The 142,737-nt window shown below is 46.7% G+C and overlaps 8 protein-coding genes across 11 annotated transcripts; 5 read left to right on the top strand and 3 right to left on the bottom strand.

Annotated features, from left to right (window-relative positions):
- Positions 1 to 5,688: 5,688 nt before the first annotated feature.
- Positions 5,689 to 10,048, top strand: LOC128298029 (uncharacterized). Its single transcript, XM_053033759.1, has one exon. The coding sequence runs from the start codon at positions 5,689 to 5,691 to the stop codon at positions 9,610 to 9,612; it is 3,924 nt and encodes a 1,307-aa protein (XP_052889719.1). The 3' UTR covers positions 9,613 to 10,048.
- Positions 10,049 to 47,658: 37,610 nt separating this feature from the next.
- On the top strand, positions 47,659 to 51,255 carry LOC128309695 (RNA-binding protein 25). Its single transcript, XM_053046141.1, has 3 exons — positions 47,659 to 47,862; positions 48,382 to 48,648; positions 48,845 to 51,255. The coding sequence occupies exons 2-3, from the start codon at positions 48,404 to 48,406 to the stop codon at positions 51,075 to 51,077; spliced, it is 2,478 nt and encodes an 825-aa protein (XP_052902101.1). The 5' UTR covers positions 47,659 to 47,862; positions 48,382 to 48,403; the 3' UTR covers positions 51,078 to 51,255.
- A 72-nt stretch (positions 51,256 to 51,327) lies between these two features.
- LOC128297118 (mitochondrial import inner membrane translocase subunit TIM50-C-like) lies at positions 51,328 to 52,688 on the bottom strand. Its single transcript, XM_053032687.1, has 2 exons — positions 52,460 to 52,688; positions 51,328 to 52,387 (listed from the first exon to the last, which is right to left on the bottom strand). Exons 1-2 carry the CDS (start codon positions 52,677 to 52,679, stop codon positions 51,369 to 51,371), a joined length of 1,239 nt encoding a protein of 412 aa, XP_052888647.1. The 5' UTR covers positions 52,680 to 52,688; the 3' UTR covers positions 51,328 to 51,368.
- Positions 52,689 to 53,089: 401 nt separating this feature from the next.
- LOC128310222 (tyrosine-protein phosphatase non-receptor type 9) lies at positions 53,090 to 71,403 on the top strand. Its single transcript, XM_053046809.1, has 7 exons — positions 53,090 to 54,024; positions 61,002 to 61,235; positions 61,824 to 62,054; positions 67,254 to 67,462; positions 68,723 to 69,328; positions 69,397 to 69,787; positions 69,859 to 71,403. The coding sequence occupies exons 1-7, from the start codon at positions 54,010 to 54,012 to the stop codon at positions 70,291 to 70,293; spliced, it is 2,121 nt and encodes a 706-aa protein (XP_052902769.1). The 5' UTR covers positions 53,090 to 54,009; the 3' UTR covers positions 70,294 to 71,403.
- LOC128310223 (tubulin-folding cofactor B-like) lies at positions 54,150 to 54,935 on the bottom strand. Its single transcript, XM_053046810.1, has 2 exons — positions 54,837 to 54,935; positions 54,150 to 54,770 (listed from the first exon to the last, which is right to left on the bottom strand). Exons 1-2 carry the CDS (start codon positions 54,933 to 54,935, stop codon positions 54,150 to 54,152), a joined length of 720 nt encoding a protein of 239 aa, XP_052902770.1.
- Positions 71,404 to 72,300: 897 nt separating the features above from the next.
- LOC128297215 (sorting nexin-27) lies at positions 72,301 to 77,581 on the top strand. The gene is made up of 5 exons (XM_053032817.1): positions 72,301 to 72,930; positions 75,830 to 75,932; positions 75,997 to 76,725; positions 76,854 to 77,222; positions 77,294 to 77,581. Exons 1-5 carry the CDS (start codon positions 72,617 to 72,619, stop codon positions 77,360 to 77,362), a joined length of 1,584 nt encoding a protein of 527 aa, XP_052888777.1. The 5' UTR covers positions 72,301 to 72,616; the 3' UTR covers positions 77,363 to 77,581.
- Positions 77,582 to 80,020: 2,439 nt separating this feature from the next.
- LOC128299856 (myogenesis-regulating glycosidase) lies at positions 80,021 to 91,106 on the top strand. 4 transcript variants are annotated; one of them, XM_053035976.1, is made up of 8 exons: positions 80,021 to 80,055; positions 81,067 to 81,484; positions 81,549 to 81,702; positions 82,432 to 82,571; positions 84,669 to 84,837; positions 88,771 to 88,866; positions 88,946 to 90,812; positions 90,884 to 91,106. In XM_053035976.1, the coding sequence occupies exons 2-8, from the start codon at positions 81,162 to 81,164 to the stop codon at positions 91,018 to 91,020; spliced, it is 2,886 nt and encodes a 961-aa protein (XP_052891936.1). In that variant the 5' UTR covers positions 80,021 to 80,055; positions 81,067 to 81,161; the 3' UTR covers positions 91,021 to 91,106. The 4 variants fall into 4 exon arrangements, with proteins under 4 accessions (XP_052891936.1, XP_052891937.1, XP_052891938.1 ...); XM_053035977.1 differs by lacking the exon at positions 80,021 to 80,055 and having other exon boundaries at positions 80,663 to 81,484; positions 81,549 to 81,711; XM_053035978.1 differs by lacking the exons at positions 80,021 to 80,055; positions 81,067 to 81,484; positions 81,549 to 81,702; positions 82,432 to 82,571 and adding an exon at positions 83,256 to 83,365.
- On the bottom strand, positions 85,640 to 87,548 carry LOC128299857 (cilia- and flagella-associated protein 45-like). The gene is made up of 4 exons (XM_053035980.1): positions 87,436 to 87,548; positions 86,214 to 87,372; positions 85,901 to 86,142; positions 85,640 to 85,828 (listed from the first exon to the last, which is right to left on the bottom strand). The coding sequence occupies exons 1-4, from the start codon at positions 87,546 to 87,548 to the stop codon at positions 85,723 to 85,725; spliced, it is 1,620 nt and encodes a 539-aa protein (XP_052891940.1). The 3' UTR covers positions 85,640 to 85,722.
- Positions 91,107 to 142,737: the final 51,631 nt, after the last annotated feature.

Genomic DNA, 142,737 nt, shown 5'->3' with positions numbered 1-142,737 from the left:
ATTGGTGCATATTTATGACACTTGGTGCCATATCCACCATTCCAACTGACGAACCATACGTTTGGAGCGGCAAACACCAGCACGACCCTTTTTGGCCTAACTACCAATCTTTAATGGATTCAAATGCTTGGTATCCTTGAAAATTTAGCCAGTGATCGACCGCGCACTGGCGATCGTGTGATCATGCCGTCGCGACATTACCGGGTCGCGTTCTACCCATTTTTTTTTCGTTTGGTTTGGTTTGGTTTGGTGTTCGTGTCTGGCACTCAAAAAACCAACGTCAGTACTTTGTCCCCCTTCCCCCCCCCCCCCTTCTCCCCCTCCCTCTCTTCCCTCCTCTCCTTTCCCCTTCGTTACCCAGAAACACTCCTCTCGCGAACAGATTTCACTAATGACAAATGATTGATTTGTCCCTCATTTTCGTCGTAAAGATCGGACGCTTTTTCGGAACATGGGTAAATTAATTGAAGCGTGCATACCATACGCACACCGAATACGTGCTGTCATCAGATCCGTCTGATCCCATCGTTTTATTTCGCTCCGTCTTGTCACTTGGAGTCGCGTTTTTTTCGGGGTGGGAACCGAAGGCAAAAAAAAAATCTATCTTCTACCCAACCTCGCATACGCTGGTATGTGTTTTGTACAAATTGACATTCTTCCACAAGTTAAAAGATATTTCACAATACACTAGCAGAATGAATGTTTGAAATGTTACGTTTACCTTTTACAATTTCGTCCAGCTGCCAAGGTTGGTAGGGATCACCGATGCTGTATGCATACAGAAACAAATAACCAAATAACGAAGAAAAACGACAGCCTCTTAAGGCGTCTATTACAACCGGAAGGAAGCATCATCATTCCCCCTTCTTCGATAAATCGATGTAATTGTGCTTAATTTTGTAGGGGTCGTTAATCGGGCCGAAGGTTTTTCAAGAGCAGCCCCGTACGCAAGAAGATAAATCGATATCTCGAATGTTTGGGAAGTGGTTGGTTGTCTGGCTTTTCGGTTTTTGTGTCTGATGCCGATTAACTTGCTCATAATTATACCGAAAAAGAAGCACAACACACATCAACAGCCACAAAAACCCCTTCGCTCCTGCTAGACATCGGCCTGCGCTCCAGAACTGGAGTTCGTTTGGCTGTACTGCTGGTGCTCTGATTTATGACACGAGATGACACTTAATTAGAGGGTACCGATAACGTCACCTAGGGTTCTGAAAAGCAGACGGCCAGAGTAAAAATCGTCGCAAGTATCACCCGCGCAGGACTATCGGTTTTTGGCCCAGCGAACACGTTCTTGAACGCTTCTTGACAAAAAACAGCTGCATTGTGCCCTGCCACACCTATCGCTTCGCCATCGCTTAGGAAGCCGTAGCTAAATAAAATAATCACCCAGCACCAAACAAAAAACGCTTTGTTGATGAAAGGTTTCTCCAAACAAACCTTCCGCAAACCGGTGCACGGAGCATCAAATGTTTATCGATAATATAAAAGTCGAACAACTTTAAACGCAAAACCATCGGGAACACTCGAAAACACTTTGTAACCGCTATGGATGTCTCACCCCAAAGCAACAACCAACGCCAAAAGTACCCGATACTTTGAAAGGGATTGAAACTGTCGTCCAATAACAATGGTAATTATTTTCCGGGGGGTTCGTACGCAGTACGGACAGCACGGGCGACCCATTTCGGCATGTTCGGCCCATTTTGAATTCATCATCAGCCAGCAAAAGAGCCAGAATTTGTCAAAAATTAAACAAACCACCCGCTCGCCGCCTGGTGTCGCCAAAATGGCAGCCTAATTTCCAATTATTTAAACAAGGTTTGATGCTCTAACTAACCTCTGGCCGTACAATAATTTCACATAAATAGCACAACCACGATTGGGTTTGGGGGGGGCGAAGCAAAAGATATCCCTCGGCTCGGCTGAAGAACTTTGCCGTGCTGTGGCTGTCGCGCTTGAACGTTGGCGTCGAGCAGCCGTCATCCGTCAGGCAACAAATGGCTAATGTCTTGATGGATGTCACTTGCTTCGGGTGAAAAAGGAAAACTTGAAGCACCGTTTTTCTGCGCGCGCGAGTGTGTTTGTGTGTGTATGTGCGCGCACACGCTGCAATCGAACTTTCAACGCGCAGACCCCTTAAAAATGTGTCATAATTGTTATGTTAATTTCCGACGCTTCGGCTGACCTTCAACCATCGGCTAAGGTGATGCTCGTTCGTTCAGAGTCAATTTCCTGATTTACGATCATCACAATCGTTTTTGATCCGTCCGCAGCATTCCGCACCGGCCGCGCCGCACTGATTCCGATTTTATTGCTCAAACCGTCATGAATACATTAAAAATAAATTTCTTTCGTTCGTTTCGCACTTCTAACGTTCCAATCCGAATCGGGCGATCGGCAAGGGTTTCAATTCCCCGAGTGGACAACGGCAGCATCGGCAAAGAGCGCAAGAAACAAAAAAAAAACCGACATAGGTGTGAGAATATGAGACTGACTGCAAAGTTTTCCGCATTTTATTAATTTACAAGCGTGCGAAAATGAACGTCACTGTTCTGCGTCGTCGATCGATCATAGCGTCGCGTAATGATCGTGCACCACTCTTCGGGGCGGCCTCACTTGATCATTGTGTGTTGGTAAGACCAAATCGGTGGCCAGCGAATGCTCCCACACGACCACATTCGAGCGAATCATTAAAACAGGTTTAAAAGCGGGACCGCTTGCTCGGTAATGCTCGAGAGACAATCACATTAAATCCGCGGCGTCGGACCTCGGCGGAAAATTACAAGGTGTAAGGGGGGGGGGGGGGGGGGGACAAAACGCGAAAAAGGGCTGCCCTCGAACCTGTGCGTGTGCGTGTGTATGTGTGCGTTTTCCTCCTTTGCTCGTTGTGAAAAGGGATGCCTAGCCCCGATCGCATTTCCAGTATGGCTCCACGGGTAATGCCACCCTTCCGGCGATCGTGCCATTTTGCGATGAGCTCACGCATTGCCAGCATTCCAACCGTGATGCTGCAGCGAGGTAATGCGTTCATCGCTCATTACAAACAACCAACCCAACTAGCCGCACACAAAGTTGTCAGGATGACCCAGGGGACTGCGATCGACAGTGGACGCGTTGCGCTCAAGACACATCATTTTTATTAATAACTGCAGCGCGAAGCTCGCGATCGCTCGGCTCGGTTCGGGTCCGGTGGACTGCAGCGGCAGTTGCATAGTGCACTGTGAAAAGCATTTATTATGGCTGTCGTGTACGCCGTCCTCGTCTTACCCGGTCGATGGCCCCACGGCTGGAAGAACAACAGATCGATTGGCGAAATAATATGATTTACTCTGTAAATGACATTCCACCGCGCCGCCCCGTTCTAGGTTGCACCTTCAGGCTTGTCAAATCACGGCACAAATATCCACCGAGCAGGGAAGCCAGAAGCGGACAGGACGGCCGGACGACAGTAGTGGTGAAGGTTAATCTTAAAATAATTGAAAGGCACACATACAGCCCGATGTTACGGATGATGCTGTCCACTTCTTTGCGGACGACCGACCGCCCGTCGACGCATGCAGATAGTCTCGCGCATGCGTTGATGTACGCGGGACCACAGCGCGCATTGCCGCATCGGCATCCCACCCGCCTCCTGTTTCCGCTATCGTCATTGTGGATTTCCATTAAACAGGAACTGTCACTGTCGTTGCCTTTTTCCTGGGGCCAGGCAGCATCAATACGTCAATACTAATGATGGTGGGGTACTCTCCGGTTTGCACATGTCGTCGTCGTAATCGACAAGCGACATTTCGCCTGTTACCACCACCGCCAGCCCTCCGTCGGCTAAAACCCTTCCCCCTTCCGCCGTCCATCGGTACGGTAACTTTACTACAATCAACTCTCCGTACCGGGCCGCGACGCGATTATCATCATTACCCTTTATCTGATTTTTTTTTCTCCCCATAACACTAAACCTGTTTGATTCAATCTCTCGCTTATTATCCGCTAGAAGTGACAGCTCCGATCCTCTTCAATGTAAAACAACGAACTTTTACTCATTTTCTTTGCACTACGAAACACTTTAAAGACCTTCACCTGCTGGAATCCTGCAAGTCACAAAATATATGTCCAGTTTTGTCATCAGCGCTTGAGACAACCAGTTATTTATAGGACTTTTTTGCCGTCCTTGCTGTGGTTGTCATTTCAAATTAATTAAAAAAAGTACATTAGAATTAAAAAAAATGTCATGAGTGCGATTGGAACCTGTTTAGCTTTACTGGCTTATACAACCCTATATGCCCTTGCCGACGGCATTTCGCTGCTGATTCCACCACGGTCGTCACGTAACCAACACAAACACACCTTGTCTTGAGTCTCCTACCAGTCCCTTTTTTTTCCAATATTAAAGCATTCCATTAAGTGATTCTCTATCGAACACGTCACATTTTATCAACAAATTTTGGCGTTTGGCCTCCTCCACTTGCGCCCCACCAATGTGTCTTTTCACCGTTCGTCTTTCCAACACGTTGACGACATTCAGCGGATGATAATCATAAAATCGGCTCGAAAGCACACGGTGGCGGGATACAGTGTGACAGCTAAATCACATTAGCAGCCACTATTTCGAACAGGAAGTACTCTAAATTCATCCATCTGCCAAGGTACCGGAGTGGTGTGGAGTGAAAGGAATTGTTCGGTCTCTTATCTGCATAATAAAAATGCATTGCACTTATGGCTTGCTCTGAATAAAGTTTTCAAAATACTCAATTCCATTGCTGCGCTCCTTGTGGAGCTTCTTTTTTGACATATGCTCTTTTGTGAGCCATTGCACATCATCCTCGTCCCGGTCAGCTCATTCTTCGCGTTTCGTTCGGTGTTTTGGAGGTTTGGGAGAGCGGCGACTCGCAACAACGACCAAAGAGGGGGTATAGTGTTTTTCATTTATGGTCCATTTTCCTGTCGCCTCATCAGTTTCTGTGTTTCACGCCACACACCCTCTTATTGACGATCGCCACACGACTATTGGAAAGGCGAAATTTCTAAACGGACGAAACAATAAACAAACCATCAAACCGCCTGCAACTGACATTTGACAAGCCTCGGGGTTCCAATGTTTAGAAGCGTCGTAATGGCTCCACCGCATCGCCGCCGTGCCCGATTTAGTGGCATGCCGATCAAAAGCAGGACGGAAAGAACGGAGAAAATCAAACATTTGATTAGTGAAAACAATTAATCTGACCCCGTGGCCAAAGAATGTGAAGGGTGCCTCCCGCATACGGGGCCCGACACTGAGAAAGCTGCAACTCATCCTACACCCTGCGTTCGATTGTTTAGCTACACAGAAAGGGAAAAAACGATAACCGTGGAGCGAAGGATATGGTTTTTGAGGAAGATGCTAGATAGTGTGTAGCCATACCTTGTCTAACAACGACTTTTTCTCTTTTTCCGCCTTTTTTTCTCATCGCAGATCAATAATACTTCACAAAAATAAAAACATACAACGCGAGCAGCAAGTCTCTCTGCAAAATGAAACGACATCAGCGGACGTCGCAATACATTTAGCGAGAGCAACTGCTTTGAATCGGGTTCGCAGCAGAAGAAACGCGCCAGCACACGCGCAAGTGGCAGATAACTTTAGTTAAGCGCAACACACTAGAGCGAGCTGCCAGCCACCCACAGGACCGACCAGAGTAAGCTACCCAAATGGTTATGTCGCCCAGCAGACGACTGTCTACGCCAGGTATTGCTGCACATCCGATGAATATGCATTTGAGCTCCCTGCAACTGAACTCCCAGCTGCAACTGAATGCTCAAATGCACCAGAAGCTGACGGCCGGCCTCACTCCCAACCACATGAGCGGATTTTTCAAGAGCCCATCAACTTCGCCCAGCAGTATTAATGCGAATATGAGCAACAGTGGCGCCAGCGCCTTGACCAGCTCCAGTCACACATCATCCAGCACGGCCACCAACGGTAACATCGATCGTAGCGCACGCGACAACACCACACCCACCGGCAGCAGTAGCAGCAACAACAGCATGCCTTCCATCACGGAACTGTCCACGCATCCGCTCAATCGGTTGCAATCGATGCAGCCGTTCGATTTCCGCAAACTGTCGGCCGCCGCGGCCAGCCTCAGCGGTTTCACGTCGGCCGGCTTACCTCCGCCCCGGCTCAGCCCCGAGGCAGCCGTGGCGCAGCATCATTTCAACCAGCAGCAGGCAGCCGCCGCCGCGGCCTACGCCGTCAACACGGCCAAGCGGCGCAACTCGCAGACATCGCTGGACGCGCAGTCGGTAGTGTCGCGCGAGCATGCTGCAGCGGCCGCGAACTTCATGAGCCTGTCCATGAGTGGACACGGACTGCCCTTTCCTCTTCCACCACCGCCGCCCTCGACTTCGGTGGCCATGTCGTTGGCAAACTCGCTGAACCATTCGGCCGCCGCTATGGCCGCCGCCGTTTCCGGTAACCCTCTGGCGGCGAGCTTTGTCGCTCAGTCGTTTCCGAACCTACTAGCCGCGTCAGCCGCTCGGGAGCCGAGTCGCAGCAAATCGCCTCACGCGCACCACAAATTGTCTCACAAGGGCGGACTGCAGGAACAGCACAAGAATTCGCTGGATAAAGGTTCTTCGGGTGATGGATCGGGAGGGCGAGATCAGCGCGGTGAAGATGACGAGCGGAATTCATCGGGAGCGCATCAGGAGCAGCGTGATCGTGATCGGGAAAACGTATTAAACCTGAGCCGTGATTTGGCCGCTGCAGCAGCGGCTGCAAATCGCCGACTACAGCAGCCCCCAATGCAGCCCGGCGCAGCAATGTCGCGCATGCAGCATCTGCCGCCTTCCTCCGGCGGTCACCTCAAGAAGCCGCCGTCTTCGCCCAGCAACAAGCGGCAATGGGGCGCTATCCCACCCAACCTTGGCACGCAGTACGTCAACCCAGCCACGGGAAAGAAACGCGTTCAGTGCAATGTATGTTTCAAGACCTTCTGTGATAAAGGTGCTCTTAAGATACATTTCTCCGCCGTCCATCTGCGAGAAATGCACAAATGCACGGTGGAGGGCTGCAGCATGATGTTCAGCTCGCGCCGGTCCCGCAACCGGCACAGTGCGAACCCTAACCCGAAACTACACTCACCGCACCTACGGCGCAAAATATCTCCTCACGACGGGCGCAGCGCCCAACCTCACCCGATTCTCCTGTCGACGGCCGGCATGCCGCTACCGAACGGTCTCAGCCCGCTGCATCCGTTCGGGCCCGCCTTCCCACTGATTCCCCCGGGCGACCATTTGCGGGGGCATCCTTCGCTATCGGCGCTCGAGTTTAAGGCAAACATGGAGGCCAGCATGCATCGGCGACTGGCGGCCGAGCATCATCACGCGCAGGCAGTCGCGGAAAAGCATCATCGTGAAAGCGCACGTGTGTCGCTGAGTCCGGAGAACTATCGTTACCGCAGCAGCCCGCACAGTGACACACCTGACCGGTACATGGGCTCTTCGTCCGGGGCATCCTCGGGAGCGCCGCATCTGAACAGCTCGGGCAGCCGGTTAGACGACGAAGATGGCGACGAAGACGATGACGACGATGACGATCGTAATGGAATCGTCATTGACGGCAACGACGTAGATGAAGATGTTGAAGGTCACCAGTTCGACATGTCGCTCAGCTCGGAATCGGAGGATGTGAAATCGTTCGGCAGACACGACGACGATGAAGATGGCTTCTCCGAACGGGGTGAAGAAGAACCGCAAGACTTCAGCCTGTCCAAGCGACACAATCGCCCATCAACGGATGGCGATGATATTGCAAGCAATAACGGCGACAGCAACGGTGAAGTCACTCGCGACGATGTCAATGCATTCCTCTCAAGCAATAAACGAAAACGCAAGAGTCTCAATCCCACCAAATGTGCCGTGGTTCCTTTGTCTCGGCTGTCAAACAACGAAGATGCTGACGAGAAAGATCTCGCGACACGGGCCGACGAAGAAAACCGTGAAACATCGATTCCATTGGTGAAAAAAATCAAGATCGAATCGATGGAAGACGCGCAACCGGTCGGGTTGCTGAGCCCGGACCGAAACTTATCACCACGCGCGGAGTCACCGCTCAAGGAGGTGCCAGCTAAAGTGGCTTCTCGCGCGAAAGAGAACGGAAATTGCGATCAAGAGAGCAAAGGCGAAAACGCGTCCGTGAATCGGAACGACTCGTCGACAGTCCCCGACCGGCGTCCCTCGATTGAGGATCGCAAAAGCGTTGATGCTCATGATACGGTGCATGTCAAAATGGAACCCATCGACGAAGGACTTCACGATCAATCGGCAACAGAAGCCACCGATCTGTCATTGGATCTGACCAAAAAGCAGGCCCGTTCCAGTCCGGATGTAAATGCGAACGAAAAATTCCAGAGCAAGTACTCGATCGACGTACGGCCTTCGTCCGAACTGCTTGAGAACCCACTCTCACTGGTGCGTCCCAAGCAGGAGACTTCCGACTCGGACCGTCATCGTCCAGGGTCGGCGGACAGCAAGAAAAGCTCCGGCGACAACTTTGATTCGGCCAACACGCTGCGGCGGCTCGAAAATCTTTCGCACGGACCGCTGAACGACATGATGATGCAGCGCGCAGCAGGATTTCTTGGTGGTCCACAGTTTCCACCGCTCAGCTACTTGATGAATGCGGCTCCCCCAAGCCCGGCCAGATCTCGTAGCCCTTCGCCGGCGGTGGGCCAAGAACATGACCCGGAAGAGTCGGACGACAACGTGGATTACTGTGAGGAAGGTAACTGCTTCAGTGATCCGGATGTTCCGCTGGACAAGGATAATCCGAAAAAGTGTTCCGCCTGCGGCAAACTATTCCAGAACCATTTCGCCGTCAAGACGCACTACCAAAATGTGCATCTGAAGCTGTTACACAAGTGCAACATCGAGGGCTGCAATGCGGCATTCCCTTCGAAGCGTAGTCGCGATCGTCACGCCTCAAACTTGAACCTCCACCGAAAGCTTCTTTCAACCACGGCCGATAGCAACGACACCGTGCTGCCAATGGAGAAGCACCAGCAGCAACAGCAGTTCCCCGGTGCTGGCGCCTTCCCAGGATCTGCCCTGCCAGCGGAATTCTTGGCCCGCCTCTATGCCGACTCGCAAAAGTTCCCGATGAACTTGGAGGCCGCATTCAAGAATCATGGGCTCGCTCCTGGCGGTTCCGCGTACTCGGACCATTTCCTGAACGGAGCAGCATCCCAGCGTGGCTTTCCCTCGACCGCGGGCAATCCGTTCCTGTTCCCACCGCTCGGCGGACTGGCAGGCTTTCCGGGCCTGTCGCAGTTCTCCCACCTGCTTCCACACCCCTTAAATGGCATCGCAACGCAGCTGTCCGGTGGTGGAGCGACCGTAGCTGCCGGCAGTGTTGGTAGTGGTGGCGGTGGCCGAATGTCCGCTTCCAGATCCGATTCGCCAATATCCGCATGTTCGCCACCGGCCACAACCAACATTCCATCGCCACTGTCGCAGCACGACAGGACCACGCCGACATCCGGCAATGGAGGATCGTTTCACAGCTCCACGTCGGAGCCACGATCGACTGTGGCAGCGCACGATAGCCGGCGCACACCGGACTCGCTGTCGTGATCGATGGACCGAGGAAAACACCGTTGCCTTCTTTAAATCCCGAGCTCTAGGTCTGTTGTCATGTCATTCACAATGATCTCGTTTTTTTTTCGTTTGTTTAACTACTTTTACGCTCTAAACTTCCCCCGTGCGTTACTAGCATGTGTGGCGAAGTTAGCCTTCAGAGCCGTTTGAACTGGGAGGGAGTCGGGGATCGGGCACATCGTTTTGCAGGGCTCAATGAATTGATATACTACTATCTTAAGTTCAATTGAACACGGCGGTGAAAAGGGAAAACTCATTAACTATAACGAAATAATTAAAACGCGCCCGCTAATTAAACGCGACCGCTACAAACAAAACCGACTGTGTAATCTTAATGTCAAGGAAATGAATTTATCAAAACGGTTTATCTCCAAACTTCCACAAACTGGAGGGGGTAGGGCGGATCAAAAACAGGCGCGAGAATCTACCAAAGTATCTCGTGGCTTGGTGTCGTAATTTATTATTGTAAACGTTTCGTTAATAATCGCTGGGATAGAAGTGAATTAAATCCAATTAAAGTTACTTACGATAAAGCAATCTTAACAGCAACCTAACTATTTGGTCAAACTGCAAGCGAAGGAACCGGGCAGCTTGCCCTCCTCCCTCACTGCGGGCTGGCATTGGGTGCGGGCATGCGGACGACGAGATGAGTCGAGATCGCCACTTAACATAAGGGCCCAGTGATACAAACATATTGATATATGTACACTTATAAACAAGCGCAACCAAAATTGTGCGGAATGCGATCAATAATTGCAACGTACTGATTGCGAACCTATTGCGAACCGATGCTGGTAACCAATGAATCGAATGGTGGCGGAACGGGAAGATTCCCCATTTCTGCACGATGATGAAACATTCGATTTCGAATTTTAGTTAATGCTTCGATAAAGCTCATATTGATCTTCAATGTAAAGCGAACAGGAATGATAGATTTAATTCGGATCAGGTAAACACTTTAAGGTATATAAATTTACGTTTTAATGTCTGTTAGGTTATTTTTGCCAAAAGTTACGATCCATTAATACTTTGAATTGATGCGGTTCCTACTTGTTAAACGAACAAACATGATAATAAAACACGTTAAGGAAAACATTTAACAAAAAAAAAAATGCAACATACAAACCCAAGCATGTAAATTTTACTGAACTGTAAGTCTCACACACAACGAGATAGCAATAAGCAATTACGTAACAAAAAAAAATGGAGAGTGATTGGGAAATGTGTACCTCTGATCTTGTCTCCTAAAACTATTGAAGTTTTTAGTATCGCAAACATACGAGAACAAACATAAAAAAACATAAAAATAAAGTAAATAAAATGGCACTAACAAAACGTTGTCTCTGTCTCGTCTCGAGTAAGCACATCGCTATCAGCAACACCAAAATCTTCCATGATTTAAGTTTTTAATCTAAGAAGAACCCGCCCCATTAAAATAGTGAATCAATTTAGCAGCCGTAAGCTGACATCGCACAAATATCAAAAAAACAACTAATCTCAAGAGCTTTTTTTACCTTTACTTAGGAACTCGCTATTCCAACCAACTTACGTTTAGATATACGCATACGCGGATTATTATTAGCTGCGCCGGCTCTCCAAAAACGGTAGTGATTGCAATCACGCACGTGTACGCAAATGTAGCATATGCAGTTGAAAGAAGTCCTATTCATAAATGTGCAATATTTTTCGTCTCTATCTAAGACTGCGATAAAATTTAGTCGACGAGCGAAGCGAAGTAGAAATGTGAACAAACAAACACACTCGAATAAAACACTTTTTTAATGATTAAGTTCAGTTATCGTTTAGAAACAAAAACCCGGGCCGCGCCCATTATGCCGGCCGCCGTTTTGTATGGGCTAAGAAGGAAGCGGCATGCAACAAACTGTTCGGACACATGAATACATAGCATCAATATAAACTCCCTAAACGGCGAACAAATATTGGTAAAATGCAACCAAAACTGAAAGCATTTCCGAGCAAATTAACAGCGGAAAGGTGAAAAGAAAATCAAGATCAAGCGATCGCTAAAATCTTGTTTCGGTAGTTAAAATTCGTAAAACCAGACCAGTTCGAACTGAGAAAAGTATCTTTCTGTACATAGTAAATGGGGAAGAAACATCTGACGTATCATAGATAATTCTTATTTTCTTCAAGCAAAAACAAATAAAACTAAAAGGAAACAAACTCAGTTCATTGTATTGTCAACAAATAGCAAAACAAAAAAAAAACTCATGCATTACAAAAACCCAAACCCAATCCCACCTGCCCACCTGGTGTGGTGGCGAGGTGTGCAAAAAACAAAAAATGAGAAAAAAATAAAGTACACTATATGAATCTTAATATACCTCATCCATTTATTCATGTTTCGCGCGTTGTAATCCATTCGATGATTTGAGAAATTAGGTACAAAAGGCCCGATAAAAAGGGGCACAATACCCCTGGTGCTGTCCATTTACCGAACTCCATTGAAACTCCAACACGTTTGGTGTATTGTGTGTTCGAGAAAAAAGAGTACTACAATAATATAAAATGGCCAGTAGCGTCGCGTTTGCTTCATCCCACCGATTCCCACCCATGCCTGCTATGGTAATCAATCCGATGCAATTTTCCATGTGATCACCTTTCATCCCGGTTATGCGTCCCGGTGGGTGGAGATTCCCCCCAACCCAGTACGCAGTTTGTGCACCGTATCCAATGCCTTTGCATGTTCCTCCTGGCAGCGAAATGTGGAGAGCAGCGAAACGTGTTGGTCTCGTCCTACACGCGACACCATAGGCTACAGAATAAATAAACAGATCCTCCAGCGCCTCGGCTGCATTTTCAATCTCTATCACACGCAGCACCAAATGATGGGTGAGGGCCACCACCGAAACGATGGCCACCGGTAGCTGTGTATGCAGTCACCGGCAGGTTGGGAGGCGAACAGCAACATGGAGAACATATTCATGGCATGTCATCACAATCGCTTCCGGTACACGGGGAACAAACTGGTTTGCCAACACAGGGAGACGATAGGTAAATACGGAATCTGGTGCTATTACTCCGCTACTATGCACCACCGTACATAGTTTGTGTCAATAACAGGCCTGTGTCGGATATGGTGCTCCCATACCACAGCCCAAAGGCAACAGATATCCTTTTCGGTGATGTATGCACAACCTGGCACACACACACACACACATTTGAACACGCTTCCGGACGTGCAGAAATTGCAAACAGCCTACTCTGTGTAGCTTGCAGTCGCTTCGAATCGCCTTCGAGGCTGTTTGATTACGTACCGTGATGTTTGCGATTGGTCATTTTACTAGCGCGCTTAACGGGTTTTGTGAGCTTAACTTCTCATTATAGGGAACAATTAATGAGAACTTCCATGCTAAATGGTAAATAAAATGTCCTTTCGTTGAGTCTTCACGCGTTTCAACCACATTGCCGAATGAAAAGTACTCGACAGCAGGGATTAATGCAGATGAGATGCTCGACCACAACCATCCCAAAGCAAAACATTAAAGTTAACTAACATTAAAAAATCAAAAACTTTTTCTTTAATCATATGCAAAATGAAATAAATCATAAACATATGTAGAAAAAAATTATGAGAAAATATGAAATATGAAAATATTTAAGGCTTTTGAGAGAATTTCCAAAAGATTAACTTACTTCCAATTTGTGAGAGTCAACATAGTATACAGCTAGATTCAAACGAGAATGAAAAAAAGGAAGGACACCTTCTTCACTTCCAATATTTTACTGCAAATAACTGATGCTTCGATAAATATTAGCTTCAAAGAATAAGTCGTTTACTTTTTCATTCACCTCAGCACGGCCATAGCTGTGGACGTTACGTTTTCCACGAAATTCGACGGATTTGCAACATCTTCCTGACAGGTGCAACATTGTTCCTTGGGCGGTAATATATATTGTTCTCTCTGTTCTCTGTACCTTTTTCCCAAAGATCTTAGCCTCTCCTGCCGCGATGAAGGGCCCACCTTCCCCTTTCCCTGTACCACGAAAAAAAAACCCCGAATTAACGACGGCCGGTTCCACCTTCAACCCAGTCTTTTGCAAATGAATGGAAGTGGTACAAGAATAATGGAAAAGGAAGCTATGTACAAACTGCCTGTTTTTTCTTGCTCTGGCCCCGGTCCGTCCGGTCAATCCTTTGGCGTATGGTCTTTTTGCAGATTGGCGCGAAGAGATCATCGCGCACAAGAGGGCCCAACGAGAACAAAGAAAAATTGACTCCAATTAAATCCTCAGCAAGCGAGTTACTATACCTGCTGTACGAGTCCGCTCCACGGAGAGTTGTTTTGTGCTGCAGTTGTTAGTTATATACATTTTTTGTCTGTTGCTTTGTTTATGTTTCATTTCGGTTTCTATGGGGCGAAGGATCACAAATCTCTAGTGCCGTTGACCAGCCGTAACCGTCATTTGCCTTCTCAACTTTGGGGCGAACTTTTCTGCGAAAGCTTTTAATAATATACGGCTCAAGTTCTGGTTTCGGAAATAACATATCGCACACAGATAACGTCTTCCTCCGTAAAGCTCTGCAACATCTTTGACAAGCAACTTATCTCGTGGCAGGAAGTTCAACTCGCAATCAGTTACCGAATTTAAAAACGAAGAACGTGAAATTGTTACGCGCAGGTTTGCTGGGTTTTTCAAGGGGTGGAGTCTCAGACATCAAATTCTTTGTGGTGCACGTAGCAAAATGTAAAAGAGACAAATTACCAGCCGGCTGAAAGTGACGGATAAATCTGCCCCAATGGATAAGGATATTCGTGGATAGAGAAAAGGAATTCAATACTACACCATACCATACCACGCGGTTGAATGCAAGAATGGGAACATTGTGTGATTTTAACCTTGTCGCACACATGCCCAGCGTATACGGTTGTCATTCCACGGGCTCCGCCTCGCAAAAAGTCCGCTGCCGATGCTGTGGTCAAGATCGCGGCATTTACTTTTATTCTCCCGTGGACTTCTCGTTGAATACGCGCCATATTCTGCGGTTTATCATCATCACGACCACGACATCAATGATTTGTCGCGAACGTTTGCTGAACCAGCGGAGGGACGAAGCAGAACAAACGCGAACAAAAAAAAAAACGCAAAGAACACAGGACGGCGAGGTGCATTTAATGACAACGTCACGAAGTCCGGCACCGTGGTGTTCATGCCGCGCTGGTGCTCTCATGTACGCGCGCAGAATGGCCGGTGATATGAAGTGAACACGGAGGGTAAGGTAGAAATCAATCTGGAGTTGATTGTTAGTTGTACGTAACGGTTGCCTTTTGCCTGAAGTCTAGCTAATGGCCTCATGGACGCCTGTCGGAGGCGTTTCTTACCGATCACACAAACGCACAATCTTCACGAGCTGAGTGTGTGTGTGTGTGTGTGGTTCAAGGCAAGGAAAAAACACACGGATAAATTTGGATCCTTTTAACTTCATAAGCAGTTTACTTCCGTGCAAAAACAACCATAAGAATAGATTAGACAAGCAATAACATATGTAACAGTGACTAGGTATGATTTCATCCCGAAAACTTGACGAGTTAAACAACGAAGAAGTTTATGAAAACGAACTTGGTCAAACAGTAATTTTACAATATCTCACTCAGACCGGGAAATCTATTAACCGTGTCATTAGCTGCACCCCGTGTTTTGCTACTTGAAAAGTGTTGTTTCAAAGTACTAAATTATTCCGCTCCGTCACATATTTAACAATGTGTTGATAGAACTATTATTTATTGTTCAACTTTTTCTCCAACTCTTTCCCGTCACATTGTTTCGTGTGATTCGCTCACTTTTGAGACATTTCGTGCCCAAATTTCACAATCAAAGTTCCAATTATGTGCTTAAGTGTTCTAAATTACAGCGAAACTTCAAGAAGGTTGATGTCTGTCTTTCGTCAAATTGTTGGACGAGTGTTAGGAAGGCAAGGCAAGTCAACAAAATGTGTTACCATGGATCAGTTTCACTTGCAAAAAGAAAACATTCAAATGAATGACAAAATAGTGGAAAGGAATCTTAATACTCCTTTTGAACAGGGTTGAGGTCTAGCGATCGGCCGACTACTTGGATGTCCTAGTGTCAGATCAAAATTGAACCTTCTCTCTCTCTCTTAAAAAGGACCAAGTCTCTAAAGTTATGGTAAATTACTCCAACTAAACAACATTCTTCGTTTGCGTATCGTTTGATTGATAATTTTAACTTGTGCCTTTGCTGTGTCGTACCGATTCAGATGATTCGCTGTATATGTTACGAACAACGCGATACATGTTAGATTACGGATTAGATTGACCAGGTGTTGATTGACAGTGTCCCTCCAGTGTTGTCCGTGACGTACTGGGGCGAGTGTGGACGAACTTGGCCACATCTACCACGCGATGAGTTGGATGACGATGACGAAGTGATTGCGTTACCGAGATTCTTCCCCATGGCTCGCATGTCTTGTGGGATGTTAGTTTTTGACTGATGATCCGAATGGCCAGGGCAGAACATTGAACTCTTTAGGGAAAACGCGCCCGATCGGATGTATTTGCGCTCCTCCACAATGACAATACTGACTTTGTGCTGGACGACACATTTGCGCAGACACAGCATCACCCGTTTGTCCGTGTGCAATTCATGTTGGCGAGTTTACCCTGCCTACGCCGCGGGAACTGGATCCCCCCTCTCCCCGAGAGTTTCCATCGATTACTACTTCTGGCAGTATTTGGTTGATTTTTTTTCTGCCAAATCATGCACATTCCGGCCACGCCGATACAGATTGTCATCGTTCGTCATTTGTTATTCCTTCAGCGCCATAACATGCGGCACGAAGCATGTCGGCAACCAACGTAAACCCTGAAGACGCTGGTCGTCGTAATGAAGATGACGGCTACAAAATCGAACGGAACGCAATTAGTCATTTGTGTGCTGTTTCGGTGATTGATTTCTTTCATTTTGCCAGAATGGACTACATTAAGGTTTGTTTGTTAACTATTCAACTGCTGTTTAGTATTGCTTACAGACACGCTTAAGTGCTTTATTTTACATTATTAATGGTGGTAAAAAGCGCGACGTTTGTTGTACGGTGAATCGTTTTCACCACGAACGACGACATGACGTTTAGTGACCGTGAATGGTCACGGTCGGAACCATCTTTGAGGGAAAATGAAATATTTTGTCTTGTTGAACCGATCGATGTTTAAAGTTAGGATTTGGGGTTGCCGCCGTCGTCCCCTTCAACTGTGCCAGGGGAAGTATGCACAGTTTTGTTTTTGACATCAATATCCTTCAATCAGACAACAGGCAGCATTGTGAAGGCACATTTTGTCACGTCATGTTAGCGTCCTGACAGGATCGAAATGAAAATTGCGGAGTACTTCCGAATAGCTGAAGGGCGTTACACATTGTTGCAGAGTTTAAATCTGACAAATGTTGCCGTAAGGGTTTGTGATTAGTGGGACTTTTACTGCGAATACACAAACGATTGAGCGTACAATTGCTAAATAATTCATAAAAATTTGAATGCCCCTCAGCCCCATGTAAAATGTGTATGAGTAAAATGCGAATAGAACTCCAATTCGCATTGATGGATATATATCTGTAATTAATACTTTTTCCCTACCAACTCTGATACTTTGAATACCTTAAGTAATTTAATTATACGTGTTAATCATACCTCACCGTGAACGAAAAACGATCGTATACGGACGAGCAGCTGCATCAAACACCTCCAAACAGCTATCGATGCGATCGGTATAAGAAATCGATATCATAAAAGAACGAGAAAGAAACCCTTTACTTTGCCATCTTTGTTTTCTCGATCCTTGTTGATGTAATCCACCGTGAGCAGGTGATCCCAATAAAATGCCTCGCCCGATCCCGGGCATGTGTCTAAGCACGCGTTCGCTCTCCGGCCTAATGTTCGTTGGACAGTCAACATTTCGTTCGGGAAACAAAGTAGAAGCCGCCAAATAATAATCGTCATCGCATAACCGTTCCGCAAAATTTCCGTTCCAGAACCAATTTATCACACTATAATGTTATCTTAGAGCAAAAGGTACCCTGCAGGCAGTTCTGCGGTACTTACAAACCATATTCGACCGAAGCGCTTCTAAACGATATGAGCGAACGCCGTTAAATCAGGTGTGGTCTTGGCAGCAGTCAAAATGTCTGTCATTAGAGGGTTTTGAAAATTTCTTCTGTGCCACAGCTTTTGCTACTACTTCACTACTGCATTAGTTCACGAAATTGCATCAGGTCCCGTTGATTACTAATGGGCAATTTCCTCTAATTGATGCACGATTTCATCGTACATTGTTTCATTGGATAGCAGCGGCGAGCGATTAAAGAACGTTTTGTAATCGAATTTGAGCAAAGTTTTACAATTTTAATGGCTCTGGCTAGAATACACACACACACACACACACACATGTGCACATGTAGCGGCGCTTCGGTGCAAAAGTTTCTTGTTTGGTCGAAGAGACACGAGTTGACTCCCGGGGCGGCCATGTTTGCATTACGCACCAAACGCTGCAACTCAGCGTAAACGGAAATGCGTTTCATAGCGGTTGCGGAAAACGGTTGTACCGGTTGCCACAGCACAGCTCAGTATCATTATCGGATACAATCTTTACGGTAGTTTTCGGAAAAGTTTTGCAGAAGTGTTGGCGTTGTACAAAAAGGGTCGGTGTACCGTGCACCGCGTGCGGTGTTTATAATTGGTAAACTTTGGACAGATTGAACAGTGCGCATCACTTAGTTACAGAACGAACCGCGCTTTTGAGACGCATCCCTTCAACACATTCGACCTTTTTAGCAGCACCACAGTCACAGAACCTAGGTTGGAGTTCGTAACATTTGGTTCGTCCTTTTATTTCTGTTCTGAGGTTGCAGGCAGAGAATAACGCAAAACTGTATGAATGCTTCAATTACTCGAACTTGCACAGTGGCATTGCGCTTTCAGATGGGTGGAGATTAAATTTTGCGTAAGTAGCCTCCGAGCCACCGAAAGTAATTGTTTAATTTAATTTAACTTTAATCAAGGAATTGGGCGGTACTGTTTGTGAGTGACATACAGGATAGAAGTGTTATCTAAAAGGTACCATAAAATGTAACAGTAAATGAAAACATCAAACAATCTAGGCTGTTTAGCAAAAGAATGGAGATTATAATAAAGAAGAACAACTCATAGCGTTGTTTGAGTATAAGTCCAGAGATCCTGGAAAACTGCCGAGACTGTCAGGTGCAATGGCAATCCAATCGGCTGAGTCAGTAAACTCACTCCGCATTGTCCGTGTAAATATATGCGTGAATGTTTCCAAATGCCAATTAATATCCGTTGCGTTTTATGCGTGCACGTATTGGATTTAACTTAACATAATCATTAACCTTCCATATAATTAGCGGTGGACACCGGTGGCAGAGGAAACATCACGAACTAAGCCGTACGTCTCGCGTCAGACCCATCGACAGCGCCAGCAGCACCAGCAGAACGGTAAGGTATTCTCTTCTGACCCAATACCATGGCAACGCAAAACGGACGCTTGGCGTTTTCCCACGCATTTGGCACGCTGGCGATCTTCTTTTGGAAACGAGAGCACGAGGATACGCCCAGCTCAAAACTTGTTCTCGCTAATTCCACTCCATCGTTAGAAGAAGAACACAGCAATCGATTCCTTTAAAGTCCTGTTCGTTAACTGCGGCAGCGTTCGCGATTCATTAACGACGCGCACCCTTCGAGTAATGTTTACGTCCAACAGCACACCGTCGATGAACCGGCCTCGGATTTTTATTTCACTTACAAATCCCTCAAAAACAAACAGTTTTTTGTCCAAAGATTTAATAACCAATACGGAATTGAATTGAATTGAAGTTTTTGGAGATGGAGTCAGACTGCCTTATCTGAAGATTATTAGAAGAGTACTAGATCTCTTATATAGCAACCTCGACTCACTGATATAACTGTCAAAATTGAGTTTGATTTAAACACTTTTAATGAAGTTGAGAGTAGCAAAAATTAACACAATTACAATATTTGTCTCAAAATTCTTATAAAAATGTAATTTTTCTTATTTATTTGGAAGATCTTTTAAACTGTGTGTTATAGGTACAAGTTGTTTAATTTACAATATTGCAAGTAACTCCCTGATGCAGCTGCAATAAGCGTCAAATGAAAAGGTTAAGGGACGGCTGGCTTATCGCGTCAGATCAAATCATAAAACAATAATCACAATCAACCCCTTCACGAACGCCAATTGTTAATCTGAAAGGCGCCATTACACAGTCCCTCGTTGTTCTAGGGAAAACAAACCACCCCCGTTTGGAATTTCCACATCCCTTGATCTGTCGATTGCCATATTTGATGTCCTTGTCTTGTGTGCGACCGCTAAGCCGAGAAAATCCCTCACCGGCGCCATTCCCATGCAGAGCCAAACCAGCAAACGCTCTTTTATATGCATTTATTCATGCGTGTTGTAAATGTACCAACAAAGCCAACATTGCAGCTCATTGATTGAAATTGAAAATCAACGACGGTCGGCCCCGGGTCCAGGTCCATCGCACTCATTGATGCGCTACCGAAGCAAAGGCTTCGATTATACACGGCCAGCTAGCCAGGCCAGGATAGCAACAAGAAATTGTTTTCCGAAGCATCCAGCGTCCACTCGAATGTGTGTACGATAGCAACTCATCATCGATGCTAAAAAGGGTCCTCTCACGTTCATCTGGCTGCCACACTGCCACTGGACTGGTTGAATTGTTCGTCATATCATCATCGATATCAATCGCTTGGGTCGATCGCATTGCGTACATTGCCTGTAACGTACGCATGAAACCCCCTCTGTGTGTGTGTGTGTGTGCTGGTGTATATTTGTATGCATCCGTTTTATTTGCATAACACGCGACCACCGGACCGGCGTTTTGCTCTCGTCATCCTCTCCCACCCGTGGCATCATGGAAAAAGGGAGAAGGACGACGCAAACCATCACCATCAAACCGAAACGGTTCCATTATCAATGATTAAATGTTGTAATCTGGGGATGATACCATTGTTTGCTCTTGCGGGGTTGATCAATCTTGCATGCCGGGAAATTCTGGCGAGAGGGTACTGGAAACCGGTCAAAGAATCAAACCATAAGGGGCGAGTACAATCAACCAATGAACCATTCAGCTTGATCGAATCTGCATCTGATTTGGTTAACGACAACCCACTGCATTAAAGGCGGGAAGGGTAAAGCACTGCTGAGATTCCATCTCTACCACACTACACTGTACATTACAAATTAAATTAAATCCCTAGAATCAACAACCTGTTTCCACTGTTGGAATTCCATTAACACCACCACAGAACCGCGCAACAGAAGCACACCGTGCGACAACACAGTGACAAATGGAATTAGTGGCTTCCCACATTTGCCACATGAAATATTCAACCACTCATCTCGGCCGGGAGATTATTCTGTTAAGCTTTGAATAATCCTCAAACAATGCAACGCACACGGCCGTCTCACAACCGGCCGGTCTCTGGCGCGCTGGCTTCATTCTCGACCAGGATGGACGATGCACGGAAGCGATGCAAAAGCTGATGGATTAAAAACCAGCTGTTTAAAAATATGTTCGTTCGCTTTTGGGGTGGGCTGAGTTGTGTAACATCCGGAAATGTCCCATAATTTCAACACCACTCCAGCGCCACCGAATGATAATGGTGGCCGAATGGTGGCCCCAAGAAAAAGGACCACCCCCTTCCAGGCAGATAAATAGGCACCGATAGCATTTCCACCTTCTTAGGTGCGCTGTTGGCCGGTTTCCTGGGGGGTGGCACCTGTGCAGTGCAGGTTCCTGTTGTCCCGTCCTCCGGGTGCCGCATTTCCAATGTGGAGCGGAAGGTTGGATAGCGTGAAAATAAGCAATTCATTGCCCGGGTTTTTCCCAACCGGCCGTAACTCCTACCCATTGTTTGCCATCATTGTGTTTCTGCTGCACATCCTGATGGCTGCAATTTAATACAATTTATTTATTCACAAACAGCTCTTCGGGGGCGACGCATTTTTCGCTTGTCCTGTGAAACCTGTGTGTCCTGAAACTTTTGTTTTGCTTTTGTTGCTTTTTTCCCCCACATCTCCCTCTCTCTTCCCGAGTGGCTTCAAAGGACTTTGTCTGGCCCGATACGATCGTTCAATATATAGCGTCCAAAAAGGACGCGGTACATTGTACACATGGCGGTGTGTAAGAGAATAATTCATACTCAAAGGACTTTGGAGGACGTCCTGTTTCGATTCGTTCAATTGCAGGCTGGTGTTACACGGTACACAGGCGAAGGCTCCCACTGTTCGTTCCGCCGAGGCCATTGGTTTACCCGTTTTGCTTTAAGCACCGGCGTACGGTGTGTAATGCAAATCCCCACGCTTCATGCTGCCAATCCTTGCTGCAGGACAGGAGGACAGTCGCGCCCTCCCCAGTGTGTGTACGGCAGCCGGAGCCATCATGTGGCTGAGTTCGAGCCGGAGTGGGGAACGGTTTGTTATTTATGCAACATTAATAGTAGGAACAGTTTTGTAAATTCGTCAGAGACACGCCTCTGCACTAGGGACATGTTGTACGATGTCGACGCGAAAGTGCTGCCGGATAGAACGGATGCACATTTGCACCTTTCTGCACAGTTGCATGAGCTCTCTCTCGTCCGCGGCGGCTGGACGAAAGGTATTTTTAGCAGTTGAAAATCTCGCAAAAGGACCCCCGGTTTGGGAAACATTCGGGGTAGCCGATCGATTTACAGCATCGATTCGGAGAACGGTTCCGAGGCCAAGAAATGAATTGTTAAAAATGATGAAAAGTAAACTGCAATTATTAGCAAAACACATACATACCGAGCGAACCGTTTTGGTAGCAATCTAAACACAAACTACCCACCATTTATCGACGCTCCAATCAGGGAAACAATAAAATGGTAAGATATGATATTTATTTGGAGATATTTTAATGAGAATTTAATGTTCGGCGTTTAATTATGACTGTCTTGCCAGAAGATGTGCCTCGTTTTTATGATACCGATGTCGGCCCCAAACGGCACCTCTCTTAGAAAACGGTTTCGCCGGCTATTCGTTACGTTTTTCGGGGGGCCCAGACGTTCATGGTCGATTCTTCTTCCACGTCCCATCGTTCCTGCAAAGCCTGACTCCTACAATTCGCTTCCTAATAATCATGCCGCTCCATGTTCCTTTTTTTGTTGTTTGGTGCATGTGCGTGTGTGTGTGTTTGTTCCCCCGATCGTGCTACCGTCGGGTGTAGCCGGTTTTTGGGATCTTTTTATATTTTTGAGGAGGCAGTAACCACGTTTAATCTTTGTGGCTCGTTTTTTTTTGGCTCTTGTTTTGTTCCTTGGCCACCCCACCCCGTTCCCTGTTCCCGTCGATTTCCTCCCACGGAAAAATCTTTTGCAGCTTCCACTGCGCCCAACAGTCGCAATGGCGACGGAAGCGATGAGGTCTCTCGGTACAGATTTGTTGCCTCGCCGATGCCACATGGCGCTCATGTCGGGGTGGCGCGCACGGACCGATTCGTGACGAAAACGAAAGAAAACTCACGGATAGCCACCACCATTCGGAGCCACCGCCATAATGCGCGAGATAATGATGTGTTCCTTTATGAGTCAATGTACCTCGGTACTTTTTTGGCAGACACCTGAATGAAGGAGAGCCAGAGAGAGATAAAGAGAGAAAGAGAGAGAGAGGGACAAAAAAAGCAGATCTGTAATAAATAAAGGTCGCATGGCGTCTAGGTAGATATGGATGGAGACGATTTGGTCCGGTCCGGGCTTACATTCGACGGGACCAAAACAGACACCCCGAAACGCTACAATTTCTTTCCTTTTGTGCCACAGTACCGAACGCGGGGAAGCACTTCGAAGGAAGAGCCTCTCGAGCCGAACCATCCGGAGCGCCAACGGTTTTGTGCGGTAATGAGGAGGTTATACTTTCTGAATCGGCTTTCCAGTTTTGTAGCCGCCTCGGTTGGTGGCTGAATCGAACTCGAGGATGTTGTTTTTTGTTCATCGCTTTTTCGGGGTGCGCGAATTCAAAGTGTCCGAAGGCTGGAACACGTCGCTGTTGCCATAGGACAAGCTGCATGTAAAATAAGATTTATCCAGTGTCGGCCATGAGAAAATGCTAACCACTTCGAGATCTTCATTTTCGCCGGACCATCCTCTAGCATTTGGAGCTTTCTCTGCTTCCCATGTGGCGACCATATAGACGCCCGGACTTGTCCGGCATCTCGGCGCGATTGGTCCCGCGCACACAAGTGCGTATAATGATGACCTACACTGCGCCGATGGATGAATTCCACCAAACCGAAAAAGTTGCCGTTTGGTTAATAGATATCACGCCTAATTTTCTTCCGTGATTCACTTCTGATCGTAGCGCGCGAGAAAGACGCGTCGACGACGAAGACGCGCGAAAGGGAGTGTTCCCGTGGGGGCGCCAAATATGAACACCTTACCCGGAGGTGTATTTTTATTTTATTAGCTAATGATTACAATTTAGGCTACCGAATTAAGGCTATTTGGCTGCTCGTAGCACGTTGTTGTAGCCAGACACCATAGCCACAGCGAACGAGTAAGGGAGAGAAAGACAGGGCAGGGGAGCGCTCTAGGGGAGCTACAGAGAACGATTAAATGGCCATAGTCACTAATGTTAATGATTTGCTTCTGATTCTGTATCTTTATGAGAAGGACCCTCCTCAATTTAAGCGGTACCAACCGATCGAATCAATTGTAAAGGTAGTATTCTTGACTGCTAGATCTCAAATAATTGTGGGTCATCGCTGTACGATCATCTACCTTTTGGCTGGCTTGGCTTAAAAACGGCGAATGATGTTAAAGTTTTCATACTCCCCGGCTTTCACCTGCATTGCCGGGTGATGTGGTATTAGATGACGTCATCTCGTCGTCTTGACGAATTCAGTATTCCCAACTATTAGGATTCGTGATTTCTTTGAGAGATCTCGTTATTGAATAAGCTTTATAACATCTCTCTTTAGTTAAGTAAGTTACGCATATTTTATCCTTTCGTTGCCCAATGACGCGTCGAGTCTTCCAAACTACCGATCCGCTCTCTGCGACATGCATTCGGAAGAAACATTTCAATATTTGCTTTCTTACTAGAGACCCTGCCGTGACAAGGCAAGGCGCCAATGTCTGGCACTACATGTGGTTGATGTAGACTATCCGTTTTTCCTCGATTCAGTGATCATTTAGGCAAGTTGGATTCTTGTTCCTGTCAGAACATTTCCTTTCCCGAACAGTTGCTGTACGATGCGGACCAATCTTCTTTTCTACTCGTTCCGGCAAAAACCGTCCTGTGCCGTGTGCTGATTTAAATCGTTATGTTCACGATATTTACAAGAAATTATTATCCCCCTTGCGCTCAGTCCCTACGTTCCGCCGTCACGTGATCATCGTATTTTTTTTGTTGTTGTTATGACCAGCTGCCCAAAGTAACCGCCAAAACAAGCGGGACTTGTATGCAGTAGGAACGACGAACGCACCACCGTCCGGCTAAATGAAGCGAGATGGCAACAAAAAGGTAAGCGTCCTTTTTTGCTGCTATCCACAATAACAAAATGTTAACAGAACAAAGCGATAATGTTTTGATATTATTTCTCCACTGTTCATCAGCTTCATTTCCCTTCGGCGCTATCTCACCTGTGTCATGTTTTGCAGCCCCGGGTTCAGTTATATGTTTTTTTTTTCGGTTCGGTGTGTGTTATTTTATTTATTTTCCGTTTTACGTGTCCCACAAAGAAACCGCGCACTTCCATTCGATGATTGGAGGTGGAACGCAAGCCCGTCTGCGCCCATTTTTGACAGCCAAGATCGTCGCACGGCAAGGAGTCCAGTTTTTGGCATAATGGCGATGTCCAACGTATTCCACGGTTTGTTTGTTTTCCCTTTTCCCCGGTTTTTGCCACTGCCTTCGCGAATTGTTCATTTCCGTCAGATTTTAATTACTATTCCTGTGGCGCCCGAGATTCGATGAATTGGTTTATGATCGGGTCGCGCATACCTTTCCACTGTTGCGTGAATTTTTATAATCCTCCGAGGCATAACGAGAAGATCACAGTTTTTAATGTGTCTTCTCCAGTGTTGATTTAAAAATTCAAATATTCTCCTTGGTTTATTCTGTAAATATTGAGCTATTGGCTTTAAGCTAACATCGTTTGATGCAACACCTCTAATGCAACAATAAAAGGGATTGTTCTCGAAAATCTCTTGGTGGATAAACTGTTATATCTGTTTCTTCTCAGTCTACTTTTTAGACTTTCTGCAGTATAGCTCCACTCAATTTATTTCATCTGTTTATCATAATTTACAAGGACATATAGTGGCGCTAACGCGATTAAAGAAGGACTTATCGTTTGCATGTCGCTCGGTCTGGTCGCGGGTGTCATTCCGAAAAGAAACAGTTTTGGTAAAGGAAAAAAGGAAGGAACACAAAACATTCGCTACATTCACGCAAATTTTGTCTCTCTCTCTCTGCGCTTCGCGGGATAATCGGGGAACCCATATCGCGGGCATAACATAACGCGGGAGAACGAAAAGTTTCGTTGTCAGGCCTGTTGAAATTATTTATTGCCTTAACAGACCCCCGAACGGCAGAATTTCGATGTCCAACCGATTTAGAGTTGGAAGCCACCCAAAAAATGTTACAATTTATGATGATTCCACCAACAACTTGTACGTCTGGGAAGCTTATCAACAGATTGCAAAAAACCCATTCTTGACGGTGATGGCGATCATACAGATCGGAACAGATCCGATCGTAGTTATTGCATTTCTTTGGTAATAAAATAATAATCTTCAGGAAGTTAGTTTTGGAAGGTAAATATTGATAACTCTTCATGTTGAATCGGAATAAGTTAAAGCAGAATCCTTGGTTAAAGGAATCCTTGCCGATTTCATAACCGAAACAGAGCTCTCTCAACTGGAACATCTGTCATGTTGGAAAGCTTTGCATGTGCATGAGCTAAAAAGCTTTTAATAGGTTTCTAAAATATTTTCACAATTAACATTTAGAATGCTCTCAATCTTATTTTTAACAATTGTTATGAAGTTGCAAGAATTTCTTGATCAACCCAATTGTAGATCAACTTGAACACAATCCAGCAACTCCATCAACGTAACTTGAAAGCCTTGTATCGAAGCTTTCTATGATGGTAGAACATTGCTCCAAATGCTAAGGCAGCATTATTTCGAACCAATTGCAAAAATCCCTCAAGTTCACTCACAACAAACAACAACAAAAATGTTATTTTGTCGAGCACCGAAATGCTAACTGACAGAAAAATTCAATTACCCAACTCCCAAAGTGTGATTTATGCTAAGCCCCGGCACATAAATTCAATTATTCAATTAACCGTTAATTTATTAATGGCAAACGAAATCCTGCCGCAGGTTAACTACAGCCGAGTGCTGCTTTTTTTGCTGCGTACAGCGTTCGTCTTTCTCCACCGGCTGTACATTCAAATTGTATTGCAAACGTCCGTCTACAAGGATCGCTTCAGATGAATCTCACCGAAGAAAACACAGCGCACACACACACACACACATGCAACAACACTAAAAAGGAAATGAGTTATCACTTTGATGCGCAATCCAGTTCACCGGCGAAAGGAAGAGTAACGCGAGCGGCGTAAAATAGCTGACTCGTTTCGACTTAAATACATCAATTTTGCACCTCAATAAATCTAATCATTATCACACTTGCGAGGTTTGCGATTTAGCCATTTCGAGGCAAAACAGAGCTGTATGCCGTTTTGTTTCGATTGCGAAGTCGCGGTCACTTGTCGGCAGTTCCTCTTTGCCCCGGTTCGAAGCCGTTTCTTTGTGTCTTTCCGCGACTTTCCAACCTCCTTTTACCGGCAGCAACCGGCAGCATGGAAGAAGGTAAGGGTTTGCAGTGCATGCACACCAAATCGAAGTACAAGACGATAGACGGATTCAAAGTCACCGTTTATCGGGGGGGAAGTTAAATCGCAAAAATCGAGCGTAAAATGAAACTGCCGCCGCCGGGCATTGGCGAAGTGCGCGAGAAAACAGAGCATGTATGATGCTGGTAGAGTCCACTACTAAATCCACCTAAAATGTGCGAGTGCCGTTTAGACGTTATTCTTTCTATGTTTCGATAACATGTTTATCCGCTGTCACTCCAGAGATCTAACTTTTTTACCAATTCTACCAACTTCAGGCGTGTGGGATTTTATATATTTTAATTCCAACAAAACTGCCCCGATGATCTTTACCAACCGAGAACAGTAACAGGGACAATCCTAAAACTGCAGGCAGTGGGTACTTTTTGTACAATCAGAACCCGCTTAACCATACAACAATCTTTCACCGGTGACTACACCTCGCACATCCGCGAGATCGCAACTCCTCGGAGCGGAAATATCGCACCAAGCGTATGTGCAATGCCAACGCGTCACATAAGCCAAATGGTGTGATTCAATGGTGCAAAAGGTTGCGCCTGGGTTATGCTGCATTGGCACCGGGGTCTTCATCACGTTTGGCGCACCCGACATCCTGTTGCAGGCCGCGGGGAAAGTGGTTCCGGTTGCGCGCTTGCTAACCAATTCCCGGAGGAAAACATTTCTCAGCATCGTGCCGTGTCGGTTCCTTGCCACCAGCTGGTGTAGAGGCTCACACACACACAGAGAGAGAACGAGTGATGGCAACGGGCATCGAGGACCTTCCGTCGTCAATGTTGTCCGGTTGGGAACGTCATTTGTCTTCGGTGCGCATACGCCGCCCAGCCGCATAGAGCGAAGGTGGGCTTTTCGATGTATGTTTACGTGTGTAGTTGTGTGTATATGCGTGTTAGCTTCCAGTGCACGTTGCGCGATTTGCGCGATCATCATCATAATCGTGGCTCGTGTGGTTAAAAAGGCAGGAACCGTGCTCCACAACACTCGGCACAAAGCCATGGCCGTGGTACAAAAAATCGTTCGTGCCGGGAAGTGCTCGCTCGTTCGACGCCGGTTGCCGCGCCCTGTTGGCGCGCGGCGGAGGGAGAATACTTGTTAACGGTTTTTATAAATGTTCAATATTTTATTTTTATTGCACATTTTATCATTGTGCGGACGAATTTTCGTAATTCAGTGTAACTATGGTACGAAAAGGGAAATGTGCGACCGCGCTGTCTTGTCCGCAATTGATCCATTGCTCTGGCGGAAAGGCGCAATCCTTTGAAACGGTGCGTCCCGGTGAGCTGTGTGCGTTCGCGTTTCGCTTTGATCTGTTCCATTCATGTGGCGAGAAGGTCCTTTTTCTAGAGCAAACACTATCCTCGGCGAAACTAAACGGCCGAAACCGAAGCGACCGTGTACGAACGTTGGAACGACTCGTAACCTGAAGGGATAACAGTTCAAAGCGGACAACTGGAAATTAATTTTTAATATTAGCTCTTACGTTTCTATCTTCTGATGACTTCTTAGAATATCTGCACAAATCTCGGAAACTTGGGCCATAAAAACCGTCCCAGTTTATTTGCGTTGTCAGAAACAAATTTACTCAACATGGATTGGTTTTTCGCGTTAAACCACTGTAAACACACGCAAAAAAACCGGTTTAGTACTCAAAATCAGCACGAAAAACGTGTTGTGTAAATAAAAATCTTGAAAGTCAAGAAATCGAACACCTTTTCCAATAAGTTAATAGATTTTTATGTACTCTACTCTGAGTGGTATAATTTAGTTTTAAATTCAATAAACTTGAATACGTAAATTAATGGAAAAGAATTGAATGAGTTTAAAGTACTATTTTACCTACAAGGCAAAGATAGGATGGTTTAAAGGACTTTGAAGTTTCATTTTGGAATGACAAAGTGTTACATTCACTATCAGAATATCCTACTCCTTGCTGCATTTTTTTGGTATTGATTTCATTTTATCGTTTTATTTAAGGGTCTGGCATACAACATTCTCTTCCTTGTGGCTACCTTTTTCGAAACGAACCGTCTTGTTGCCGTTGGAAAGGTTTCAGTTGATAGTATTTGCAAATATCTTATTCATAAGAGGTGGTGCTTTTTTGTCTCGCAGCAATTTGGGTGGTCCGTCCGCTAGAACGGCATACAAATTTTCAATTTAAAGCGAAGAAGTTCGCTTCCCTCACTGGATGGACAAACAAAACGCGCGTCAGAAGTGGCGAGACATTTTTACACCTTCTGAAGCACAACGAGAAAACATTTACAGGCACAGCATAACCGAACTGGCGGAAACTTCGCACTCGCATCCTTCCTAGACATAAACAAGCTTTAACCTTCAGTCATTACTCAGCGCTTATTATGATCTCTTTGGTTTATGATTTTCTTGGCTTTAGCATCTTGACAATTGGTCTGCACAAACATGATTATGCGGCGAGCTTGGGAAGAAGAATGACTTACAGGCAAAGCGAGATAGAGAGATGTGGAAAAAAGACAAACCGGCAGGAAAATATCTTTACCGCAATATCTTTACACCTATGATATACTACACCTGTTTCTGACATTATGCGATATTGTAGGCGAAGAAATTAGTAATCGTGTTCAATGTTTTTCAGGAGGTTTTTGTAACTCAACACTTACTACTGTGGCGGTACTAAGTTGATGGAGGTTGGCCAGTAATCTATCGTACTATTTATGAGTGTTATAAAGCTAACGTGGTGTTAAGGCTCCAAGAGAGTGTGTACGGTTCATTTGAAGAATTGGAATAATTTAATAGAACGAATGACCTCCTTAAGATCTCAGAAGTGTTCGATAATTCCATCTAATACTCCAGAAGTTGTGGGGTATTCGACTCGGTAGCTCTGGCAGTCGGCGTTCAAAGGCCAACCTGACACTCTGGTGGCAACGAGATAAGAATGAAGCATTGAGTTATTCCAATGACGTGATATTTTAAATGCCTTGAGAATGTTAATTTATTTTTAACAACTCCCGGCACTCTTCCGTAAGGTTGATGGTCCCCGATCCCTGACCCTTGTGTCCCCAAAGCAGCAAGCAAAAAAAAAACGGGCAAAATCCGCATAATCGTGCAACCCAACCAATATTTCGTCGCCATGCATCGAACCGGCCAAGCACCGCGCTGTTGAGAATCTTTTTGCATCAACTGCCGGGGTCCTGGAACCTGGACCACGGGAAAATGTAACTTCATTTGTCAAATTGACAACGGGCTCATTTTTCACAGCGGGGATGAAAATCATTGACAGTTCGTAGTATCGTTCAAAACTGACTCAATCCACCCGCGGTCGGTCGCCCTGCAATCCTCAATCGGCCTCCCACCCCACCCTCCTTCACCTCCCCACCTCGTTTCCTCCTTCACCATCCGTCACCCGCGGTATTCATCACCTCCCGTCATCGGTTCCTGGGGTTTCCGCAACGACGACACATAAGCACGGACCAATCCGCACGATTCCATCATTTGGCAATATCCATCCGTTTGTTCTCACCATATGTAAGCACACGCGCACCCCCCCGCATGCCGCAACCGCCCGGTCCCGATGCGCGCGGATAGGCGAATGTGGCCATGGTGGGGGTGCGGGATCACAATACAATAAATTGTGATGTTGATATTGCGCGAAGGTGAACTGGCGGAAACGATGGTCCGAATCCTTCCCTCAATTCTGCACACCACGACGCCAAGGTTCCGTTGCGTTCCGCCCTTCCCACAATGGCTGCCAAAGGCTGATTCGGTTGACAGCGGTCACTGAGCCCCGGACCCTCCCCTATGACTGAATTTCTACATAAAACACCGCACCAAACACACCATCCCTTGCGGAACCGCACGGTCGCTTGCCGCAGCCGCGATCAAGACTCAAAATCGGAAGGCAGCGTGAAATCGTCTTGGCAGAAAGATAAAACAGACAACGGCAAACCCTGGAATGATTGTCCCTTCCATTTCGCTATGCATCCTTTCGACTCACACTTGCCGCTTGCCGCACAAACACACGCGCACGCACGCGGTGCTATTCGTACATAATCGCTCCATAAACCAATATTTCATCGGAAGATATCGAAAGCAGTATAAAATAATCATATTTTATCCAGCGGCGTGTCTCCACATGGTGTGTGTGTGTGTGTGTGGTGGGTGCGTTTTTTTGCTTCATCTTCCACGCCTTCCAGCCAGCGTTATGTTGCGGTTTTATTTTTTATTATTTTGGGGCCGAAAATTGGACCACTCTGATTCTCACTCTTTGCGCTGACCCCTCCGGCAACGATTTAACCCAAACCTTGAAATTGATAACTTTTTTTGCCTCTGCCGTCTTCAGCACTGCAGCACCGGCCGACCCACTCCACGGAGTTCCTCCCCCAACTCGGACAAGACTTGCATGCTAACGAACTGTCCCTTACCCTGAGGTGATTCGATTATGTGTATGAAGCATAGTGGTGCGGATATAAACATCATTTCTCATACTTATGATCGCGTCACGTTCCGGGGCCCTTTTGTCCGAGCTGATCTGACATCAAAATATTCATTTAGTTTACAATTCCACTCTCCCGCCGCAGCACGGTATTTCATTTCAACCACTTTGCCACACCTCACCACCATCACCGCCTCCATGTCCAATCTTCCAACAAAACCATGATGCCATAAATGACAGCCTCACACACCACCCGTGTCCGCAAAACCCATCGCCCTCCCTGGCTCCCACCGCCAGCTTTTCAGAGCACATTCCCGGAGTCCCGGAGTCCCCGGGCGAGTACCTCGTGGTCGTGGTTGGATGAATTCCATTGTGTCGCATCCAAATCCGTACCCTTGCCGAGACCGTTCGGAGTCGTCCCTGCTTCTGCTTGTTTGACATTTCTATTTTTCTTGTGTGTGGTAGTTTTTGTTACTTCACTGTCACTGTTGTTGTTGCTGTCCTGGGTGGATGTTTTTCTTTGGCATTTTCTGGCATGTCACCGGAGCGGCTCGAAAAAACACTGCTGCGTGTTCAAGGTGCGCTCGAGAAGTCACGGCAAAACAAGTGGTCCATCACCCGGGTTCAAAATTTCGATGACAAGACAAGGCATTCGGGGCCTAGTCACGAAGCCGCGCAAGACTCGAATGACCGTAAACGACACACAGCACTTGAGAGCATTGCTGGAAAAGGATGTTTGGAAAAGTTTTGGAACCCTTTACATGAGGGTGCGTAGAAAAGGGAATCGAAACATTGATCGACTTTTTGAGCGTATCAAAGCTGTAAAGCAGAGTGGTCTATTCTATTCTCGAAAGAAGCAACGCTAGTTAGCTGCGTTGATTTGTAGCCGATATTCAGAGGAAAAACTCACGTTGGAATGGGTTGACACAACACAACTACTGCTTCAAAGTTTAGAAAAAATATTAATAATTCCCAGTGTGTACATGTGTACGTACAAGCGAGACATGTGTGCCGCAATACGAACGTTTCCGTCAGTGAGTAATCACGATTGACATTTGTTTTGTACATCTTGCAACATTTATCTTCGTTGATCGTCACCCATCGCTACATAAAATCGAAAATAAACGATCTGTGAGCAAGATCACACCTCATTCATCTTGCGTCTTCAGTATCCCTTCGAAGAAGAAGCAAAAAAAAACAGATCGTTATTTATTGCGCTTGACCAGCTTGACTCAGTTGCAGCGCTTTGTCTTCCAGCTCCAGAGCGCTTCGTCCATGCCTGGGATCAAAAAAGGCAACAATGTTGATGGCTTGTTGGTTCCAATAACTAAACTAGCGAGCAGCTTCTAAGAATGTTGCAAACGAGTACAACCATGGGACATAACGATCGGCACGATCGCGTATGCCTTACTTGCTAAATATTTGATTAGATTTAGAAAAAAAAATAATGATCGGCCAAGTGTTATACCGAGCACTTACCAAATCGTTAAAGGATCGCACCGAGACAAAACGACGGTCCCAAAAATCGTCCCATCGCTTTGCTGATGTCCCGTGTGCGGCGGCAGCAATCATTCTCGGTCGGCGCACAAACGCCAACGACAAACTAGCCGACTGATCCGGACAACGAATAGCGATCCGTGTGTGTCGTTATTAATGTGATCTATAAATACATACATTCTGTCGGCTTCACGACAAAAGAAACAAGAAAATTAATCATATTTTTTCTTCATCTTCGATCGCATGCACGCAGCCTGCGCCTGAAACCATTCTACCTGCGCACCGATGCCTGCCAGCCAGATCGTCACACCGTCTTTTGGGATCGTTGCCAACTGATCCAGACTGTCCAGGGGAGAATCTTTCCGATCCGAGGTGCCCACGAAATTGAATTTTCGGCTCTCGGTTTGACCGTCCTTCCCGCAAGGAGGGGGTTCGTCGCTTGTGCCGCTTTGTGATCCTTCTCTTCGTTTTGTTCACTTTAGTCACAGTTGTCACGGGTCCGGCAGCGCTATCGCGACCGCATGCCTTTGTGTTGATATTCATCTGACTTCGCCCAATTCGATTACATCAGTATTGCGTCCCGAAAATTGCGCTCGTTACACGATCGAGACGATCGAGCGACGAAAAGCCGAAACCGGGCTATCCTGAATTCCCTCGATTCCCTCGATTCAATCTGAGCCAAAACTATCGCTTGCTGTCATCTCGCAGCGCAACGCAACGGACGAAGAGTAATTTTGTGCGGGAATAAGTGACCGGATAAAGTTCAGGACACCAAATTGCTTCTACAATTCAGTAAATTGGATCAACCAAAGCCTCAAAGACACATTAAGGTATGGTATCTGTAATGACTTTTTGTTATTATTGCCCTGATCATGGTCCGGCCAACCGATTGGCATCATGATCGCGCCCTCATCGTACCCGAATTAGGGTTGCTTATTGTTGTATTTTCGATACTACACCTTTCCGTGACGATATTCACTTGTCTCACGAAATGAATGCTGCGGTGTTGAAAGATTTGAAACAAATTTTAAAAGACCACGATCAAACTCAACCATATGGGAACGTCAATGGGATAATATTTTTATAAACCTTCGCCGCGTGTACGGTGGGCCGGGGCATGGCTTTCCTTTTATGTTTTCAAACTTCAGCATGACAACCACCTTCCAGAAGTACCTTGAAAGGCCAGTCCACAGCGGCTAAAACGAAAGAAGGCTTGAAAGAAACGTTTGGATAACATGATTTGCAAGATTTCCGTGTGCCGTATGGTGTGCGATCGGACGATACAAGTCATTTAATGCACACTGTTTTTAGAGATCGAAGGATGAGTTATTGTTTGATTATAGATTGTCAACGCCGCTTGAGTTCTTGCTTTCCCGGTGCTTGGGATCTTCGCACCGGTTCGCCAGTTTCTTCTTTGCTTTTAAGCGTTTGTTTCTTGATAGTTGTATAAGTTGTACACAAATATGTTTGAGTAGTTATCAAAGAGACACACAAAGAAGTGTGTAATGGGACTCTAACTCGATATCTTGGAAAAAGTCAGACAAATGTCTTGAATCACTTTTTAATTGTAATTCTTGGTTTGACATATCTACCCTACGATTGCCATCGTTATCGTGTTGCTGCTGTGGTCACTCCATTCTACCACAAGGGTGCTGCGTGCTCCGGATGAACAACGAAATGCGTCGATGGCCATCATCCGGTTCGTCCTGTGTGTTCTGTTCTGTAATGTCGTTAAAAGACTGGAGCGATAATCGTTGAGTAAATGGCCTGAACGAAGGGTCTGCACCCCGTCACTGTAAGTGACAGACGGTGTACCAAAATTGTATCATGGAGCCTGTGTGCGTAGCTGCGTCACGATAGGACCGATCCTCGATTTAGCTTCCCTCCTGCTTGCTCTATTGCCCCTCCAGTACGCAATCGTTGGCGAAACCGAGAGTAATGAAGTGGCTTAAATTACAGAATCAGACATGGCTTCAGTTTATTGGCTATAACCATGAGTGCAAGCCCCAAGGCTTTTCAAGGTCACGACAAGGTTTGATTTTAAACTGCATATGTTGCCACCACCGGCATTGGCTCGGTGAAGCCTTTTTCTGCATTTACTTTACTTCCTTTTATCCATCCGCGGTAAACGGTTTCCACGGTGCGAAGTGGTTCCCTCTCGAAGTGAATTCACCGCCTCGGTATGTTGAAGATTGCGTACTGATAAGGATGTCCACTCTATAACCAACCGCAACACACACCCTATGGATTACTGTACACCGAAAGAGGAGGAGTTCTTATGCTGCCCTATCGTCTAAGATTAGGTTTCTGCATCAGAAGCACTATCATTGTGCACTGGTAAGGAACAACAACCCGAACCGACCTGCATTCGGAAAGGCGTTCTACAGTCCATTTATCATTTGCCGTGTGTTTGTGGTCTGAAATTTATATGGTGCAGTTGGTTGCACATGTCTACTATGGGACCGCTAAGCCGGCAAGAGTCGCTAGTGCCGTACCGGAAAATACTGCAGAAGCAGAAGCAATATCGCTCGAATATATCCACCATCTTCATGCAACTAAACAGCTAATCAGACAAATGGCATAGACGGTTCGTGTGAGAGGAGGCGTTTTTTTGACCCTCGTAAACATTCTTCCATGCAGGAAATAATGAAAAGTCCTTTGTAAAGTCACTTGCCATTAGAGTCGACTTCGATAAATTTGATTTTAAGTTGATAGTAACGTCGTATTCGGTGTTCCATGCGAAACTGGTTCCCGAATCGAATAATTCGATGTGCCTAGACAATATATAGCGGTTGACGTAACTATTACGGACATGAAGTTTCATCCTAATGTTATTTATTGGAAAAAAATCCTTAAATCATCCAGCCAACCACTGCAGCAAGCAGTAACTCTACGGACCAAACCATTTACCGGCTGTCGAAGAAATCATTGCGGGACAACCTTGAACCTGAGCGACCTGCGCGACAATCTGCGAAACCAAAACAAAGTCACCCGTCACCCGTACAATCATCTGCCCGAACAATTGTGACGCTCGACAGGCTCGACAACCAGCCGAACATTGTGTGCGACAGAACGACAAAACGGGCGAAGGGTATCGCTGTTTCGCCTCACAGAGATCAAGAAAACTCATTAATCATTCACTGTTGCAGTAATCACGTAAAGGAAAAAGTCATTCGACACAGGTTAACTTCGTCTCCTAGGTTTCGCGAAACAGGTGCACAGCGGGCAGGGTGCGAAGGCACACGGAAGGGCAGCTTTGTCATCTCGGAACAATCCGAGTGGAACACGTCTCTTATTAAATTATTACATTTTAATGACACGTATCAAACCGCTCGCGCATGATCATCGCCGGATCCGAACCGAAGGGCCAAAGAGCAAAGCGCTAAGCACGGATGCTGGGAACGGCGTAGTAAAAATCTGTTGAATTCTACATACATCCCCGCCCCGCCGTTTGCTGTTGATGTGATGGGATACACGAAAAAAAAGCTCGAATCATGAGAAGATGACACTATCTCTTTCAAATAGCAATCGGTTGCCTTTAGGAAGCTCGAACGAACAAAATGCATCAAGAATGTGCCGTGACGAACTGGACAAAGGGATGTTAAATTTTTTACGGCAAAGTATTAAAAAAATGTAGCATAAAACTTCACGAAAGGGAAGATGTACAGCCTTCAAATGACATTGGATGAGAACGAAAGTGATCACGAATGCTTGGACGTAGTTTATGGGAGTTTTATAGCTATATCGTGCGATACATTCATGGACTGATGTATAATTTGATTAACTTGCTCTGAAACTCTCTTATCTCTGTGATCCGTCCCTCGTGGCGAACATTGGTTATCTAAGTATCTGTGACTGTTTGCGCTACCCATAGAGCAAAGCTATAATTTTGATCGATTACCAAAGACCAGTCCGATTGAATCTGGCCGCATGGTCACAGAATATCGATCTCCAATCTCAACAACAATGCGAATGAAGGTCACCTCGTACCGCACACGGAACTAACAACGCTGGGACAGTGATTCGCTCACTCAAAACAAATCATCTTGCGCGTCTTTTAGCAGACTGAGACAACCGACCTATGTTGGACGAGCGCATGAGCTCATCGTTTCCATGCTATAACGGCAGTGATATTGATATAGACGCAACAGGAATCATGTCAATGCCAGGAATGCTCAGTATATGTACGATAATTTACAACTATCTGTCCATCGATCTTGCTGTGATAGAGTTCAAAGGGTCGTGTACTTGAGCGTCGGCAAAGCGGTTTGGATGTCAAGTGTAGAACCTCTAGCTGGAAACTCTAAAGGTACGTACGGGGTGAGCATGATCTTTCAAACACACAATTTGACTAATGCAATAATTTTGGTGATTTCTTCCAGTTGAGTAATGTTTTACAAATACAAATTTGATGCTCAACTACACACTGAAGAATCCAGCTCCAACACGTTCGCCAACGATGCGAGGAAAATCAATTATCACACAAGCCACACAGTGAAGCCATCTAATTATGGACAATTAACCATAAACACTCTCGTCATTTCCCTTTTGAACGAATTCAATTCTCGTCAATGTCCCCGCGGGCTGATTGGGTAGCGGGTAAAATTTACAAATTAACAAATATCTTGCAATTTCCAAACGCACACACATACGTACCTATCGGCGTCTATCTAGTTCAGCGGCGCAACAACAGACCAACAACAGACCAAGGCTCGTGCGAGGCCACGCTATTTTGGTCTGTATACATCCTTAAAAAATCATTTCTCATTCTGCGTTCTCTTGCATCTTTCTTCCCTTATCCGCTTCGTACGATTCGGCACATTTTCCTCCAGATTTTTTGCTGCTGCTGCGGTCCCCTTCAAGACCGTCCTTAAATTCTTGTTGCTCAAGTTTTGGTTATTGATTTTATTTTCTGCATATTGGGCGATATAATTTATGCAGAATATGTTAATATGGCTTGGTCGATTTTTGATGCCGCCTTTTACTCCTCTCCTTTGCTGTGGCTGTGCGTAAGTAGTTTAGTTTAGCTTTCGGTGGTACATTCTCCCAGTCACCTTGCTCATGATGTTGTGTCATATTCTTGTTTATTATCACTTGCGCGGTACTACTAACTAAAGGAGCAAAGCTTTTATAGCAATGCGCACGTCACACAATCAACCGAACGCAACCGGGGCACCGGGTACCGGGTCGCTTTACTTTCAATTATTATTTTCTCATCTTAATCTTTGCTTTTCCGAGGCACGGCACTGCCAACCACTTGCCGGCGCCTTTTCCGGATCATATTTGCTCATTCCTACCATGGGGGAAAATGCATGATCGGGTGCATCCCATACCCACTCGCTGTCGTGCATCGGGCCGGCGCAGTTAGTTGTTCGGCTGCCCGGTGTATAATGCGTACTTTAAAGGCTGTTTAGCTTCGGGGCGTTCCGCAAATTGACATGTGATGATTTTATAACTAATTGAAAGTTAATACAATATTACTTGAAGGTTCCTCGTTTTTGTTGCTGCTGCAGCACTGCCTGCCTTTCGCCGGCACTGGCAACGGCTGGACACGCATTTACGCATTTCATTATGGTCATTTGGGTAAAAATAAAACTCGGCAAACATTATTTAATCATTGTGCTGTTACAGTTCACACCCTTTCGAAATCAATTTGATGCATTGGTGCCGTGGTGCATAAATTGAATGCTAATGAATTCAAATTATGCGTTTATGCACTTTTCTGCGCGAACGTATCATTTCGTATCGGTGCCCGCTGATAGCATCGTAAGTACATTTGCGATAAAGCAATTCATTGCCCGTTTTTGCGATGCAATCGATCGATTGATTAGTGTCGGTAGGCGTTAGAAAACTATCATATTAAAAATAAATCTTCTGACTCGGGCACATCACGATCGCAGCCCGAAAAAAAGCGGGAAGAATCCTCGCCGGTGCCGCCTATAATGTAGTGCGTGACAGTTCGGGCACGCTGATATGAGTTGCCTGCAGCGCAAGCAGGGAACAACCTCAAGGAACGGCACAAACTTGACGACGGGAAGAACTGCAGCACTGATGCACTTCGGCGATGACGATGATGAGAGATGGGTGATAAAATGTGCGATGAGTAAGGAATAAATAAAGCATTTATCTCGCTAATTGCTGACATTGTAGAGGATATTCTCACACTTCGCAGGGGGGAAACGTTCATCCGGGACCTTCGCCGTTGTCACGCTCACGTGATGTGATGTGTGTGCTCGCCACTCTCCACATAACCGATCGCATCCGATTGAGATAGTCGGTCGGGCCGACACGGCCCAGGACACTTGGATCGATCGCGAAATTCGTACGGGGCAACCGGGGCTCGGAAACACGAGTTGTCTGATGTATCAGCAATTAAAGGGCTGTTCGACAGAATGGCCACATGATCGAACGAAACGCGCGCATAAATCAATAGTGTTTGCCCGGTGGAGGACTTAATTTATGCAATGCCTCGTAAGAACACTGTTGCAATTGCCGGCAATGATGGAATGGCCGGAATGGAATGGAACGCTGCACTAGTCAGGCTTTCAAGCTGATTTGAAATGAATTGAAGCTTAGCTGATGCATCTCAATAAAAAAAAACCTAATGTTCATCTGTCATTACCACTTTCCGATCGGATGCCATAAAAAGGCAGACCGTGTGAAAATGAGTTTATTTTTTTATTGTCCTTAAGTAAGTAAGTAAATGAGAAAAGGTCATTACTTATGTCCAAAAAACCAAGAGATCTTCTGACATTACTCTAAAAACATACTTCTTGTTCTTGGAAGTGGTGAATAAATTGGGTTCTTGGGGAGTTACAGAGACATCTGGTAAATCTGAGGAAATTCAAAGATCTTCTGAAATTACTCTAGAAACATATTTGTTCTTGGAAATGGTGAATAAATTGGGTCCTTGGGGAACTATAAAGTCATGTAATGGCGTATGCGAGACTTGGAAGTTCGAATTCCAAGCTTGGAAGTTGCAATTTTGTTGTAATTTCTGTCATCTTTTATATTTCCTAGTCAAATATCTGAGATGCATTTGACATTTGATTCTAGATTTAGGAATATTACTTGCATACTTGGCATACTTGTGGAAAGCAGTAACTTCAGAATTTTCATACCGTATTCTTGCATGTGTAGCATTACCACCTCAGTTCTACATTCATGGCAACACAAAAACAGAAACCGTGCGGTAGATTGAGACGGAAGCCCGAAACAACCGGCTAGAAATACATCCAACTTGCATCTCCCCTATCATTTCCACGAAATGGGCCACAAATCTTCGGTGTCATCTCAACAGTTGATTAGCCGCCGCTGAAGTGAATTTAGATTGCACTGCCGTTGCATCCCCGAACGAGTGTCTTCACAAGACCCTGGCCCTGGCACAGGACCTGTTATGGGTTGCAAGGCGATGGATGTAAAGTCAAGGGTAATAAATGGAAAATTTATTTGCATTTCACTACTGCCGGTACCGATGATTGGTGCTGCCAGTTTCCGTACCCGGGTGCCCACTTGCGGAGGGACGGTAAACGCAAGGTATACTCATCAAATGCACCACCGCCTGCGCCCTGAGTGCGGTATGACATTTTGACTTCCCCGTCTGCAAAACCGTTGCACCAGCAGAGCGCCCCGTCAAGGAACCCGTTCGCGGAAGGGAATTTGCTACGGCAGTCGTGATCGTAAAAGGTACCTCCTCGCGTACGGAAGAGACGAGTCACTCGTCGAGGCGCAGTGTTTTTGGCCTGGGAGTTCTGATTCTTGGCTCGGTGGAGGGCCCCCGGATGGTTCGCCGGATGGTTTTGTAAATGAAAACTCTCGATACACGGTGCTGTTCTTTCTTTGCGTAGCGTTCTCACGATTCGACACGCGGGAGAGGATCACCCTGGTGCATTCGTCTTGGGGGCCAGTACGTGGCTGCAAGCTGCTCCCTGAGCATGGGTTTTGACTCCTGAATAATGATTTTCATAACTCCTCTCCGCCGGTGAAGCCTGCGCAGGCAGGGCCCAAACACGCAAGACGTAAGATCTCAGGGCAGGATCATCCTACCAATCTTGCAGGTTATGAATTATGTTCGGCGAAGCTGCATGGTAGGAAACGATCGCATATCTGTACCCAAAACTGTACTAGGGTTAGTTCATCCCTTGCAATGCAGACATCAACATCAACCTCTGCGTCGTCGCGTGTTTCCCCCCATTCTTTTGCTCTTGTGACTTCTGTAGATGAGATTCTATATAATTTGAAGACAGTTAAACTCAGAAGAGTTTTTCTCTTGCTCACACATGCTGAAGGTAGACCCTACTATTCGTTGGTGTATTCTTATGGTCCTGTGTTTTTTTCTGGAACTCATACACAGTTTATCATGGATGGATTTTTTTGTTTTGTCAACGACACTTGCACAACATGGCTCTGGATGGACTTCTAATATATTCTGGCCTGCTAATTCAAATTTTATACAACCATGTAATGTAAGAAATAAGGCTTCTCAAACTAAAATTAGTGAATGGATGGGCTGTCTTCCACAAAACGTTAGCGTTAGACGAGTGTGATTAAGTTGATATACTGGTGGAACTGATGTACGGGCGTAAAGAAATGTGTTCTACCATTGCAACATTCGTAACCGGACCAACATGGTGTAATTTCAAACGACCACCAATACATAAATGTGCAGATGTACATAAAATGACGCACATGAACACAAACGGTGATGTACGGTTCGAATTACTGTGCGGTGTTGGTCCTTGACCACTATGGTTTCCCCCGTTTCGGAGACCATTCCGGCGCAACAGTTTGTGTCCTGGGATGCCAAAAAAGCAGGGCCCCGATGTGAAGGCCAGCCCCACGGTCACGATTCTGGCATCCTTTGCTGATAATTATAATGACAGTTTACGATTTGTGGCGTCTCGCTTTTCTGGACATTCCTTTTTTTCCCTCCATATTTTTTTCTCTCTACTCCATCTTTGTGCCTTTTCATCCCTTGGCCATCTGCTGTACGGTCTGGAACGGTCGAACAGTGGTGTTATCTGCAGCAATATCCACCGCAGCAACTCACGCGTCCGCCATACACATCGGTTAGAAAATCCGGTGCGATATAATTAGTTAGCAGCAATATTGGTGCAAAGCCAAAGCATTATCGATGTGCGTTTTTTCCGCTTTGCCCCTCCACGAGCCTAGTACGATCGATGAGTGATCGCGCTCATGATGACGTTTGACGCAGCGTGAGAACAAGTTTGTGGTGCTGGCGATTTTTGACAAACACTCCAGATATCCCTCTCGAATGAAGGCAAATGACAGACTAGATGGAAAGTGAGGCACCTATAAAATTGTTTGCGTGTCGTGACGCAGAGGTTGCTTGCGCTTAATTAAGGGCTGCAGACAGCATAAACGCGAGCAATATATTAGGAGTAACGAAAAGCATTCAGACCAGCACTTTTTTGTTGAAGGGTTTGTATGAAACCAACTTCTGCCTTTCGAGGAGATGCGGCTTTTAATGAAAAAAGAGTCTTTTTTTCTTACAAATCACATAATCACAATTTTATCATCAAGCTTTAACAACCAAATAGAAGAAAAACAACGAAATGTCACTTATTTTACACTTGGTCAACTTAATTGTAAACCACGACGTGACTTTAGACATGACTTTTGAGTAAGAAGTTCTGAATTTATCTTTCGTTTTGTTTTGTTCTCCGGTAGATAAGTTCCCATAATCCGTTTCTGGATCAAAATGTGATGTGTGCCGGTTTAGACAAGCTTTCCCAGGTTAGACATGCGGGCGAGCGGGGCGAGCAGCATGTTTCGTCAGCCCAACTAACTGGCCTTTTCTCCTTCAACACCCACAAACGGAGTGCTCGATAAAATACGACTTCCCTCTGTCAGTTGCAACGGAAATCAGCACTACCCAACGAGAAACGGTTGTTGTGTCCTTTTGCATACCGAGCCGAAAGGGTTTCCCATTCGGATCGGATAAGTCCCCCTGGAGGGTTGTCCATTTTCCAGATCGAAGACTGATTGGGTCTGGGGAAGAAGTTTTCCTTTTTGCGCCCGCTCTCTCCATGCGGACAATCGCAGCGTGCGCATTACCTGTACAATCCCGTTCGTTTCCCGTCCTTTGCGAAACAGAAATCATCGAGGTGAAAAGACCCGTGAAAAATCTTCCTTGTACAACATTTTCAAAGCATTTCACCCTGTCGAATACCGGCAGCTTAATCGGTCAATACTCGATGTGTATCCTCTTGGATATTATGGTTTTGGATGTGAGGATTTGGAGATGGAGATTATTTATCATGCTGGACATATGCTTGGGATAGAAAGGGGTTTTTAGGGAGTTTTTTTCACATCACGGGCTTACACCTTCCCCTTCTAAAGGGGTAGCGTGGTAGTTGTTGTGGCCAAATTTAGCATTGGCCCCTTTCCGTTCCCATATCTCTCCCTGTCACCTTGCTATCGGGTGGATTGCAATGCATTAGAGCTGATGAAGGGACGATTGTCGGTAGATTGCTACTTGAGTCACTTTTCCCTCATGTCACTATGTTGGTTTTTTATTTGTATCTAAGCCTTCCTGTCGTTTGTTCCTCATGTTCCGCTCGCTCCTTCTCGCTGCACAGGTTACTTGTGGCTTTTTCAATTCCTATGCTATTTCTGATGTGCGATGAGAGTAAATAACAGTTAATCGATTCAAATGTACACCATATTTTATTGAGAAGCAAAAAAGAAAACAACCAACACAATGCAGCAAATGCATAATCAGTTCTGAGTACCCTCCAGATCTAGACCAATAAAAGGGAAGATAGCAAATTGCGGGCAAAACACTGCCATTGGGTTGAAAAGTGTGGAGAATTCCGATGTACAACGGAACGTGGCAATCTCACAAAAGAAGAACTAAACGGTGGTGAGGAGAGTATACCACCTGCCAGGATGGTCTAGTCAGCGTACCGGGAAAAGCTAAACGTGACCAAGAAACAGTGACACTGTACTGTGTTCCCGTGGATCAGTCACTCTTACACGGTAGCGAACGAGCCAAGACCCTAGTCATCCTAGAAAGCGGACCGGCAGGACCGGCTGAACCCGCGACCGCGAACTGGCGACGGATTGATTACGTTCGTGTTTCCGCCACGGAATCCAATTATCCTACGTCCAACGTCGTTCGACCATGCTGACCATGCTTGCGGTTACCAAAGGTGTCGCCGTTCTTGATACGAAATTGCGCGCGCGCCATGCTAAACTTTAATCAACATACCTGCAGTGACCTTTCGACATCGGTACGCTTGAATTGGCAAATCAGTCCAGTGCGCTGCTCATCTTCTGCACCCCCCTCTAAGTCACTTACTCCGGTGCCATACAATGTCCATTTGCAGCTGATAAACCGGGTTCGGGTAAGCACGGAGCTGATAGAACAATTTCAGAACGCTAAAAAAAACCTCACTGGGTCTTTAAGCTGTTATTAGGACTTGTCTCTTGGGCTCCGTCTCTGGCCGCATACATAAATCGATAAGAACGTAGGCTTAAAAGACGACGCATCGTTTTGTTAATTCTATTAATTGGTTCCCGAGAAAATTGCATACCACCGAAAACGAAATCTCAACTTCGATGCCGGGCTATCGTGCGTGTGCTTCTCGGAAATTAACGTGCGCCGTACCTCCGCTAACACTGATCCACGCAGACTGAGTGCTCTAAAGCAGCACTTTTTCTCTGTCTCTGGACAAGTGTCTCTGAGTTCTGGGGCTTTTGCAGAGGAGACGAATTAGCCCAACGAAACGCAGCCCGCAGAGTCTAATGATGATCGCGTTGGTTGCCATCGTCTGCACGTCATATTATTATCATCTTTATACAGATTGCCTCTATAAATTATCTCTTAACTCTCCAGTCCTGATGATAATCTATGATTATCGAAGCTGTCTCGAGACAACACTAACGTTGTCCTTGTTTGACTGGATATATATAAAAAAAAACAGTTCTCAATCTCCTATTCCTCGACAGGATTTTGAAGCATAGTTACCAGAAGCATCATCGTACATGGAAGAAACTTTCGTGATACTAAAAACTCACTATCGGCTGTTTTGTTTTGCAAACGTCTTACGGCTTCCCAGTCTTACGTTTCGGAGGCAAAGAAAAAAAGAATTGCCCATCTTTTCCTGGCCAAGAGACAATAAATAACTCTAACACCAGCACTGACCCCAATTACTCAAATCGAGAATTTTAGGGTTGATTTCACTTGACGTGTTCTTCGTTTTCATTCGCTTCGTGCACACTAACCGGGCTCGCCTGTTGACCACTGGTACAAATTCACCTACGAGAGATGCGAGCGGTAAACATCACCCCTATCGGACGGTTCGGAATGCAGGAACGCTTACCTCCGTTAATCGTACATGGGGATTTCTTGTTTTGGGGAGGTATTCTTAAAAGGGGTGAAGGATTCCTTAAGAAAATTAGCTAAAGATTGAATATCAAGTAGCAATAAATCGTTCATGCGTCTTTTCTTCGCAAAAGGTCAACGCCGAAGTTGAGGGACCGGGATCAATCCCTTCGCCACTAGCCGCATTCTTTCTTTCACACCAGTCAATTAGACATTTGAAGTATTGTATAAAATATACCCTAGCCATGCTAACATTTTACTTGTACTGCACGCTGCAAGCTACAGAAAACCCAAGTTTGTTTTTGCGTCAATTTAGATATACCTTCATAGAACATGTGATTTCTCTGTACAGTTTTAACAGAACCAGACATAAAAATTATACTAAAAATTTCTTGTTACAGCAATCACACAAAATTGAATTTTGATGAACTAACTATTAACGATTTAACTTATCCAGAAGTTTTGTGTCTTTTTTGGTATAAAAGGTTCTTTCTTTCCAATTCTCTATTAAATCTATCTATCTCAATCTGATGAGACAAAATCATCTTTAAACATTATCAAGATATCTCCAGGAAAGAAAGTAAAAACGATTGCTGTCTGTAATTCACCGTTAACCAACTCGCCAAAGTATTTAGTGGTGGAGCCGGTTTCACACGACATGACCGATAGAAAATCCCATTCGTAGCAAGGGCTGTCCGGCTACATGATGAAAAGAAGTGTGGAAATCCATAAATGGTAGATATATGCTAGAAGGTTGTTACGCCTGGAAGTAGTATCCGGATTTTATCATTTCAAGAGATATCCTACTGTTGGTTATGGTTGAGGATCTTCTACTATTGGCTGTTAATACCACTTCTAATCAAACACAGCCGAGTGCAAGTATATGCAAAAGACAGGTTTTTCTTATTTATAAAAGTTTTTAATGAACTCTTCCTAATATTATAATGAAGATCATATGAAACCTTCAAAAAGGATGCGCCAGAAGGATTCTTGTTCGATCAATTATTTCAAATATGCAAGATTTTCTATAGTTATGTTACCCACTGTAATCGCTGGACCTAATGGAAAAAGAGGTACATGGGAAGATGAGTACATGAGAACAAGAAACGGAAGAATGAAATATCACAATGACGGATAGAACATACGAATTAAGCAAACTTCTTTCGTAAATGCTATGGAATAGAATTGGTCGTTTCTAGTAATGTTTTCTTGAATCAGGAAAGCACGAGAAGAATTTTTCAAATCGCATGCAGACAAAACTGCAAACCAATAGCCAAGACACCAACCCATTTGTTTTTCGGACAGCAAAAATAAAATTGTAAAATCGCTTCATAAACAATATGTTATTTGGACAAAATAGCTGTAAACTAATTTTCCGTTGATAAAACATCAGCATTTAACTGATAAAAATGAACAATCCTGATTTCAATCCATTCTACAGCTGCTCGAAACTAGATGAGCTCGAAAGGTTGCAAGAAATGTTTCTGCACGTGCGTTTCTGCCCATGGGACGTTGTGTTCACTTTTCGTTAAGTTTGTTTCGTTAAAATTGTACACGTTTCGATTAACATATTTGAACACCATTCATTTGTTTAAAATTTTGTACCTAGGGTTTTTTGATTCGAAAAAAACCCTAAATTACAATATTTAATATTTTTGAGGTGGTAAAAATGTCTAAATCACATTCCTGCTTCAACAATGTCCAACCTCTCCTATGTTCCTCCGCAAAGCTGTCAGATTACCCCGGAGGAATGTGCGGACGATACAACAACAAAAACAATGCGATACGTAAATAATTCTCTCTCAGCGACGCAATTTTCGTCCATGCGGTGTGTTCTGGTGGAAAATAACGTGTAGTACGAAGAGCAAGTTCTGCTGGCTGTTTCAGTTTCATTGCAGTAATACAAACGGCAATATCTTGCTGCGCTAGATTAGCGGATCTGCGGCATTACCTTTTCAGTACCCAAAAGTTCCTTTGTGTGTTTGCAGTTCGGTGATCTGGACAGGTATGTAAAATTTTCTCGCAAGGTAAATATTTGCATTAAGATTTCTGGTTTTGTAAATTAGTGGCTATAAAAGGCCTCCTGCGCCTTCTCCTGTTGAGTAAACGCCTCAAACGTAACGTTAGTCAGGTAGAGAACAGATTCTTCAAAGCTAGGGAGCAATTTAGAACCGCAATGTTTTGCAGTTTTGACTGTAATTGAACGGGCTTGCAAACCAAATTGTTTTCCTTGTCGGTGCTTCTTCATAATTGATTTTCAAACTAACAGTGACAACGGGTAGCATGCAAATAGGGTAAAGGCACGTGCCTTTCGCTCTGTTCATATGTAGAATACTACACACCACAATTCTTTACACCGGTGTTTCCTCTGCTTGGATGTTTTGTAATAAAAAGAAGCCACATAGTTATAAATATCACTCTCAGAACGAATGAGTCGGGTCCTGCGCATAGCATTCGCGTACGCATCAACAGTTGAGAAGGAGCTACGAGGGTTAACAAGCGTTTGCTTTCGATTTGCGGACAGTTTATTCTGAAGATCAGCCACGATGGAAGAACCAGATCGTGATCATCCTGCAAATGCCGATGCGGTTGGTGGTAAAGTAAACGACCCGTTGACGGCATCGCTCAGCTCGGAAGATCCCGACAGCTGGACATTACTGGGGAAAGACAACGATCAGCTGCACAGTGAACCAAGTGGAGTGCAGGATATCGATCAAGAAAATGTGACTGCGGGGAAAGGAGCTGATCTGCCGACCTCAAAGCAGCGACGTGATAGTCACCGAAGCACTGAGTGAGTTTATACGGCTTTTTTGCTTTATTTGTGAGTGACGAATGCAACTTTGTTAGGAGAGTTCGTAGGCGAACTTTGTTCCTTTGTGAGTTAAATATAAACTTTGCTAGGAACTATTTGCAAACTTATGTTCGCTCTTTGTTCTAGACTGTAAATATGTTGCGAACTGTTAATTAATTGTGAAATACCTGTTCAGTTCGCAGCTAGATGAATCTTCTGATGGAATCAGCGTCATCAGTGAATGTGACACGGCCAGCTCTGATAAGATACTTACAGAAGAGGAATTACCTAACGACCATGGACGCACGGTTCATTTCAGCCGGAATATTAATCTAAAGCTTCCGGATTACGTACCACTTACACCGCCCTATACCCCAGACGAACCGAAATCAACTAGGCAAGAAACGAGAGACGAGAACAATTCAGAGTTACAGATCAAACGTCCCGAGGAGCAATCGATAGAATCAGTGAATTCGATTGTGGAACATTCTCATCCCCCTGTGAGCAATGCCAGCTGGGTCATATTCAGTCTGTTGGCTACAGGGATGGTCGCGATTCTGCTTGGCAACTCAATGCGGCTTCAGAGCCGGGTAGAAGAGGTGAATTTTGAGCACGAGAAACGCATTTCCGAACTGGAGCTGGAGAACAATATCTTGAAGAACGAGATGAACAAACTGCGCCACCTTTACACGCGCTCCGAACTAGACGAGCAAGTTCAGCGGGCTGAATTTGAGTGGAGAGATGTTCTAAAAGGAGTATTTGATGATACCGTGGAACAGGAGCAGGACGCTGAACTTGTGACGGAAGAACCGGTCCAACCACCGATGAGGAAAGTTCCTCCCCAAGATGGTGGTGTGAAGCGAAAGGTAGTTTGGTCTGGAGACGAAGAGGAACCGATGTTAATTGTGGACAAGGACTACGTACTGCCAGCGTTCTGTTACAAACAAGATCAAGCAGTGCACGATGACCTGTTCGCTGAGTATAGTGCAAAGTATTGTGACATTAAGAAACGCAAGATTGAAGCGAAGCAGAAAAAGAGTGAATTTCATCAGAAGAAACAAACCAAGCCAGAAAACTATAACAAATTTATCCATCCCAAGGCTTCGGAGCCATCGCAGGAAAAATGGATCGACCCTAGCAAGCCAGCATCACCATTTAACATTGACTATCAGAAAGCATTTGATGCCATCAAGGCAGAAGGTAGCGTTATAGTAGAAGCTCTGGGTAGCATTTTGGATCTTTCTCCCGAGCCGGAAGAAACTTTGAAAGCGAATGCAAGGGATGCTATATCCCCCGAGCACAATGAAAAGATTTCGTCAGAGTATGAAGCACCCACACCATCAGATACTCCCGTGTCACATGAGACTGAGGAGGAGTTTTCAAAATGCTTCGAAGAAAGTGGTTGTAAAAAAGAATCCGGAAAGCAAAAATACCAAGATCACAAACAGGGAAAGAATGGCGAAAATGAATACTACATAAAAGAGGATAAATCAAAGAGACAGGAAGGAAAAGATTTTGTCCAACGGGAGGACTTTAATATCCGTGCATCGCATAAAGATGGACATAAACAAAGAAGTGATAGTCGCGAAGAAGGAAGGCAATATGATAGCAAAGAAAAGAAAAAGGAGTATCATGCAAAGGACAAATATAAGCAAAAAGAGCCAGAGAAAGGATACAACAATAAGCAGAAACAGAAGGACAATAATATTCGTTCAACACATGCAGATGACCGTAAACAAAGAGGTGATAGCCGTGAGGAAATAAGTCAATATGATAACAAACAGCGAACACAAGAATATCATGAAAAGGACAAATATGAGCAGAAAACATACACTGAAAATCATAAAAATGAATATAACTCCAGAAATAGAGAAGATCATAGTGAAGGGAGACGAAAACATCACAAACATCACGATAGGGATCACGATGATAACGATGATCATTACAAGAAAAAGTTTGAGCAGCGTGAAGAGTACAAGGAGCGTGATCATAAAGGACAGTCTTATCACTCTGGCCATCGTGACGAACAAAGACGTGGTAGTGGCGAGCGGCCAACAAAGCAGGCTTACGAATCCGGTGAAGGATCTTATTTAGAAGAGTTTAAGCGTACAGAATGGACCAACGGCGATCGGCGCCACGAAAATTATGACAAGCACCACAAAAAGCATGATCGTCATCAGCGTCGCGAGAGTGATGAGTGGGATGGAAAGAGATATAAAGGCAGAGATGAATACCGCCAGAATGGTGGTAAACATGGCGAGCGGGGATCAGGTGATCAGCATTGGCAGGAGCGTATGAAACACGGACGACAAGCGGCCAGGGATGAGCAAAGGCAGCAGTTGGAACGGGATAATAACTGGTACTTGGAGCGAGGAAATCAGCGTGAAGAAGATCGAATGTTTTCTGTACCAGAGAGTCCAACGCGGTGAACTCGTGATCGTACTGTTGATTAGCAGCTTCGTTACCAAATAATAGCGACCAATCCTACCGGATTCATTTAATTTTGCTTTTAATTTTAATATCAGTTTATGCAATTAATATCATTGAGTTTCTACTTTGTGAGCTACAGCTTAACACATCTTTTGATAGCTGCACTTTAATATAGTATGTGATATCTGAAAACTAATTGAAAGGACATACTTTTGCTCTAACAATTTTGAGAATGGTTAACAACGGTAATTATGACATGCTATGGCATTTATTGGCAATATGCACCGCGTTTAGCGCCCACCGCCTAGAAAGCTGGGTCTCCATCGCTGCACTGCCGGCAGATTGCGCTGTTTATCCTCATGCTCTCGTTCGGCCATCTGCTCTGCGAGTAGACGCTGATTTTCACGGAACTTTACAAGTGGATTTTCGAAAGATTTATAGTACGTCATCACATCCCGCACATCTTCCACCTCACTAGTGGCGATCGTAACCAGCAGTGCCATTAGATCGAACAATCCCGAATCATCATCATTGCCAGTCCAGCGCGGTATGTTGAGCGTATTTTCCGGATGTAATTTTGTCGAGTTTGGATCCCAATCGATTACGACGACTTTGCTAAGATCGCGATTAAGGTTGTCCAAATTTTTTACATGATGTCCATCGACAAAGTGTGTTGCATCGCGCACCAAACGATACATGATGTAGCCCCGCGGGTCAAGTGCATCCAGTATGGGGAATACGGTCATTCCCTGATCGGCAGTGAATACTACAATCTCGTAGTTAGCGGCCAAAGTTTCGAGAAACTTATCAACGCCGGGACGCTTCTTGAAACGCCACCCGGTTTGGTACGTCCAGTCCGGGTGTACCAGCACATCTTTCATCTCTAGCACCAACGTGTAAGGTGGCTGTACGTAGGGATACTTGAGTGGGTCGGGCAACAGTTTTTCGCGTGATGGTTCTTGAATCATTTTTTGGTAGTATGTCATCGATTTCCACATTCGTCGGAAGTACTGCTGAAATGTGGGCAGTTCCATGAATTCGTCCATTATAATGTTACCTTCCGCATCCCGATCCGGTGCGCCAAACACCCAAACCATGTAAACGCAGAAAGCGGATACGGAAAATCCAAAGAAGACGAATCCTAACTTCATCCGCTTCCAGGACGATTCCTTCTCTTCGTCCTCCTCCTTGCGTTGCTTTTCTTGCTGTATCTCATTTTCGGTTCCTTCCACTGCAGTTTGTGGAAATAGTTTCGACAGCAATTGTGGCGTCGCAACACTTTGCTGTTGTTCGCCAGGACCTTTGCCGGCTATGGAAAGAAACAACAAAGCTATTACACAACTGTTCATAGCAAGGTTTAGTACGCGTGATCGATACATACAGACTGTGGAAAGGAACCTAATTTGCCGGCCCTGTAAGAATTTGGTGGTGGTGCAGTACGATCGGGCCCATTTTCGGGGGTCGTCCCAAACTTTAATGAAACGTGGGCTGGTATAATAGTACTGGCCACGGTTTGTACGGTAGAGGGCGGACGCTGAAATGGTTTGATATTGGCAAATTTGTCTCAGGCGGAAAAACTCGCACAGGTTTCTTGAAACCATTTTTTATGTTTTGATTCTGTACTTCAGCATGTTCTTTGACATTCGATTTTTCATAATCGCCCAGAGGTTGACAGCGAGATAGACATGGTCTGGTAAAATATCATGTTTGACGTAAGTTTCACGGACGAAAGAAGCATTTCCGTACGTCTAGACACGATAAATTTTACGAAGAATATTAATCAAAAGATTAATCTTTCTGCCAAAAGATTAATCCGATCTAATCCGATCTTATTGACAGAAAGATTAATACTATTCGCAAAATTTATCGTGTCTAGACGTACGGACAAATGTGTTACTTGGCAGTTGTGCGTCGTGTCGCACACGATTTGAACTCAAATGTCAAAAGGTGAGTTGTCAAATCTTGGTCACAGTTTACCAACCATTGCAGTTTCGTATTACCACTGGAGTTCGTCGTGGTTAGGTGGCATACAATTAATAGAATAGAACAAACACAATATTCCGTGTGCTCCTTTCCGATAAATGGAATAAGTCCCTACGAAATACTCTCTCTGCGTACATCGGAGCGTAGTTTCATTCCGCGTAGTGCAATAGTGGTGTAACGGCACGCAGTACAGCTACGCACAGCGTTCAATGTATTGTGTTTGGGTGGCGGAATTTCCAGCACAAAGCACAAACGCACTCTAAATAGGGGTTTTGCATCGCGGCATCATATTTCGTTGCTCAGCACGCAGGTGTTTATCCAATCGCGTCAAAGAAATGTGTTAGATCACGCTGAACTAGTCTAAATTTCTTCGCAAATATCAAAGAGCTACACACCGAGTGAGATTGTGGAATTGGTGTCACGAAAGGTCATTGCGTGCTTCATTTTGTTTACAGCAAAAGTTAAATCGACAAGAGGTGTTTGCTGCATACGAAATTGTGCACGGGGTAAATGAGAAGGTGAATTTGTCGCGTAAATGCGGGCCCGGATCAGGCCCTCGAGCATATTCGTCACTTCTCGCGATGATTGTAGATTTTGCCTGAAGATAAGCTATCAGTGTTGCTGCGTGCCGAGGATGAGAAGAGGTGTGTGACGAAGCGTTGAGCAACGTTGATTCTATGTGTGTTTGTTGTTAACAAGTGTCTGTGGCTGAGTTCATTCCGATGTGTACTTGCTAGCAAAACCATCACGATTGGACGCAATTTGACCCATTAGGTGTGCTGCGTTACTTGCTGTGGAACAGCTCTGGAGTAAGACGGATTGCAGCTAAACATTTCCAGCCCAAGGACACAAACTCTACGGACGCCATCACAGCCGCAAAACGAACAATCACAACAGTGAGCTACGTAAACTCTGGCACTTCCCGACCAGTACTACAATCTGCAAAAAATGGCACAAGAATCGGTAAGTAGCAAAACAAACGATTCTACTTGATTGCTTGGACGAGAAGTTCCCAATAGAATGTTGAACGCCTTTTATTTTTATTATACGGGGGCACATGGGACAACCTTACCGGATATTTGAGTTGCTTACAATTCATCTTCGAAGATATTCTTTTCTGGCGGTATGTCTACTACCTCGACCGCATCCAGTGTCACGAAGCTACCGTATTTGGGTGCACAGTCAAAATATCGCATACCCTCAAAGGTGCCATCATTCACACCCACTGGTTCATCGAACTTGACTCCAATATAAATGCCGGGCTTGCCTGCCAGCTTGCCCTGGTAAGCAATCTCTCCAAACCGTGTTGGTGCACATTTGGTCAACACCGTGCAGCGTTTCCCTACGGTTACATCCCTTAGCTTCTTCTCCTGTTGCTCCCTAGCATGGGCTCGTGCAGCCATCTTCTGAGCAGCCCTCTCATCACTGTATCGTCCGAGCTTGTTTTGCCGCAAATAATTACGCAAACTGTCTTTTCGGCTATCGTACTCTTCTGAGGAAAGTTCGAATTTTTCGGTACCACCATCATCCAGCCAGGTGCAGCGTCCAATAACGTGAAGCCGCATCCCATCCAGGACAGGAAAATCTCTGAGCGTTTTATGTTCATTTCGGTTGCCACGATCAATAATTTTCTTTATGAACTGCTCGCCGTTGTAAAGTTCCACCTCCATCCCGTAAGCGTTAATGCCGGTTGCAAACTCAATAATGGTCTAAAGACATTTAAATAGAACAGGTATTAATTGCAGCTTTCTTCTGGGTCAGATCAATAGACTTACTGCTAATTCAGCGATTGTAATGTTGGGATCTATCTTGCGATCGTACGATACAGCATCACTCGCCGAGTTGCTTATATGTAAATGAATAAAATCTGCCATTAAGATTCCGCTCGAAAACCTGGAAGAATTGTAAACCTGTCTCTTCAATAAACATTTGAGAACTGTCGATACTTCCTTTGCAAGATCCGTTGTTTTATGAACGTCATAGCAACCGAACCATACATAACCAAAACAAACAAAAAGATAGCTTTGATCGCTTTTAACGTTTTCCATTTTGATTGTGTCAAAAACTCGCATATATTTGACCTGACTTATCCGGCTACAGGGAAAAATGAGAAGAAAAAGCTGCTTAGATCAACGCTGTCAGAATACCAAACGTAACTGAACTTGTGGCGTTGATCAGTAGTTTCAAAATGAGAATTAAAAGCAATAACATTTAACTAGGATGAAGCTGTAAAGTAACTGACGTCAAAGGCAAAAGTTTCTGCAACAGAAAATAAACCAATCTGCAACATGCTAATGGTGTTGGTGGTGGTGCATGAGAATTGTTTCAATCCAAAACGGATTATTTCACTCCATTCAAGACTATTAAAGACGTGCTGAAAATGGAGCTGAACCGCAAACATGGCTTATCATAAGGCACAGATTGCGAGGCAAACGATGATGAATGTAAGGCAAAGCAGTTCTTTTTGGACGATATATATATATTATATATAAGTTATCAATGGACTCCGACATTTACATGCCAACTATTTGATACCTTTTATTGATTTGCAATACGTACAATAAAACGAAAACATTTATGGGAGTTCTAGTTCGCAGGAGGGCACGTTACTCCAGGGATACATCCGGGTACACACTCGATCATCGGGTCACAGCATGCGCGATGCGGATAATCGCAAACCCATTCGCGGACGTTAAAATGCAATCCTGCTGGACAGCTCATTTCGCACGCACGACCAGTTTCACACACGTAGTAACGGGTGCAATCGCTGTGGGCCAGAAACACTGGTTGCGCTGGATTGCGGGCCGGACATTCGGCGTTTTCGACACAGTTCAGTGGACAGGCGTTGCAGTTATCGTTCAGCTGCTCAATTGCGGCCGCCGGAATCGGTTCAGCTTGCTGCTCTCCCATCGCGGCACACACCGCAATTGCGACGAAAAGGATAATTTGTTTCATCGTGCAGTCCTTGGTATACGCTTGATGTCAAAATGGTTCACCTATTGAAGGATGGTTCAAAGTACGTGGTTAATGCGCTAAACGCAGCAGGTTTTATATGATTCTCGAAACGGAACCGGGAGAGTGAGGGACTTTGCAGCAGTTTTCAAATAGCAAAGATTTCGCGAAACCGATGATGATAAACTGACAAGTTTTATCTTGTTACGCTTACGTCAATCAATCATCATTGGCTAAATGTTCCTGTTTGCGTAATGTTACTAAATCGAAAACAAGAGCGCGTTTGGGAATTAGCAAATGAACTTTCCAAGTAATAGAGCGCTCTTGGGTATTTACTTTTCTTTTAGTTTAATTTTAAATAATACAAAAAATAATTTGCTAAAAGATGGAAAACGAAGAAGTAGTTTAAAGTATTTTAAGCTAAACTTTCGAATAGTTCATAATATTTACTATATTTAAATTTATTATTTCGTTTAACGTTGACGGGCAAACAACTTATGAGTATATATTCGTATATTATTACCGAAGTCCCTACTACAATTCCTCGAAGTTGAAGTAACGTATTTTATCAAAAGAATTGATACTCTATCTTGACCTAACCGGAATCAGCAATCTTTTAGAGTTATGATCTTCGATGATGAATTACTGAAAATTAATTAAATTAAAATTAATTTGATTTAAAGTAGCTCTAAGGGCGTTAAAAAAATCAATCAATGTTCGTTTCGATTCAATCAATCAATCTGTTTTTATTCAACAACGGAATTAGATTTTTGTCTAGTGTAATTCTCTTATCTGTTATCCATGTTAATGATGTACATGCCATCTTTTGTTTATAACGAACAGATATGTGTTAATGTAACTCAATCTGTAAGATAACCGTAATGATTTTGTCACATGGGTGAGTCAATATTTCTGGTCTTTTTAAAACACAAGCAATGCAATATTGGAGCAAGTTGGTTCTACAAACAATTATCTTGTGTAAAGTACCGTTTTATTTTAGCAAGTTTTTTAGGTTTATACTCTTTAAAGTTTGTCAGAAAAGACAAAATTGTTATTAATTCGAAAAAAATTTTTGTCGATTGCAAATATATGACCCACTACCACACTACTACCACGGTTTGGTATAGTTTGTAGTAAATTAACCTACATCCTCTTCCTACTTTCCTGGCCAAACAGGTCGAAAGATTCGAAGAAAGATATGTAATGAAACCCTCTCCAACGCGGGATTTCGATTTATGTTGGAAAGAGCACGTATGTTGCCGTACATGAGCAAAGACCGATGATTGAGGTGCAGCTCTCACCAGCTCATCCTCTCCCTGTATCACTGGGGTTTCTCTCTTCGAAGATACTGCACAAGTCTCCGCGATCGCGAGCACCGTTCGTTTGGATCGTCTGTATACGATCGTGTTGGTCGACGGGTGTGAGGCTGGAATTTTCCAGCGATCCGGTGATCGGTGCTCCAAACCAGCTACGTACGCTTTCAAGAGCGGACCATTGATTGATGTAGTGGTATTGCAAAATGCAATTCAACGAGAGCCCGCGGGTTTCGGTCGGTAGAAGCCCACCGTCCCGGTGAAAAGAAAGCAAGCCCATTTCTTCACAGTGTATGTTTGGTGGCGGTCGCGTCGCGAGCTTGAAAAGTTGCGAACATCTTCGACTCGTCAGACGGCGACGGCGAGTTAGACATCCGCATCCGACCGCAATACACGGGGCACAGTTTCCGGTTGCAATTCGTGTTGGTGAAACAAACAGTCACGTTCAACAGTGGATTACACTTTACATATTCACGATGTGTGCAACACGAACTGGGTGAAATTTATTACAAAAATTAAATAGTGTTGGCTGAGTAACAGACAACACACGACGATCGCGATCAAGCAGCAGCACCTTTTTTTTCACAACGGTGCAACGTATCATACAAAAAAAAAACACAGATGCTGTGCGCGTGCGAGAGTGTGTTTGTGGTCGCGGTCTATGCTTCGCGAATTTCTTCGAGGTGGTGGTAGTGTTCCGTTATAGTGTCGTTATTAAATCGGCAGGGGCCAGGCGCTAGGCAGACGCTGACCTCCGCCAGTGCAATTTGCTCCGATGTCGGAAAGTAAAAGATGCCCTGCAGAGAAATGTAGTAAAATGTGAAAGTGAATCATCCGCTTCAGCGTGTGTGGTGGTACTGTGCTGATACTCGTTCAATTAATACTTCCGTTTGGGGTTTATTGTGATCCTCTACCAACAAAAGAAGACGGCATAGCAATGAAGGAAATGTCTACCTGCGTTTAGTTGGAGTGTTTTGGTGAATTGTAATGTATTTTAACAAAAAATAACAAATAGCGATACACATCCGTAAGCGCGACGAGGTACTATGAAAAGGAAAAATAAGATCACGATCATGGATCTTGTCCTGCTGTGGGCCTTGAAGGTAAAAAGCATAGCATAAGCTATTTCCTAACTTGTCCTTACACACACATTGTTTTTGATTTACTACAGCCAATGATGGGGGTTTCCGTTGAACTATTTTCATTTTTATGAAACATAATAAAAAGGCGATACGAAAACATCACAACAGCTTTCCCTCCTGCGTGCTGTGCGAGCCTTGCAAGTGTTGCAAACTTTTTGTCCAGGGGTTGAAGATTGAATGATCCGCAAATGCAGCCCAATTGGTGCCATATAAATAAGCAGCAATTAATTTCGGTTGCTTCGATTGTGAACTTTTAGTTAAAAACTCCTAACGCGAATTTCTTGTGTTAATTTATTGTATCTAAATACCGGTTCGAGTGTTGTCCAAAAGTCGTTATGGGCATTTGAAAAATGATAGAATTGGACGTGTGGCTCTTCCGAGCTCACACAGCTCCCAGTGCCCAATAGCTTTGGCTAGTACGGAATCCCGAAACGAAAGGTCTAGAAATGATTCCCGCTGCTTCGATAAACATAATTACCATTTCCATCAATTTGACCTATTTCTTTCCGGTCATATATTCAAATGAAGCGGAAAACGCGTACGTGTGCGCCCGGTGCGAGCGCAGAATCATCGAATGCAATAGAGGAGAATTAGCTCCCACACAGACACACGCGCTGATCGCGACTCAGCATCGCGGCGACAGTATCGTTTGGGGTGCATTCGTAGGGGTACGGGTCGGTTTACTTGTCGGCGGCCGGTTTCTTCAGCCTTGAAACGGATACATCTGACTGCTGCTCTCCTAGCTGCCTCGCGGTGATTATGACGATGATGATGACAAGTACTGGTGCTGGCAGCGGTACGGTCCAGGCTGGTGCGGTTTAGACGTAGCTTTGGTACACCCGTAGAACCTGCTTTTCTCGTCCGGTTTGCACCTCCAGTTAATGTAGGTAATGCTGCAGGAACCTGCTCGTGTACACCCGTTCCACCTCTTGGGGTTGGATATCTTCCGTTGTCTATATCCTTCCCAGCTCACCGAGAAGCCATTTCCTGACGTGTACCGGCCGGCGTTGATAGCTTCCTTGTTCTTCTTCTTTCGCTGTGGGGATCGTGTTTGTGGTGTGGATTTCGTTGTTGCGGTTTTCCGCTTGGACCCAATAGGCGGTTAGGTTTTATTGCTGGGAAAAGGTCGAAAATCGGTCAACAAACGGGTTCCCTCGAAAGTTGGATGGTGTGTAACGTTGCAATAATTGCAACTGCAGTCCAGCATTGAAGCAAGAATATCATTCGATGCCTCTCGCTCCGAAGAATTGTACCGTAAACAAATAATTTAGCCTGTTTTACGCAGCTAAGCCGAATTTATGTTAGAGTAACAGGAAGGGTTGCGATCGGTTGGAAGCAAATGAAATGGAATTGTGTGCCGGGAAGGAAGCGAAATCGTTAAAGTAATTATCGAAATTAGAGACACAAAACGAAAATATTTTCCAAAATAACGCTCGTCTATGTGTTCATTGTTCTTCGTATAATGCGATGGAAAATGAAATACAATCTCCATTTACTGGTGGATTTTCCACGTTCAATCAAAATTGTACGCAAAACTTTCTTTTCCGATACGACCAACGATCCCGATCGTGTTTCGTAGCCAAATTCGATAAAAGCTCTCGAATCCAAGCAGCAAGCAGACAAACCCACGATCTCGAACATGACCCAACAGATGCGCGCATTTGGTTCGCTGTTTCTCCAAAGACTTTCGCCCGTGCGTTGTTCCGAATTGGAACCGTTATGCAGCCACAGCAGCAGCATTGAGATCGTGATGTTAGTGTTTGTAGTATTATCGCAGAAGCAGCATTTTCGCCATGCTCTTCAATTCATATCTTTTCCTATTGCTCCTATTTGCTGTTTTCAATTATTTTCTTCCATTGCTTTATTGAGTCTTGCTCCTATATATTGCATCCTCAGCTTATTTGCGGTGGTATTTACAACTGTCTGGCAGCAATTTGGTTCAAACATCGGTTAGGAAACAATACGGTCCGTAACAAAACTCGAAGACAGTTAGTCTGATAATTTCTGCCATGCAATAAAGGGACCATGTAAGGCCCTCGAGGATTTTATGTTAATTCGAATTACTTTGTATTCATTTTTAAATATCTTCTCATTAACATCGATTATTTTGTAAAAAAAATATTTTAAGTATTTCATGAACTGTATCTCATTCTTCGTTCAATTTCTTTAAGCAAAAGATTCTGTTGAAATGAAAATATGCAATATCCAATATCGTTCTCTATGATAAATGAGTCTGTGTAATTGAAGAAAAAATGTTTATGTACTCCCGGTGTACCAATTTTGCTCATCGTTCCGCAAACGTTCCGCTCTGAAAATGAACATATCACTGTTATACACACAGTTGAACGCTGACAGGTTTCTTTAAATTGTTGATTGAAATGTAATTTAGAGCACTTTTTTGCACGACATTGCAGCACATGTGTATGAATATAATATTACATGAAGTAGATTGCATCCCTATCTATAAATATACTGACGTTACGTTGTAATCGGTAATACAGTTTCCTTTCACATCCTACATCTCTTTCGACAGGTCGTAAAACAATTTATCGATCGGATCAATAGCTCCAACAATGATCCAAACCGAAAGGCGGTGACACCGGCGATTGCAACCCGTTTCCTGTTGGCACGCAAATATGACATCACGCGAGCAATGGCACTTTACGAGCAGCATGAACTGATCCGGCAACGTGAAGGGCTGTACGGATTCGATCCACTGAATGAACCACTTCGAACAGAATTGGAGACCGGAAAATTCACGATCTTGGTAAGATATCTTTTTAGACAATGTGTCTATAAATTATTTGACTTTTGTTTTAGTTATAACAAAAAGAACGTAGGGTTGAGAACAACATTTGTTTATCGGCTCATGTACACTTCTTCCGAACCGGATATTGTACATCCGCTTCGAGTAGATGAATGTGTTGTTCGTTGTCTTCTCGAGGAATCTAACGAAAACCGATCGCTGTGTGCGAATGAATGTGAGCAGTTTTACACGTTTGATTGATTATTTAACAGAATGTTGATATTTTGCCTGAATATTTTCTTGTACTTCGGCTTTCTTGTACTAACGATCTTTTTGATCTTAGCTTTACGGATCTTTCTAGGCTATGTATGTCTATGTATCACCGATATCCAGATGTGCATTTGATATGCGAAGTTCTTTTTTTTTCGTATAAGATCTATCATACTTTCTCCAGTCTCGCCATGAGACCGCTTTAAAAGTGCCTTCGTGTTCTTTCGTTCTTTGAGCTCCACTCCATTTAAACTGTACCGTAAACGTAACTTACGAATTCTGAATTATATAATATTGAATTTCATCATACTTCTTCTAACAATTTTTTTTCTTTTACAGCCCGGACGAGATGCCAGTGGTGCAGCGATCGCTCTATTCACTGCCAATCTGCACTATCCGATGACCGTGACCCATAAAACAACACTTCAAGGTGTGGTTTATCAGCTGGATGTAGCGTTACAGAGCACCGAGACACAGAAGGCAGGCTTAGTATTCATCTACGATATGAGCACTTCGAAGTATTCCAATTTTGATTACGATCTATCGCAAAAGATCCTCACACTGCTAAAGGTAACATAATCAAAACTTAGTATATTGTATCCGATTTCATCTTCACACTTTATTAATTATCGCAATTGGAATAGATATCCTGGTGGAAGAAGATAATTTCTTTTATGTGAAGAAATACGAAGTTCGAAAATTTCCAATACTCACGATGGCTGGTTAATTTATTCACACCTTTGTTTGGTACTATTTGAAACGCGCGTGTGTAGAGATGACGAAGGTTACGTATGACTTTCGCGCCCACCAGCATGAACTAAGCGGGAATCGCCGACCAACCGATCGAGCCGACCGCGCATGGTTAGTTGGTCTCAGCAAGGGTGACCGAACATTTCGCGGGCGTTGTATTGCGTGGCGAGGATTATATGTGATACGTCATAATTAAGATAACACATATCGATGTCCCCGCCGGCAGTGTGTCTTGTTGCCACGTGCTTGTTTGTGTGTTTGCGTGAATAGTTCGTGCCCTCGTACGCTCTTCGTACACACGCGGTAGCTATATCCAAATTGTTTCAATTGAGACGCGGTCGTGCTACCATGGCGCATATTGCGTTCCCAATGTATCTGTGTGTGCTATGGTAAGCTATAGTGTGTGATCACGTACCTTCCCGTACATACGCAGCGGAAGTCCACTTCTACACTGTCGCTCGGGAAATAAGAAGAGCAGCTGAAAAACGCGAAGAAGGAATTTGTACGCGGTGCAAAACGACAAACCATCAGGCAAACAGTAAGTGAAGGCAGTGAGCTAAGCAAACGCGGGCGCACACTACGGATTTCCTGGAAGTCGAAATATACGCCTAGATGCCCCGGAACGTCGATGGGGTTAGGCAGTCAAATCCATCTTGGGAGAGATATCACCTGTTGTTCCGCTGCTTTTGGACCCGTTGAATGAATTCAAATTCCGACGTAGATCAGTCAGTCAGGCCGCGGGAGTAATGAAATTAAGGAGGGACGACATGATCGCTTAAATTTGTTGCTGTTGTGATTTGCTTACCCACCCCGCAGTTACTCACCTGCGAACGCTACGACTAGTTTTTGTTTTGCGCTAAGCGTGTGTTGTCATTCATTAAGTCATCATGAAAACTAGTGGTTCCCTTAACAACGTTTACTCGATGCATCAGCGCATGCGTTCGCCTGAGGACGTTAGCTAAGTGTTTGTTTTTGCGCTTCATTCACTGATCTCATCAGTGTCAGTGCTTCTGTAGGGGATCGGTCCTATTATTGTTAGTGTGTGGATTTAATGTTTAAGTTTGCTACGTAGTGATGAGCAAGTAGTGTGGTCCCATAAAGTAGTCCGATACTGAGGTATTGTGAATTGAAATTCATGCTGTGTGAAATGCGAAGAACAACGTGCAGCCACCAAGAATGACGAATTCGTAGTTGATATATGAAGAGATTTAAATGTTTCAGACACCCTTAACCTATAATGGGGGATAACAAGGCCTCTATTGTTGTTGTTTGTACTCGAATTTTCTACAGCACACCAGACTTCATGAAAACCTGTCTCTACTGCCACAGGATCTCTGGAGATTTTAGTGCCAAAAGTAGTAGTACAAGGATTAACCCAAGATAGCCAATATGGAGTTCAATGAACTCTGTGCATCCTCTTTCAAAGTAAGTGGAAAAAGGATTCTCGACTAGAGGATTAATATACTCAATATTCCGAATACGAGGATAAAGATTCTGCCACTAAAGGATAAATTCGGACTTTGAAATAATGTCATCAAGATTATGCCTTATTATGGCAACATTTAGATTACAAATTACGTATTTCTGCTTTAGTGGCGCCAATTCTGTTTCTTCGTGGATGGAGTGAGGGTAACAAGAGTTCATTGAACCCACTGCAGCGCGATTGTCTCAAGAACTTCAGTTAAAACGATTCTTTAAAATCATTTGTTTGTTTTTAACATGCGTAAACATACAGTTAACGTATACAGTTTGTCCAACACTGTGAATCACGTTCTTTGTAGCAAATAAGGCAATTAAATTTGAATGTTTATTGTTGTATTTCGTTCTAAGAAACTGTACATCTTAAAAACAGCAAAGTACAATACGCTAATAATAAACAAGCATTTCACTATTCGATTAACGTTCCCCGAAATAGATATTCTAAATTTAATTCTTTCGTTTGCTTGTTGTAATTGCGGTAACCTGCATGTTTTAATAACAAAACGCATCGGCATTCTATTTGCATTTCCTTTCTCATCGGGCAAGGACGTTTCGACGTTATCCTGACAGCGCGGATAGCAATGTTGCCATCGCTGTGTGCGTGTGTTTGCTTAGCGTTTCTACGAAGTTGACTGTTTGGTTGTGTGCGAGAAGGGTCCGAATGTTATGCGTGTGTTTGTGTGTGCATGTGTGTGCCGATAAAATGCGTGTGCGTGCGGTGTTTTAAGGCGCACGCGTTTGTCGATGCTAACACGATGGGAAAGATTTCAGTTTGTGTTGTTTCGTGAAGCAGCACACGGTTGTGTGTGCACGGGAAACGCAAGCGCATTCGTGCTTTTCCCCCTAATCGTATTTTATTGCACAAAACCCATTTCAACTACACAACACACAACTACCACACACGGTACCGAAATCAGCGCCATATTACGAAGTGACCACACGCTAATCAGTATGCATCAAGTTCGTGCACGTTTGATACAATAGGCAAACCAAGGGACGGTGTTGATTTCGCATTGCCGAAAACAGCCCTTAATGTGTTGCCTGTCAGTTGACAAAGTTATTTCGGATACTGTTCAACGTTGGTGCGTACAAGGCAACGGTGTATATTTCAAATTAGTTGCTGAAGTGAAGAACGCCTCGAACATTTGGTGTATCGACCCTTTTGCGAATCGTGCCAGCTCTCTGTGGTGTGTGTCCCACCATCGTCACCACCGCCGCCCTGTGTCCCATGTCAGCTAGTGTTTGTTTTTGAACGTGAAAATCTTTCGGCGTACTTCTTTTGCACAAGTGAGTCCTGAGGCGAAAAGGGATTTCTTCCCCATTGTGCTGTTTCCCTGCGGCTTTTTCCCAGCAAATGTGCGAATCTGTATCGTGCGTATACACCTGCATACAGCAGGCGTGGGATTTGTGAAGCATAAGAGTGTGCAGTGAAAGAAGAAACATCATACAAGCGAAAACGGCACTGGGTAGTCAATCCCTGGTGCTGCTACCGCGGCAAGTGTGTTATCGATTTTGTGGAAAAAATCATTTCCGTCCATCCCGTTGCGAGCGGGATTGGTTGGGGAAAAAGTTATAAATATTTCCTTTGTGTTTCGTTCGGGGCCGTAGTTGCCGCTGTTTGACAGGCAATATTTGTGTGGAAAATTGCCAACGCAAAAGTTACTACACGAGAGTCGCAAAATAACAAATGCACGTTGACGGCAGCTAGCCAAACCAACGGTGTCCCTTCGTGAAATATTAAAGGATACCTGCGTAAAAACGACAAGGGCCAAACGTACATCGCGAAGGTTAGTACGGTAAACGGGTGTTGCGCCACATTTGTTAGGAGCAATTGTTTGCATGGCAACCTTTAAAATTTGTTTGATGCGTTTGTGATAATACATAGTGCTTCGAATGTCAAGAGCATCGATCGGTTATAAAGTTTTAGTTGTTTCATCTATGTACAGGATATCTTATCATCCCACGCATTTGGTACCTGTGATGTTCGATCATTATGTGAGAAAACAATCGTATAGTGTCCATCATCGTGTAATGGTGGAAATGCCCAATAGAAAGTGCCGGAGCAGATGCCCAAATAAGATCATAATGGATAGTGTTTACATGTTAGCGAAGTGGACTATACATTCCTGATATCAAAATGGGAAGAAATTCTTAAATTAATCTCATTTGCATGTGATCAAACTCTTTGAAAACGAGGCACATTATCTCTCAATTATGGAAGTGATCGTGAACAAGATGTTTATATAGTTTCGAACAAAAATGCACAGCAGCCCGTCCATATTAGGTTGAGATGGGTACGAGATCAAAATGTTGTCCTTGTTCAAGGGCGTGATGATTTGGCTTTAAATCCAACCGTTCTAGATTTCCCTGCGAAGGGCTAAAAATATAATTCTTGCTTTTGCGTGACATTAAGACGCATCGCTTATAAAGTTTGTTTGTGTAGTTTTTTGTTTGGTGCCATTATTTAAAAGCATCGGGCAGGTTCTTGATCATGCTTAATAATGAATGAATTAATTTAATGGATTTGTCTAGTAAGAGGCGTGAAAGATAGCTCTAGAACGGTGGACTTCGTTAGACGAGATCTACACATTTGGTGGATGAAAAACTAAAATGTTTGAAAAAGCGCGCATCAAATACAGGTGGCTCCCAACATAATCGGTATCTTTAGATTCGCAGATAAATTTGATAGCTTAGTGAGTTTGTTGTACAAAATTTAAGCGAATGCGGTGAAATTCTTTTGTCATTGCTTTCTATTGCTTTGGCTTCAAGATACGCGAATATTTAAGGTTCGCTAAATAGCGTATCTCGGGGACTACCTGTGTATCCGTCACTACTATTAGAGAAATGATCCTATTTTTAGTTTGATTTGCCGATACTTGATCCCAACCGATGCGTGTTTGCAGGCATATCAGCTTGAACATTCATTATGAGCTAACACTATTATTAAATTATATTCCATTAAGTAGTAAGGTTTTGCGATATACGCCCAATTTTTTTTAGCGACGTACATATTTCATTAGAGTTAGGTCACTATTAGTCGTCGATACAAACAATGTGCATTTTTTACTGAATTACCAATCAAATTGCATCAAATTGTAAAACTCAGGAACGCGCAAGATTTAAGTAACTACTGCTTTAGGATGATCAGGGCATGATGTCCATTAATCGATGAAATATTTTCATAGAAAGTCCGTAATTACTTGAGAATTTTTGGCCAACAAGTGCAAATAGGGAGATTTGTGAAACTGTATGCCGCCCTGGTATAAAAGTTGACCTACTTTTCAGCTCACAGGTCAGCTCAATGGCCTATTTAACCTGATGCACACGGTGTACGTTCGTATTTCGCTCATGTTACGAAGGACATTTTAATGGGGATTTCGATAATCAGCATGGGCTTAATAGCCCGCCATTTTGATATGTTATTTATTGGTTGTATTTTCCGGATGTTCGATACTACAACATTGTTTCCAAACTTATTATTGCCAGTACTCCAGTGATAAACATATCTTAAAACCTTTTTGTGTATTCTTCTCTTTACAGGGTGGCTATCCAGCACGGTTGAAAAAGGTCCTTATCGTAACGGCTCCGCTTTGGTTTAAGGCACCGTTCAAAATCTTACGGCTATTTGTGCGTGAGAAATTGCGCGAGCGTGTATTCACCGTATCAATACCGCAGCTGAGTTTACATGTTCCTCGGGAATCTCTGCCGGTTCGGTTAGGTGGTACCTTAGAAGTCGATCATTCCTCATGGTGAGTAAACTGCGAAGCATCAGATCGGATGCAATATACCACTAGACGAAGCAATATTCAATATTGTTGTGCCGTTCGCTGTTGATATCTTCATATATAGCCATGTCACTATTCCATTTTGGTTTAGTACCTTTATGGTGGTGGCTATTGTATTCCCTCTTGCATTTATGGTTGTTCAATTGTTCTTTCACTGTAAAACAACGCGAGGGTATGAAACATTTCTCCTATTATTTTGTGTGTGTAACTTACTCATGATATCAAGCTGAGTTGAGTTTTGTAGCGTATTTTTTTTTTGTATCCTGGGGTTCCAAATTGTCGATGTGTGTCCCTATAAAAATCAACATCTCCTTTCGCAGGATGCACAAATCATACAGTTTCTGGGTGTTGGACTGCGTCATTTATTGTGCATGCCAAGTTTAAGGTAAAATGAAATAAACCGTTTCCCTCATTAATTCGAGCATCAGAATTCCTCACTGATTCACATTCGCTCACCTCAGATACATAACATTTTCACGTTTTGCAAAAAAAAAAAAACATTTCCTATGTTGTGGACTTTCCAAAGTTTTGATTTCCCATCGGCATCATCATCTGTTCCAAGCCGGTCGTTTGTTTTAAACAACTACAAATGCTAGTTAAACTATGAGCGATTCTGGGTAAAGTAATGAACTTATTATAAACTTGCTAGCACTAGAAAACAATAAACAAGTTTGTGATTTATAGCTCAGTTTATCTTGCTCATTGTCTACAATGACATCGGTAGTAAAAACCTAACATTTCACATGAAAGAAGCGTAATCGTTCCAGCTTTTGATACACAATCCAATAGGTTTGAATGAAGGATTAATAAATGTACTATTAGAACATTGTGTATATTTCGAAAATTTGCTGATATCTTCACGATTATCAGTATTAGATTCATAACTGTTTTGATGCTAAATAGCTTAATGGTTTATTTAGTCATAATTGTGCTTGGTAAATTGGTCCCCTCTCCTTATCGTGAGTACAGGTAGAACAGAACTGGTGAAGGCATTGATCATAATTTAGTTCTCTTCCTGATCATTTCATGGGTTTTGTCATAATTGCACAGATTTTATGTTTACGTGAATATTTGTTGGCATATCATGATTCCGTTTAGACATTCCTCAGTATTGGAGACACTATAAACTCAGTATTAGACACTATAAAAATGGTTTATATTCGTCTTTCACTCATACACGAGCCGGAATAAATAAAAAGTATTAATAATGTTGTACGATTTCAGGTTGTTACATTGTTACAAATCGATGACGAATCGTGAAGACGAAATTATTGCGACAGCAGGCCAGCAACAACAGCAGCCAGAAGATTCTCAAAACAGCTCCACTAGCGTGGCCGTACCGAATGCTGGCAATCCCGTGATGGGAAGTGCAGGAATCGCGGCAATTGCTGCGGGAACCGGCCCATTAGACGCGCACCATTTACTAAGTGGTGTTGGTTCGGAATTAGTAGACGTTGCTTTCGTGGCTACTCATAACCACCGGGCAGTCTCTTCCGGCAATAATGGTACACTGGTGGAGGATCACTTAAATGTGGACGATATCAGTGATATCGCTGCAGTGAGTGTCAGCCAACATCTCGCTGGGAATCATGCAGGCAATGTTGGGATTCACAATCACCACACCACCAATTCGGAACTGTGGACAGAAAATCCGCCAAGCAGCGCATCGTCGGGCTTTAGCGACGACGATAGTTTAGCCGGCGCCGAAGGAGACCCGAAAACGATCGAACAGATTGTGCAGATGGTACGAGAGCGGGGTAAGATGGGATTGATTCGGGAGTACACCGAAATCAAAGCCCGCGCACCCGATGGTACCTTTACGCATGCAAAGTATGTACAATATTTGTATTCCAATGGCGCGAGTTAATTAATAATCGATTTGTTTATTTCTGTTACAGGTTGAGAAACAATTTAGGAAAGAATCGTTACACGGATGTGCTATGTTACGATCACAGTCGCGTTGTATTATCACAGGAAGAGGATGATCCCACGACGGATTACATCAACGCAAATTTCGTCGACGGTTACAAGCAGAAGAATGCGTATATCTCCACACAGGGTCCACTGCCAAAGACATCGTACGATTTTTGGCGCATGGTCTGGGAACAGCACTGTTTGTTGATCATCATGACAACGAGGGTGATGGAGCGGGGTCGCGCCAAGTGCGGTCAGTATTGGGAACCTAGCGAAGGCGGCATAGCGGAATATGGTTCATTTCGATTGCGGACAATGTCGATAGAAACTAATGAAGATTACACGGTGGTAGAGTTGGAAATAAGAAATATTAAGGTAAGCAGTCAATTGATATCCTTGTTGAAGGAGCTGTAGTATTTATGAAAGCGAAATTCCTTTCTTTGCAGACTGATGAGGTAAGGTGCGTATCCCATTGGCAGTTTACCAGTTGGCCAGACTACGGTGTGCCCTCGTCGGCTAAGGCTATGCTAAATTTCCTGCAACGTGCCCGCGAGAAGCAGGCAGAGATGGTACAATGTTTGGGCGACCTTTGGGCCGGTCATCCCCGGGGCCCCCCTATAGTGGTTCATTGCAGTGCCGGAATCGGACGAACGGGTACATTCATAACGCTGGACATTTGTATATCGCGCCTAGAAGACGTTGGTACGGCCGACATCAAGGGAACGGTAGAGAAAATACGTTCACAACGAGCATACTCGATACAAATGCCGGACCAGTATGTGTTCTGCCATTTGGCCCTGATCGAATACGCGCTTTCACGCTCCATGTTACAGTCGGTAGACCTTTCGGAGTTTGACGATCGGGACGAAGAATCCGACTAGAAAGAAGAAACGTAAGTGACAAACAAACACCCAGCATAATAAGCGTAATTTACAAGCGTCTTTGTGATCGACGACGATGATAACAGGTTATTACTGGCTACCGATTGGGGAATGGTATTGAAGGTGACAAAACAGACAGCTATCATTAGGGTTTGCACGATGAACAATTGTTAATCTACCAAACGCCACTTTGCACCTGTTGAACCTTTCCATCCCAACTTGGTCGTTACTTTTCCGTGTGATCAGAGTAAATGCCAATCACTTTCTCACGCAAGCGTAAGACTTTCTGCAAGTGGACCATACCGTGCGGATCTGGTTTACGTGTAAACGCATGTGAGATTTGCTTTTCTGTTTTGGAAGAACGTAACATTTGTTTTAAACTGCAAAGGCGTATTGCGCGCTCCAGATCCTATCCACTATAAAAAGAAAAGACCTGACAGGCAATAGGCAAAATACCAGGCGATATTAGATATGATATACTATTACTTGCGAAGCGATATTGGCAAATTTCGAAAAGGGATTTTGCTGAGGCTGACCACACCTTCTTGCTGATGGCGTCTTTTTCGGCTTTTTGCAGTGTGATTTAACACCAAAAAACGGCACAACTACAGAATGATTCTCTTCCAATAAGCATCCGTTCATTCACAAAACACAGGTAGCGAAACGAAACAGTCCAATTGGGAAAATCATCATGCAGAATTGTATAGCTTCGTAATACAAATAGATTTCAGCCTTTTTCTACTACCTACAGTAGAGTGGTAAAGTCTCGCTATCAGATAAAGGATCCAATAATTGTACTATAATTAAGAATCTTTTTCTTTTGGAAACCGTTGCATTTTAAAACGGCCTCTCTAGGCGAAGAAGCAACCGACTAACAGATTATCCAGTCCAGTGAAATGGTGAAGAATCAATTATATATGTGTGAAAATCCATTCAACTAGCGCGAAAAAAGTGCTAAGAGGAAGAATGAGGAAGAAAATAGAGAAAAGATATCAGAAGTTTATTTTTTCTATTTATTTTAACTTTAGTGAGGAAAATATTCGTAAGTACATGTAGTAATATTTAAAGAAAAAAAACTAGTAGGAATAAAAGGAAAACATTTGAAAGGCGCGCCGCCGTGTCGAGGAGGATAAAATACAAAACAAAAACAATAAGTAGTCTAAACAAGCAGTTCCGTAAATAAATATCGACCGAGTCTCAAGCCTGACAGCATCGACAAACCCTAAACTTGAAGGAAACCCGCATTATTAATCTTTTTAATGTAATACAGAACCGTCAGCTTTTTGCTCGCGGTTCATTATCGAGTGAGGGCAGATAATCAAACGGTATTATCATAAACAAGTAAGCAAACGTTAACCTTTTTCCGGTCGTTTCTACATTTCTTTCAACTCGCAATAGCAATCCGATGAAAGTAGTTTGCCCGAATGTACGCGTGCAAATCGTGTACAAACTTCATAATTCCTAATCCTCGAGATTCCCGATAAACATGGAATTTGTTTTCCTCCTTTCCGTAAGTTAAGCATAGCATGTTCGTAAGGTGCTCTGTCAAGACGGTACATCGCTTGCGAGGGAAGTGTACTGAATCATTTAAAAAACCAGTGGTAGATAACTGTGAGGGTCAAACGAAATTTAAAATATAGCCCAAACGAATGGTTAACGATCGTTCAATCGCTCTCGATTTGGAAAGAAATTAGAGAATGGTGTTTTCCATGAGTGGCAATTGTGAGGTAAATGTAGATGAAACAAACGGTTAGTAAGCTGTTAATTTTTTTTATTTTCAAATCTGGTAAATTGTGGCGAAAAAATGCGTGCTCTCTGCCGTCATTTGGGATGACCGATGACGACTGCAGTGTGTGTTGTCATTCCGGCTGACAGCACACGTCAAAAGGAGCAAACGAGAGAGACGGAGAGTAAGCCCGTGAATAAAATATAATTTTCCTACTTGTGAAATTACGAGACCTGTGCGGATTTCTACGTTTCTTGTAACAAAAAAAATCGTACCTTCAGGCAAAGGGTCGGTCGATATTTGCTGGGCAATGCAATGCATTTCTTCGCGACGTGTGGGTCCGTAAGCCAAAGTGTTTAAAACGTTCACCGTTTGTTTCGTGGCGAAAAGGGGAGGGTTTTGCGCAAAACTGGAAAAGAACGGTGTCCATTAGTGCGATATATTTATCGGATGGGAAAATGTGTAAAAAGTGGTGTGGTGAAGCGTGAATTTGTGAATTGTTCGTGCGGTTATTTGCTGCTGGTGCGTTAGCTTAGAGCGAGAAATTGCATAGCCGACCGACCTTCGTGCAAAGTCAAGAAAACAAAGCCCACAGGAATGGAATCGAAAAATGGCAAATCCGGTCCAACAACCGCAATCTCTGTCGCGCCGTCGGGCGGTGGAGGTGGTGGCAGCGTTACGGCGGCAATGAAGAACGGGGTGAAGGAAAACCCGAACGGTCCCCGGGTGGTCACCATCTACAAGACAGAAACCGGTTTCGGGTTTAACGTTCGTGGACAAGTCAGCGAGGGTGGGCAGCTGCGATCAATCAACGGCGAGCTTTATGCACCACTGCAACACGTCAGTGCTGTTTTGGATAATGGGGCCGCAGAACAGGCTGGCATTAAAAAAGGCGACCGAATCCTGGAAGTGTAAGTCGGTTCAGCACTCGTTTCGTTTCTGCAAAACCCGAAGAGGCTTGGTACATGCTTGTTTGTTTTATGCAAATGTTTTATGCAAAAAACATTGTCAGTAGTAGTACTTGCGTTGTGTTCAAGAACGCAATCTATTGCAAGACTCGACGGTAAATTAGCGTTATGCCGGAAGTACTATTCTTGAAGTGGAGATGTAGGACAATTCCTAGAAAAGAATTCGAACTAGTGTGTGTATGTGTTTGTGTGTGGAATTGAACGATTTACTCGTCAAAAGCGGATCAATTATTCTCAACCTCCCTACTGTTGGAACTGTCCTTAGAAAATAAAGATCTGATAAGTATGTTATCATCCGTATGTTTGGCCATCCTCCTCTGTGATATTCTCGTGTGGAATAAGATCACTCATTGTTCTACGATTTTTATGAGATGTTTATGTTTTTGGATAAACCAGACCATCGTCAAACTGCATCAACTGGTGCTACGATGGTTAAAAACTAACGCCGTAACCGGAAATCCGGTTGGTGTATGTGAGATAGTTATTGTTAACTATTTACACGTTTCCCATGGAGAAAATAAATGCCCATCCTGTTGCAACGGGATTTTGGTTCTCACTTCCTTCTGTTGCGTTTCGGGTACACCGTACGAAATGGCAATATGTAACATATGTTGTGCGAATTAATACTCCCCTTTTTACGCCCATGACGAACGCACTATAATCGATGTCTACAGCATTTACAAGCATTACTTCATTTAATAATATTTTTTGGTGGAAGTTATAGCTGCTTACAGTGAATAACACCATTACAATTAATTAGATGTATCTGTGGGCTTTAACATTTATTTATCAAACAATACACGTCTTTGTCTCTTTTTTTGCTACTTTTCAAAGTTAAGAGTTGTCGATACGGCCAGGCCGTTCTAACGAAACAAAAAAAAAAACAAAGTTAAGAGTTATTTACTCACATGCTCAACCCTCAAAAAATGTTAGGGGTTTTTTATGTTATCTGTATTATCCTTGTTTGTTCGTTACTGTTTTCCGAGAAGTTCGCAGACCGCCAGAAGAGTTTGAGTGATGGTTCTTATCTGATATACAAAGGTTGCATTTTTGTGCCTATGTAAATCATATGGTTTGGCGTTCTTTCCCTCGGTTTTAGACTTTATCAGAATCCAGCTGCCAAGTCTGTGCTAGCCCCAGTATGCCCGATATCATTAACAACTCTACCGCATGAAGGACGGAATGTAATGATAATAATGTGCTAACCGAAACAAGTGATGTTGGTCAAAAAAGGCAACTCCTTATGTCCATGATTGTAGGATTCTTAGAAGTTCTTAGACCTCTTTAGAATGATTCCAAATATAGTATTTTCAATTGTTGTTGATCGGAACGATGCACAATTTCATCAGTTTTACAAACATATTTGTTTATAATGTAGTTGACTCTCTTCAATTAGTCTCAGCAGATCAAGAAGCGACATAAATTATGGCAAATGTAATTTTAAAAAGAATATCAAGCTGTGGTTTCTTTGTAGATAATGCAATGTAAAAGCAAACGAAACAAAGAACAGAAGAATGCGATACAGCCGATAATTATGCACATTGCAGTCGCATGCGGCATGCATCACGTTTTCATTTTTCGCTTATCAGAAGAGCAAAAGGATGTTTGAATCATTGTGTCTTGAAAATGTCATAAGAAACATTAATTGTAGACAAAACAAATTGTTATAGTTGCACTTTCTCATTCAATTAACTCCATTGTAACATAATTAACAATTACGCTCATGTAATGTAATAGAATTTACATTGAATTGAGCTTTTGCAACTTTTTTAAACCAAAACGGCTGCTCCACCAAGTTTGATACCGCAGTTTAGAGATAATAATTGATAATAGCAGAATCATTTTTAAAGCAAAAAGTCAATCTTATTAATCTAACAGAATGTGCTTTTGTCAAGCAAAAGCAATATGAATGAAGTTCAATGCTGTGGAAGTTTGTACTCTTATTAACGTCACAAAATGATAGTGAAAATGTATGATACTACAAACCCCGCTACAGCTTTGAATGCAAGTGTATGTATGTAAGCACACTACATCTAGACAACCATATTGTCGGTGTCGCGATTCGCGGGAAAATCGCTACAATCACTGGCGATTGTCACAATCTCCCATGGTGAATAATGCCCCAGCAGGAACACATGATTCTTCCAGCCACATGAGGCACATGATTACGATGATTATACGATAAACCGTACCAGCTCGGGCGATACTATAGGTGGTGTAGAGCTGTTGGAAATTGTACGAGCTTACTTTATCAACGATCAGTAAACGAAGAAGATCAGTCTCTGCGAGAGTTCTCCCTTGGCGGTTGAAGTTGTGCTTTTCGCTATCGAGCTTTTGGGCGTGCGAGTGAAACGTGATTAAAATTTAGAATGCAACGAAGCATGTTTTCGTCGTACTATGCAGAAAATACGGAAGATGTTTTAATTCCACAACGTTTTACCGATCTGCTACCGGACAGTAGTGATGAGGAGGAAGCAGCTAACAGTGTCCAGAAACGAAAGATCGCACCTATCGCCACCATCAGTGGTATAGTAGCAGAGAGAAGGTTTGTTTAAGGTTTTAAGCCACTCTTTGAAGTGCAAGTGCACAAGAGAACCGATGGATTCAAGTTTAAATTGGCCACAAATTATAGGTTGTGTAATTTTTTGCATGTTGAACAATGCCTCTCTCAAAACCATAGCGTTCGTCTCATAATGATACGCGAGCCATGAAAAGAGATAGGGCTGTTGTGTGTTGTGTGAAAATGTTTGTTTAGGGTGAAATACAATCGGAAGCTGAATGCAGCAAAACAATGCTATAAACGCGATGTCATAATGTGTGTCTTTTTTGTATTCCTTTTTAGCAATCATGTAAACGTGGAAGGCGCTACTCATAAGCAAGTGGTGGATCTCATAAAATCCGGTGGAGATACTTTAACACTGACCGTGATATCTGTCACTCAGCAGGTAAATAGAGTGCATCGAGTTTGTAGAAGAAGCGTTATTAACACATGATATGATTTGTTTTCAGGAGGCGGAACGCCTCGAACCAACAGAAGATCCCGGCGGATATTCGTACATCGATTACTCCGAGAAGCGCAGCCTGCCTATTAGTATTCCGGACTACAATATCATTCACCGTGGCAACGAGCGATACGTCGTGTTTAACATCCATATGGCCGGTCGGCAGTTATGTTCCCGCCGATACCGTGAATTCTCCAACTTACATCAACAACTGAAAAAAGAATTCTCAGGGTTTAGTTTTCCCAAAATGCCCGGCAAGTGGCCGTTCCAGCTAAACGAACAGCAACTCGACGCACGACGACGTGGTCTGGAACAATATCTGGAAAAGGTCTGCGCAGTGCGAGTCATCGCGGAAAGTGACGCAGTGCAGGAATTTCTCACGGACACGGTGGACGACTTGGCGGCGTCACCGGTCGACATTAAGATCATGCTACCGGACCATGCGGTGGTGACGGTGTCGGTGCGCAAATCGGCGAATGCACAGCTCGTCTGGGAGCAGCTGGTACAGCGCGCCAATCTGACCTCATACACGCAGCAATATTTTTACCTGTTTGAAATCGTCGAGTACAACTTCGAGCGTAAGCTGCAACCGCACGAAATCCCCCATCAGCTGTACGTGCAAAACTACAGTACGGCTTCCAGCACGTGTCTGTGCGTGCGTCGATGGTTGTTCTCTATCGAGCGAGAAATTTCGCTCCCGGTGGGCGAACAGGCGGCCAAGTTCATTTTCTACCAGGTATGCATCATGTGGGGCTTCCCGTCTATAGCCCGTCCACTCTTTTCAACACGTTGGACTGTTGCGCGACAAGGAGGTTAGTCGGAAGTTCTGTTTTATATTCCTGTTTTTTGCCTTCCAATCCCTAGGCCGTCGACGAGGTTAATCGCAGCAATATCCGGGCAGATGGACGACTGTACGAGCTGAAAGCTTTGCAAGACTCGAAAAAGGCGGACGAATATCTATCGCTGGCTCGCACCCTGCCCGGGTACGGCGATATCGTTTTTCCACACTGTGCTTGCGACAGCCGTAAGGAGGGCCACGTGGTGCCGGCTGTCGGTATGAAAAGCTTCCGACTGCATGCCTGCCGGGAGGATGGTTCACTCGAGGCACAAACGGTTGAGCTGCAGTGGGCCACAATTTCACGCTGGGAAAGCGACGAAGAATCGATGGCGTTTTGCTTTCAGTACAGCCGGTCGGACAAACCGCCCCGGTGGGTGAAAGTGTTTACACCCTACGTAAGTGAACAATAGGCAAATTGTCGGGCATTATTATTGTGGGATTATATTAACGATGTTTTGTTATGTAGCATGCGTTCCTGGCTGACTGCTTCGACAGGATAATGGAGGAGCGAGCGTGGGATGACACGGGAGAGTAAGGGAACGCGTCCGATAGACGCTTGTCATGACAATGCATTTGAATCGGCCACGAAAACAGGATAATACACCGGTATGTCACTTCTGAGCATAATTGACCTGCATGACTGGACACCAAGATGGACCGGCGATGTTTACGGATGCAAACACATCCGCCAAACACACACGTATTGTTGATAAAGTAATTTATTCAAGGATCTAACGGAACAACTGTACCAGGGAATGGCACAAACAGCCATTCTCGCGTTGTTTCAACGCAAGAAACAAGAGAATCGCTTAATTTTTGGAGTATAATATGAACAAGACAAGGAAATAGGTAAATGAGAGCAAATAACAATACCATAAATTCTGCCATGTTCCACTATGATCTGATTGAACTATATATATATATAACTAATTGTGTAGTAGGGGCAAACAAAAACGCAAAACTCATACTGTGGTGGCACATAAGAAATATTTATCTCAACGTAGAACATCGAATAGGTCTCTCTCGTCAACGTTGTCTGCTGCTACCGTGACACACTGTGTCCGAATATCGGCCTGTGCCACTGTACGGTACGGTAGGGGAAAAATGATGCTGAGCTGTTCGTATGCAAATCAATCTCGAAGTATTAGTAAAAACGTTACACCTTTCCAGAGCAATATCAAACGGTACCCAACGTGTAAATTTGGTACCAGGGAAGCTATGTCATATTTAAAATATTTTTGCAAAGTTTAAGTTTAACAATATTTCGATACCATTTTGTTGACGTGCAACAGAGCAAAGTTTGTGGAAGCCATTTAAGTGAGCTAGAAAGTCGTAGAATAATTCCTTTTAGTAAACGCTTCTTTTATTGGCATTTGTTTTCTGTGATACAGTCAGTAGAACGTTTCTGAATCTGAAATCTTTCTAACGCTTCGTCGTGGCTTCTGAGAGAGAGAACGGGGAAAAAATGTCATCTTTTCTCCCCCAAACTACAGTTCAAGTTTACAGTATCAACCTAAATTAAAGAAAATGAATCCATTACTTACCCCCTGCATTGTGGTATGGGTGGATTAATCTTCCGTCAATACAACCAGACACACACCTGCATTCCAATTTTATGTTTACTGGTTGTTGTCCTCTGGTTTCTTCATTCCAATTCGCCATGATGCCTTTACAGCATTACTATGACGCTAGTCTGCAAAGTTTGAGATGATCGTGTGAATTATAGTTTAGAAAGAGGATAGTTGAAAGGCGCACACATTTGTTTCTGGGCGGAATTTAGACGGAGGCACCAAATTAAGACACAACCCGTTTGATTAAACCCTTTTATGTTTGGAAACAGTTGAAGGATCTCTGTGCATTATTATTACGTTTATCAATGTTGCATGAAACAGCTTGTTAGCAGGTGGACGTAACAAAAATAAAACTAAACAATTGTGTAGTGTTTAGATATTGGAAGATTAAAAAAAGCTGCAAAATTGCAGACAAATGGATAAGGGAAAAACGAAATGTGTGAAGTAGATCATACAAAATGTATATAAAACACGACCATCAGATTAGACGACTTTCTCCACCAAATACGAAAACAATACAAAACTCAATCGTTCACAACAAGCAAAAGAGTAAACAGTGCATCTCCCCTAGATTTGCTGACCACATTTATGACGATTTTGTGCACCGGAAGATTATATAGGCTTGTGCACCACTCACTATTTGAAGCAATTAAAGTATGAAGATTTCAATTAGATGCGAACAGAATGTGTAGATAAAGATGTTGAATAATCCCGAGAGATGCAAACCCTTATATTAGACTATTATAGTTGAATCAAAACGGAAATGAAACAAAAAAAGGATTACAGAACTAAGCGACTAAGTCGAACGTATATAAAAAAACAAGCAGCGTAAGTGGTGGTTGCAATAGATTCTGTAGCTTGAGTTGGCGTACTGCATTGGCATCGGTTAGAACACTTGCTGAAAAGGGTGGAACAAAGTTGACTAAACATTTATTGTTAGGATTATGTAATGCCTCCAAGAAATGCTCTGCGCGTGTATGATTTTAATTTCCATATCCGTTTAGCACTTTGCATCCCACTAACACCCGAAAAGTCCGCAAGAAGAAGCACTGGTAGATAAACCAATAGGAAATGACAATTTTTAAGAAAATAATCTTAAGAGCAAGTACATCTAACCTTAAGTTCTTATCGTGAGATGAACAGATTTTGCCCGATACAGAGCATGGAATATGAAGAAGTCTAAAGAAATGCAGATCAGTTATCATAATTTATTATATATATGACAGTGATACTATATACTATATAAAGTTTTAAAATTGATGCTAACAATCATGGCATACAAACACGCTCGCTGCTGTAAAACTGTAATCCGAAACCATACTAGCGAGATCTTAATTGCAAACAGCGGTTCGTGCAGTTATTTATTATGAACGGAAGAAGCCGGAGCAAACGGAGCAGTTTAAGTTCCATGGACCCTTCTTATCGACTCCGTCCGTATATCAAGACACTTGTTCGCATCTGTGTCTTTTCGATGGGTGCAACATCTTTTTACGCTATCGATAAATGGTTTGAATTGTTTGATTATGATAAACAATCAATTCACATTATCATCAACGCACGATTGCACATTGATGTGTCCACTGTCAGCCCCGTCGACAATGTCGCCGTTGCCTGCGTGAGCTGGTCAGTCGTACTAATGGAGCCGTAATCACATCAGGTGAATAGCAAACGAATGTAGCAGAACAAATTAAACCTTTACCAATGGGCAGATTGTCGTATGCCATGCCAGCCGTTTTGCTTGAGTGGCACCTGTAGTTCAGGTATTGCTACAGTTACGTCAATTGTGGTTTGTGCCCTTTGGGATGTTTTCATGGAATCTGTTCGCTTAAAAGAGACGATCGCACGTTGCGGTTATAGCGCGAAAATGTAGCGACGATTGCTCGGCTCCAGTGGACGTCCAGATTTCCAGTGGCACTGTTAATATTGTCACTCCACGGTTAGATTTGTGCAGAAAGATTAACGGAAACGTGCAAAATAGAATTAGCACTTGACACAAACTTGGCTTGACTCGAACTCAGTTACAGTTTTGTGGAAACAATCGTGCTGTAAAGAGTGGAGATTTGGTGCATCAAATCCTACGGCCATTTGAACTAGTGATTTGTGTACATTTCTTCGAAATTATATCATTTTATAATCCGAACCAAAGTTCTAAACAATTACATACAGTTTTAGTGTTTCTTTCTAGATGAGCTTGTGAATGATGGATTAGTGTGTTAAGAGATTAAAATACATCATTGCATTGAAACTAGATTAGCAACCCCAACTTAAAGTATTAAGCACGGACGGTGATATCTGGGGATTATCTTATCTTTGGGGAGCTAATTTGCAGATCAATTGGATTAACGCCGTGTCGAGTCTGGAATAGTACAGCTGTGTGTGATTAGGCGCACTAAGTCGATCTTGTTAAAATCGTTCGATTCGCTGTTTTGTGTATTGAGTTTGTTTCACATTACTAGTGCTGGTTTTATGAAAGGCATTGTAAATGATCGTTACTTCGGCTGGGGGCGCAACTGTCCCAATTATAGGTGACACGAACGAAAACAGCGTGAACGTGTCTGTCCTATTACCTGTTGTGTTGTGATTGATTTTTAACCCTTGATAATTCATTCAAGTACCCAGTGTTGGACAATTTGATTTTAATTCGTTTTGTGCAATTTCTCCCCATGAGCGAAAGAGTGGATCCTCCCTCTCCACAGCGAAGGCAAACACTCGACATATTGTATCGACTTGGGATCGAATAGATAGTGTTAACAAATCGCAACCATGCACAAAGGTGCTAGGGCAGATGGTCAGCATGGTACGGTTCGTCAAGGGTATGGCAAGCCGCACAGGGCCGGCGATCCAATCGAGAAAGAGAACATCCCCTTTGTCGATTCGGATCACGAAGACGATTGCTTCGGCAGCAGCAGTCCAGCAACAGCAGCGATCAGTAGTAGTATATCGTCAGTTGACCAAGAGAACGACACTATGACGGAAAGCCAAGAAAACCTAGCTCGAGCGTACGTCACGCGCCATCAGCCCACTCTTGCCGAACGTAGAATGCAAGGAAAGCTAACCGTGTCCATCGACAATATCAGCGATGAAGGGTGAGTGAAAAAGTTTCTTTTAAAATTACGACAAAATCTAACCACAAACTCCCTGTCTGTGTAGCGATTTGATCGAAGAGGCGAAGGACAAAGCGACGGAGCTAAAACTGGTCGACGAACGGGCACGAGGATTGCGGCGGAATTCTATTTCCCTGCCAAGCCTGAACGTTAATGAGCTGGAAACGTTACGACTGGCACATCAAACCCAGGATGACGCGGTGAGTATGGTGCTACAATATAATGGTTATCATGTAAAGTGGATTGAAACCATCAAAATCAAACAATGGCGTAATCGGTTCCACAAGACGACATTGAGTGACAAAAAAGGCGATGTTGAGTGATGTGAATTCAAATATTTATCAGACTGATCATCATACCGTAACTGAGAGCTTCAGATATTTCTGATACCCAAAATATCGTTGGAAGGTTTTATACATTTTTAATAAGATTCGTAAATCGTTACATAATGATTTACATTGCTTCCATAAAGCATTTTACAGTACGTTTGCCCAGTAATGGGGTAATTGCCTCAGTTTATCCCATTTTCGTGCTACGTATTACCATTTGAAAAGGGTTTCAAATTATAGAGCACTATCGAAATTAGAATAACCGGCAGCTATTCAACAAATTGCGCCATTACTTCTTAGCTTGAAGACGCTAATCGAACAACAATGGGTCACTCGGCTGGATGATATTGGTACGGTGGTAACATGTTTTCGTTACTAATTACCGTGTACATTGGATGTTACCGTTGGTAATAGGGCACATACCGTCGCTAAGCGTTCATGTTTTTAAATCATTTGGCTTTTTTCAAATAATCTCGCTGCATTATTTAAACTTTCCGAAGCATGAATAAACGCCTCACATAGATCTCTGGTCAGAAGTAAACTGATTTTGAAATAAATTCCATTTTGCTTTTCTCTTATGTGTACTGTCCCTTTTTTCAGGGGTCCGATTCCGGATCAGACTCACTGTCGGGAGAGACTGCCGTTACTCCGGAAACTCCAACGACGCCGGCGAAGTTTAAACCTATGTTACAATTTAATGATAATAGCAGCAGCGACGAGGATGATAAACCGCGGGGCAAGTAAGTAGCGTTGTAAACTGGATCTCTCACGATAGATAAGATTTGACGTTGTCCAAAGTGTAAACATTTCTACCAATTACCCATAAATCACGGACAAAACGCTTATCTTGCCAAATACTTGGTATACTTCGCAACGAACCAATGGTCCAACAGGCGATGAGGGTTTAAAAAAACATCGTCGAAATGAAAAAATTCTTTTCACACTGACGGTTGGTATGTTGAAAGTAACATGACCACCAAGCAACCAGTACCTCGCTCAGTGTGACAAGGCTGTAGGTTATGCAGTAGAACAATTGTATGTAGTAATAAATAATACGAGACTAGCGACGTATCGTTGACGTTCAACGTACTAAGCATCTTCAGCCCACCTAGGCTTTGATCATGCACACACGATGATCATGTGTTTGTAATGGAATTTTCAATAGGTCAGCATCTATCTAGCAACTTGCCCGTTTGTGCATTTGGTAGTGGCTAGCCTAGCGTATCGATCAACCATTTCCTTCTTTTTCGCACATCTCATCGCTGTGCTGGGCATATAAGGTAAACATCGCAGAGGCCAGTTGTAATCGAGCGATCAAATGATTAGATGCGTTTAGTGTGGGTTTTGGGCCTGGGATTGGTAGTTTGATTTTTGTGCCCTCGTTTGATTTTTCTTTTGGGGACTAGCCCGTATTAACCCAATATTTGCTCAAGATGCTCGATCAGTGTTCGGTGCAGTGCAATTGTGGAATGGGTGAGCTCGTTCCAGTGGTGGAACCAAAGTATGCCACCTTCAGCCACTTTGGTCAAGGCGGGTAAGAAGTGTTCAGTGTTAGACATTTAAGCATGTTCTGGCATAATGTTCTTTCAAAATGTAAATCAAAAATCATATTAAAAAAGAGACAAATTGCACCGGTCTACAATAGCTTAAATATAAAGTTTTATAATTAAAATGCATTAATTGCTTAAGGCAAGACCGCTGTACTTGTTATTCCTTATCATGCCACTCTCACCTTGTAATGGAACATTCATTCGTCGCTTAGACAACACGCTTCACCCCCGCTTCGCGATCAATTCCGCTGCTGAAGTCATACTGACGGCTATCCTTGGTTCGATGGTCGTTCAACGATCGGGTATGCGTGAATCGCCTACAAGCACGCAACACAATGCCTGTCCGTCTGGTGTTGCAGTGTCAGCCTTTTTGTCAACCGCAAGCAGACTTCCAGATGTTTGCAACGGTTCCCCCGTGGACTCTCAGTTCTCGGTTAAGAAATGATACGCGCGTATCATCTTCTCTCCGTACCAGACCAAACCTCTCCGCTTAATCTGCATATCGCGGTTACCGTTTCAGATTTCTCTCGCGTTTGTAAATAACATTATCGACGCAAACAGAACCAGCAAGAAGATAGCCTTCTGAACGTTTAATGACACTACAGTGGTTGGCATATTTTTAACAACACACGCTAATGAAGAATTGTATTCAATAATACCGCTGCAAGACAAACTAATTTGAATGAAGCGACAAACAAATTTGAATTGTAAAACGAACGTAAACGATTGTAAACGAACGAATTTTTAGAATATGGTATAAAATATTTTAATATTCTATATTAATTTTTTCCGTTCCATTTGTATCTACCGTTTTGATTGTGTTGAGATCAGATCGACTTATATAATTTATTACAGGAAAAATTAAAATAGTAAATTAAATTACACCTTTATAAACTGCTTCCATCCGCGAAGGCAATCGTGTTCCAAGGTGTGTTTGTTGTCGCCGTTTCCGACACGACGATGACGACGGTGCCCACGATACAACGCTTTCACGCGGACGAATAAACAGCTGTTGTGTGCCGAACAGTGCGGCAGTACGTTTGGCGGAACCACAATCGCGGCATTCAGCGCGATAAGGTCCGCATTGCCGGTCAGTTTAGGACTATTACGCTACGAGTCACTTCGCTTCAGTGTATTCTACTCAGTGTTCAGGGTTCATTCGCATCCAAAAAGTAATTAAGTAGTTACCACGCTGCGTACCATGCTATTGTGTGTGCGTTATGGTGAATAGAATAAGTTTGAATAACATGTTTGTTTCATCTTTATCCATCGTTTCATGCTGGCTAGAAACCTATTTCGTACGAAGAGACGCTCCTCGATTGCACCGCTACCAGCCCTACGACTGAACGACAAGGAAATGATGTCGAACGACTTCGATTCGCACAGTGTGCTGAGTAATCAAGCATCGATCACCAGTGTCAACTCTTTAGCCAGCCTGTTGAAGGAAAAAATGCAGGTAAGTTACCCAGATTCCGACCTTAAATAGGGTTTGTGTGTTCGGGAATCGCCACCTTTCTGCAGTGAGTTTAGGAAATCCCAGAATTGATGTGCGTCACGATGTTGGCAACATTTTTCAGCCGTGTGAGTTGTTTTATCTCATTAACCGGTTTTTGTTGTACCTTGTACAATTGGTCGCGGTGGTGGATCACCGGTTGTAAAAAAAAACGGTTGATTTTAACTTCAGACAGAAATATGCTTCGATGCAAGACATCGATCGTCTGGAGAGAATGAGGTTAAGTGAACCAAATTAGAAAATTACCACGATTGCTTGAAGTTGGCATTGTGAGAGCGGAGTGGCCAGTGTCTGTACCACTACGGCCATGCCCGGACGTATACTCATGGAACTCCGGTTCGTTTGTCAAGTGTAGGTGAAGCTTACTGCAGAGCATATTGCTATGAAGAGATAAGAATATAACTACGAATGATTGGGCACGCTAATGGAAACAGTAGACGCACTTGGAGTCGAGACGATTGGAGTAATAATTAAAACGTTTGTTAGTAAAATGTAGTTGCATCTCATAGCATAATGATGCCATACACGGAAGTGAGATCCATGCGAATTGTTCATTCTGAGGGACTTGCTATTGTGAAGTAAGATATCGGGTTTTGTTTTTTTTTAATAATCACAAGCATTTAGAACACGAAAGTGTTTTTATGTAAATCGGAATACTTTTCAATACTTACTCACAACAGATCTTAGAAATCGATCGATCAGTACTAGAAATGCAAGAGTCACACAGGAATTTATTTGAGCATAGCAATATAAAGTCTATAACGAATTCCACACAATAGCCACAATTAGTCATCAGTGTTTTGTTAGCTAGTTAGATAGTTAGTTAACTCATTTACCAAGGTTCAGTTGACGTTCTACATCTTTGATGAATCGTTCTGGGACCTGACTTTCTTTCATCATTTTGATCTTGTTGGAAATGATGGTTTTGATGTTTCTGAAAGACATTAAGCAAAATGAATGAATTGCTCTAAAAAAATGCATCAAAATCTTGTCTCTTGCAACATACTTATCGCGTTTCTTCTCCGCCTGCAGTAGAGCTTGCTGTTCATTTCTAGCAATACGTTCCTTTTCACGCCGTTCCTGCTCTTTAAGATTCATTTGTTGGATGATCTCCTCACGATATCTTTCGCGAAGTTTAAGCTGCTTTCGCTTCTGTTCCATCTCTTTAGCTTCCTCGACTTTTAGCTTATCAATTGCCTTTTTGTGCTCGAGCTCATCTCTTGCGAGTTGCATAGCTCGTTCCGTTTTCTACGACAAGAATCGAACTTAGTATTGGCGGGCATATAGAGGACCTCAACTCGGTCAACTCGGAAACTTACCACGGCTTCTAGTTGGGCAGCCCGTGCCACAGCTAACTGTTGCTCGAGCTCCTTCTTCTTAATGGCGGCTTCCTTCTCGCGACGACGGAATTCCCGTTCTATATGCTCCTGGCCCCGGCGCAGGTCCATATCGTTTTTCTCCGACTTGGTATCGAGTAACTTTTGCTGAATCTTCAGCATTCGATCGTGTTCCTTCTCCCGTACCTCCGCCGCAATCTTGCGTTCAAACTCCACCTTCTTCTGTCGTTCCATCCGCTGGCGCATGTATTCCTGAATTTTAAGCTCCGCAATGCGCTGCTCTTCGAACTCCACCTGCTTGTAGTGTGCGGACAGCTCGTACGCTTTCTTCAATCCGGCACGTACCTGGTTGACGCGATCATGGCGCTCCTGTTCTTTCCGTTTTTCCTCCTGAACTATGGCCATTTGGGCTTGCTTCAAAACACGAGCCTCCTCCTCGATACGTTCCGCCTCCTTGAGACGCATTTTTTCTCGTTCCAGCAACTGATTCCGTATCTCCTCCGAATGCTGGGTGGTGAGCACTTTGTTTACTTCCCGTTTCTTTTCCTCTTCCTTGAGAGCCTTTTCATTTTCTTGCAACATCATTTTTTCTAGTCGCAACTCTTCCGTACGCAGTTCCCGCTCGATCTCCTGTTTTTCGGCAATCTGTGCATCCCTTATGATGTGACATTTGGCGGCGAGAATAATGCGATTAGCTCGTTTGACCTCTTCCTCTTGCTCCTGTTTAGCAAGGAATGCGCGATCGATGATTTTTCTCGGGCTGGTGTCGGAGTCACGGTCACCACCACCGTCCTCAAGAGTATTGCTCACTTTGCCACCTTTCTGCTGCCGTTCACGATCAATTTCTTGCAGGCGTTTCTTACGCCTTTCCGACTCCTCGAGCATGTTCTTCTTCTCCACCTCATTTGCTTTGAACTGAGCCAAACGATCCTCTAGCGTCTTCAGCTTAGCCTTGTCCTGCATCTTTTCGTAGTCTTCCTTGGACCAGAAGGCAGGATAGACGGAGGAATCCTTGCTAGGAATGAGCAAATTGCGAATATTATCCTTGTTCATGATTCGCACCACGTTTTTGCCTTCGTATGGGTCTTCCCGTTGCAGATGGATGGGTCTCCATCGAAGCATAAGATCACACTCTTGGGGGCTAAAATTGAAGATAAGTAATCAGCACACTTGAAAAGTATGATTTTCCGGATGGAGAACTTACTGGTGGCGATTGTAAACTCCCGGACGATGCTGTTTCGTGGGCAAATCATTGATGTAGTTCGTTCGAGCTTGAGTTTTAACGAAGTTTTTCGAAGGTTTCGATTGGATTGGCATGTTGAACCAAAGGTAGTGTCACTTTTTCCCCACAATTAGACCAAATTTAGACAGTTGTTGTACAACTTTTATGTACAGGTTTATGTGTTGAGACCAATAGCACAAAGCGAAAACAAATTTTGGTCGTGTTTAGTTAGGTTTCTAGGCGTCCTAAAGTTCCGTATCCTAGGGAAAGAAACTAACAACAAGCACCGTATCCGCCGTATCCTAGGGGAAACGTTTAACATGCGCGAACTACCAGAAACGAATGTTGAACCCTGCCATTGTTTACTGCGATCGAACTGTCGGTAACACGTGGTAACCGCCTACTTCGTTCAGCCCGTTTGAACCTGTGTTGGTGTGTTGGATTCCCCAAAAAAGTGCGAAAACGTGTTGCAGAAGGTGTCACCGTAGAATTGAGATGATAAAAAGAAGATAATAATGTAAATCAATATGGAAAACATCCACCAGTCGGTAACGCTGATAGATAATAGCTAGCCTCCGGACTAGATATGATCGACCACACTGAACAGTAGTGGTTTGTGAGCGGTATAGAAGACGCCTGCTCGTTGGTAGAACTTGCAGGGAAAACAACAATGATTGGACTGAAAGGAAAAGCTGAAGCGTCTATTGAAGAACCCAATCTTGTACGGAAAAGTGTAATTATTGGACCCAAAGGGAAAGCTGAAGCTGAAGAACCTGTTAAAGTGGTTCCCTCGGCTGGTAACGATGTTAGATCAAACGTTTCGTTGGTAGATTTGGACAATTCGGATCACAGTGTGTCATGCCGTTCTCGAAAAGTTTCAGTCTGTTACGTCGATCGTGGAAAGCGATCGAGCATTCAATCCCTCATGAGATGGCAAATGTTGCGAAAGGTAATGAAAGTGGTCTTAATATTTTACCAATGCATGATAACTAAAGTTAGCTAAACAAACAATGCGATTTTATTAAGATAATACGAGTGCCAACTGAATGTGTAAAACCGTAAGATAACACGTGTCGTGGTGTTACAAGTGCAAGCCACTTTGCGGAGGAATTCAATATTTAACATTGCAATCACCGTCTACCAATATTGAATGTGCTAGTGTGCACACAGTTTACCAGATACCTAGATATGCTAATTATCTACGCGGTCATACGCGGCCACCTACCTAAGTTAATTTGGTTGGCTAAATGATAAAGATACTCGTGGTTACAGCGTGTAATGTTCGTGCCTTCTGATGTTTGCTTGTTTCGTTCACAGAATGTGCCCGCCATCATTCGAAAGAAAAAGCGCGAAACCAAAGACTACAAACTCCGCGTATTTGTCGGCATGCTGTTTCTTATCATCGTATTTTTGGTGAGTTATTGGTAAACAACATAACGCGCACGGCGGTGCCATATTGTTTGTAGTGCTAATTAGTTTGCAAAACTTGCAGGTTGGCTACGCGTACGTCATGTACAATCAGAAGCTGCTAGCCAAGTCGTACTTCGAGAGCATAAAGTTCCACAAGAAAACGCGCAACTTTCGCCTGCTCGATGGCAAGGGTGCGGAACTGCTGACCGGTGTGCTGGGGACATCGCTGAGTATCGAGCAACCGTACAACTGTTTGCCGAAGGATCTGAAGGATGATGGTAGTGTGTGCTACGAGTGGAACTCTAAGGCACGGCTGTACATGAACCTGGCCAAATCTCCTGGCCCGCCGGACATTAAATGTTACTCGTTTCAATGGGAATCGCTGCTGGCCGACCTGTACCCGACCGATTGCTTCGACGTTGCCGAAGAGCGGGGATTTTGGTACGGTGGCGGACTGACCAAGGGCATTGAGTACATTCTCGGGAAGGCATCGATCCCTGCCGGACCATTTGTAACCGGTGACATCAACATGCATCAGTGGGGTAATGCGCTGAAGCGATATTTTCTCAACTCACGCGGTGTGGCCATTCAGGTGGACGAAAAGACGCCCCTGTACGTGAGCGTAAACACTGACGCGGGACGGCGCTTGTGCTTACAGGGTAGAAACGACAAGTTTGCCTTTGTAAATCGTCAGACAACATTTTCGGAGCTGAAGTACACTATCTGCACGGGGCCGGATATGAAAACGCTCCACAACGGGCTAATGCAGAAAAGCCTTTGGGATGGATTGACCGAGCGGGATAATGTGGTGATTAAATCGCTGCTACGCGAACCCGTCTGGCAGATACCGGCCTCTAAGCAGGAGGATCTCACCGAGGTAGCCATCTACAACTACACGGAAAGCATCATAGCGCTCGATTACCTTCGTCTGGGGCATGTGCTTGTGAACGAGTTTTGGCAGCGCACCATCGGCGATTTCCGGTTGGATTCGGACCGATTCCCGACGCTAGACGAGACGGTGAACATGCTGCACCGTCGTGGGTTCCGTGTGTCGTTCATGATTCAACCGTTTATCAGCACGGAAAGCAGCAACTTTCGGGAGGCTGTCGCGAAAAAGTTGCTTATATACGAGCGTGAATCGGAGCGAAGCATCCCGGCCCTGACGCGATACAAAAGCACTACCAGTGCCGGTGTGCTGGATGTAACGAACAACGCGTCGATACCGTGGCTAGCGGAGCAGCTGAAGAAGATCTCCGAGACGGTGGAGATTGATTCGTATTTTGTCGATTTTGGCACTGCGTTCAACATTCCCCGCTATTACCAGTGCTCTCAAACGCTGGTCAATCCGGACGAGTATAAGAACTACTTTATGGAGCAGTTCGAAGGGACGCTGAACATTTTTGGTGTATCGAGCGCTATATCCGTTCCACGGCCACCGGCATTCCTGAGCTTACCACCGGTGAACAGCTCGTGGAGTGGTCTGCAAAGCATCATTCCTACGATGCTTTCTTACGGTATAATAGGATTCCCGTTTCTAATGCCCGGCCCCGTCGGTGGTGACTTTGTGCTGCCCACACAGCAGCTGAAAAAGATGTACTCCTACTATTCGTTCGGTCTGCCACCACTACCCGATAAGGAGCTGTACGTTCGATGGCTGCAGCTGGCGGCATTTTTGCCGGTGTTGCGTTTCACGCATCTACCTTCCGAGTATCGCGACGATACGGTAACGGCTATAGCGAAGGAGTTGGCTCACATACGCACACAACGAGTACTTCCGCTGCTCGAAGACTTTTCGAGCATTGCCATGGATGAAGGCCTGCCAATAATACGTCCACTCTGGATGCTGGATTCGACCGATGTGAATTGTTTTTCGATCCACGATGAGTTCTCGATCGGCGATCGGATGATAGTGGCTCCTGTGCTGGAACGTGGTGAGACAGTTCGTGAAGGTGTGTTGAAATTAAAAGTAACAAAGGGAAGTAAGCTTGTACTAATGCAGTGTCTTCTGTGTCGCTTGCAGTTTATCTACCACAGGGTGTTTGGAAGGACGGTATCGACGAGTCGTTGCGAAAGGGCAGTCGCTGGATCCACAACTACCATGTGCCGCAGAATAAGGTGGCCTATTTCATTAAGATGCCCGACAATACGCGCTTTTAGGTGTGCCCATATCTTCCCTTTTCTCAACTTAACCACGAATCCGAAGATCAAACTATTTATTCTATTAAATATACTTTTATTAAATACACCAAAACACTGTCCACAAAATACTTCAAATATGTCCAAATTCGCGTCGGTCTAGTATTTCAAGCTCCTGATACCAGGAGAGCATGCAACGCAGGAGGATGCTTTTCCGTGTCAATCGAAACAGAAAACTCGCCAAAAATGACCAGTTTTTCAAGCTCCTGATACCAGGAGAGCATGCAACGCAGGAGGATGCTTTTTCGGTGTCAATTGAGACAGAAAACTCGCCAAAAATGGCCAGTTTTTCAAGCTCCTGATACCAGGAGAGCATGCAACGCAGGAGGATGCTTTTCCGTGTCAATCGAGACAGAAATCTCGCCAAAAATGACCAGTTTTTCAAGCTCCTGATACCAGGAGAGCATGCAACGCAGGAGGATGCTTTTCCGTGTCAATCGAGACAGAAAACTCGCCAAAAATGACCAGTTTTTCAAGCTCCTGATACCAGGAGAGCATGCATATTTTGCAGCAATTTTGCTCAAAAACCGCCGAAAGGTATGCAATGTTTAAACACTATCTTTCCCGTTGGTCGTGAAAAATTTCTTCTAAAACTACCAGTTTCCGCATGTATAGTACCAGGAGAGCATCCACGGAAGAGGTAGCTCCTTGTACTGCGCCGGAAGGTATGCAATCAACTTGCAATGCAATGCGCCGTAAGGTATGCAATGTTTATACACTAACTTTTCATACAAACCAGCTGTTTTCAGATTTCCGATACCAGGAGAGCATGTTGTTCAAGAGGTAACATCTTCCATCCCCCTCCCCCCTTCCCCTGCGAAGATGGCGGACAAGATGGCGGACAAGATGGCGGACAAGATGGTGGACCAAGATGGCGGCCAAGATGGCGGACAAGATGGCGGCCCAAGATGGCGGCCAAGATGGCGGACAAGATGGCGGACAAGATGGCGGACAAGATGGCGGCCAAGATGGCGGACAAGATGGCGGACCAAGATGGCGGACAAGATGGCGGACAAGATGGCGGACAAGATGGCGGACAAGATGGCAGACAAGATGGCGGACAAGATGGCGGACCAAGATTGCGGACAAGATGGCGGACAAGATGGCGGACCAAGATTGCGGACAAGATGGCGGACAAGATGGCGGCCACGATGGCGGACAAGATGGCGTCCAAGATGGCAGACACAAGATGGCGGCCAAGATGGCGGACAAGATGGCGGCCAAGATGGCGGCCAAGATGGCGGACAAGATTGCGGACAAGATGGCGGACAAGATGGCGGACCAAGATTGCGGCCAAGATGGCGGACAAGATGGCGGCCAAGATGGCGGACCAAGATGGCGGACAAGATGGAGGACAAGATGGCGGCCAAGATGGCGGACAAGATGGCGGACAAGATGGCGGACAAGATGGCGGACAAAATGGCGGCCAAGATGGCGGACAAGATGGTGGCCAAGATGGCGGACAAGATGGCGGCCAAGATGGCGGACAAGATGGCGGACCAAGATGGCGGACAAGATGGCGGACAAGATGGCGGACAAGATGGCGGCCAAGATGAAGGACAAGATGGCAGCCAAGATGGCAGCCAAGATGGCGGCCAAGATGGCGGCCAAGATGGCGGACAAGATGGCGGACAAGATGGCGGACAAGATGGCGGCCAAGATGAGGGACAAGATGGCAGCCAAGATGGCGGCCAAGATGGCGGATAAGATGGCGGAAAAGATGGCGGCCAAGATGGCGGACAAGATGGCGGCCAAGATGGCGGACCCAGATGGCGGACAAGATGGCGGACAAGATGGCGGACAAGATGGCGGCCAAGATGGCAGACCAAGATGGCGGCCAAGATGGCGGACAAGATGGCGGACAAGATGGCGGACAAGATGGCGGACAAGATGGCGGACAAGATGGTGGACCAAGATGGCGGACAAGATGGCGGACAAGATGGCGGCCAAGAAGGCGGCCAAGATGGCGGACAAGATGGTGGACCAAGATGGCGGACAAGATGGCGGACAAGATGGCGGACCAAGATGGCGGACAAGATGGCGGACAAGATGGCGGACAAGATGACGGACAAGATGGCGGAGCAAGATGGCGGCCAAGATGGTGGACAAGCTGGTGTCCAAGATGGCGGCCAAGATGGCGGACAAGATGGTGGCCAAGATGGCGGACAAGATGGCGGATAAGATGGCGGACAAGATGGCGGACAAGATGGCGGCCAAGATGGTGGACCAAGATGGCGGCCAAGATGGCGGCCAAGATGGCGGACAAGATGGCGGACAAGATGGTGGACCAAGATGGCGGACAAGATGGCGGACAAGATGGCGGCCAATATGGCGGACAAGATGGCGGACAAGATGACGGACAAGATGGCGGACCAAGATGGCGACCAAGATGGCGGACAAGATGGCGGCCAAGATGGCGGCCAAGATGGCGGCCAAGATGGCTGCCAAGATGGCGGACCAAGATGGCGGCCAAGATGGTGGACAAGCTGGTGTCCAAGATGGCGGCCAAGATGGCGGACAAGATGGTGGCAAATATGGCGGACAAGATGGCGGATAAGATGGCGGACAAGATGGCGGACAAGATGGCGACCAAGATGGCGGACAAGATGGCGGACAAGATGGCGGACAAGATGGCGGACAAGATGGCGGCCAAGATGGCGGACAAGATGGCGGACAAGATGGCGGCCAAGATGGCGGACAAGATGGCGGACAAGATGGCGGACAAGATGGCGGCCAAGATGGCGGACAAGATGGCGGCCAAGATGGCGGACCAAGATGGCGGACAAGATGGCGGCCAAGATGGTGGACCAAGATGGCGGACAAGATGGCGGACAAGATGGCGGCCAAGATGGCGGACAAGATGGCGGACAAGATGGCGGCCAAGATGGCGGACAAGATGGCGGCCAAGATGGCGGACAGGATGGCGGACAAGATGGCGGACAAGATGGAGGACAAGATGGCGGACCAAGATGGCGGCCAAGATGGCGGACAAGATGGCGGCCAAGATGGCGGACAAGATGGCGGACAAAATGGCGGACAAGATGGCGGCCAAGATGGCGGACAAGATGGTGGACCAAGATGGCGTCCAAGATGGCGGACAAGATGGCGGACAAGATGGCGGACCAAGATGGCGGCCAAGATGGCGGCAAAGATGGCGGCCAAGATGGCGGACAAGATGGCGGACAAGATGGCGGACAAGATGGCGGACAAGATGGCGGACAAGATGGCGGACCAAGATGGCGGCCAAGATGGTGTCAAAGATGGCGGACAAGATGGCGGACAACATGGCGGACAAGATGGCAGACACAAGATGGCGGCCAAGATGGCGGACAAGATGGCGGCCAAGAGTGTGGACAAGATGGCGGCCAAGATGGCGGCCAAGATGGCGGCCAAGATGGCGGACAAGATGGCGGCCAAAATCCGCAAAATTGGCCATCCATCTTGTCTGCCATCTTATTTGCCATCACGTCCGCCATCTTGTCCGCCATCTTGTCCACCATCTTGTCCACCATCTTGTCCGCCATCTTGTCCGCCATCTTGTCCGCCATTTTGTCCGCCATTTTGTCCGCCATGTTGTCCGCCATCTTGGCCGCCTTCTTGTCCGCCATCTTGTCCGCCATCTTGTCCGCCATCTTGTCCGCCATCTTGGCCGCCATCTTGGTCCGCCATCTTGTCCGCCATCTTGTCCACCATCTTGGTCCGCCATATTGGTCCGCCATCTTGTCCGCCATCTTGTCCGCCATCTTGTCCGCCATCTTGGCCGCCATCTTGGTCCGCCATCTTGTCCGCCATCTTGTCCACCATCTTGGTCCGCCATCTTGTCCGCCATCTTGGCCGCCATCTTGGCCGCCATCTTCGCCGCCATCTTGGCCGCCATCTTGTCCGCCATCTTGTCCGCCATCTTGTCCGCCATCTTGGTCCGCCATCTTGTTCGCCATCTTGGCCGCCATCTTGGTCTGCCATCTTGGCCGCCATCTTGTCCGCCGTCTTGTCCGCCATCTTGGCCGCCATCTTGGTCCGCCATCTTGGCCGCCATCTTGTCCGCCATCTTGTCCGCCATCTTGTCCGCCATCTTGGCCGCCATCTTGGCTGCCATCTTGTCCTTCATCTTGGCCGCCATCTTGTCCGCCATCTTGGTCCGCCATCTTGGTCCGCCATCTTGTCCGCCATCTTGTCCGCCATCTTGGCCGCCATTTTGGCCGCCATCTTGTCCGCCATCTTGGCCACCATCTTGTCCGCCATCTTGGCCGCCATTTTGTCCGCCATCTTGTCCGCCATCTTGGTCCGCCATCTTGTCCGCCATCTTGGTCCGCCATCTTGTCCGCCATCTTGGTCCGCCATCTTGTCCGCCATCTTGTCCGCCATCTTGTCCGCCATCTTGGCCGCCATCTTGTCCGCCATCTTGGCCGCCATCTTGGCCGCCATCTTGTCCGCCATCTTGTCCGCCATCTTGGCCGCCATCTTGTCCGCCATCTTGTCCGCCATCTTGGTCCGCCATCTTGTCCGCCATCTTGTACGCCATCTTGGTCCGCCATCTTGTCCGCCATATTGGCCGCCATCTTGTCCGCCATCTTGTCCGCCATCTTGGCCGCCATCTTGTCCGCCATCTTGTCCGCCATCTTGGTCCACCATCTTGGCCGCCATCTTGTCCGCCATCTTGGTCCACCATCTTGTCCGCCATCTTGTCCGCCATCTTGTCCGCCATCTTGGCCGCCATCTTGTCCGCCATCTTGTCCGCCATCTTGTCCGCCATCTTGGCCGCCATCTTGGTCCACCATCTTGTCCGCCATCTTGGCCGCCATCTTGTCCGCCATCTTGGCCGCCATCTTGGTCCGCCATCTTGTCCGCCATCTTGTCCGCCATCTTGTCCGCCATCTTGGCCGCCATTTTGGTCCGCCATCTTGTCCGCCATCTTGTCCGCCATCTTGTCCGCCATCTTGGTCCGCCATCTTGTCCGCCATCTTGTCCGCCATCTTGTCCGCCATCTTGGCCGCCATCTTGTCCGCCATCTTGTCCGCCATCTTGGCCGCCATCTTGTCCGCCATCTTGTCCGCCATCTTGGTCCACCATCTTGGCCGCCATCTTGTCCGCCATCTTGGTCCGCCATCTTGGCCGCCATCTTGTCCGCCATCTTGGCCGCCATCTTGTCCGCCATCTTGTCCACTATCTTGGCCGCCATCTTGGTCCACCATCTTGGCCGCCATCTTGGCCGCCATCTTGTCCGCCATCTTGGCCGCCATCTTGGTCCACCATCTTGTCCGCCATCTTGTCCGCCATCTTGTCCGCCATCCTGTCCGCCATCTTGGCCGCCATTTTGGTCCGCCATCTTGTCCGCCATCTTGTCCGCCATCTTGGTCCGCCATCTTGGTCCGCCATCTTGTCCGCCATCTTGTCCGCCATCTTGTCCGCCATCTTGGCCGCCATCTTGGTCCGCCATCTTGGCCGCCATCGTGTCCACCATCTTGGTCCGCCATCTTGTCCGCCATCTTGGCCGCCATCTTCGCCGCCATCTTCGCCGCCATCTTGGCCGCCATCTTGGCTGCCATCTTGGTCCGCCATCTTGTCCGCCATCTTGTCCGCCATCTTGGCCGCCATCTTGTCCGCCATCTTGGCCACCATCTTGGCCGCCATCTTGGCCGCCATCTTGTCCGCCATCTTGGTCCGCCATCTTGGCCACCATCTTGTCCGCCATCTTGGTCCGCCATCTTGTCCGCCATCTTGGTCCGCCATCTTGTCCGCCATCTTGGCCGCCATCTTGTCCGCCATCTTGGCCGCCATCTTGTCCGCCATCTTGGCCGCCATCTTGGCCGCCATCTTGTCCGCCATCTTGTCTGCCATCTTGGTCCGCCATCTTGTCCGCCATCTTGTCCGCCATCTTGTCCGCCATCTTGGTCCGCCATCTTGGCCGCCATCTTGGTCCGCCATCTTGCCCGCCATCTTGGCCGCCATCTTGTCCGCCATCTTGTCCGCCATCTTGGCCGCCATCTTGTCCGCCATCTTGGTCCGCCATCTTGGCCGCCATCTTGGCCGCCATCTTGGCCGCCATCTTGGCCGCCATCTTGGTCCGCCATCTTGTCCGCCATCTTGTCCGCAATCTTGTCCGCCATCTTGTCCGCCATCGTGGCCGCCATCTTGTCCGCCATCTTGGTCCGCCATCTTGTCCGCCATCTTGGTCCGCCATCTTGGCCGCCATCTTGGTCCGCCATCTTGCCCGCCATCTTGGCCGCCATCTTGTCCGCCATCTTGTCCGCCATCTTGGCCGCCATCTTGTCCGCCATCTTGGTCCGCTATCTTGTCCGCCATCTTGGCCGCCATCTTGGCCGCCATCTTGTCCGCCATCTTGGCCGCCATCTTGGCCGCCATCTTGTCCGCCATCTTGGCCGCCATCTTGTCCGCCATCTTGTCCGCCATCTTGGCCGCCATCTTGGTCCACCATCTTGTCCGCCATCTTGGCCGCCATCTTGTCCGCCATCTTGGCCGCCATCTTGGTCCGCCATCTTGTCCGCCATCTTGTCCGCCATCTTGTCCGCCATCTTGGCCGCCATTTTGGTCCGCCATCTTGTCCGCCATCTTGTCCGCCATCTTGGTCCGCCATCTTGTCCGCCATCTTGTCCGCCATCTTGTCCGCCATCTTGTCCGCCATCTTGGCCGCCATCTTGTCCGCCATCTTGTCCGCCATCTTGGCCGCCATCTTGTCCGCCATCTTGTCCGCCATCTTGGTCCACCATCTTGGCCGCCATCTTGTCCGCCATCTTGGTCCGCCATCTTGTCCGCCATCTTGGGCCACCCTCTTGGCCGCCATCTTGTCCGCCATCTTGGTCCGCCATCTTGTCCGCCATCTTGGTCCGCCATCTTGGTCCGCCATCTTGTCCGCCATCTTGTCCGCCATCTTGGTCCGCCATCTTGGCCGCCATCTTGTCCGCCATCTTGGTCCACCATCTTGGCCGCCATCTTGTCCGCCATCTTGTCCGCCATCTTGGCCGCCATCTTGGCCGCCATCTTGTCCGCCATCTTGTCCGCCATCTTGGCCGCCATCTTGGTCCACCATCTTGTCCGCCATCTTGGCCGCCATCTTGTCCGCCATCTTGGCCGCCATCTTGGTCCACCATCTTGTCCGCCATCTTGTCCGCCATCTTGTCCGCCATCCTGTCCGCCATCTTGGCCGCCATTTTGGTCCGCCATCTTGTCCGCCATCTTGTCCGCCATCTTGGTCCGCCATCTTGGTCCGCCATCTTGTCCGCCATCTTGTCCGCCATCTTGTCCGCCATCTTGGTCCGCCATCTTGGTCCGCCATCTTGGTCCGCCATCTTGTCCGCCATCTTGTCCGCCATCTTGTCCGCAATCTTGGCCGCCATCTTGGTCCGCCATCTTGTCCGCCATCGTGTCCACCATCTTGGTCCGCCATCTTGTCCGCCATCTTGGCCGCCATCTTCGCCGCCATCTTCGCCGCCATCTTGGCCGCCATCTTGGCCACCATCTTGGCCGCCATCTTGGCCGCCATCTTGTCCGCCATCTTGGTCCGCCATCTTGGCCACCATCTTGTCCGCCATCTTGGTACGCCATCTTGTCCGCCATCTTGGTCCGCCATCTTGTCCGCCATCTTGGCCGCCATCTTGTCCGCCATCTTGGCCGCCATCTTGTCCAACATCTTGGCCGCCATCTTGGCCGCCATCTTGGTCCGCCATCTTGTCCGCCATCTTGTCCGCCATCTTGTCCGCCATCTTGGCCGCCATTTTGGTCCGCCATCTTGTCCGCCATCTTGTCCGCCATCTTGTCCGCCATCTTGGTCCGCCATCTTGGTCCGCCATCTTGTCCGCCATCTTGTCCGCCATCTTGTCCGCCATCTTGGCCGCCATCTTGTCCGCCATCTTGTCCGCCATCTTGGCCGCCATCTTGTCCGCCATCTTGTCCGCCATCTTGGTCCACCATCTTGGCCGCCATCTTGTCCGCCATCTTGGTCCGCCATCTTGTCCGCCATCTTGGGCCACCATCTTGGCCGCCATCTTGTCCGCCATCTTGGTCCGCCATCTTGTCCGCCATCTTGGTCCGCCATCTTGGTCCGCCATCTTGTCCGCCATCTTGTCCGCCATCTTGGTCCGCCATCTTGGCCGCCATCTTGTCCGCCATATTGTCCGCCATCTTGTCCGCCATCTTGTGTCCGCCATCTTGTCCGCCATCTTGGTCCGCCATCTTGTCCGCCATCTTGGCCGCCATCTTGTCCGCCATCTTGTCCGCCATCTTGTCCGCCATCGTGGCCGCCATCTTGGTCCGCCATCTTGGTCCGCCATCTTGTCCGCCATCTTGTCCGCCATCTTGGTCCGCCATCTTGGCCGCCATCTTGTCCGCCATCTTGGTCCGCCATCTTGTCCGCCATCTTGGTCCGCCATCTTGGCCGCCATCTTGTCCGCCATCTTGTCCGCCATCTTTGCCGCCATCTTGGCCGCCATCTTGGTTCGCCATCTTGTCCGCCATATTGTCCGCCATATTGTCCGCCATCTTGTCCTCCATCTTGTCCGCCATCTTGGCCGCCATCTTGTCCGCCATCTTGGCCGCCATCTTTTTCCGCCATCTTGGCCGCCATCTTGTCCGCCATCTTGGTCCGCCATCTTGTCCGCCATCTTGGTCCGCCATCTTGGCCGCCATCTTGGTCCGCCATCTTGTCCGCCATCTTGTCCGCCATCTTGTCCGCCATCTTGGTCCGCCATCTTGTCCGCCATCTTGGCCGCCATCTTGTCCGCCATCTTGGTCCGCCATCTTGGCCGCCATCTTGTCCGCCATCTTGTCCGCCATCTTGGCCGCCATCTTGTCCGCCATCTTGTCCGCCATCTTGGCCGCCATCTTGTCCGCCATCTTGTCCGCCATCTTGGTCCACTATCTTGGCCGCCATCTTGTCCGCCATCTTGGTCCGCCATCTTGTCCGCCATCTTGGCCGCCATCTTGTCCGCCATCTTGTCCGCCATCTTGGCCGCCATCTTGGTCCACCATCTTGTCCGCCATCTTGGCCGCCATCTTGTCCGCCATCTTGGCCGCCATCTTGGTCCGCCATCTTGTCCGCCATCTTGTCCGCCATCTTGTCCGCCATCCTGTCCGCCATCTTGGCCGCCATTTTGGTCCGCCATCTTGTCCGCCATCTTGTCCGCCATCTTGTCCGCCATCTTGTCCGCCATCTTGGTCCGCCATCTTGGTCCGCCATCTTGGTCCGCCATCTTGTCCGCCATCTTGTCCGCCATCTTGTCCGCAATCTTGGCCGCCATCTTGGTCCGCCATCTTGTCCGCCATCGTGTCCACCATCTTGGTCCGCCATCTTGTCCGCCATCTTGGCCGCCATCTTCGCCGCCATCTTCGCCGCCATCTTGGCCGCCATCTTGGCCACCATCTTGTCCGCCATCTTGGCCGCCATCTTGTCCGCCATCTTGGTCCGCCATCTTGGCCACCATCTTGTCCGCCATCTTGGTCCGCCATCTTGTCCGCCATCTTGGTCCGCCATCTTGTCCGCCATCTTGTCCGCCATCTTGGCCGCCATCTTGTCCGCCATCTTGGCCGCCATCTTGGCCGCCATCTTGTCCGCCATCTTGTCCGCCATCTTGGTCCGCCATCTTGTCCGCCATCTTGTCCGCCATCTTGGTCCGCCATCTTGTCCGCCATCTTGGTCCGCCATCTTGGCCGCCATCTTGGTCCGCCATCTTGCCCGCCATCTTGGCCGCCATCTTGTCCGCCATCTTGTCCGCCATCTTGGCCGCCATCTTGTCCGCCATCTTGGTCCGCCATCTTGTCCACCATCTTGGCCGCCATCTTGGCCGCCATCTTGTCCGCCATCTTGTCCGCCATCTTGGCCGCCATCTTGGCCGCCATCTTGGCCGCCATCTTGTCCGCCATCTTGGTCCGCCATCTTGTCCGCCATCTTGTCCGCCATCTTGTCCGCAATCTTGGTCCGCCATCTTGTCCGCCATCTTGTCCGCCATCGTGGCCGCCATCTTGGTCCGCCATCTTGATCCGCCATCTTGGCCGCCTTCTGTCCGCCATCTTGGCCGCCATCTTGGCCGCCATCTTGTCCGCCATCTTGGCCGCCATCTTGGCCGCCATCTTGTCCGCCATCTTGGCCGCCATCTTGTCCGCCATCTTGGCCGCCATCTTGTCCGCCATCTTTTTTCGCCATCTTGTCCGCCATCTTGTCCGCCATCTTGGTCCGCCATCTTGTCCGCCATCTTGTCCGCCATCTTGGCCGCCATCTTGGTCCGCCATCTTGCCCGCCATCTTGTCCGCCATCTTGGCCGCCATCTTGTCCGCCATCTTGGTCCGCTATCTTGTCCGCCATCTTGGCCGCCATCTTGTCCGCCATCTTGGCCGCCATCTTGGCCGCCATCTTGTCCGCCATCTTGGCCGCCATCTTGTCCGCCATCTTGGCCGCCATCTTGTCCGCCATCTTGTCCGCCATCTTGTCCGCCATCTTGGCCGCCATCTTGGTCCGCCATCTTGGACACCATCTTGGCCGCCATCTTGTCCGCCATCTTGTCCGCCATCTTGTCCGCCATCTTGTCCGCCATCGTGGCCGCCATCTTGGTCCGCCATCTTTGCCGCCATCTTGGCCGCCATCTTGGTCCGCCATCTTGGCCGCCATCTTGTCCGCCATCTTGTCCGCCATCTTGGTCCGCCATCTTGTCCGCCATCTTGGTCCGCCATCTTGTGTCCGCCATCTTGGTCCGCCATCTTGGTCCGCCATCTTGATCCGCCATCTTGGCCGCCTTCTGTCCGCCATCTTGGTCCGCCATCTTGATCCGCCATCTTGGCCGCCTTCTGTCCGCCATCTTGGCCGCCATCTTGTCCGCCATCTTGGCCGCCATCTTGGCCGCCATCTTGTCCGCCATCTTGGCCGCCATCTTGTTCGCCATCTTGTCCGCCATCTTGGTCCGCCATCTTGTCCGCTATCTTGTCCGCCATCTTGGTCCGCCATCTTGTCCGCCATCTTGGCCGCCATCTTGTCCGCCATCTTGGTCCGCCATCTTGTCCACCATCTTGGCCGCCATCTTGGCCGCCATCTTGTCCGCCATCTTGGCCGCCATCTTGTCCGCCATCTTGGCCGCCATCTTGGCCGCCATCTTGTCCGCCATCTTGGTCCGCCATCTTGTCCGCCATCTTGTCCGCAATCTTGGTCCGCCATCTTGTCCGCCATCTTGTCCGCCATCTTGTCCGCCATCGTGGTCGCCATCTTGGTCCGCCATCTTGATCCGCCATCTTGGCCGCCTTCTGTCCGCCATCTTGGCCGCCATCTTGGCCGCCATCTTGTCCGCCATCTTGGCCGCCATCTTGGCCGCCATCTTGTCCGCCATCTTGTCCGCCATCTTGTCCGCCATCTTGGTCCGCCATCTTGTCCGCCATCTTGTCCGCCATCTTGGTCCGCCATCTTGTCCGCCATCGTGGTCCGCCATCTTGGCCGCCATCTTGTCCGCCATCTTGCCCGCCATCTTGGCCGCCATCTTGTCCGCCATCTTGTCCGCCATCTTGGCCGCCATCTTGTCCGCCATCTTGGTCCGCTATCTTGTCCGCCATCTTGGCCGCCATCTTGTCCGCCATCTTGGCCGCCATCTTGGCCGCCATCTTGTCCGCCATCTTGGCCGCCATCTTGTCCGCCATCTTGGCCGCCATCTTGTCCGCCATCTTGTCCGCCATCTTGTCCGCCATCTTGGCCGCCATCTTGATCCGCCATCTTGGACACCATCTTGGCCGCCATCTTGTCCACCATCTTGTCCGCCATCTTGTCCGCCATCGTGGCCGCCATCTTGGTCCGCCATCTTGGTCCGCCATCTTGTCCGCCATCTTGTCCGCCATCTTGTCCGCCATCTTGGACACCATCTTGTCCGCCATCTTGATCCGCCATCTTGGCCGCCTTCTGTCCGCCATCTTGGCCGCCATCTTGGTCCGCCATCTTGGCCGCCATCTTGGTCCGCCATCTTGGCCGCCATCTTGTCCGCCATATTGTCCGCCATCTTGTCCGCCATCTTGTCCGCCATCTTGTGTCCGCCATCTTGTCCGCCATCTTGGGCCACCATCTTGACCGCCATCTTGTCCGCCATCTTGTCCGCCATCTTGTCCGCCATCTTGGTCCGCCATCTTGGTCCGCCATCTTGGTCCGCCATCTTGTCCGCCATCTTGGTCCGCCATCTTGGTCCGCCATCTTGGCCGCCATCTTGTCCGCCATATTGTCCGCCATCTTGTCCGCCATCTTGTGTCCGCCATCTTGGCCGCCATCTTGGTCCGCCATCTTGGTCCGCCATCTTGGTCCGCCATCTTGTCCGCCATCTTGGCCGCCATCTTGGTCCGCCATCTTGGTCCGCCATCTTGTCCGCCATCTTGTCCGCCATATTGTCCGCCATCTTGTCCTCCATCTTGTCCGCCATCTTGACCGCCATTTTGTCCGCCATCTTGGCCGCCATTTTGTCCGCCATCTTGGCCGCCATCTTGTCCGCCATCTTGGTCCGCCATCTTGTCCGCCATCTTGGTCCGCCATCTTGTCCGCCATCGTGGCCGCCATCTTGGTCCGCCATCTTTGCCGCCATCTTGGCCGCCATCTTGGTCCGCCATCTTGGCCGCCATCTTGTCCGCCATCTTGTCCGCCATCTTGGTCCGCCATCTTGTCCGCCATCTTGGTCCGCCATCTTGTGTCCGCCATCTTGGTCCGCCATCTTGGTCCGCCATCTTGATCCGCCATCTTGGCCGCCTTCTGTCCGCCATCTTGGTCCGCCATCTTGATCCGCCATCTTGGCCGCCTTCTGTCCGCCATCTTGGCCGCCATCTTGTCCGCCATCTTGGCCGCCATCTTGGCCGCCATCTTGTCCGCCATCTTGGCCGCCATCTTGGCCGCCATCTTGTCCGCCATCTTGTCCGCCATCTTGGTCCGCCATCTTGTCCGCTATCTTGTCCGCCATCTTGGTCCGCCATCTTGTCCGCCATCTTGGCCGCCATCTTGTCCGCCATCTTGGTCCGCCATCTTGTCCACCATCTTGGCCGCCATCTTGGCCGCCATCTTGTCCGCCATCTTGGCCGCCATCTTGTCCGCCATCTTGGCCGCCATCTTGGCCGCCATCTTGTCCGCCATCTTGGTCCGCCATCTTGTCCGCCATCTTGTCCGCAATCTTGGTCCGCCATCTTGTCCGCCATCTTGTCCGCCATCTTGTCCGCCATCGTGGCCGCCATCTTGGTCCGCCATCTTGATCCGCCATCTTGGCCGCCTTCTGTCCGCCATCTTGGCCGCCATCTTGGCCGCCATCTTGTCCGCCATCTTGGCCGCCATCTTGGCCGCCATCTTGGCCGCCATCTTGGCCGCCATCTTGTCCGCCATCTTGTCCGCCATCTTGGTCCGCCATCTTGTCCGCCATCTTGTCCGCCATCTTGGTCCGCCATCTTGTCCGCCATCTTGGTCCGCCATCTTGGCCGCCATCTTGTCCGCCATCTTGCCCGCCATCTTGGCCGCCATCTTGTCCGCCATCTTGTCCGCCATCTTGGCCGCCATCTTGTCCGCCATCTTGGTCCGCTATCTTGTCCGCCATCTTGGCCGCCATCTTGTCCGCCATCTTGGCCGCCATCTTGGCCGCCATCTTGTCCGCCATCTTGGCCGCCATCTTGTCCGCCATCTTGGCCGCCATCTTGTCCGCCATCTTGTCCGCCATCTTGTCCGCCATCTTGGCCGCCATCTTGATCCGCCATCTTGGACACCATCTTGGCCGCCATCTTGTCCACCATCTTGTCCGCCATCTTGTCCGCCATCGTGGCCGCCATCTTGGTCCGCCATCTTGGTCCGCCATCTTGTCCGCCATCTTGTCCGCCATCTTGTCCGCCATCTTGGACACCATCTTGTCCACCATCTTGGTCCGCCATCTTGTCCGCCATCTTGGTCCGCCATTTTGGCCGCCATCTTGGTCCGCCATCTTGGCCGCGATCTTGGTCCGCCATCTTGGCCGCCATCTTGTCCGCCATATTGTCCGCCATCTTGTCCGCCATCTTGTCCGCCATCTTGTGTCCGCCATCTTGTCCGCCATCTTGGGCCACCATCTTGTCCGCCATCTTGTCCGCCATCTTGTCCGCCATCTTGTCCGCCATCTTGGTCCGCCATCTTGGCCGCCATCTTGGTCCGCCATCTTGTCCGCCATCTTGGTCCGCCATCTTGGTCCGCCATCTTGGCCGCCATCTTGTCCGCCATATTGTCCGCCATCTTGTCCGCCATCTTGTGTCCGCCATCTTGGCCGCCATCTTGGTCCGCCATCTTGGTCCGCCATCTTGGTCCGCCATCTTGTCCGCCATCTTGGCCGCCATCTTGTCCGCCATCTTGGCCGCCATCTTGGTCCGCCATCTTGGTCCGCCATCTTGTCCGCCATCTTGTCCGCCATATTGTCCGCCATCTTGTCCTCCATCTTGTCCGCCATCTTGACCGCCATTTTGTCCGCCATCTTGGCCGCCATTTTGTCCGCCATCTTGGCCGCCATCTTGTCCGCCATCTTGGTCCGCCATCTTGTCCGCCATCTTGGTCCGCCATCTTGGCCGCCATCTTGGTCCGCCATCTTGTCCGCCATCTTGTCCGCCATCTTGTCCGCCATCTTGGTCCGCCATCTTGTCCGCCATCTTGGCCGCCATCTTGGTCCGCCATCTTGTCCGCCATCTTGTCCGCCATCTTTGCCGCCATCTTGGCCGCCATCTTGGTCCGCCATCTTGTTCCGCCATCTTGTCCGCCATCTTGTCCGCCATCTTGTCCGAAATCGTGGCCGCCATCTTGGTCCGCCATCTTGGTCCGCCATCTTGGCCGCCATCTTGTCCGCCATATTGTCCGCCATATTGTCCGCCATCTTGTCCGCCATCTTGGTCCGCCATCTTGTGTCCGCCATCTTGTCCCTCATCTTGGCCGCCATCTTGTCCGCCATCTTGTCCGCCATCTTGTCCGCCATATTGGCCGCCATCTTGGCCGCCATCTTGGCTGCCATCTTGGCTGCCATCTTGTCCTTCATCTTGGCCGCCATCTTGTCCGCCATTTTGTCCGCCATCTTGTCCGCCATCTTGTCCGCCATCTTGGCCGCCATCTTGTCCTCCATCTTGTCCGCCATCTTGGTCCGCCATCTTGGCCGCCATCTTGTCCGCCATCTTGGCCGCCATCTTGGTCCGCCATCTTGTCCCTCATCTTGGCCGCCATCTTGTCCGCCATCTTGTCCGCCATCTTGTCCGCCATATTGGCCGCCATCTTGGCCGCCATCTTGGCTGCCATCTTGGCTGCCATCTTGTCCTTCATCTTGGCCGCCATCTTGTCCGCCATTTTGTCCGCCATCTTGTCCGCCATCTTGTCCGCCATCTTGGCCGCCATCTTGTCCTCCATCTTGTCCGCCATCTTGGTCCGCCATCTTGGCCGCCATCTTGTCCGCCATCTTGGTCCGCCATCTTGTGTCCGCCATCTTGTCCCTCATCTTGGCCGCCATCTTGTCCGCCATCTTGTCCGCCATCTTGTCCGCCATATTGGCCGCCATCTTGGCCGCCATCTTGGCTGCCATCTTGGCTGCCATCTTGTCCTTCATCTTGGCCGCCATCTTGTCCGCCATTTTGTCCGCCATCTTGTCCGCCATCTTGTCCGCCATCTTGGCCGCCATCTTGTCCTCCATCTTGTCCGCCATCTTGGTCCGCCATCTTGGCCGCCATCTTGTCCGCCATCTTGGCCGCCATCTTGGTCCGCCATCTTGTCCGCCATCTTGTCCGCCATCTTGGTCCGCCATCTTGTCCGCCATCTTTGCCGCCATCTTGGCCGCCATCTTGGTCCGCCATCTTGGCCGCCATCTTGTCCGCCATCTTGTCCGCCATCTTGGTCCGCCATCTTGTCCGCCATCTTGGTCCGCCATCTTGTCCGCCATCTTGTCCGCCATCTTGGCCGCCATCTTGGTCCGCCATCTTGGTCCGCCATCTTGTCCGCCATCTTGTCCGCAATCTTGGTCCGCCATCTTGTCCGCCATCTTGTCCGCCATCTTGTCCGCCATCGTGGCCGCCATCTTGGTCCGCCATCTTGATCCGCCATCTTGGCCGCCTTCTGTCCGCCATCTTGGCCGCCATCTTGTCCGCCATCTTGGCCGCCATCTTGGCCGCCATCTTGTCCGCCATCTTGGTCCGCCATCTTGTCCGCCATCTTGTCCGCAATCTTGGTCCGCCATCTTGTCCGCCATCTTGTCCGCCATCTTGTCCGCCATCGTGGCCGCCATCTTGGTCCGCCATCTTGATCCGCCATCTTGGCCGCCTTCTGTCCGCCATCTTGGCCGCCATCTTGTCCGCCATCTTGTCCGCCATCTTGGTCCGCCATCTTGTCCGCCATCTTGGTCCGCCATCTTGTCCGCCATCTTGTCCGCCATCGTGGCCGCCATCTTGTCCGCCATCTTGGTCCGCCATCTTGTCCGCCATCTTGGTCCGCCATCTTGTCCGCCATCTTGGCCGCCATCTTGGTCCGCCATCTTGTCCGCCATCTTGTCCGCCATCTTTGCCGCCATCTTGGCCGCCATCTTGGTCCGCCATCTTGGCCGCCATCTTGTCCGCCATCTTGTCCGCCATCTTGGTCCGCCATCTTGTCCGCCATCTTGGTCCGCCATCTTGTCCGCCATCTTGTCCGCCATCGTGGCCGCCATCTTGGTCCGCCATCTTGGTCCGCCATCTTGGCCGCCATCTTGTCCGCCATATTGTCTGCCATCTTGTCCGCCATCTTGGTCCGCTATCTTGTGTCCGCCATCTTGTCCGCCATCTTGTCCGCCATCTTGTCCGCCATCTTGGTCCGCCATCTTGTCCGCCATCTTGTCCGCCATCTTGGCCGCCATCTTGTCCGCCATCTTGGCCGCCATCTTGTCCGCCATCTTGGCAGGGGAAGGGGGGAGGGGGTTGGAAGATGTTACCTCTTGAACAACATGCTCTCCTGGTATCGGAAATCTGAAAACAGCTGGTTTGTATGAAAAGTTAGTTTATAAACATTGCATATATTACGGCGGAAAATTGGTTGCAAAGTTAGTGTATAAACATTGCATACCTTGCGGCGGAAAATTGGTTGCAAAGCTAGTGTATACACATTGCATACTTTACGGCGCAGTACAAGGAGCTACCACTTCCGTGGATGCTCTCCTGGTACTATACTTTCGGAAACTGGTAGTTTTCGAAGAAATTTTTTCTCCAACAACGGGAAAGATAGTGTTTAAACATTGCATAACTTTCGGCGGTTTTTGAGCAAAATTGCTGCAAAATTGTACTCGACCAACGGGAAAATTAGTGTTTAAATATTGCATACCTTTCGGCGTTTTTCGACCAAAATTGCTGTACAAGGTGCTACCTCTTCCGTGGATGCTTTCCTGGTATCGGAAATCGGAAATCTGCTGGTTTTGTATGGAATTTCGTACCAACCGACGGAAAGTTTGAGCGAGATGAAGGATGCTTTCCGTTTTATTGATATTACTTATTAGCGATCGTTCTCATGTGTTTGATAGTATGCAATAGCAATTGTGATGGGCAAATTTGTCCCAAGCTGCAGATGTCACCTCTGGAAAAACATGCTCTCCTGGTATCGGAAATCGGAAAACAATTGTGTGCTCGGGAACGGTATAGTGGTTTTCACAGTTGATAAGTTGATTTGGTCATTGGACAAATTTGTCGACTCTCGTGACCCTGCACATATTAATGAGAATTTCGATCGTTCGCTAGATTTTCGCGTATGAAGTTTGATGCTCCAATTTTAGGTCGGTTGTCCGTGCGTCAAAAAATCCAAGAATTTCTGGGCCGTTCTCGTCGGTCATTGTGAAGACCCTTGCGATCATTTCGTCACATTTACATCAGCACAATTTGATAGTCAGTAGCCAATTATAGGGATACAACACCACAAAGCACTCACTAATTTTATTCAAACAAACTGAGTTTCCAATGCAAAAAAAACGAGACCGCTTTCAGCACGCACGACAATGTTTTAGCAAGACTACTATGATAGGTTCTTCACTGAACACATCGTTTATAAATCAATGCATACTTGATTTCTTCAAGTATCTTCTTTCGTGTTCTTTGCCAAATGATCAGTTCCAAATCAGCCAAATGATCGTGCCAAAAATGATCAGGTTTTCAAGCTCCTGGTACCAGGAGAGCATGTAAAGCAGGAGGATGCTTTTCCGTGTCAATCGAGACAGAAAACTCCCCAAAAATGACCAGTTTTTCAAGCTCCTGATACCAGGAGAGCATGCAACGCAGGAGGATGCTTTTCCGTGTCAATCGAGACAGAAAACTCGCCAAAAATGACCAGTTTTTCAAGCTCCTGATACCAGGAGAGCATGCAACGGAGCAGGATGCTTTTCCGTGTCAATCAAGACAGAAAACTCGCCAAAAATGACCAGTTTTTCAAGCTCCTGATACCAGGAGAGCATGCAACGCAGGAGGATGCTTTTCCGTGTCAATCGAGACAGAAAACTCGCCAAAAATGACCAGTTTTTCAAGCTCCTGATACCAGGAGAGCATGCAACGCAGGAGCATGCTTTTCCGTGTCAATCGAGACCGAAATCTCGCCAAAAATGACCAGTTTTTCAAGCTCCTGATACCAGGAAAGCATGCAACGCAGGAGGATGCTTTTTCGGTGTCAATTGAGACAGAAAACTCGCCAAAAATAACCAGTTTTTCAAGCTCCTGATACCAGGAGAGCATGCAACGCAGGAGCATGCTTTTCCGTGTCAATCGAGACCGAAATCTCAGCCAAAAATGACTAGTTTTTCAAGCTCCTGATACCAGGAGAGCATGCAACGCAGGAGGATGCTTTTCCGTGTCAATCGAGACCGAAAACTCGCCAAAAATGACCAGTTTTTCGAGCTCCTGATACCAAGAGAGCATGCAACGCAGGAGGATGCTTTTCCGTGTCAATCGAGACAGAAAACTCGCCGCAAGTGACCAGTTTTCAAGCTCCTGATACCAGGAGAGCATGCAACGCAGGAGGATGCTTTTCCGTGTCAATCGAGACCGAAATCTCGCCAAAAATGACCAGTTTTTCAAGCTCCTGATACCAGGAGAGCATGCAACGCAGGAGAATGCTTTTCCGTGCCAATCGAGACAGAAAACTCGCCAAAAATGACCAGTTTTTCAAGCTCCTGATACCAGGAGAGCATGCAACGCAGGAGGATGCTTTTTCGGTGTCAATTGAGACAGAAAACTCGCCAAAAATGACCAGTTTTTCAAGCTCCTGATACCAGGAGAGCATGCAACGCAGTAGGATGCTTTTCCGTGTCAATCGAGACCAAATACTCGCCAAAAATGACCAGTTTTCAAGCTCCTGATACCAAGAGAGCATGCAACGCAGGAGGATGCTTTTCCGTGTCAATCGAGACAGAAAACTCGCCGCAAGTGACCAGTTTTCAAGCTCCTGATACCAGGAGAGCATGCAACGCAGGAGGATGCTTTTCCGTGTCAATCGAGACAGAAAACTCGCCAAAAATGACCAGTTTTTCAAGCTCCTGATACCAGGAGAGCATGCAACGCAGGAGCATGCTTTTCCGTGTCAATCGAGACCGAAATCTCAGCCAAAAATGACTAGTTTTTCAAGCTCCTGATACCAGGAGAGCATGCAACGCAGGAGGATGCTTTTCCGTGTCAATCGAGACCGAAAACTCGCCAAAAATGACCAGTTTTTCGAGCTCCTGATACCAAGAGAGCATGCAACGCAGGAGGATGCTTTTCCGTGTCAATCGAGACAGAAAACTCGCCGCAAGTGACCAGTTTTCAAGCTCCTGATACCAGGAGAGCATGCAACGCAGGAGGATGCTTTTCCGTGTCAATCGAGACAGAAAACTCGCCAAAAATGACCAGTTTTTCAAGCTCCTGATACCAGGAGAGCATGCAACGCAGGAGGATGCTTTTTCGGTGTCAATTGAGACAGAAAACTCGCCAAAAATGACCAGTTTTTCAAGCTCCTGATACCAGGAGAGCATGCAACGCAGGAGGATGCTTTTCGGTGTCAATCGAGACAGAAAACTCGCCAAAAATGACCAGTTTTTCAAGCTCCTGATACCAGGAGAGCATGCAACGCAGGAGGATGCTTTTTCGGTGTCAATTGAGACAGAAAACTCGCCAAAAATGACCAGTTTTTCAAGCTCCTGATACCAGGAGAGCATGCAACGCAGGAGGATGCTTTATCGGTGTCAATTGAGACAGAAAAATCGCCAAAAATGACCAGTTTTTCAAGCTCCTGATACCGGGAGAGCATGCAACGCAGGAGGATGCTTTTCCGTGTCAATCGAGACCGAAAACTCGCCAAAACTGACCAGTTTTTCAAGCTCCTGATACCAGGAGAGCATGCAACGCAGGAGCATGCTTTTCCGTGTCAATCGAGACCGAAAACTCGCCAAAAATGACCAGTTTTTCGAGCTCCTGATACCAAGAGAGCATGCAACGCAGGAGGATGCTTTTCCGTGTCAATCGAGACAGAAAACTCGCCAAAAATGACCAGTTTTTCGAGCTCCTGATACCAAGAGAGCATGCAACGCAGGAGGATGCTTTTCCGTGTCAATCGAGACAGAAAACTCGCCGCAAGTGACCAGTTTTCAAGCTCCTGATACCAGGAGAGCATGCAACGCAGGAGGATGCTTTTCCGTGTCAATCGAGACCGAAAACTCGCCAAAAATGACCAGTTTTTCAAGCTCCTGATACCAGGAGAGCATGCAACGCAGGAGAATGCTTTTCCGTGTCAATCGAGACAGAAAACTCGCCAAAAATGACCAGTTTTTCAAGCTCCTGATACCAGGAGAGCATGCAACGCAGGAGGATGCTTTTCCGTGTCAATCGAGACCGAAATCTCAGCCAAAAATGACTAGTTTTTCAAGCTCCTGATACCAGGAGAGCATGCAACGCAGGAGGATGCTTTTCCGTGTCAATCGAGACCGAAAACTCGCCAAAAATGACCAGTTTTTCGAGCTCCTGATACCAAGAGAGCATGCAACGCAGGAGGATGCTTTTCCGTGTCAATCGAGACAGAAAACTCGCCGCAAGTGACCAGTTTTCAAGCTCCTGATACCAGGAGAGCATGCAACGCAGGAGGATGCTTTTCCGTGTCAATCGAGACCGAAAACTCGCCAAAACTGACCAGTTTTTCAAGCTCCAGATACCAGGAGAGCATGCAACGCAGGAGAATGCTTTTCCGTGTCAATCGAGACAGAAAACTCGCCAAAAATGACCAGTTTTTCAAGCTCCTGATACCAGGAGAGCATGCAACGCAGGAGGATGCTTTTTCGGTGTCAATTGAGACAGAAAACTCGCCAAAAATGACCAGTTTTTCAAGCTCCTGATACCAGGAGAGCATGCAACGCAGGAGGATGCTTTTCGGTGTCAATCGAGACAGAAAACTCGCCAAAAATGACCAGTTTTTCAAGCTCCTGATACCAGGAGAGCATGCAACGCAGGAGGATGCTTTTTCGGTGTCAATTGAGACAGAAAACTCGCCAAAAATGACCAGTTTTTCAAGCTCCTGATACCAGGAGAGCATGCAACGCAGGAGGATGCTTTTCCGTGTCAATCGAGACCGAAAACTCGCCAAAAATGACCAGTTTTTCGAGCTCCTGATACCAAGAGAGCATGCAACGCAGGAGGATGCTTTTCCGTGTCAATCGAGACAGAAAACTCGCCGCAAGTGACCAGTTTTCAAGCTCCTGATACCAGGAGAGCATGCAACGCAGGAGGATGCTTTTCCGTGTCAATCGAGACCGAAAACTCGCCAAAAATGACCAGTTTTTCAAGCTCCTGATACCAGGAGAGCATGCAACGCAGGAGGATGCTTTTCCGTGTCAATCGAGACAGAAAACTCGCCAAAAATGACCAGTTTTTCAAGCTCCTGATACCAGGAGAGCATGCAACGCAGGAGGATGCTTTTTCGTGTCAATTGAGACAGAAAACTCGCCAAAAATGACCAGTTTTTCAAGCTCCTGATACCAGGAGAGCATGCAACGCAGGAGGATGCTTTTCCGTGTCAATCGAGACCGAAAACTCGCCAAAAATGACCAGTTTTTCGAGCTCCTGATACCAAGAGAGCATGCAACGCAGGAGAATTCTTTTCCGTGTCAATCGAGACAGAAAACTCGCCAAAAATGACCAGTTTTTCAAGCTCCTGATACCAGGAGAGCATGCAACGCAGGAGGATGCTTTCTCGGTGTCAATTGAGACAGAAAACTCGCCAAAAATGACCAGTTTTTCAAGCTCCTGATACCAGGAGAGCATGCAACGCAGGAGGATGCTTTTCCGTGTCAATCGAGACAGAAAACTCGCCAAAAATGACCAGTTTTTCAAGCTCCTGATACCAGGAGAGCATGCAACGCAGGAGGATGCTTTTTCGGTGTCAATTGAGACAGAAAACTCGCCAAAAATGGCCAGTTTTTCAAGCTCCTGATACCAGGAGAGCATGCAACGCAGGAGGATGCTTTTCCGTGTCAATTGAGACAGAAAACTCGCCAAAAATGACCAGTTTTTCAAGCTCCTGATACCAGGAGAGCATGCAACGCAGGAGGATGCTTTTCCGTGTCAATCGAGACAGAAAACTCGCCGCAAGTGACCAGTTTTCAAGCTCCTGATACCAGGAGAGCATGCAACGCAGGAGGATGCTTTTCCGTGTCAATCGAGACCGAAAACTCGCCAAAAATGACCAGTTTTTCGAGCTCCTGATACCAAGAGAGCATGCAACGCAGGAGGATGCTTTTCCGTGTCAATCGAGACAGAAAACTCGCCGCAAGTGACCAGTTTTCAAGCTCCTGATACCAGGAGAGCATGCAACGCAGGAGGATGCTTTTCCGTGTCAATCGAGACCGAAAACTCGCCAAAAATGACCAGTTTTTCAAGCTCCTGATACCAGGAGAGCATGCAACGCAGGAGAATGCTTTTCCGTGTCAATCGAGACAGAAAACTCGCCAAAAATGACCAGTTTTTCAAGCTCCTGATACCAGGAGAGCATGCAACGCAGGAGGATGCTTTTTCGGTGTCAATTGAGACAGAAAACTCGCCAAAAATGGCCAGTTTTTCAAGCTCCTGATACCAGGAGAGCATGCAACGCAGGAGGATGCTTTTCCGTGTCAATCGAGACCGAAAACTCGCCAAAAATGACCAGTTTTTCGAGCTCCTGATACCAAGAGAGCATGCAACGCAGGAGGATGCTTTTCCGTGTCAATCGAGACAGAAAACTCGCCGCAAGTGACCAGTTTTCAAGCTCCTGATACCAGGAGAGCATGCAACGCAGGAGGATGCTTTTCCGTGTCAATCGAGACCGAAAACTCGCCAAAAATGACCAGTTTTTCAAGCTCCTGATACCAGGAAAGCATGCAACGCAGGAGGATGCTTTTTCGGTGTCAATCGAGACAGAAAACTCGCCAAAAATGACCAGTTTTTCAAGCTCCTGATACCAGGAGAGCATGCAACGCAGGAGGATGCTTTTCCGTGTCAATCGAGACAGAAAACTCGCCGCAAGTGACCAGTTTTCAAGCTCCTGATACCAGGAGAGCATGCAACGCAGGAGGATGCTTTTCCGTGTCAATCGAGACAGAAAACTCGCCGCAAGTGACCAGTTTTCAAGCTCCTGATACCAGGAGAGCATGCAACGCAGGAGGATGCTTTTCCGTGTCAATCGAGACCGAAAACTCGCCAAAAATGACCAGTTTTTTAAGCTCCTGATACCAAGAGAGCATGCAACGCAGGAGGATGCTTTTCCGTGTCAATCGAGACAGAAAACTCGCCAAAAATGACCAGTTTTTCAAGCTCCTGATACCAGGAGAGCATGCAACGCAGGAGGATGCTTTTTCGGTGTCAATCGAGACCGAAAACTTGCCAAAAATGACCAGTTTTTCAAGCTCCTGATACCAGGAGAGCATGCAACGCAGGAGGATGCTTTTCCGTGTCAATCGAGACAGAAAACTCTCCAAAAATGACCAGTTTTTCAAGCTCCTGATACCAGGAGAGCATGCAACGCAGGAGGATGCTTTTCCGAGTCAATCGAAACCGAAAACTCGCCAAAAATGACCAGTTTTTCGAGCTCCTGATACCAGGAGAGCATGCAACGCAGGAGGATGCTTTTCCGAGTCAATCGAGACAGAAAACTCGCCAAAAGTGACCAGTTTTTCGAGCTCCTGATACCAGGAGAGCATGCAACGCAGGAGGATGCTTTTTCGTGTCAATCGAGACCGAAAACTGGCCAAAAATGACCAGTTTTCAAGCTCCTGATACCAGGAGAGCATGCAACGCAGGAGGATGCTTTTCCGAGTCAATCGAAACCGAAAACTCGCCAAAAATGACCAGTTTTTCGAGCTCCTGATACCAGGAGAGCATGCAACGCAGGAGGATGCTTTTCCGAGTCAATCGAGACCGAAAACTCGCCAAAAGTGACCAGTTTTTCGAGCTCCTGATACCAGGAGAGCATGCAACGCAGGAGGATGCTTTTTCGGTGTCAATTGAGACAGAAAACTCGCCAAAAGTGACCAGTTTTTCGAGCTCCTGATACCAGGAGAGCATGCAACGCAGGAGGATGCTTTTCGGTGTCAATTGAGACAGAAAACTCGCCAAAAATGACCAGTTTTTCAAGCTCCTGATACCAGGAGAGCATGCAACGCAGGAGCATGCTTTTCCGTGTCAATCGAGACAGAAATCTCGCCAAAAATGACCAGTTTTTCAAGCTCCTGATACCAGGAGAGCATGCAACGCAGGAGGATGCTTTTTCGGTGTCAATTGAGACAGAAAACTCGCCAAAAATGACCAGTTTTTCAAGCTCCTGATACCAGGAGAGCATGCAACGCAGGAGGATGCTTTTCCGTGTCAATCGAGACCGAAAACTCGCCAAAAATGACCAGTTTTTCGAGCTCCTGATACCAGGAGAGCATGCAACGCAGGAGGATGCTTTTCCGTGTCAATCGAGACAGAAAACTCGCCAAAAATGACCAGTTTTTCAAGCTCCTGATACCAGGAGAGCATGCAACGCAGGAGGATGCTTTTCCGTGTCAATCGAGACCGAAATCTCGCCAAAAATGACCAGTTTTTCAAGCTCCTGATACCAGGAGAGCATGCAACGCAGGAGGATGCTTTTCCGTGTCAATCGAGACAGAAAACTCGCCAAAAATGACCAGTTTTTCAAGCTCCTGATACCAGGAGAGCATGCAACGCAGGAGGATGCTTTTTCGTGTCAATCGAGACAGAAAACTCGCCGCAAGTGACCAGTTTTCAAGCTCCTGATACCAGGAGAGCATGCAACGCAGGAGGATGCTTTTCCGTGTCAATCGAGACCGAAAACTCGCCAAAAATGACCAGTTTTTCAAGCTCCTGATACCAGGAGAGCATGCAACGCAGGAGGATGCTTTTCCGTGTCAATCGAGACCGAAAACTCGCCAAAAATGACCAGTTTTTCGAGCTCCTGATACCAGGAGAGCATGCAACGCAGGAGGATGCTTTTCCGTGTCAATCGAGACAGAAAACTCGCCAAAAATGACCAGTTTTTCGAGCTCCTGATACCAGGAGAGCATGCAACGCAGGAGGATGCTTTTCCGTGTCAATCGAGACCGAAAACTCGCCAAAAATGACCAGTTTTTCGAGCTCCTGATACCAGAAGAGCATGCAACGCAGGAGGATACTTTTTCGGTGTCAATCGAGACCGAATACTCGCCAAAAATGACCAGTTTTTCAAGCTCCTGATACCAGGAGAGCATGCAACGCAGGAGGATGCTTTTCGGTGTCAATCGAGACCGAAAACTCGCCAAAACTGACCAGTTTTTCAAGCTCCTGATACCAGGAGAGCATGCAACGCAGGAGGATGCTTTTTCGGTGTCAATCGAGCCAGAAAACTCGCCAAAAATGACCAGTTTTTCAAGCTCCTGATACCAGGAGAGCATGCAACGCAGGAGGATGCTTTTTCGGTGTCAATTGAGACAGAAAACTCGCCAAAAATGACCAGTTTTTCAAACTCCTGATACCAGGAGAGCATGCAACGCAGGAGGATGCTTTTCCGTGTCAATCGAGACAGAAAACTAGCCAAAAATGACCAGTTTTTCAAGCTCCTGATAACAGGAGAGCAAGCAACGCAGGAGGATGCTTTTCCGTGTCAATCAAGACAGAAAACTCGCCAAAAGTGACCAGTTTTTCGAGCTCCTGATACCAGGAGAGCATGCAACGCAGAAAGATGCTTTTCCGTGTCAATGGAGACAGAAAACTCGCCAAAAATGACCAGTTTTTCAAACTCCTGATACCAGGAGAGCATGCAACGCAGGAGGATGCTTTTCCGTGTCAATCGAGACAGAAAACTCGCCAAAAATGACCAGTTTTTCAAGCTCCTGATACCAGGAGAGCATGCAACGCAGGAGGATGCTTTTCCGTGTCAATCGAGACCGAATTCTTGCCAAAAATAACCAGTTTTTCAAGCTCCTGATACCAAGAGAGCATGCAACGCAGGAGGATGCTTTTCCGTGTCAATCGAGACCGAAAACTCGCCGCAAGTGACCAGTTTTTAAGCTCCTGATACCAGGAGAGCATGCAACGCAGGAGGATGCTTTTCCGTGTCAATCGAGACCGAAAACTCGCCAAAAATGACCAGTTTTTCAAGCTCCTGATACCAGGAGAGCATGCAACGCAGGAAGATGCTTTTCCGTGTCAATCGAGACAGAAAACTCGCCAAAAATGACCAGTTTTCAAGCTCCTGATACCAGGAGAGCATGTAACGCAGGAGGATGCTTTTTCGTGTCAATCAAGCCAGAAAACTCGCCAAAAATGACCAGTTTTTCAAGCTCCTGATACCAAGAGAGCATGCAACGCAGGAGGATGCTTTTCGGTGTCAATCGAGACAGAAAATACGCCAAAAATGACCAGTTTTTAAAGCTCCTGATACCAGAAGAGCATGCAACGCAGGAGGATGCTTTTTCCGTGTCAATCGAGACAGAAAACTCGCCAAAAATGACCGGTTTTTCAAGCCTACCACCAGGAGATACCAGGAGAGCATGCAACGCAGGAGGATGCTTTTTCGGTGTCAATCGAGCCAGAAAACTCGCCAAAAATGACCAGTTTTTCAAGCTCCTGATACCAGGAGAGCATGCAACGCAGGAGGATGCTTTTCGGTGTCAATCGAGACAGAAAATACGCCAAAAATGACCAGTTTTTCGAGCTCCTGATACCAGAAGAGCATGCAACGCAGGAGGATGCTTTTTCCGTGTCAATCGAGACAGAAAACTCGCCAAAAATGACCGGTTTTTCAAGCCTACCACCAGGAGATACCAGGAGAGCATGCAACGCAGGAGGATGCTTTTCCGTGTCAATCGAGACCGAAAACTCGCCAAAAATGACCAGTTTTTCAAGCTCCTGATACCAGGAGAGCATGCAACGCAGGAGGATGCTTTTTCGGTGTCAATCGAGACAGAAAACACGCCAAAAATGACCAGTTTTTCAAGCTCCTGATACCAGGAGAGCATGCAACGCAGGAGGATGCTTTTTCGGTGTCAATTGAGACAGAAAACTCGCCAAAAATGACCAAATTTTCAAACTCCTGATACCAGGAGAGCATGCAACGCAGGAGGATGCTTTTCCGTGTCAATGGAGACAGAAAACTCGCCAAAAATGACCAGTTTTTCAAGCTCCTGATACCACGAGAGCATGCAACGCAGGAGGATGCTTTTCCGTGTCAATCGAGACCGAATACTCGCCAAAAATGACCAGTTTTTCAAGCTCCTGATACCAAGAGAGCATGCAACGCAGGAGGATGCTTTTCCGTGTCAATCGAGACAGAAAACTCGCCGCAAGTGACCAGTTTTCAAGCTCCTGATACCAGGAGAGCATGCAACGCAGGAGGATGCTTTTCCGTGTCAATCGAGACCGAAAACTCGCCAAAAATGACCAGTGTTTCAAGCTCCTGATACCAGGAGAGCATGCAACGCAGGAGGATGCTTTTCCGTGTCAATCGAGACAGAAAACTCGCCAAAAATGACCAGTTTTTCAAGCTCCTGATACCAGGAGAGCATGCAACGCAGGAGGATGCTTTTCGGTGTCAATCGAGCCAGAAAACTCTCCAAAAATGACCAGTTTTTCAAGCTCCTGATACCAGGAGAGCATGCAACGCAGGAGGATGCTTTTCGGTGTCAATTGAGACCGAAAACTCGCCAAAAATGACCAGTTTTTCAAGCTCCTGATACCAGGAGAGCATGCAACGCGGGAGGATGCTTTTCCGTGTCAATCGAGCCAGAAAACTCGCCAAAAATGACCAGTTTTTCAAGCTCTTGATACCAGGAGAGCATGCAACGCAGGAGGATGCTTTTTCGGTGTCAATCGAGACCGAATACTCGCCAAAAATGACCAGTTTTTCAAGCTCCTGATACCAGGAGAGCATGCAACGCAGGAGGATGCTTTTCCGTGTCAATCGAGACAGAAAACTCGCCAAAAATGACCAGTTTTTCAAGCTCCTGATACCAGGAGAGCATGCAACGCAGGAGGATGCTTTTTCGGTGTCAATCGAGCCAGAAAACTTGCCAAAAATGACCAGTTTTTCAAGCTCCTGATACCAGGAGAGCATGCAACGCAGGAGGATGCTTTTCCGTTTCAATCGAGACCGAATACTCGCCAAAAATGATCAGTTTTTCAAGCTCCTGATACCAGGAGAGCATGCAACGCAGGAGGATGCTTTTCGGTGTCAATCGAGACAGAAAACTAAATGACCAGTTTTTCAAGCTCCTGATACCACGAGAGCATGCAACGCAGGAGGATGCTTTTCGGTGTCAAAGAGACCCAAAACTCGCCAAAAATGACCAGTATTTCAAGCTCCTGATACCAGGAGAGCATGCAACGCAGGAGGATGCTTTTCCGTGTCAATCGAAACAGAAAACTCGCCAAAAATGACCAGTTTTTCAAGCTCCTGATACCAGGAGAGCATGCAACGCAGGAGGATGCTTTTCGGTGTCAATCGAGCCAGAAAACTCTCCAAAAATGACCAGTTTTTCAAGCTCCTGATACCAGGAGAGCATGCAACGCAAGAGGATGCTTTTCGGTGTCAATTGAGACCGAAAACTCGCCAAAAATGACCAGTTTTTCAAGCTCCTGATACCAGGAGAGCATGCAACGCGGGAGGATGCTTTTCCGTGTCAATCGAGCCAGAAAACTCGCCAAAAATGACCAGTTTTTCAAGCTCCTGATACCAGGAGAGCATGCAACGCAGGAGGATGCTTTTCCGTGTCAATCGAGACAGAAAACACGCCAAAAATGGACCAGTTTTTCAAGCTCCTGATACCAGGAGAGCATGCAACGCAGGAGGATGCTTTTTCGGTGTCAATTGAGACAGAAAACTCGCCAAAAATGACCAGTTTTTCAAACTCCTGATACCAGGAGAGCATGCAACGCGGCAGGAGGGGATGCTTTTCCGTGTCAATCGAGACAGAAAACTCGCCAAAAATGACCAGGTTTTCAAGCTCCTGATACCACGAGAGCATGCAACGCAGGAGGATGCTTTTCCGTGTCAATCGAGACCGAATACTCGCCAAAAATGACCAGTTTTTCAAGTTCCTGATACCAAGAGAGCATGCAACGCAGAAGGATGCTTTTCCGTGTCAATCGAGACCGAAAACTCGCCAAAAATGACCAGTTTTTCAAGCTCCTGATACCAGGAGAGCATGCAACGCAGGCGGATGCTTTTTCGGTGTCAATCGAGACAGAAAACACGCCAAAAATGACCAGTTTTTCAAGCTCCTGATACCAGGAGAGCATGCAACGCAGGAGGATGCTTTTTCGGTGTCAATTGAGACAGAAAACTCGCCAAAAATGACCAGTTTTTCAAACTCCTGATACCAGGAGAGCATGCAACGCAGGAGGATGCTTTTCCGTGTCAATCGAGACAGAAAACTCGCCAAAAATGACCAGTTTTTCAAGTTCCTGATACCACGAGAGCATGCAACGCAGGAGGATGCTTTTCCGTGTCAATCGAGACCGAATACTCGCCAAAAATGACCAGTTTTTCAAGCTCCTGATACCAAGAGAGCATGCAACGCAGGAGGATGCTTTTCCGTGTCAATCGAGACAGAAAACTCGCCGCAAGTGACCAGTTTTCAAGCTCCTGATACCAGGAGAGCATGCAACGCAGGAGGATGCTTTTCCGTGTCAATCGAGACCGAAAACTCGCCAAAAATGACCAGTGTTTCAAGCTCCTGATACCAGGAGAGCATGCAACGCAGGAGGATGCTTTTCCGTGTCAATCGAGACAGAAAACTCGCCAAAAATGACCAGTTTTTCAAGCTCCTGATACCAGGAGAGCATGCAACGCAGGAGGATGCTTTTCGGTGTCAATCGAGCCAGAAAACTCTCCAAAAATGACCAGTTTTTCAAGCTCCTGATACCAGGAGAGCATGCAACGCAGGAGGATGCTTTTCGGTGTCAATTGAGACCGAAAACTCGCCAAAAATGACCAGTTTTTCAAGCTCCTGATACCAGGAGAGCATGCAACGCTAGAGGATGCTTTTCCGTGTCAATCGAGCCAGAAAACTCGCCAAAAATGACCAGTTTTTCAAGCTCTTGATACCAGGAGAGCATGCAACGCAGGAGGATGCTTTTTCGGTGTCAATCGAGACCGAATACTCGCCAAAAATGACCAGTTTTTCAAGCTCCTGATACCAGGAGAGCATGCAACGCAGAAGGATGCTTTTCCGTGTCAATCGAGACCGAATACTCGCCAAGAATGACCAGTTTTTCAAGCTCCTGATACCAGGAGAGCATGCCACGCGGGAGGATGCTTTTCCTTGTCAATCGAGCCAGAAAACTCGCCAAAAAATGACCAGTTTTTTCAAGCTCTTGATACCAGGAGAGCATGCAACGCAGGAGGATGCTTTTTCGGTGTCAATCGAGACAGAAAACTCGCCAAAAATGACCAGTTTTTCAAGCTCCTGATACCAGGAGAGCATGCAACGCAGGAGGATGCTTTTCCGTGTCAATCGAGACAGAAAACTCGCCAAAAATGACCAGTTTTTCAAGCTCCTGATACCAGGAGAGCATGCAACGCAGGAGGATGCTTTTCGGTGTCAATCGAGCCAGAAAACTCGCCAAAAATGACCAGTTTTTCAAGCTCCTGATACCAGGAGAGCATGCAACACAGGAGGATGCTTTTCCGGTGTCAATCGAGACCGAAACTCGCCAAAAATGACCAGTTTTTTCAAGCTCCTGATACCAAGAGAGCATGCAACGCAGGAGGATGCTTTTTCGGTGTAAATCGAGACCGAAAACTCGCCAAAAATGACCAGTTTTTCAAGCTCCTGATACCAAGAGAGCATGCAACGCAGGAGGATGCTTTTCGGTGTCAATCGAGCCAGAAAACTCGCCAAAAATGACCAGTTTTTCAAGCTGCTGATACCAGGAGAGCATGCAACGCAGGAGGATGCTTTTTCGGTGTCAATTGAGACAGAAAACTCGCCAAAAATGACCAGTTTTTCAAGCTCCTGATACCAGGAGAGCATGCAACGCAGGAGCATGCTTTTCCGTGTCAATCGAGACAGCAATCTCGCCAAAAATGACCAGTTTTTCAAGCTCCTGATACCAGGAGAGCATGCAACGCAGGAGGATGCTTTTCCGTGTCAATCGAGACCGAATACTCGCCAAAAATGACCTGGTTTTCAACGCTCCTGATACCAAGAGAGCATGCAACGCAGGAGGATGCTTTTCCGTGTCAATCAAGACAGAAAACTCGCCAAGAATGACCAGTTTTTCGAGCTCCTGATACCAGGAGAGCATGCAACGCAGGAGGATGCTTTTCTGTGTCAATCGAGACCGAAAACTCGCCAAAAATGACCAGTTATTCAAGCTCCTGATACCAGGAGAGCATGCAACGCAGGAGGATGCTTTTCCGTGTCAATCGAGACCGAAAACTCGCCAAAAATGACAAGTTTTTCGAGCTCCTGATACCAGGAGAGCATGCAACGCAGGGAGGATGCTTTTCCGTGTCAATCGAGACAGAAAACTCGCCAAAAATGACCAGTTTTTTCAAGCTCCTGATACCAGGAGAGCATGCAACGCAGGAGGATGCTTTTCCGTGTCAATTGAGACAGAAAACTCGCCAAAAATGACCAGTTTTTCAAGCTCCTGATACCAGGAGAGCATGCAACGCAGGAGGATGCTTTTCCGTGTCAATCGAGACAGAAAACTCGCCAAAAATGACCAGTTTTTTCAAGCTCCTGATACCAGGAGAGCATGCAACGCAAGAGGATGCTTTTCCGTGTCAATCGAGACAAAAAACTCGCCAAAAATGACCAGTTTTTCAAGCTCCTGATACCAGGAGAGCATGCAACGCAGGAGGATGCTTTTCCGTGTCAATCGAGACCGAAAACTCGCCATAAATTACCAGTTTTTCAAGCTCCTGATACCAGGAGAGCATGCAACGCAGGAAGATGCTTTTCCGTGTCAATCGAGACAGAAAACTCGCCAAAAATGACCAGTTTTTCGAGCTCCTGATACCAGGAGAGCATGCAACGCAGGAGGATGCTTTTCCGTGTCAATCGAGACAGAAAACTCGCCAAAAATGACCAGTTTTTCGAGCTCCTGATACCAGGAGAGCATGCAACGCAGGAGGATGCTTTTCCGTGTCAATTGAGACACAAAACTCGCCAAAAATGACCAGTTTTTCAAGCTCCTGATACCAAGAGAGCATGCAACGCAGGAGGATGCTTTTCCGTGTCAATCGAGACCGAAAACTCGCCATAAATGACCAGTTTTTCAAGCTCCTGATACCAGGAGAGCATGCAACGCAAGAGGATGCTTTTCCATGTCAAACGAGCCAGAAAACTCGCCAAAAATGACCAGTTTTTCAAGCTCCTGATACCAGGAGAGCATGCAACGCAGGAGGATGCTTTTCCGTGTCAATCGAGCCAAAAAACTCGCCAAAACTGACCAGTTTTTCAAGCTCCTGATACCAGGAGAGCATGCAACGCAGGAGGATGCTTTTCCGTGTCAATCGAGACCGAAAACTCGGCATAAATGACCAGTTTTTCAAGCTCCTGATACCAGGAGAGCATGCAACGCAAGAGGATGCTTTTCCATGTCAAACGAGCCAGAAAACTCGCCAAAAATGACCAGTTTTTCGAGCTCCTGATACCAGGAGAGCATGCAACGCAGGAGGATGCTTTTCTGTGTCAATCGAGACCGAAAACTCGGCATAAATGACCAGTTTTTCAAGCTCCTGATACCAGGAGAGCATGCAACGCAAGAGGATGCTTTTCCATGTCAAACGAGCCAGAAAACTCGCCAAAAATGACCAGTTTTTCAAGCTCCTGATACCAGGAGAGCATGCAACGCAGGAGGATGCTTTTCCGTGTCAATCGAGACAGAAAACTCGCCAAAAATGACCAGTTTTTCAAGCTCCTGATACCAGGAGAGCATGCAACGCAGGAGGATGCTTTTTCGGTGTCAATCGAGCCAGAAAACTCGCCAAAAATGACCAGTTTTTCAAGCTCCTGATACCAGGAGAGCAAGCAACGCAGGAGGATGCTTTTCCGTGTCAATCGAGACAGAAAACTCGCCAAAAATGACCAGTTTTTCGAGCTCCTGATACCAGGAGAGCATGCAACGCAGGAGGATGCTTTTCCGTGTCAATTGAGACAGAAAACTCGCCAAAAATGACCAGTTTTTCAAGCTCCTGATACCAAGAGAGCATGCAACGCAGGAGGATGCTTTTCCGTGTCAATCGAGACCGAAAACTCGCCATAAATGACCAGTTTTTCAAGCTCCTGATACCAGGAGAGCATGCAACGCAAGAGGATGCTTTTCCGTGTCAATCGAGACCGAAAACTCGCCAAAAATGACCAGTTTTTCAAGCTCCTGATACCAGGAGAGCATGCAACGCGGGAGGATGCTTTTCCGTGTCAATCGAGCCAGAAAACTCGCCAAAAATGACCAGTTTTTCAAGCTCTTGATACCAGGAGAGCATGCAACGCAGGAGGATGCTTTTTCGGTGTCAATCGAGACCGAATACTCGCCAAAAATGACCAGTTTTTCAAGCTCCTGATACCAGGAGAGCATGCAACGCAGAAGGATGCTTTTCCGTGTCAATCGAGACCGAATACTCGCCAAGAATGACCAGTTTTTCAAGCTCCTGATACCAGGAGAGCATGCAACGCAGGAGGATGCTTTTCCGTGTCAATCGAGACCGAATACTCGCCAAAAAAGACCTGGTTTTCAAGCTCCTGATACCAAGAGAGCATGCAACGCAGGAGGATGCTTTTCCGTGTCAATCAAGACAGAAAACTCGCCAAAAATGACCAGTTTTTCAAGCTCCTGATACCAGGAGAGCATGCAACGCGGGAGGATGCTTTTCCGTGTCAATCGAGCCAGAAAACTCGCCAAAAATGACCAGTTTTTCAAGCTCTTGATACCAGGAGAGCATGCAACGCAGGAGGATGCTTTTTCGGTGTAAATCGAGACCGAAAACTCGCCAAAAATGACCAGTTTTTCAAGTTCCTGATACCAAGAGAGCATGCAACGCAGGAGGATGCTTTTCGGTGTCAATCGAGCCAGAAAACTCGCCAAAAATGACCAGTTTTTCAAGCTGCTGATACCAGGAGAGCATGCAACGCAGGAGGATGCTTTTTCGGTGTCAATTGAGACAGAAAACTCGCCTAAAATGACCAGTTTTTCAAGCTCCTGATACCAGGAGAGCATGCAACGCAGGAGCATGCTTTTCCGTGTCAATCGAGACAGCAATCTCGCCAAAAATGACCAGTTTTTCAAGCTCCTGATACCAGGAGAGCATGCAACGCAGGAGGATGCTTTTCCGTGTCAATCGAGACCGAATACTCGCCAAAAATGACCTGGTTTTCAAGCTCCTGATACCAAGAGAGCATGCAACGCAGGAGGATGCTTTTCCGTGTCAATCAAGACAGAAAACTCGCCAAGAATGACCAGTTTTTCGAGCTCCTGATACCAGGAGAGCATGCAACGCAGGAGGATGCTTTTCTGTGTCAATCGAGACCGAAAACTCGCCAAAAATGACCAGTTATTCAAGCTCCTGATACCAGGAGAGCATGCAACGCAGGAGGATGCTTTTCCGTGTCAATCGAGACCGAAAACTCGCCAAAAATGACAAGTTTTTCGAGCTCCTGATACCAGGAGAGCATGCAACGCAGGAGGATGCTTTTCCGTGTCAATCGAGACAGAAAACTCGCCAAAAATGACCAGTTTTTCAAGCTCCTGATACCAGGAGAGCATGCAACGCAGGAGGATGCTTTTCCGTGTCAATTGAGACAGAAAACTCGCCAAAAATGACCAGTTTTTCAAGCTCCTGATACCAGGAGAGCATGCAACGCAGGAGGATGCTTTTCCGTGTCAATCGAGACAGAAAACTCGCCAAAAATGACCAGTTTTTCAAGCTCCTGATACCAGGAGAGCATGCAACGCAAGAGGATGCTTTTCCGTGTCAATCGAGACAAAAAACTCGCCAAAAATGACCAGTTTTTCAAGCTCCTGATACCAGGAGAGCATGCAACGCAGGAGGATGCTTTTCCGTGTCAATCGAGACCGAAAACTCGCCATAAATGACCAGTTTTTCAAGCTCCTGATACCAGGAGAGCATGCAACGCAGGAAGATGCTTTTCCGTGTCAATCGAGACAGAAAACTCGCCAAAAATGACCAGTTTTTCGAGCTCCTGATACCAGGAGAGCATGCAACGCAGGAGGATGCTTTTCCGTGTCAATCGAGACAGAAAACTCGCCATAAATGACCAGTTTTTCGAGCTCCTGATACCAGGAGAGCATGCAACGCAGGAGGATGCTTTTCCGTGTCAATTGAGACACAAAACTCGCCAAAAATGACCAGTTTTTCAAGCTCCTGATACCAAGAGAGCATGCAATGCAGGAGGATGCTTTTCCGTGTCAATCGAGACCGAAAACTCGCCATAAATGACCAGTTTTTCAAGCTCCTGATACCAGGAGAGCATGCAACGCAAGAGGATGCTTTTCCATGTCAATCGAGCCAGAAAACTCGCCAAAAATGACCAGTTTTTCAAGCTCCTGATACCAGGAGAGCATGCAACGCAGGAGGATGCTTTTCCGTGTCAATCGAGCCAGAAAACTCGCCAAAACTGACCAGTTTTTCAAGCTCCTGATACCAGGAGAGCATGCAACGCAGGAGGATGCTTTTCCGTGTCAATCGAGACCGAAAACTCGGCATAAATGACCAGTTTTTCAAGCTCCTGATACCAGGAGAGCATGCAACGCAAGAGGATGCTTTTCCATGTCAAACGAGCCAGAAAACTCGCCAAAAATGACCAGTTTTTCAAGCTCCTGATACCAGGAGAGCATGCAACGCAGGAGGATGCTTTTCCGTGTCAATCGAGACAGAAAACTCGCCAAAAATGACCAGTTTTTCAAGCTCCTGATACCAGGAGAGCATGCAACGCAGGAGGATGCTTTTTCGGTGTCAATCGAGCCAGAAAACTCGCCAAAAATGACCAGTTTTTCAAGCTCCTGATACCAGGAGAGCAAGCAACGCAGGAGGATGCTTTTCCGTGTCAATCGAGACAGAAAACTCGCCAAAAATGACCAGTTTTTCGAGCTCCTGATACCAGGAGAGCATGCAACGCAGGAGGATGCTTTTCCGTGTCAATTGAGACAGAAAACTCGCCAAAAATGACCAGTTTTTCAAGCTCCTGATACCAGGAGAGCATGCAACGCAGGAGGATGCTTTTCCGTGTCAATCGAGACCGAAAACTCGCCATAAATGACCTGTTTTTCAAGCTCCTGATACCAGGAGAGCATGCAACGCAAGAGGATGCTTTTCCATGTCAATCGAGCCAGAAAACTCGCCAAAAATGACCAGTTTTTCAAGCTCCTGATACCAGGAGAGCATGCAACGCAGGAGGATGCTTTTCCGTGTCAATCGAGCCAGAAAACTCGCCAAAAATGACCAGTTTTTCAAGCTCCTGATACCAGGAGAGCATGCAACGCAGGAGGATGCTTTTCCGTGTCAATCGAGCCAGAAAACTCGCCAAAAATGACCAGTTTTTCAAGCTCCTGATACCAGGAGAGCATGCAACGCAGGAGGATGCTTTTCGGTGTCAATCGAGACAGAAAACTCGCCAAAAATGACCAGTTTTTTAAGCTCCTGATACCAGGAGAGCATGCAACGCAGGAGGATGCTTTTTCGGTGTCAATCGAGCCAGAAAACTCGCCAAAAATGACCAGTTTTTCAAGCTCCTGATACCAGGAGAGCAAGCAACGCAGGAGGATGCTTTTCCGTGTCAATCAAGACAGAAAACTCGCCAAAAGTGACCAGTTTTTCGAGCTCCTGATACCAGGAGAGCATGCAACGCAGGAGGATGCTTTTCCGTGTCAATGGAGACAGAAAACTCGCCAAAAATGACCAGTTTTTCAAACTCCTGATACCAGGAGAGCATGCAACGCAGGAGGATGCTTTTCCGTGTCAATCGAGACAGAAAACTCGCCAAAAATGACCAGTTTTTCAAGCTCCTGATACCAGGAGAGCATGCAACGCAGGAGGATGCTTTTCCGTGTCAATCGAGACCGAATTCTTGCCAAAAATAACCAGTTTTTCAAGCTCCTGATACCAAGAGAGCATGCAACGCAGGAGGATGCTTTTCCGTGTCAATCGAGACCGAAAACTCGCCGCAAGTGACCAGTTTTTAAGCTCCTGATACCAGGAGAGCATGCAACGCAGGAGGATGCTTTTCCGTGTCAATCGAGACCGAAAACTCGCCAAAAATGACCAGTTTTTCAAGCTCCTGATACCAGGAGAGCATGCAACGCAGGAGGATGCTTGTCCGTGTCAATTGAGTCAGAAAACTCGCCAAAAATGACCAGTTTTCAAGCTCCTGATACCAGGAGAGCATGCAACGCAGGAGGATGCTTTTTCGGTGTCAATCAAGCCAGAAAACTCGCCAAAAATGACCAGTTTTTCAAGCTCCTGATACCAAGAGAGCATGCAACGCAGGAGGATGCTTTTTCGGTGTCAATTGAGACAGAAAATTAGCCAAAAATGACCAGTTTTTCAAGCTCCTGATACCAGGAGAGCATGCAACGCAGGAGGATGCTTTTTCGGTGTCAATCGAGCCAGAAAACTCGCCAAAAATGACCAGTTTTTCAAGCTCCTGATACCAGGAGAGCATGCAACGCAGGAGGATGCTTTTCGGTGTCAATCGAGACAGAAAATACGCCAAAAATGACCAGTTTTTCAAGCTCCTGATACCAGAAGAGCATGCAACGCAGGAGGATGCTTTTTCCGTGTCAATCGAGACAGAAAACTCGCCAAAAATGACCGGTTTTTCAAGCCTACCACCAGGAGATACCAGGAGAGCATGCAACGCAGGAGGATGCTTTTCCGTGTCAATCGAGACCGAAAACTCGCCAAAAATGACCAGTTTTTCAAGCTCCTGATACCAGGAGAGCATGCAACGCAGGAGGATGCTTTTTCGGTGTCAATCGAGACAGAAAACACGCCAAAAATGACCAGTTTTTCAAGCTCCTGATACCAGGAGAGCATGCAACGCAGGAGGATGCTTTTTCGGTGTCAATTGAGACAGAAAACTCGCCAAAAATGACCAGTTTTTCAAACTCCTGATACCAGGAGAGCATGCAACGCAGGAGGATGCTTTTCCGTGTCAATCGAGACAGAAAACTCGCCAAAAATGACCAGTTTTTCAAGCTCCTGATACCACGAGAGCATGCAACGCAGGAGGATGCTTTTCCGTGTCAATCGAGACCGAAAACTCGCCAAAAATGACCAGTTTTTCAAGCTCCTGATACCAAGAGAGCATGCAACGCAGGAGGATGCTTTTCCGTGTCAATCGAGACAGAAAACTCGCCGCAAGTGACCAGTTTTCAAGCTCCTGATACCAGGAGAGCATGCAACGCAGGAGGATGCTTTTCCGTGTCAATCGAGACCGAAAACTCGCCAAAAATGACCAGTGTTTCAAGCTCCTGATACCAGGAGAGCATGCAACGCAGGAGCATGCTTTTCCGTGTCAATCGAGACAGAAAACTCGCCAAAAATGACCAGTTTTTCAAGCTCCTGATACCAGGAGAGCATGCAACGCAGGAGGATGCTTTTCCGTGTCAATCGAGACCGAATACTCGCCAAAAATGACCTGGTTTTCAAGCTCCTGATACCAAGAGAGCATGCAACGCAGGAGGATGCTTTTCGGTGTCAATCAAGACAGAAAACTCGCCAAAAATGACCAGTTTTTCGAGCTCCTGATACCAGGAGAGCATGCAACGCAGGAGGATGCTTTTCTGTGTCAATCGAGACCGAAAACTCGCCAAAAATAACCAGTTTTTCAAGCTCCTGATACCAGGAGAGCATGCAACGCAGGAGGATGCTTTTCCGTGTCAATCGAGACCGAAAACTCGCCAAAAATGACAAGTTTTTCGAGCTCCTGATACCAGGAGAGCATGCAACGCAGGAGGATGCTTTTCCGTGTCAATCGAGACAGAAAACTCGCCAAAAATGACCAGTTTTTCGAGCTCCTGATACCAGGAGAGCATGCAACGCAGGAGGATGCTTTTCCGTGTCAATTGAGACAGAAAACTCGCCAAAAATGACCAGTTTTTCAAGCTCCTGATACCAGGAGAGCATGCAACGCAGGAGGATGCTTTTCCGTTTCAATCGAGACCGAATACTCGCCAAAAATGATCAGTTTTTCAAGCTCCTGATACCAGGAGAGCATGCAACGCAGGAGCATGCTTTTCGGTGTCAATCGAGACAGAAAACTCGCCCAAAATGACCAGTTTTTCAAGCTCCTGATACCACGAGAGCATGCAACGCAGGAGGATGCTTTTCGGTGTCAAAGAGACCCAAAACTCGCCAAAAATGACCAGTATTTCAAGCTCCTGACACCAGGAGAGCATGCAACGCAGGAGGATGCTTTTCCGTGTCAATCGAAACAGAAAACTCGCCAAAAATGACCAGTTTTTCAAGCTCCTGATACCAGGAGAGCATGCAACGCAGGAGGATGCTTTTCGGTGTCAATCGAGACCGAAAACTCGCCAAAAATGACCAGTTTTTCAAGCTCCTGATACCAGGAGAGCATGCAACGCAGGAGGATGCTTTTCGGTGTCAATTGAGACCGAAAACTCGCCAAAAATGACCAGTTTTTCAAGCTCCTGATACCAGGAGAGCATGCAACGCGGGAGGATGCTTTTCCGTGTCAATCGAGCCAGAAAACTCGCCAAAAATGACCAGTTTTTCAAGCTCCTGATACCAGGAGAGCATGCAACGCAGGAGGATGCTTTTTCGGTGTCAATCGAGACAGAAAACACGCCAAAAATGACCAGTTTTTCAAGCTCCTGATACCAGGAGAGCATGCAACGCAGGAGGATGCTTTTCCGTGTCAATCGAGACCGAATACTCGCCAAAAATGACCTGGTTTTCAAGCTCCTGATACCAAGAGAGCATGCAACGCAGGAGGATGCTTTTCGGTGTCAATCAAGACAGAAAACTCGCCAAAAATGACCAGTTTTTCGAGCTCCTGATACCAGGAGAGCATGCAACGCAGGAGGATGCTTTTCTGTGTCAATCGAGACCGAAAACTCGCCAAAAATAACCAGTTTTTCAAGCTCCTGATACCAGGAGAGCATGCAACGCAGGAGGATGCTTTTCCGTGTCAATCGAGACCGAAAACTCGCCAAAAATGACAAGTTTTTCGAGCTCCTGATACCAGGAGAGCATGCAACGCAGGAGGATGCTTTTCCGTGTCAATCGAGACAGAAAACTCGCCAAAAATGACCAGTTTTTCGAGCTCCTGATACCAGGAGAGCATGCAACGCAGGAGGATGCTTTTCCGTGTCAATTGAGACAGAAAACTCGCCAAAAATGACCAGTTTTTCAAGCTCCTGATACCAGGAGAGCATGCAACGCAGGAGGATGCTTTTCCGTTTCAATCGAGACCGAATACTCGCCAAAAATGATCAGTTTTTCAAGCTCCTGATACCAGGAGAGCATGCAACGCAGGAGCATGCTTTTCGGTGTCAATCGAGACAGAAAACTCGCCCAAAATGACCAGTTTTTCAAGCTCCTGATACCACGAGAGCATGCAACGCAGGAGGATGCTTTTCGGTGTCAAAGAGACCCAAAACTCGCCAAAAATGACCAGTATTTCAAGCTCCTGACACCAGGAGAGCATGCAACGCAGGAGGATGCTTTTCCGTGTCAATCGAAACAGAAAACTCGCCAAAAATGACCAGTTTTTCAAGCTCCTGATACCAGGAGAGCATGCAACGCAGGAGGATGCTTTTCGGTGTCAATCGAGACCGAAAACTCGCCAAAAATGACCAGTTTTTCAAGCTCCTGATACCAGGAGAGCATGCAACGCAGGAGGATGCTTTTCGGTGTCAATTGAGACCGAAAACTCGCCAAAAATGACCAGTTTTTCAAGCTCCTGATACCAGGAGAGCATGCAACGCGGGAGGATGCTTTTCCGTGTCAATCGAGCCAGAAAACTCGCCAAAAATGACCAGTTTTTCAAGCTCCTGATACCAGGAGAGCATGCAACGCAGGAGGATGCTTTTTCGGTGTCAATCGAGACAGAAAACACGCCAAAAATGACCAGTTTTTCAAGCTCCTGATACCAGGAGAGCATGCAACGCAGGAGGATGCTTTTTCGGTGTCAATTGAGACAGAAAACTCGCCAAAAATGACCAGTTTTTCAAACTCCTGATACCAGGAGAGCATGCAACGCAGGAGGATGCTTTTCCGTGTCAATCGAGACAGAAAACTCGCCAAAAATGACCAGTTTTTCAAGCTCCTGATACCACGAGAGCATGCAACGCAGGAGGATGCTTTTCCGTGTCAATCGAGACCGAATACTCGCCAAAAATGACCAGTTTTTCAAGCTCCTGATACCAAGAGAGCATGCAACGCAGAAGGATGCTTTTCCGTGTCAATCGAGACCGAAAACTCGCCAAAAATGACCAGTTTTTCAAGCTCCTGATACCAGGAAAGCATGCAACGCAGGCGGATGCTTTTTCGGTGTCAATCGAGACAGAAAACACGCCAAAAATGACCAGTTTTTCAAGCTCCTGATACCAGGAGAGCATGCAACGCAGGAGGATGCTTTTTCGGTGTCAATTGAGACAGAAAACTCGCCAAAAATGACCAGTTTTTCAAACTCCTGATACCAGGAGAGCATGCAACGCAGGAGGATGCTTTTCCGTGTCAATCGAGACAGAAAACTCGCCAAAAATGACCAGTTTTTCAAGCTCCTGATACCACGAGAGCATGCAACGCAGGAGGATGCTTTTCCGTGTCAATCGAGACAGAAAATACGCCAAAAATGACCAGTTTTTCAAGCTCCTGATACCAAGAGAGCATGCAACGCAGGAGGATGCTTTTCCGTGTCAATCGAGACAGAAAACTCGCCAAAAATGACCAGTTTTTCAAGCTCCTGATACCAGGAGAGCATGCACAGGAGGATGCTTTTCCGGTGTCAATCGAGACCGAAATCTCGCCAAAAACGACCAGTGTTTCAAGCTCCTGATACCAGGAGAGCATGCAACTCAGGAGGATGCTTTTCCGTGTCAATCGAGACAGAAAACTCGCCAAAAATGACCAGTTTTTCAAGCTCCTGATACCAGGAGAGCATGCAACGCAGGAGGATGCTTTTCGGTGTCAATCGAGCCAGAAAACTCTCCAAAAATGACCAGTTTTTCAAGCTCCTGATACCAGGAGAGCATGCAACGCAGGAGGATGCTTTTTCGGTGTCAATTGAGACCGAAAACTCGCCAAAAATGACCAGTTTTTCAAGCTCCTGATACCAGGAGAGCATGCAACGCGGGAGGATGCTTTTCCGTGTCAATCGAGCCAGAAAACTCGCCAAAAATGACCAGTTTTTCAAGCTCTTGATACCAGGAGAGCATGCAACGCAGGAGGATGCTTTTTCGGTGTCAATCGAGACCGAATACTCGCCAAAAATGACCAGTTTTTCAAGCTCCTGATACCAGGAGAGCATGCAACGCGGGAGGATGCTTTTCCGTGTCAATCGAGACCGAAAACTCGCCGCAAGTGACCAGTTTTTAAGCTCCTGATACCAGGAGAGCATGCAACGCAGGAGGATGCTTTTCCGTGTCAATCAAGACAGAAAACTCGCCAAAAATGACCAGTTTTTCGAGCTCCTGATACCAGGAGAGCATGCAACGCAGAAGGATGCTTTTCCGTGTCAATGGAGACAGAAAACTCGCCAAAAATGACCAGTTTTTCAAACTCCTGATACCAGGAGAGCATGCAACGCAGGAGGATGCTTTTCCGTGTCCAATCGAGACAGAAAACTCGCCAAAAATGACCAGTTTTTCAAGCTCCTGATACCAGGAGAGCATGCAACGCAGGAGGATGCTTTTCTGTGTCAATCGAGACCGAAAACTCGCCAAAAATGACCAGTTATTCAAGCTCCTGATACCAGGAGAGCATGCAACGCAGGAGGATGCTTTTCCGTGTCAATCGAGACCGAAAACTCGCCAAAAATGACAAGTTTTTCGAGCTCCTGATACCAGGAGAGCATGCAACGCAGGAGGATGCTTTTCCGTGTCAATCGAGACAGAAAACTCGCCAAAAATGACCAGTTTTTCAAGCTCCTGATACCACGAGAGCATGCAACGCAGGAGGATGCTTTTCCGTGTCAATCGAGACAGAAAATACGCCAAAAAATGACCAGTTTTTCAAGCTCCTGATACCAAGAGAGCATGCAACGCAGGAGGATGCTTTTCCGTGTCAATCGAGACAGAAAACTCGCCAAAAATGACCAGTTTTTCAAGCTCCTGATACCAGGAGAGCATGCAACACAGGAGGATGCTTTTCCGGTGTCAATCGAGACCGAAATCTCGCCAAAAACGACCAGTGTTTCAAGCTCCTGATACCAGGAGAGCATGCAACGCAGGAGGATGCTTTTCCGTGTCAATCGAGACAGAAAACTCGCCAAAAATGACCAGTTTTTCAAGCTCCTGATACCAGGAGAGCATGCAACGCAGGAGGATGCTTTTCGGTGTCAATCGAGCCAGAAAACTCTCCAAAAATGACCAGTTTTTCAAGCTCCTGATACCAGGAGAGCATGCAACGCAGGAGGATGCTTTTCGGTGTCAATTGAGACCGAAAACTCGCCAAAAATGACCAGTTTTTCAAGCTCCTGATACCAGGAGAGCATGCAACGCGGGAGGATGCTTTTCCGTGTCAATCGAGCCAGAAAACTCGCCAAAAATGACCAGTTTTTCAAGCTCTTGATACCAGGAGAGCATGCAACGCAGGAGGATGCTTTTTCGGTGTCAATCGAGACCGAATACTCGCCAAAAATGACCAGTTTTTCAAGCTCCTGATACCAGGAGAGCATGCAACGCGGGAGGATGCTTTTCCGTGTCAATCGAGACCGAAAACTCGCCGCAAGTGACCAGTTTTTAAGCTCCTGATACCAGGAGAGCATGCAACGCAGGAGGATGCTTTTCCGTGTCAATCAAGACAGAAAACTCGCCAAAAATGACCAGTTTTTCGAGCTCCTGATACCAGGAGAGCATGCAACGCAGAAGGATGCTTTTCCGTGTCAATGGAGACAGAAAACTCGCCAAAAATGACCAGTTTTTCAAACTCCTGATACCAGGAGAGCATGCAACGCAGGAGGATGCTTTTCCGTGTCAATCGAGACAGAAAACTCGCCAAAAATGACCAGTTTTTCAAGCTCCTGATACCAGGAGAGCATGCAACGCAGGAGGATGCTTTTCTGTGTCAATCGAGACCGAAAACTCGCCAAAAATGACCAGTTATTCAAGCTCCTGATACCAGGAGAGCATGCAACGCAGGAGGATGCTTTTCCGTGTCAATCGAGACCGAAAACTCGCCAAAAATGACAAGTTTTTCGAGCTCCTGATACCAGGAGAGCATGCAACGCAGGAGGATGCTTTTCCGTGTCAATCGAGACAGAAAACTCGCCAAAAATGACCAGTTTTTTCGAGCTCCTGATACCAGGAGAGCATGCAACGCAGGAGGATGCTTTTCCGTGTCAATTGAGACAGAAAACTCGCCAAAAATGACCAGTTTTTCAAGCTCCTGATACCAGGAGAGCATGCAACGCAGGAGGATGCTTTTCCGTGTCAATCGAGACAGAAAACTCGCCAAAAATGACCAGTTTTTCGAGCTCCTGATACCAAGAGAGCATGCAACGCAGGAGGATGCTTTTCGGTGTCAATCGAGCCAGAAAACTCGCCAAAAATGACCAGTTTTTCAAGCTGCTGATACCAGGAGAGCATGCAACGCAGGAGGATGCTTTTTCGGTGTCAATTGAGACAGAAAACTCGCCAAAAATGACCAGTTTTTCAAGCTCCTGATACCAGGAGAGCATGCAACGCAGGAGCATGCTTTTCCGTGTCAATCGAGACAGAAAACTCGCCAAAAATGACCAGTTTTTCAAGCTCCTGATACCAGGAGAGCATGCAACGCAGGAGGATGCTTTTCCGTGTCAATCGAGACCGAATACTCGCCAAAAATGACCTGGTTTTCAAGCTCCTGATACCAAGAGAGCATGCAACGCAGGAGGATGCTTTTCCGTGTCAATCAAGACAGAAAACTCGCCAAAAATGACCAGTTTTTCAAGCTCCTGATACCAGGAGAGCATGCAACGCAGGAGGATGCTTTTCTGTGTCAATCGAGACCGAAAACTCGCCAAAAATGACCAGTTATTCAAGCTCCTGATACCAGGAGAGCATGCAACGCAGGAGGATGCTTTTCCGTGTCAATCGAGACCGAAAACTCGCCAAAAATGACAAGTTTTTCGAGCTCCTGATACCAGGAGAGCATGCAACGCAGGAGGATGCTTTTCCGTGTCAATCGAGACAGAAAACTCGCCAAAAATGACAAGTTTTTCGAGCTCCTGATACCAGGAGAGCATGCAACGCAGGAGGAGCTTTTCCGTGTCAATTGAGACAGAAAACTCGCCAAAAATGACCAGTTTTTCAAGCTCCTGATACCAGGAGAGCATGCAACGCAGGAGGATGCTTTTCCGTGTCAATCGAGACAGAAAAACTCGCCAAAATGACCAGTTTTTCAAGCTTCTGATACCAGGAGAGCATGCAACGCAAGAGGATGCTTTTCCGTGTCAATCGAGACAAAAAACTCGCCAAAAATGACCAGTTTTTCAAGCTCCTGATACCAGGAGAGCATGCAACGCAGGAGGATGCTTTTCCGTGTCAATCGAGACCGAAAAACTCGCCAAAAATGACCAGTTTTTCAAGCTCCTGATACCAGGAGAGCATGCAACGCAGGAAGATGCTTTTCCGTGTCAATCGAGACAGAAAACTCGCCAAAAATGACCAGTTTTTCGAGCTCCTGATACCAGGAGAGCATGCAACGCAGGAGGATGCTTTTCCGTGTCAATCGAGACAGAAAACTCGCCAAAAATGACCAGTTTTTCGAGCTCCTGATACCAGGAGAGCATGCAACGCAGGAGGATGCTTTTCCGTGTCAATTGAGACAGAAAACTCGCCAAAAATGGCCAGTTTTTCAAGCTCCTGATACCAGGAGAGCATGCAACGCAGGAGGATGCTTTTCCGTGTCAATCGAGACCGAAAACTCGCCATAAATGACCAGTTTTTCAAGCTCCTGATACCAGGAGAGCATGCAACGCAAGAGGATGCTTTTCCATGTCAAACGAGCCAGAAAACTCGCCAAAAATGACCAGTTTTTCAAGCTCCTGATACCAGGAGAGCATGCAACGCAGGAGGATGCTTTTCCGTGTCAATCGAGACCGAAAACTCGGCATAAATGACCAGTTTTTCAAGCTCCTGATACCAGGAGAGCATGCAACGCAGAAGGATGCTTTTCCATGTCAAACGAGCCAGAAAACTCGCCAAAAATGACCAGTTTTTCAAGCTCCTGATACCAGGAGAGCATGCAACGCAGGAAGATGCTTTTCCGTGTCAATCGAGACAGAAAACTCGCCAAAAATGACCAGTTTTTCGAGCTCCTGATACCAGGAGAGCATGCAACGCAGGAGGATGCTTTTCCGTGTCAATTGAGACAGAAAACTCGCCAAAAATGACCAGTTTTTCAAGCTCCTGATACCAGGAGAGCATGCAACGCAGGAGGATGCTTTTCCGTGTCAATCGAGACAGAAAACTCGCCAAAAAATGACCAGTTTTTCAAGCTCCTGATACCAGGAGAGCATGCAACGCAGGAGGATGCTTTTTCGGTGTCAATTGAGACAGAAAACTCGCCAAAAATGACCAGTTTTTCAAGCTCCTGATACCAGGAGAGCATGCAACGCAGGAGGATGCTTTTCCGTGTCAATCGAGACCGAAAACTCGCCATAAATGACCAGTTTTTCAAGCTCCTGATACCAGGAGAGCATGCAACGCAGGAAGATGCTTTTCCGTGTCAATCGAGACAGAAAACTCGCCAAAAATGACCAGTTTTTCGAGCTCCTGATACCAGGAGAGCATGCAACGCAGGAGGATGCTTTTCCGTGTCAATTGAGACAGAAAACTCGCCAAAAATGACCAGTTTTTTCAAGCTCCTGATACCAGGAGAGCATGCAACGCAGGAGGATGCTTTTCCGTGTCAATCGAGACAGAAAACTCGCCAAAAATGACCAGTTTTTTCAAGCTCCTGATACCAGGAGAGCATGCAACGCAGGAGGATGCTTTTTCGGTGTCAATTGAGACAGAAAACTCGCCAAAAATTACCAGTTTTTCAAGCTCCTGATACCAGGAGAGCATGCAACGCAGGGAGGATGCTTTTCCGTGTCAATCGAGCCAGAAAACTCGCCAAAACTGACCAGTTTTTCAAGCTCCTGATACCAGGAGAGCATGCAACGCAGGAGGATGCTTTTCCGTGTCAATCGAGACCGAAAACTCGGCATAAATGACCAGTTTTTCAAGCTCCTGATACCAGGAGAGCATGCAACGCAAGAGGATTGCTTTTCCATGTCAAACAAGCCAGAAAACTCGCCAAAAATGACCAGTTTTTCAAGCTCCTGATACCAGGAGAGCATGCAACGCAGGAGGATGCTTTTCCGTGTCAATCGAGACAGAAAACTCGCCAAAAATGACCAGTTTTTCAAGCTCCTGATACCAGGAGAGCATGCAACGCAGGAGAATGCTTTTTCGGTTGTCGATCGAGACCGAAAACTCGCCAAAAATGACCAGTTATTCAAGCTCCTGATACCAGGAGAGCATGCAACGCAGGAGGATGCTTTTCCGTGTCAATCGAAACAGAAAACTCGTCAAAAATGACCAGTTTTTCAAGCTCCTGATACCAGGAGAGCATGCAACGCAGGAGGATGCTTTTTCGGTGCCGATCGAGACAGAAAACTCGCCAAAAATGACCAGTTATTCAAGCTCCTGATACCAGGAGAGCATGCAACGCAGGAGGATGCTTTTCCGTGTCAATCGAGACAGAAAACTCGCCAAAAATGACCAGTTTTTCAAGCTCCTGATACCAGGAGAGCATGCAACGCAGGAGGATGCTTTTTCGGTGTCGATCGAGACCGAAAACTCGCCAAAAATGACCAGTTTTTCAAGCTCCTGATACCAGGAGAGCATGCAACGTAGGAGGATGCTTTTCGGTGTCAATTGAGACAGAAAACTCGCCAAAAATGACCAGTTTTTCAAGCTCCTGATACCAGGAGAGCATGCAACGCAGGAGGATGCTTTTCGGTGTCAATCGAGACAAAAAACTCGCCAAAAATGACCAGTTTTTCAAGCTCCTGATACCAGGAGAGCATGCAACGCAGGAGGATGCTTTTCCGTATCAATCGAGCCAGAAAACTCGCCAAAAATGACCAGTTTTTCAAGCTCCTGATACCAGGAGAGCATGCAACGCAGGAGGATGCTTTTCCGTGTCAATCAAGACCGAAATCTCGCCAAAAATGACCAGTTTTTCAAGCTCCTGATACCAGGAGAGCATGCAACGCAGGAGGATGCTTTTTCGGTGTCAATCGAGCCAGAAAACTCGCCAAAAATGACCAGTTTTTCAAGCTCCTGATACCAGGAGAGCATGCAACGCAGGAGGATGCTTTTCCGTGTCAATCGAGACAGAAAACTCGCCAAAAATGACCAGTTTTTCAAGCTCCTGATACCAGGAGAGCATGCAACGCAGGAGGATGCTTTTCGGTGTCAATTGAGACAGAAAACTCGCCAAAAATGACCAGTTTTTCAAGCTCCTGATACCAGGAGAGCATGCAACGCAGAAGGATGCTTTTCCATGTCAATCGAGACAGAAAACTCGCCAAAAATGACCAGTTTTTCAAGCTCCTGATACCAGGAGAGCATGCAACGCAGGAGGATGCTTTTCCGTGTCAATCGAGACCGAAATCTCGCCAAAAATGACCAGTTTTTCAAGCTCCTGATACCAGGAAAGCATGCAACGCAGGAGGATGCTTTTTCGGTGTCAATTGAGACAGAAAACTCGCCAAAAATGACCAGTTTTTCAAGCTCCTGATACCAGGAGAGCATGCAACGCAGGAGGATGCTTTTCCGTGTCAATTGAGACAGAAAACTCGCCAAAAATGACCAGTTTTTCAAGCTCCTGATACCAGGAGAGCATGCAACGCAGGAGGATGCTTTTCCGTGTCAATCGAGACAGAAAACTCGCCAAAAATGACCAGTTTTCAAGCTTTTGATACCAAGAGAGCATGCAACGCAGGAGGATGCTTTTCCGTGTCAATCGAGACCGAAAACTCGCCAAAAATGACCAGTTTTTCAAGCTCCTGATACCAGGAGAGCATGCAACGCAGGAGCATGCTTTTCCGTGTCAATCGAGACCGAAATCTCGCCAAAAATGACCAGTTTTTCAAGCTCCTGATACCAGGAGAGCATGCAACGCAGGAGCATGCTTTTCCGTGTCAATCGAGACCGAAATCTCGCCAAAAATGACCAGTTTTTCAAGCTCCTGATACCAGGAGAGCATGCAACGCAGGAGGGATGCTTTTCCGTGTCAATCGAGACCGAAAACTCGCCAAAAATGACCAGTTTTCAAGCTCCTGATACCAAGAGAGCATGCAACGCAGGAGGATGCTTTTCCGTGTCAATCGAGACAGAAAACTCGCCGCAAGTGACCAGTTTTCAAGCTCCTGATACCAGGAGAGCATGCAACGCAGGAGGATGCTTTTCCGTGTCAATCGAGACCGAAAACTCGCCAAAAATGACCAGTTTTTCAAGCTCCTGATACCAGGAGAGCATGCAACGCAGGAGGATGCTTTTCCGTGTCAATCGAGACCGAAATCTCAGACAAAAATGACTAGTTTTTCAAGCTCCTGATACCAGGAGAGCATGCAACGCAGGAGGATGCTTTTCCGTGTCAATCGAGACCGAAAACTCGCCAAAAATGACCAGTTTTTCGAGCTCCTGATACCAAGAGAGCATGCAACGCAGGAGGATGCTTTTCCGTGTCAATCGAGACAGAAAACTCGCCGCAAGTGACCAGTTTTCAAGCTCCTGATACCAGGAGAGCATGCAACGCAGGAGGATGCTTTTCCGTGTCAATCGAGACCGAAAACTCGCCAAAAATGACCAGTTTTTCAAGCTCCTGATACCAGGAGAGCATGCAACGCAGGAGAATGCTTTTTCGTGTCAATAGAGACAGAAAACTCGCCAAAAATGACCAGTTTTTCAAGCTCCTGATACCAGGAGAGCATGCAACGCAGGAGGATGCTTTTTCGGTGTCAATTAGACAGAAAACTCGCCAAAAATGACCAGTTTTTCAAGCTCCTGATACCAGGAGAGCATGCAACGCAGGAGGATGCTTTTCCGTGTCAATCGAGCCAGAAAACTCGCCAAAAATGACCAGTTTTTCAAGCTCCTGATACCAGGAGAGCATGCAACGCAGGAGGATGCTTTTTCGGTGTCAATTGAGACAGAAAACTCGCCAAAAATGACCAGTTTTTCAAGCTCCTGATACCAGGAGAGCATGCAACGCAGGAGGATGCTTTTTCGGTGTCAATTGAGACAGAAAACTCGCCAAAAATGACCAGTTTTTCAAGCTCCTGATACCAGGAGAGCATGCAACGCAGGAGGATGCTTTTCCGTGTCAATCGAGACCGAAAACTCGCCAAAAATGACCAGTTTTTCAAGCTCCTGATACCAGGAGAGCATGCAACGCAGGAGAATGCTTTTCCGTGTCAATCGAGACAGAAAACTCGCCAAAAATGACCAGTTTTTCAAGCTCCTGATACCAGGAGAGCATGCAACGCAGGAGGATGCTTTTTCGGTGTCAATTGAGACAGAAAACTCGCCAAAAATGACCAGTTTTTCAAGCTCCTGATACCAGGAGAGCATGCAACGCAGGAGGATGCTTTTCCGTGTCAATCGAGACAGAAAACTCGCCAAAAATGACCAGTTTTTCAAGCTCCTGATACCAGGAGAGCATGCAACGCAGGAGGATGCTTTTTCGGTGTCAATTGAGACAGAAAACTCGCCAAAAATGACCAGTTTTTCAAGCTCCTGATACCAGGAGAGCATGCAACGCAGGAGGATGCTTTTCCGTGTCAATTGAGACAGAAAACTCGCCAAAAATGACCAGTTTTTCAAGCTCCTGATACCAGGAGAGCATGCAACGCAGGAGCATGCTTTTCCGTGTCAATCGAGACCGAAAACTCGCCAAAAATGACCAGTTTTTCAAGCTCCTGATACCAGGAGAGCATGCAACGCAGGAGGATGCTTTTCCGTGTCAATCGAGACCGAAAACTCGCCAAAAATGACCAGTTTTTCGAGCTC

This window comes from Anopheles moucheti, chromosome 2 (genome assembly GCF_943734755.1).
Source record: "Anopheles moucheti chromosome 2, idAnoMoucSN_F20_07, whole genome shotgun sequence".
In the NCBI taxonomy this organism is placed as follows: domain Eukaryota; kingdom Metazoa; phylum Arthropoda; class Insecta; order Diptera; family Culicidae; genus Anopheles; species Anopheles moucheti.
The sequence above is the reverse complement of the archived record's forward strand: the minus strand, read 5'-3'. Positions and strand labels throughout refer to the sequence as shown.

Excerpts from the sequence above, each read along its gene's own strand:
- LOC128298029 (XM_053033759.1), top strand. The coding sequence starts at position 5,689 with ATGGTTATGTCGCCCAGCAGACGACTGTCTACGCCAGGTATTGCTGCA.
- LOC128309695 (XM_053046141.1), top strand. The coding sequence starts at position 48,404 with ATGGAAGAACCAGATCGTGATCATCCTGCAAATGCCGATGCGGTTGGT. Across the intron at positions 48,649-48,844 it reads GATAGTCACCGAAGCACTGA|TTCGCAGCTAGATGAATCTT; the intron begins GTGAGTTTATAC and ends ATACCTGTTCAG.
- LOC128297118 (XM_053032687.1), bottom strand. The coding sequence starts at position 52,679 with ATGGTTTCAAGAAACCTGTGCGAGTTTTTCCGCCTGAGACAAATTTGC. Across the intron at positions 52,388-52,459 it reads TAGGTTCCTTTCCACAGTCT|CCGGCAAAGGTCCTGGCGAA; the intron begins GTATGTATCGAT and ends TTCTTTCCATAG.
- LOC128310222 (XM_053046809.1), top strand. Across the intron at positions 67,463-68,722 it reads GAAGTCGATCATTCCTCATG|GTTGTTACATTGTTACAAAT; the intron begins GTGAGTAAACTG and ends GTACGATTTCAG. Across the intron at positions 69,788-69,858 it reads TGGAAATAAGAAATATTAAG|ACTGATGAGGTAAGGTGCGT; the intron begins GTAAGCAGTCAA and ends CTTTCTTTGCAG.
- LOC128310223 (XM_053046810.1), bottom strand. The coding sequence starts at position 54,935 with ATGGCAGATTTTATTCATTTACATATAAGCAACTCGGCGAGTGATGCT. Across the intron at positions 54,771-54,836 it reads TTACAATCGCTGAATTAGCA|ACCATTATTGAGTTTGCAAC; the intron begins GTAAGTCTATTG and ends AAATGTCTTTAG.
- LOC128297215 (XM_053032817.1), top strand. The coding sequence starts at position 72,617 with ATGGAATCGAAAAATGGCAAATCCGGTCCAACAACCGCAATCTCTGTC. Across the intron at positions 75,933-75,996 it reads TGATATCTGTCACTCAGCAG|GAGGCGGAACGCCTCGAACC; the intron begins GTAAATAGAGTG and ends ATTTGTTTTCAG. Across the intron at positions 76,726-76,853 it reads CCAAGTTCATTTTCTACCAG|GCCGTCGACGAGGTTAATCG; the intron begins GTATGCATCATG and ends TCCAATCCCTAG.
- LOC128299856 (XM_053035977.1), top strand. The coding sequence starts at position 81,162 with ATGCACAAAGGTGCTAGGGCAGATGGTCAGCATGGTACGGTTCGTCAA. Across the intron at positions 81,485-81,548 it reads GACAATATCAGCGATGAAGG|CGATTTGATCGAAGAGGCGA; the intron begins GTGAGTGAAAAA and ends CTGTCTGTGTAG. Across the intron at positions 84,838-88,770 it reads TGTTGAAGGAAAAAATGCAG|AATGTGCCCGCCATCATTCG; the intron begins GTAAGTTACCCA and ends TTTCGTTCACAG.
- LOC128299857 (XM_053035980.1), bottom strand. The coding sequence starts at position 87,548 with ATGCCAATCCAATCGAAACCTTCGAAAAACTTCGTTAAAACTCAAGCT. Across the intron at positions 87,373-87,435 it reads GGAGTTTACAATCGCCACCA|CCCCCAAGAGTGTGATCTTA; the intron begins GTAAGTTCTCCA and ends CTTCAATTTTAG. Across the intron at positions 86,143-86,213 it reads CTGCCCAACTAGAAGCCGTG|AAAACGGAACGAGCTATGCA; the intron begins GTAAGTTTCCGA and ends TTCTTGTCGTAG.